This window comes from Synchiropus splendidus, chromosome 7 (genome assembly GCF_027744825.2).
Source record: "Synchiropus splendidus isolate RoL2022-P1 chromosome 7, RoL_Sspl_1.0, whole genome shotgun sequence".
NCBI lineage: Eukaryota > Metazoa > Chordata > Actinopteri > Syngnathiformes > Callionymidae > Synchiropus > Synchiropus splendidus.
Window position 1 is genome coordinate 21,558,986 of NC_071340.1, and position 144,179 is coordinate 21,703,164.

At 41.3% G+C, this 144,179-nt stretch overlaps 2 protein-coding genes across 11 annotated transcripts; both read right to left on the bottom strand.

Moving 5' to 3' along the window:
• Window positions 1-16,720: 16,720 nt before the first annotated feature.
• On the bottom strand, window positions 16,721-67,856 carry lmx1bb (LIM homeobox transcription factor 1, beta b). 4 transcript variants are annotated; one of them, XM_053870010.1, is made up of 11 exons: window positions 67,421-67,509; window positions 66,633-66,732; window positions 64,266-64,648; window positions 63,954-64,076; window positions 63,509-63,695; window positions 23,460-23,692; window positions 21,686-21,861; window positions 19,738-19,815; window positions 19,315-19,381; window positions 18,673-18,834; window positions 16,721-17,738 (listed from the first exon to the last, which is right to left on the bottom strand). In XM_053870010.1, the coding sequence occupies exons 4-11, from the start codon at window positions 64,021-64,023 to the stop codon at window positions 17,581-17,583; spliced, it is 1,131 nt and encodes a 376-aa protein (XP_053725985.1). In that variant the 5' UTR covers window positions 64,024-64,076; window positions 64,266-64,648; window positions 66,633-66,732; window positions 67,421-67,509; the 3' UTR covers window positions 16,721-17,580. The 4 variants fall into 4 exon arrangements, with proteins under 4 accessions (XP_053725985.1, XP_053725988.1, XP_053725986.1 ...); XM_053870013.1 differs by lacking the exon at window positions 64,266-64,648 and having other exon boundaries at window positions 66,633-66,715; window positions 67,453-67,856; XM_053870011.1 differs by lacking the exon at window positions 64,266-64,648.
• A 3,707-nt stretch (window positions 67,857-71,563) lies between these two features.
• Window positions 71,564-119,002, bottom strand: mvb12bb (multivesicular body subunit 12Bb). Of its 7 annotated transcripts, none has more exons than XM_053870019.1 (11): window positions 118,943-119,002; window positions 117,143-117,247; window positions 111,344-111,439; window positions 108,703-108,793; window positions 107,655-107,784; window positions 107,471-107,572; window positions 101,000-101,061; window positions 86,777-86,832; window positions 85,742-85,801; window positions 79,308-79,373; window positions 71,564-72,615 (listed from the first exon to the last, which is right to left on the bottom strand). In XM_053870019.1, the coding sequence occupies exons 2-10, from the start codon at window positions 117,236-117,238 to the stop codon at window positions 79,332-79,334; spliced, it is 735 nt and encodes a 244-aa protein (XP_053725994.1). In that variant the 5' UTR covers window positions 117,239-117,247; window positions 118,943-119,002; the 3' UTR covers window positions 71,564-72,615; window positions 79,308-79,331. The 7 variants fall into 7 exon arrangements, with proteins under 7 accessions (XP_053725994.1, XP_053725995.1, XP_053725989.1 ...); XM_053870020.1 differs by lacking the exon at window positions 71,564-72,615 and adding an exon at window positions 74,710-74,721; XM_053870018.1 differs by lacking the exon at window positions 71,564-72,615 and adding an exon at window positions 78,896-78,994.
• Window positions 119,003-144,179: the final 25,177 nt, after the last annotated feature.

Sequence of the window (144,179 nt, forward strand, 5' to 3'; positions counted from 1 at the left end):
CAGACACGGGTGCTTGTCAGCGCCTTCAACAGTCTGTCTCTCCGCTGCCTTGCCTCCGAGCAACTTTGTTGTTTGGACATGCAGAATCCTCTTCACACCTCTTTTCATATCAAAGCCATGAAGCGCTGAACACACAATCATTATTCATTTTTCGGTGTGACTGAGAACCAAGTCCGGATTTCGCCACCCACCGTGAGTAAAATAATCATTACCGCGCTGCCGTTCCCGAAGTCGGTGATGAGTTTCACTCACTTCCTGCTGAGATTATTTCATCTTTTTCCGGGGGGTTTTAGTGTCGTGCTGCACCTCCAGCTCCCAGACATCACGTTCGAATCCAGTCCGATGGCTGTGATGCCATTTGCTGCAGGAGCTTTGTTGCGAACACTAAAGATGGCTGGCACCTGTCTCCGCCGATGGCGAGGAGCAGCGGTGCCCCGCCGTGTTTTGCATATTTATATTTTAATTGTGTTACAACCCACATGCTCTATTAATGTTGTTCTGTTCCAATTGCAGCGCTGACACAAATCCGCCGTCTTTCCGTCTGCCCCGCTGCTTCGGTTCCTCAGACCCGTGAAATAAAGATCACATTACTGTCACATTAACGCGAGCGGCATTTACATATGCATATTTGGAAGCAGGCAGATGTGAGTTTGGCCCGATATTGAGGAGCAGAATGTTCTCAGGTTCACACAATGTCAAGAATAGACTTGCACCTGCGAGAGGAGGCCACAGGCAAGGGTTAACGTGTGCATATGTGCATGTGTGTGCGACGGCAGCAGCTCTTTGTTAGGGCTTGCTAGTCGAACCGATTGCAAATGTAGGGAGGAAAAGACATGATCATGCTTGGGTAGGGTTACATTTTGGTGGGAAACTTCAAGAGGTTTTTTTTTGGAGGAAAATGAATGTCTACTGTGGCGATCTACGGTCATCTGTGAGCCTGGTATGACTCTTCCCATCTGCAGTGACACAGGTCTATATGGCGTTGCATGAACATGACGTACAGGCAGGGTGCAGACCGTACAGGTATGTTGGTCAGTAGCGCAGGAAAAGAAAAGTACTTGTACCTGACCCCAGTAGTCGCAAAAACAGCCCAAGATTAAGTGCTTTGTTTGTTTCATCTCTGTGGTAGATCAAGGCAAGAACAAGGCCGAGACAAGATCAGGACTGAGACCTAGTCATGACCAAGACGGGGCGAGACCAAGTCCCAGACTGACACCAACTGAATAGAGGGCTACTCACCATAAATCCAAACAAACCCACAGATCACCATGGAAATCAAAGGTGGTAAAGGAGGTGCTTGGGAGGTGTTTACTGTAACTTGCCGTAATTTCCAAACTATACGATGCAATTTTTTTCTTGGTCAGAACGCTGCCGCTGATATTTCTACTGAGCCTTGTCACATCAAACTGGTGTCATCACAGGCGTTTTATTGACCTTAAAGCTCTCAAAATGTGCTGTTTTCGCCTACATGTCCGCAGCTCCGCCAACAGAGCCGATCTCCTGGAGGACCAGAGATGAGAAGCAGCAGCTGAGACCAGCTGTGGTGTCGGAACTTCGGCCACGTGGTGAAAACAGCACCTTTTGTGTATTTTAATGTCAATAAAAGATGGTAGTAGTTCATGATTCAAGTTCAGAACTTTGCCCTGTTTGTTTCATGAGTCAGTCTCCATGCTGGACCCCGTTTTCCAAACTAGTTTCGAAGTGATCCTCGTGCATTTTCTAAGGCGCAGACAGCACCACGGCACTCCCAACTTATAGACCAGTGCAGCTCATGTATGAACAAAATCTAGTTTCCTTCTTAAATTTAGTGGGTGCAGCTGATATTCTGGTGCGGTACTTTTTTTTTTTTATCAAATACAGCAGCTATGGTGTTGACAAAAAAAATCCTGGGTCCGTTCCAGAGTCCGAGACAAGGTGGCGCACATCAACACTACCCTCTTGCAAAGATGTATTAAGTATTAATCTTAATCTTTACCAACATTTCATGAAATTTTGATGAGCCAACACTGAGTTGGTGCAATTTAAAATCTTTATAAGCATCAATGAACACATTTGAATGTCAATATTATGTCTATAAATTCAATATATTTTCAAATTTAAGCCAACTATTAAAACAGGAAACTAGAACTGCTTTAAGTCATGTTGACCCCAAGAACACAGAGCCTTGTGCCACACTTTCAGAATGTCTGCATTGAACCCTTGAGTTTCCTAGAGTAAAAAAAAAAACCCTGGATCAGACCTTCTGCCACCCACCAACTTCCGACACCTGCCTTCCTCTACATAAAAGCCAGAGTCTCGGAAGGGCTCCCTGGATCAGAACCCAAAGCTTGGCCCAACATGGTGACGACTGGTGAAACGGCGGCCACGCAGGAGACCCGACGCCGGACTCGCCGTCCCGGGCCATAACAGACTTCTACTGATCCAACATTAAGAAGCACCTCATTGGTGCGGCGCTGTTCACCTCTTGCTTGTCATCGGAGGAAGTGGGCATCATTCACCGTGGTGGGCACGGCCCCTGCGAGGACACACATGAAGGTGAGGAAAAAAGTGCCCCGGGGCGGCTTTAAAGAGCCGGACGAGAATACGAAACCATTAAGAAGGTCTGACCGCACCACGCCGGAGTTCTGGGAAACATGAGCCCGGTGCCGAGCCACACATGCTGACACGCACGGCTCACAGAAGTAGACCAGCGGGGCCGAGGCCCGGGATTAGACCTGATATTACTGCTCCGAAAAAAAAGAAAAAAACAACAACAGCAGAGCTGTGTTCCGCTCTCTTGTTAGCTGACTGACTGTACTGTGATCAATAACGCTCACCCAGGGAGGTCACGACCCCTGGCGCCTGTGACTGCTTTACAATCTTGAGTTAAAGCTGCTGGATCCATAAACTGTGAACGTGTCTGCGGTGAGAAATCACGCCAACATTGTTATTAACCTCCTTCATTAATATTTAATTCCTGTTGCTTTAAAACCGTGAAAACAAATGATAGATTTCGTCTCCTGCGTTGTCCACCAAAGGTCAGCTTGTCTTTTATTGCCGGCAACATTTCATCTCTTCAGAAAAAAAGGACAGCGGCTTGACACGCTTAACCCCAGCGAGGACCACAATATTGTAAAAGTGCAAATCTCTCCCTCAGTTAATAATTAAGCTCTGACATTTAGAGGGGAGTCCAAAAATCTATATGGTGAAATTTACTAACCTTTTGAAAAGGCGGAGATGGGCGGCCGAGTGGCGCTTCAGCCCCGATAATAAAAGTGTCAGAAACACACTAAACAGGGCAGAAGAAGAGGCGAATCACCATTAGCTCAGAAGCTGAAGAATGAAATTCATATGTGAGATTATGGATTATCATGCGCCGTAATGAACCGATGATGGCGTGACAATGACAAGGGTCATGTCAGGGCAAAGCAGCGCTGACCTCTGTCTTTGGAGGATACAGATTACGGAGTAATAACAGGTCATGCAGGAGGTCAGATGTGACCCAGTGGTCATTAGATGATCTCCGAGCAATAGACGCAGTCTAAGTGGAGCATTGATAATCCTGGTGGCCCCCTGCAGATTTACAGCTTTATTAAAGTCAAGCCTTCACGGGGAGTTTGGTCGAGGCGCTTCTGGCAGTGAAAAAAGAATCTGTTTCTCAGTGAACAGAAGTCACGTTCTCCTCCAATGGGACGTGAATTTTTCTGAAGGTTGGAGAAGTGGGGTTGAGATTACGAACACTGCTGTAACACAGCTGCTACATAGCAAAGTCTGTTGGTGCCTATTGCTGTCCCAGTTATGCACTGTTTCGGCTGTGGTCAGGGTTGGAGTGAGTTTCAGTCGGTCATGACACATTGCCAACAGGGTCACAGTTTTGGTAAGTGGCTGTTGGTGTGATAAGTTGAGCTTGGAGCCTTAAAAAAAACCCGTGTGTCCGACTAAAAGGGCCCGAAATCCAACTCACCAAGTGGCTTTCTGTGCTTGGACCTCTTGAGATCTGAGCTCTTATTGCTATATTGTATTTCCGATTGGAATGAAAATAACATAAATCATGTACTGCATAAATAAGGGATGAAGTTAAATGAAAATCCTTACGTTCAAAATAACTAAACTACGGGTACAATTGTAGTATCCAATTTCACTGCAATCCAATAAAGTAGAATTGAAAATTAAAATAAAAAAAAAAAATCAATAACACGATTATGAAAATATTTATGAACATAAACACGTTTTCTCATAAAAGCACAAAGTGCATTTATGCATTTATTTATTGGATTACTGCAACAAAGTGCATTCGGAACAAGTGCAACTGCTGAAAGACAAAATATTTTCTCCGTTTCTCAGCTTCATTTCTAGATCCAAATAATGATCTTTACAATGGGGAGCAAGTACAGTGGAGAAGACGTGTTGAACAAATAAATAAATAAATAATGGCAATCTCTGTTCATATTACAATTTGTTATTTACAAATACTATTAAGAAAATAATTTAGAAATGCATATATATATATATATATATATATATATATATATATATATATATATATATATATATATATATATGTATGTAAAATTGCATTTCCACATTTATTCATGTATTTACTAATTTCTGTATTTCTACACATATTTATTACCACATTTCTGGTTGGAGGAAAACTTGATTGATACAAAATGTGTCGGAATTCAAAGCAAGACTCAGAAATGTACTTATGTTTGTGCTTCCTGGAGAAAGTCCAACCCTTTGCTGTGCTGTGTCTCTTTTTCATCTGCCGCCTCACATGAAGGTCTGAAAGGAAGTAAGCAGACCACAGTGAGGATGCTCATATAGTCATCGCGGGAATACGACTGCTATGTTGGCGGCGCGCCATGCGACGGCTGAATGCGAACTGCTCGCATTCTTTGTCTCCATACTGTGCATTAAGGTTGGGCTGCAGCCCGCCTTGGCCCTGTTGGACTCAGCAGCAGAAATGATGTCCCAGATTCACCGAGCCTCGCTCAAGACTGCGATGTGTTTATGGGACTTCTCTGCATCCAGTGCAAGGAAAGAGGTCACCTCTGCTGCGACTGTTACCAGAGCAGTAAATAGCAAACATTGAAGCGCTCCTATGTGAGAAGTGTTGACCTGCAGATTAACGCTCCCGTTGCTCTCTGAAGTTCCGCCGTTGAGCAAACAGCTCCACACAAGCGAGTTGTGCTGAAAGCTCCGGATGAGAGTGCACCTTCTCTCCTGCGTCAACAGCCCGTGTTTGGAGGGTTTTGCCTTCAACATCCTCTCCATGCATCTGTTGATGCTGGAGGAGGCACCAAGGGAGAGAAGGATCCTGACTTCTGCCCCGGTCTGCCCTCATTTCACAGCTGAAATCTACACGGAGTATGAAAACACTACTTTCACCACATTCATTGGCTTTTTATTATTCAATTAAAAAGAAAATACAAAACCATATGAAATCATTGATGTGATCACGTGACTGGGAGCATTTTAGGCGCTCTAAATCTTCACTGTCCATAACTTTCTCTTGGCTATACAGTGAGAGGTTGGGGAGATCCTGGAAAGCAAGAGCCCTCTTTCCAGAAAAGGACAAAACAAAATGACCACTTTATAGCAACATCCTCTGCTCCCAAAACTCTTTGTGTAGTTGATCTGTGAGCGTTGAGCGTGAGAATTGACGTGTGACAATAGGGGGCGCCGGTTGGTGCAATTGTGTCTGCGGCAAGTGCCATGATCCGGTTAGTGCTGGTGGACTACATTTCCCCTGGCCCAGATTTTTCCAGACTATAGGCTTCTTCACTGTCGTTTTTTGGAATCTACAATAATCTCAAAAGTGCAATACATAATCTCAGAGTTTATTGGTGATGCAGTGAGCTGTAATCCAAGTCAGCAAGCTTGCACCATATATATATATATATATATATATATATATATATATATATATATATATATATATATATATATATATATATATATATATATATATATATATATTTATTTATTTTATTTTATTTTATTTTTTCTTGATAATCTGAAATATTTTCTCATGTACCTGATCCGGACTTCAGTTTGGATGTTGACGCAGTAAGTCATGCAAACTACTGAAGAAGAGAGTTAAAAATAACAGAAAAAAGAACAAGTGGATCTTGTGTTAGGAGTCACTGAAAGAAGGGTGGATCAAAAGAAAATGGGTCTTTTGCTGAAATAAATGGAACAATATGGGATTGAATATGGGCCATGTGACTGAGAGCCCCCATGTTGTGCACCATGGCCTAAACGGAAGCTCGAGGAGTCAGGACGACCCTCTGTGGCTCTGACCAAGGTTCCCAAAAAAACCATCCGATCTCAGTCAAGCGCCTCACCCCTCTCTCCAGCCTCAACATTACGGGCAGCGCTTCACCAGGGCTGCAGATGAGAGCCGGTCCTGTCGGAGCATGACGGTCGGAGGTGAGCGCGGCGAGCTCTGCTTTCAACCACTCACCCTGGTTAAATGATCCGCCCTGCGCTCGCTGCAACATATTAAAAAGTAATTTACGAGAGGAACACGCGAACAGCAAATAGTCATAAGTGTGCAGCCCGGAGTCAAAACACTTCAAATTAAAATTCAATTTGTGGACAATTAGAATGTTTCATTAATTTGGGAGCTGTAGAAATACTGGAGGAGCTGAAACGGAGGCCTGTGACTTAGAGCACTTTAATAATGAAAGTGCAGCGAAGAGCGCTGCCAATGAACCAACAACTCTCATGATTGATCGTCATAATAGTGTAATCTTTGTTGTCACGTCCACGTGTCACTGGCATATCTACACAATCACATGGCCTGCAGCTAGCACTTTTATTAAAGTTTGAACTTTATTTGTGGGCATCAGCCTGGGAGGAGGGCAGAGGGAGCAAGGGAGGCGTGACTGGATCGACGCAGGGAAAACCACCAGGCTCCCGTCGCCGCTTCATTTGGGGTTTCTGATGGAAATCTGTCTCTACAGAACGCGTTAGAAATAAAAATAAATCATACATGAACCGAGGAGGTTTACAACTTCATCAGTGCAAGATATATTTTGGACAGGAACCTGAGAGCCCAAACAAACCCTATTTGACAAAAACGTTATACAAAATGATAGTATTTTCTAAGATATTTTTCTATATTTTAACACATTTCTGTTCAAGAAAATACAAAAAAATATCTTATCTGAGATAATGTAAAAATAAAATGTACAGAAAATGTATGACAGGAAGATAAAGTATTTCTAAATTCCTTTTTTTAAGTTAAAAGTATATAGTATATATATATATATACTTTTAACTTATATATGTATCTATATATATATATAATGTTTTCTATGTCTTTTGAACTTCTGTCAAAGAAAATACCTGAAAATAAATATATGTTATCTGAGACAATGTAAAAATTGAATGTACAGAAAACGTACGACAGGAAGTATTTTCTACATTTTTTCTTTTTAAGTTAAAAAGGGAATATATATATATATATATATATATATATATATATATATATATATATATATATATATATATATATATATATATATTACTATTACAACTTAAAAAATGACCTCATTATATACTTCATTAAAATATTGTAAAACCAAGACTTTTGTTAGAAAAAACAACAATAATAATAATAATAATGTGGGCTGTAATAAATATATACTTTCATAGAGGATCATCTGTATGTATTCACGTCCATCTTAATGATCCAAACCCACTGTGTGAAGGCATTTGAAAGGACATGGTCGTCCATCAGACAGTCAGACTTAAAGTCAGTCAATGAAGTACTAAATTAATCACAGCATTTGTAATGTTGAGTTGAGTAGTGAACAGCACCAGACTTGCTCACATACCTCGTAAAATATTTATTTGCTTCCCGTTTCAAGTCGGAGTGGCACACTCAGCCAAAAAGCTCCACGTCATGCTCGACCCGCCGTGACCCACAGCCACTGCCACTCAACTGCCAGATGAAACAGCCAGCAACCTCTGAGTCAGAGAAGTGGATTCCAACATCAAGAGAGGCTCCTGAAGGTCATCGGTTCGAGCTCTGGCTAGACCCCGAGGTCATCATTCCTTGGACCGCAGCCTCTGGCATCACCTTCCTCGGCGACTTCAAACGCCTCGGCTACATTCCGAGGCCATGTACCAATAAGCACTAATAATGCCGAAAAATGAAAAGCAAAACAGATGGTCTCCAATAGTGTCGGGGATTACGCCTGGATCCAGGGATCTGTCTGCCCCCTGAGCACTGCGAGGTGAATCCCACGCCATTGCTTTGTCTGAGGCAAGTTCTTTCCTGTGTACACGCTTGTGTGTGTGTGTGTGTTTGTGTCTAGTTTGTTATCATAAGATGCGTTTAGCAAACAAGAAAAATAAGCAATAAAATCTCAGACACACTTCAACTGCAACGTCATCTTATCTTTCCCTAGATCCCAGACAGTGTGACTATCACAAAGTATGTGCTGACAAACTGGAGGCCCGGGGCCTAATGTGGCCAACCACGTCATTGTATGTGGCCTATTGGAGCCAGAGATGAAAAGTTCACATGACGTCAGTTGACTGAAAACTGCTTGACAATTATGGCTTGAAATTTCCCAAAAGAACTTGATATAAAAAGCTGTTCAAGACATTGAAAAAGATTAAAAAAAAAAAAAAAAAGAAGTGCCTTCATATACATGTTTTATACCTAGTGACATTACCAAGATATTCACCATAATAAAAATATCATTATTGATATTGATAGTGTATAAATAAAATGGGCCCAAAAAATGGTTTGGATTATACAGTTTAACAAATAAAGTTAAACCAAACTTCATTCAAGACTCTTTTTTTTTCAGTCCCTGTCCTTTGAGTGGACGGCCCCTCACAACATAAACAGGAAATCCAATTTTCCACTCCTGATTTAATAGTATTTGTCTCCTTCTTATGACATTATCAAGCTGATTCCATAGTTGAGGTAAAGGATGATCAAACCTTGTGAGAATGACAGTGTCTTGGCGACTATGTTGTGCTGAAATGACATGGAGGGATTTGCAAAATGATCGATTGATGGGGTTTATGTGGAATAATAAAAAGGAAGTGCTGGTCCCACAATGCACTGCATCAATCCTTGCAATGAACCTGAAAAGAGCAAAGTTTTCTGATCAAATATAGAAAAAAAAAAGAGTGTTCACACAGCTGTTTTGCCACACCTGTAACCGAGAGCGACACCTCTGTTCCAAAGATATTTATTCCTCGTCCATATTCATATTATGCCTCTCAATTCGTCCTCAGCGTCCTGATGCTTCATTATTTCGCTCCGCTTGGCTTGGGTCATTATCGTAAAACTCTTTTCCTGCTGGAGCATCAATAAACAGCAATGAATTGGCCTTTCATAAATCTATGCAACAACGCCTCATATAGCTCCGGCTGTTTTTATTTATTTTTTTATTCAAGACGTGCCGGGGTGTTTGGCTGCGACCCCCGTCTCTGGTCGAAACCACAGTATAGTCTGCCATGTGATTCTGCACCAGCCCTCCGGGCTCAAAGACTACGTGTCAGACGCTGGTTAAAAGTCTCCCATAACAATTAACCACACGGCATGGAAAATGCCCAGTGAAAACACCCAAAACACACCCCTCCTGCGCCCACTGGGGATTCGCTGTGAACTCCCGTGAACTCTGAAATCACCAGGAGAAATCTAGACTGGATTGAAGCCGCAAAATGTCTCCGGCTGCGGAGAGGAGCAATTAATAGGGCTTGGTTTGCTCAAAAAATGGAAAAGTGGCAAGTTGTAAATGGGATGTTGAGAGACGACTTTTGGGAGAGCGTCTGTCCCGCGAGTTCATGTTGGAAGAAAATGTATTTTAAACACCAAAAGATCCTCTTTAAACATGGAAAAAAGGTTTCACATTTGAGCTTCATAGTTAAGAAACACATGTTCAAATACAGTCGCACAGAAATGTTTCATCACAAACCTGAGGTAAAGACATGGTGATGGATGGATGGATGGATAGAGAGACAGACAGATGAATGGATGGATGGAGGGATGGATGGTAGACAGATAGATAGACAGACAGACAAACAGATGGGTGGATAGATAGATAGATAGATAGATAGATAGATAGATAGACAGACAGACAGAAAGATGACAGACGGACAGACAGATGACAGAGAGACAGACTGACAGATAGATGGATAGATAGATAGATAGATAAATAGATAGATAGATAGATAGATAGACAGACAGACAGACAGATGACAGACGGACAGACGGACAGACTGACAGATAGATAGATAGATAGATAGACGGACAGACAGACAGATGACAGACAGACAGACGGACAGACGGACAGACGGACAGTCAGATGACAGACAGACAGACAGACAGACTGACAGACAGACAGCAGACAGACAGACAGACAGACAGACTGACAGATAGATAGACAGACAGACAGACAGATGACAGACGGACAGTTAGATAGATAGATAGATAGATAGATAGATAGATAGATAGATAGATAGATAGAAAGATAGATAGATAGATAGATAGATAGATAGATAGAGAGGTAGATAGACAGATAGATAGATAGATAGCTAGATAGCTAGATAGATAGATAGATAGACAGATAGAAAGATAGATAGATAGATAGATAGATAGATAGATAGATAGAGAGGTAGATAGACAGATAGATAGATAGATAGATAGATAGATAGATAGATAGACAGATAGATAGATAGATAGATAGATAGATAGATAGATAGATAGATAGATAGATAGATGATCGATAGATGATCGATAGATAGATAGATTGTATTTATTATATATTAATATCTGAATAATATTGTTTTAATTGTAGATATGCAGACGCACACTGATCCTAGCGGAGAACCTTGTTAATTGTTCTTCATGCTCATTTTTAATAGCCAGCTGATGAGAATCGTCCTGAATGGATCCCACACAGCCAACACAGTTGGGCTCGACGGAGCCAAAGCAACCGACTGATTTGAAGGAAAGCGGATCACAAACCTCTAATTGTGTCTCGGGTGGAACATTTCAGGATTTGGGTTATCTAATGAAAATATTGTCACTGGACTCATTTCCTGTGCCTGAACAGCAGAAGCGTCAACGTGTGAAGCGTTGACTCTTAACCGGCCGTGAGTTTGCGTGTGTGCGTCTGTGGCTGCGGCTCGGGTTTCAGCGCCGCTGTTTTCATATCGAGGCCACAGCGAGCTCGACCTCCACCTCCACCCGTCTTCTGTGGCCCATTCACGCCCCGGTGTTGGCAAACAAGCAGCCTTCGCCTCCACGCACTCGTGCCATTTCAGGCTTCTGGAGGAAGCAGGCGAGATAAAGGGCACCGGAGACACCTGGGTATTGAGCGCTGAGGTGCAGAGGATCAATTCTATAGATCTGAGGTAAATTACACCTCTCACAACGGAAGCAGAGAATGATAGCTGGTGGCATATGAGGGTCATTTTGGAATAAACACATGGAGAAGAGAGCTATTTTGGGGCTTATATGTCTGACTGAATATGAAAACCTGCTCGATCACCACCAAAGTTCCGACACTTTTCAGGGCAGACTCCGAGCATTTGCTCCATTTGATGGTCAGCATGTCTGCGAATAGTCAACTGAAGACAATGTGACTCAACTATTGGGAGACAAAAGGAAATCATGACGCCACTGAAGCTGAGTCTGACGCATCACAATGTTGGAGGAAGTAAAGACAGCACTTTGTTCTTGGTGTCATCATCACTTCTGCAAACCACAAACTTTTAGAAGCCACAGAAGACCAGGCGTGAGGAGCGCTCGACCAAACCTGAGCGTCTTGTTGGTCCATGATGACTAAGGCTGCAGGTGTTCTACCAGTTTCCCTCATGACAAGTGCGAACTTCTGCCAAATGAAACCCACATTACAAACAGCACAACGGGGCGTCCTGCCATTGGTGCACTACACAGAGATGAGAAGGACTTGTCAAACACGTTAGTTGTGGAAATAAATAGTGTTGAAGTTTTGATGCGGTACAATTGAAAAAGACAGATCCGCTTAGATAGGAAGATGGTTGATGTCAACTTAACAGTTTGCTTTGATTTTCAATACAAACCATTTGCATATTTTTTTCTTGAATGACATTCATGTATAATGGATCATGGCATCAAGGCTGTCGATGACTATGATAAATGCTGAATATCCACGATATGCCACCTAGACCTTTGTATCCTGCCTTGTAAAACAACTGGAGATAAAGACTTTTCTGTAATTCAAAAACAAAATGAAAAAAAAAAACCCTTAAGAAATAAGAAAATAAAATAAATGAAAAAAACAAGCTTGACACAAATAAAATAAAATGAAATAAAAGTATGGAAAATAAATAAATATAAATAAACATAAATGGAAAAAAACTAGCTTGACAAAAAATAAAAAAAAATGTAACAAAAATACGCAACAAGTAAATAAATATAAATAAACATAAATGGAAAAAAACAAGCTTGACACAAATAAAATAAAATGAAATAAAAGTATGCAAAAATAAATTAATATAAATAAACATAAATGGAAAAAAACAGCTTGACACAAATGAAATATAATGAAATAAAAGTACACAAAAATAAATAAATATAAATAAACATAAATGGAAAAAAACAAGCTTGACACAAATAAAATAAAATAAAATATAAGTACACTAACATTGTGTATGATCTAACTGAACCTAATGCCATGAACAAACCTATTACCATATCTCCAACCTCTACGGCTACAGATATCTTAAAGTTTTCCATGGTAGTACTATATACTATTCAAGTATTTAAACCCAGCAAATTTGTGCATAGGCAGGCAACGGCAGTCTGTGTCCAGGCTGCCACTTTGAATGACGCTACACTTTGTAGTCCCACAGTGGGATTTTCAAACACCTTCAAATAAATGTTTTTAAAAGTTTGCTAGACGTGAAACAAAAAGATGCACCTTGTCAGTGAATCATAGGGAAATGTGTCGCTTGTTGATGACATCACATGAAGCATGGTCCTTGGTAGAATCCAGTTGACCTGATGCAGCACCAGTGCACTGAAAGCATCGATCCTGGACTGAGCTGAAAGGATTATTATGAAAGCAGAATGACTGAAACTATCTGGTCCAGGAAGAACGACGAAGAGGCACACGTTGGCCACGCTGGATTCAGAAGACGGCTGTTTTGTTTTTTTGAAAGGTCTTCACTTCTCAGGTGAAAAACTGACGTGATGATGAAGGTTCGCTGTCTTGAAAGTCTGCTGTTTATTGCAGTGTATTATGTCGACATAAGGCCTGAGCCACTCACTCTCAGATATGGGTTCATTTTTTTTCTTTTTTCAAATGCCACAGTCGCTTGACCAATAAGATGAGACAATTCCAAAAGTAAGCAAGGGAAGATTCTGGAGCTTCACCTGAGTTGTTTCAGACCAAAATGCAGGACGGCAGGTTCCGAATAGATGAAGGGTGGATTTGGCCGTATGAGGAAGTGCAACCCTATGGTGCGTCAGAAATCATGGAAGACCACAACATGAGACATTTCAACAAGAGAACACAATGGATGCCATGCTGACGGTTTGATTGTCTCCTCTTCACAATCCCATCTGCGTTGGCCTCTGTTCACCTCCACACCTCTGTGTAAGCTCACCTGGCCTGCCATGAAAAGGGAGCGGTTCCAGCAATTGTTCTGATCCCGCCGAGCAAACATGAAGTGTGCCGAGCAGCCGCATCCATGTTTACTGTAAATGGGAATCTTTGTCACAAGTGTTGACACAGTCTTCGGCGTTATAATCCCGGACACAAGGGATCCCTGTTCGTCGTGGGCACACAGGCGCACGGGGGAGAAAGAAGGAGGCTGCGCAACACGGCGGTGGGGAATTTCCATTGTCACTCAGGAAACAAGTGAAAAGTAGCAGAGATTGAGTTTTGATGTGAGTGTCACTGGTTACATTTTAAAGGTCAACTTAAGCCCTTAAAAGTTATGTCATTTAGTCAGCAAAACAACAGCAAAATATCTATTTTTTCTTTACATTTTTGAGACGCAAATGTCCAGCCTGGTTCTCTTCGTGCACGGACATTCTGAAGTAAACAAATTGCTGATTCTGGCTGTGTTTGCTTTGAATGCCGACCAGGTAACAATGACGGGATGTCAAGGACGGATTAGATCCAAGCAGCTGCCGACGTCCCCCGAGGGCCCTGGGCGAGGCTCTGGATCGAGTCGTGCAGCTGTAGCGGTATGTCACTTGAACTTCTCACCACCTCACCCTTCACTCCGCCATAATTCTCTCAAAGATGTGTCACTCAGTTGAGAAAAAAACAAAAGAAAAGAAAGCTCTCACTTCTGGATTTAAGACTTTTAAGACCAATAGACGGGGACAATAAACTACCTGAGCTCAAGACAAAAGATCATTTGCTCTTGTTTTGATATGCACATGGAAGTCACTCCCATAATAACCTTGAAAAGCTTGTTCAAAGGCATCTCTCTATTTCAACTGGAATAGAAACATAATTGAAATCAAACTCTGAATCATGGAAGGAGCTGCAGGGCTGAGAGCAGCTCTGCTCGCCTGACACCTCCCTGAACAAACAAACACCACAGCAGCTTGGAAATCCACAATCCACCGAATCTTAAAGATGAGTACAGTTAAAAGTTGTCGTATCGCTAGCTCAGTGTTCATCTGCAGCTTCATTTCATTCACTACTTTTCTGCTTTTTAAATGCAATTCATATTCTGTCGCGCAAGATGTTGATGCCAAGTACATTCTTTTTCTAAAAATCCTTTGAGTTTTCCGAGTCTTTGGCTCATAATGCACCTCATATTTGGTATAGCAGGTTGTGAGCAACCCATTATATGGAGTATAGAGAGTACAGATAGGGTTATGGGATAGCCGTGTTGTAGTCAAAGACGACCAAGACCAATGACTTCATAGTCCAAATCTGATGAGAGCCGGATTTCCTCTGAGAATTCTGTCTCGCTCCAAAACGGAGACGTTTGTCGTGTCAATAAGAGACAAGAACTCCTGAATCAGACAGTTAGACGGACAAACACGCGTTGTGTCGATGGAGGAGATAACAATGTGGAGTATAAACAATGGACATGAGTAGAATATCAATATTTGCACTTCTTAAAGGAAAAACTATTGACACACGCAGGTTTGGAGCTGCTGTATTTCAAGAACAAACATTCCAAGTTTGCATGCGAGGGGATCTGCAGCTATGATTCGAACTACAACGATAACGTTTTATGGGACATGGGGAGTCGTAAAATTGTAGTGGGTCTGTGCCCAGTTTGACATCCGCTTAACATGACGGTGAGTAGAATACAATTCTTAACCTTTTTCTGGATGAACTGCCTTGGACACTTGTGTCAGTGAGCTTCTTCTTTCAGTCAGCTGACCAAAGTTGAGAGGAAATGGAGAGCTGTCCCTTTTGTTTTGACTCAACTCTTTCTTCACCATGACTGGTCAATACAAAGACCTCATAAATGAAGATGCCCGACTTATTTTGCTTCGCTTTTAAAAACTTGTTTTGGACCACGATCCACTCCAAAAGCAGGGCACTCTGCAACTCTCAGACTGGAGGGACTCCTCAATCTGGGACATTGACTCCAACATGAACTCATTTGACCTATACATTGTCGCTAAGTCCGGTGACCCCAGCTGGTCAGTGGACACCGTGGTCTGAGGACAAGTCGGAGACTCCACTCCCTCAAGAGGACCAGCAAGAAGAGGAGGCAGACTGGATCATCCCATGTGGAATGATGGTCTTCTACTGCAGATAAGAGGTGCCACCACATTGATGAGGACTGCTGAGAAGATCATTGGTTGCCACCTCTGTTAGACGTAGCCTCGACTTGCTACCTCAGGTGGACGGCGAAGAGCAGCCAAGCCTCTAACAAAAAGGACAAGTTTCTTTTCCCTCAGAATTATTTTATCTGTGTGTGTGTGTGTGTATATATATATATATATATATATATATATATATATATATATATACTTTATGTACATATGTTACGGGTTTCCTAGACTGAGCTGCTGTTGACAATTTTGTTGTAATCCTCTTCGACAACCAAGGTTTCTAATCCAAATTCATATCGAGCACTTCCCTGAGCTCACACAAGAAGGTGAACCTTCAGGAGCAATCGGCGTGTTAGGATCACACACGTCATTTCCTCACAATAGGCACCTAACAGAGTTTTAGTGTGAAGGTTACTGTACTGAAAACCTCAAAAATCCAAATGCACCTTCAAGTGGAGGACACCATGTTTGTTCAGCTGCAGGAGACGCCCGCAGGTGACACTTTCATGTGACTGACGCGGCGTTTAGAGGAAGACGGAAATGATCGAATCGGTGAGCGTTTAGTGTCGGATGCATGGCGACGGTATCACCCCCGATGAACTTGGACAACTCCTGAAAACGGTGTCTAGAGTGGGAGCTTTCGCCAAAGACAGTAGCGTCTACAAGGATCCACCAGCACTGAGTTTGTGTTTATGACCTCGGCATTCATTCTGTTGCACGTGCGCCGTGTTCATCATGACAACAATGGCCGACAAAGCGATGGGTTTCAAGAATCTGCTTCCTATTCTACAACGATTCTCACCCCGCCAAATGAACAACGTGTGGCACTTTAGTAACTCACCTAAATGCGACTCCGTTTTTTTTGCCAATTTTCATTGGCATCGCTGCCACGTAGGTCGAAGGACTTCACACCATATAAAAGACGGCAGACTTGAGCACGGACACAGCGTCTTCGGACAATCATTGAATGGCATTTATTTAATGTTATCAGGAGAAAGACGTCGTTTATTCATCAAACCAGTCAACTTTGGTCAATTAGCAACTAAGAATGCACATGTGACAATGACAACAAAGGCTTTATGGTTTGTACGAAATAAATAGCAACTTGCTCATTTACAGCTTGGCTGGAAACAACAACAATAGAGAACCGAAAGGGTTAATCTTCATATTAAAAAGGCATACCGATGAGTATGACGACTAAAAAAACCAACAAAAAAAAAAAAATGCTCTCCTTTTTTAAATAAAGCTTTTTCACTTTTAATATGTACCTTCAAGAGCCTGTTATAGTTAAATAAATAGAATGCTTTCCATTTTTAACATGCACATCCAATTTGCCCGGGGAGAGTATTTACACTTTGCTGATCCTGCGTTTCTCCAGACAAGTCGTCCTCAGCGCTCCGACATACACCAATGTACAGTCACTCTTGCAGACATGCTGCGCCTATGAACTATCAACACAACATCTACGCCTATGATCAAAACGCTAACGGAGAACATGGGAGCAGTGTGAAGGAGAAACACCACATCTTAACCAGAGGGGGCGGGGCTTACAAAAAAAAAAGCTTTACAACTGATCATGCACTGGATAAATTCACCGAGTTATTTGGTTTCAGAGTGTAAGTGGCTTCGATTCTGCACGATTCCTCTAAGTGAACACGTCCTACTGAGTCGTTACTAACAATGAACAAGTCTTTTGTCCCCAGGAATCTTCTCGAGTGGTTCTGCTGACTCCCAGCCTCCTTTATGTCCTGCGTTGAAATTCCTGGTGCCTTCGTGCTTTAGCTTGAGATGGGCAGTTTATTCGGTGCGCTCCTTCCTCTCTTTCACGAGGCAAAGTAAGAGTTCTGCATGGAGTAGAGGCGGTCGATGGGGTTCCCCACGCGCGCCTGCATGGAGTTGACTTCTGAGGACGCCATGAAGCAGTCGCTGAGGCTGGTTAGAGAAGTGTCGCTGTCTATGTCGTGGAATGCGGAATCATTACCTGCGGAGAGACGATAAAGCGGATAACAGTCAGCAAAGTGTCATTCAAACACGCGGCGATTCCACCAAGGCAATTAAATCCATCTCGCATTCCAGGTTTATTGGCGCGAAATTCTAATTACTAATCGTCACTTTGAGATATTGTGTCATCATGTTTTTGTTGGATAGCATCAAAGCTCACTTTTAGCTGCCCTCGCCGGGGCCATTGCCGTCTACCAGGGAGCATGTAAACAAGGGGCATCCTCTGAAAAAGATCCGGCTAATAGCGACTGTTTACGCCTTTCATAAAACCTCAACACGTTATTTCTCTGGAGGGAATAGTTAACTTTATTACGCTCTGGATCTTAATGATAGTGTTGCACAAAACGGGGACAGTCTTTCCTGACATATCTTTTAATGCCTTGCCAATATTGTTCTTTTCCCCCAACCAAAGTGCAGTGATGAGACTTGGGATTTGGGTTCTTAGCAGCCCGGAGAACTAAACCCAGGCAAATTATAAGGACGTTATGAACTCCGGGAAATCGTCCCACTGGGCCTTGTTTGAGGACATCGCTCTCTTGTCTTTTGTTGCATCCTGTGGATTAACATTTGATTGACTTGTGCCTCTGCCCCTCCCCCTTCCAGTAACCAAAGCGCTCGAGCCAGTTAGCTCCCTATCAAGCTACCCAACAAAATCTAGTTGTTCGTAATAATAGATTGAAAATAGATCGAGAACAAAATTGGATTGGATCCCAGTTCTCCATGTTGGGAATCAAAGGACAGATTGTAGTTACTGGCTCCAACGTCTTCAGATTACAGGAGAAAAAGCTCAGGACAATACATGGGACCAACAGTTGTGTTTCAAGTCCTGAACATGTGTTTCACACCGGGGAGCGGTGAGGTTGATCAAGGGACAGACGTGTGTGTTTGCAGAACAGGAGCGAGTGGATGCTCACCATATGGATTCATGTGGTCCCCAGGCATCTGTGGGGGGGTGAGCCCCTGTTGGAAGGGGTCTGTGCTGTAACCATTTTGATCCATAGTGACCAGCTGCTGCTGCGGCGGAGCCAGAGGTGTGAAGGAGTTCATCATCCCCTCCATCCGATTCGACATGACCTCTGTGAGGAGATGAAGCCAGATTAAAGCAGAGTATAACAAGAACTTATGTTCACATCCACTTCCATGTTTTTGTTGGTTGGTCATCATAATAGCTGCCTGATAAAATGTTGCTCGACTCTTGAATTAAAACCCGAAGAAAGGGTCACTTTACTTTTTTTTTCATTAATTTATTTATCTATTATAACACTTAACTGTGGGCCAGTGAAGTTCAAACTCAGAGATAAGGGTTCCAAGCAAAAATGAATCCAAAATATGAAATAAAAAACAAGCGAAAAGAAACATAGTTAAGAAAAAAAAGAATGTAATGTGCTATAGGAAGCGTCAGAAGGACAAACCAAAACAAATATTCATTTTAAATACTCTTCCCATGGAACCCTTATCTGCTTTACATCCAAGTCATCCGTCAACTGCAGCATTTTTCTTTTGCAACAAAGCTGACTCTGAGGTCAGAGTGTGCGAGGAAGCGTCTGGAGTCCTACCTTGGCCGAGTCTCTGAGAGTTCTGCTGTTCCTGTTGCTGCTGCTGTCTTCTGGCCAACTTCTTCATCTGAAACCGAGGAGTCAAAGTTGTGAGCAACTCCCAAAACTAACTCTTTCATTTAAAGAGGATGCTCCTCGCTCTTCACCCGCCGGTGAACTGCGCACTCTTTATCTGCGCGCTCTTCATTGTCAAAAATCAAAGGACTGCGTGGAGATAACCATCAGCAGCGAGGCGGGCGTCGACGTTCAATGCTAGAGCAAGTTAGACTTGCAACTCCTTCTCTTGTTTTGAGACATTTGGCGGTGGAATGCAGCTAAAAGTTTAACGCTCGAGCTGATTTATCATCTTGAGACAAAACTCAAGAGGAAAGCAAGCTGTTATCTGCACTGCTCGCTCACACTCATCACTTGAGGCTCTTTTACCTTAGCTCTCTGGTTCTGGAACCACACCTGGACCACCCGAACGCTGAGTCCCGTCTCGGCAGCCAACGTCTCCCTCACCTGAGGACATCAAGAGATACAAGCTGAAGCTTCACCGAGTCAAGCGAGGATCTCGCGCCCGCGGGAGGCCCCCTCTGGTTCCTGCTCAAGGACTGTTGTGGTCTTTCGTTCACATCTTCAAAGCCTTGGACAAGCTTCGAGTTCTTCTATCTCCGTGTGTCGTTTTGGGGCTGTGTTACACCAGCCAGCTTTGGTTAACACAGACCAGAATGCTGCTGCTTGCCACTTCAAAGCCGGGCTTCTAGGTGGGGGGGGGGCTGTTATAATTTGAGAAATTTATTTGTGAAACTACTGCGGGCTCCGGGTGTTTAAGCACCCATGTGTCCATCAGCGCACGTGCACACCAGCCAATATATTGCAAAAAACATTTGGTAGCTGTTACCTTGATAGGGGATTATAAATATGAGTGAAACTCACAAAACATGAGGAAAACAATAAAAACAAAGGGGTACATCTTCTTGCCAGATTTTACGTCGGCCACTAAAAAATGGATTATTAAAAAGATCTGTTGTATTTAAAAAAAAATACAGCCCACTATCTTTGATTTTTTCCCTCTAAAATTATTCACAAAAATATTTTCCTGCTCTTTGAAGTGGCACGTTCCAGTGTTTTACGTTACCAGTCTCCAAGTTCAATATCTGCAGTTTACTTTCGCTACTGTATCTACACTATAGATACATCCCGAGGGCATCAAACAAATGAAGCAACCACAGCACTGCTGGCTCACATGAGAACCGCCCCAGGACACGAAGGCCATGGATGAGTTCGGCTCCAGAAGTTACCTCAGAGCTCAGAAATATGCCACGTAGAGTTTTTAGTAACAGACACGTCTTTGCATCAGCTTCACAGGAGACGGGCCTTTTGGTTCAACTGGCTGCTGAAACATCTCCAGTCTGGAAAACTATCAAGCTACAACCCCATTATTACTTATTTATTTATTTCCATTTTTTGTGACTATATTGAGATACTATAGTAAATATTAAACAAGTTTAGCCTCGTGTTTTCTTCATTAAATAATTCCATTTATCACGGTTCATGATGTCAACTGTGATGAAACTGAACTGGTAGAGACCTTCATATTTTTTTGCAACTATAATTCCACTTCATTCTCTTTTCCGCAATTCTTTTTATGCTTTCAAAAAAAGACATATTATGTTGGCTATCATGCTACTCTCTATATTGTTGTATAGTCATTTTCTGCCGCATAAAATTCTCCTAATATGACTAGTTGTCACTTAATATTACACTTTATATTCATACTTTTATAGGAATCAGTGGTCACTTTCATCCTAAGTGGTAAGCTACAATCTCCTGACCCTCATTTATGAAAATCCCAATGTTATTCTTTTAGTGTTTGTGGAGCCAACTACCATTGTCGGGGACACCCTGGAAAGGACTACTTCAAGTACACACTCAGCGTAACAAACAAGCATGAATATGTGTTTCTTGGACAGTGGTTAAAATGGAGTACCCAGAGAAGACCCATGGAAACAAACACAATCTACACTGAAAGACTGTATATGAAAGAACTTCCTGTGACACTACAGCTTTACGTCTGGTGCTTTCACTGCACTTGAAAGGGCCATTCATTTTTTTTTATTTCATTTTTACCCAATCCAAGTGACATAGGCCACCAGGGGCTTGACAACCTGGACATACACAAGGGTCTTCAAATAACCTGTACGTCTGTGGACTTCAGCAGGGGCACACAGAAGAGCAGGTTTGCCTCAAAACAGAATGCAACAGGGACCTTCTTGCTCAGAGCTTGACACAGCCCATCAGATGTGAGCTCTAATATGGAAAAATCCATGGCGACAACCGTTGGCCGGAAACTCATGGTACAGCTGATCGGACTGAGAGCTTTGCTCACCTTTCTGCAGGGCTTGGAGGACACCTCAAAAGAGGCCTTGAACGCCCGCCTCTGTTGAGTCGTCAGGATGGTTCTCGGCCGCTTGGGCCTCCTGGGATCCTTCCCGTCATCCCCCTTCCCCTGGCCTCCAATCCCTTTCTCCGGCTTGATGTCCAACTCCTCATCGTCACTTTTCTCTGCAGAAATAAGTATAAATTGATATAGCTGCTGGGTGAGTGACACAAGTCCGATAAATGCATTTCCCTTCTGCCTAACTCCACGTCATCCACACACCTCAGAGGCGCAATAAAAGGCAACGCCCACGGTCCATCATGGTTCTTTACCAAGTCGTTCAAAAAGCACATTCAGGTTCACAGAAGTGTTGAAGAGTGGAGAAGGTCCATCTGTCAGTGAGGCGAACGCTGCGTCACCGGTGATCTATTGTTCTCAGCTTTATCTGGTTTGCACTAAATTAATCTCTGATAAGAGCGATGGGAACACGTGAGAGATCAATCTCACCCAAAGTAGCAGGAGCTTTAGCTGGGATTTAGTGCAAAAATCGACAGAACCAGTGGCGTTTCTCTAACTGTGCCACCAAACGGAAGTCATGTTAAAGATTCAGATCAAAACAATGGGCCTCAAATTTGATTCTTTGGGGCTGATGGACAGATAGATGTTTCTACGACATTGATGCCTCAGTCAAACAGAGGGAAGCTAACTGAAGGGGTGCAAAAGTGAGACCTGCTTTATCCTCAACATCTTCATCTGTTTAGCACTGAAGGTTACAGAAAGGTCAAACACCCCGATTGTCACTTAAGTCAGTGTGTTTGGAACTAAAGCTTAAGAACAATGAAGACGAATAGATGAATCAAATCTATGAATCACCCAAACAAAAGGATTGATCATCTGCGTCGGGCAAGTGCTGGAAATCCGAACCAGCAGTTCTGTTAATGAACCCTAATGATCTTTGGGTTCCTAGCGGTTGCCAGCGGCGGCACACAAGATGGTTCTGTGTCTCATCTCATCTGTTTTTCATACATTTCTTCGCTAAAGAAAGCAACAATTCATCTGCCACATACTGAGGTTAACCTCTGTTCACGTCTACATTCTCTCCATCTCGAAGTTTCGGATACACACACACACAAAAGACTGCGATACACAGGGACAGAAAGTGGACAAGGATGACGGCGAGCAAATATTTCCACAAGTTGACAATGGATGACACAGGCACAGATGTATTTGACAAATTCCCTGCTTTTGTGGAGTTTAAATGTGAGCCAGATGGAGGGGAGAACAGTGACGCTTGGCCAAATGCCTCGCTGTGTGTCGGGGCTACAAGCTGATAAGAGAGGAGGCGGAGGATTTTTGCAGAAAGGCCGCAAATCTTTCTGTCACTCAAAGTGATACTTGGATTTAATTCTTTCCAGCGTCGGGGTCTGCCCACACATGCACCGCTCTCCACTTCCTACTGTAGCTTGAACTGAGGAGCAGGATGGTAGAGGGAACATTCTGCTACCACTTGGGAAGGACATGAGAGCGAGCTCAGCAGGTCACCTTCGAGTAAACGTCTTGGTACATCACAGTCATGTTCCATGAGCCAGAAATGCCACCTCACATTTGTACAACACTTTTAGGAATATGAAAGAAAAGGGCTTCGCTTCGACTGAGTTCGAACGTCCATGTTTGCTCCCACCGAGATGACAGGGGGCGCCCAGAATACAACACCCGGCTGTCATCTCACGGTCGCACCAACGTGCCGTTCTCACCACGTCGTGACAGGGTGCGAGACGCTCACCTGAGTCTGAGTCATCGGGGCTGACCGAGCTGAGTAAGTCCTTCTCCCTCTCGTAGTCCACCTTGCACAGCAGCTGACCCTCCTTGAGGACAAACTCGTCCCCTTTCCTGAGCTGGCGGTCGCACACGCAGCAGCAGAAGCAGTTCAGGTGGTAGACGCACTCCAGCGCTCGCATCACAAACTCCGTGGGGGCGATCTTCTCCATGCAGCCGCTGCATTTGGTGGCAAACAACCTGAAGGAAAAACACAAGGTCTCAATGTCACAGAAAATAATAAAAAAAACACACACACACACACACACATATATATATATATATATATATATATATATATATATATATATATATATGTATATATAACTGACTTTCAGTGACATCTCTCTGTGTGAGTCACCCGACTCCACTCCACTCTGCCAGATGACATCACAGAACTCATACCTTTCAGCTAAAGCGCTACTAGAACTGCAGGAATTATACCTCACTTGACTGAATATTACACAATTTATTGAAGACAAATGCGTGAATATAGAGATGACATCATGCTTTGTCACCATTTCCTTGACTTCTTACCATGTTTCATGCTTGCGTTCTTTAATTCTATTGCAGACACAACGTATTTATTTTCTGACGTAAATGGAGCAGATCGTATCCAACAGTATCAGGAACATATCGGTGGCCTCATTGTTTGTCCTGCTCCAGCTGGCAGCCGCCTATCTGTTTGTGGTGAACATCTATTTCATACAGACGAGCAGCAGCAGAGAAGTCGACAGCGTGAGCGGGTGTGAGACAATGATGAGCGGCGGTGATGAATATAATGTGTAAATACGAGTGGAGGGAAATCAAAAGGCCGGTTTTGTGATGGTAATTGTGTTATAGGTGCTGATTGAGTACTGAGATGAAGTGTGCGAGTCTGTGTGTGCAGCTGTGTGTCGACTGGACACGTGCGGTTCCTCAGTCTGGGTGTTAGTTGCCAGAAAAAACTGATATCAAACTCTTATTCTCCAGGAATCCACTATTGCAAATAACGCAGCAGCAAAACATGCCGTGACAAAAAGTATTTTCCTCGACATGTTTCATCCCACATTTTGAAAAAAAAAAATAAAAAGTCCATGTAGTGGATCGCTACATGTTTAATTCATGAAACTGTGACGTGGTTTTTGAACAGAGATGGACCAAATCCTTGTTTCCCGTTCTTCCAGGGATTAACGTGCTACATACTGGGATCGGGGAAAAGAGGTGATGAATCTGTCACCGCCGAGTTCCGAGCGTGAACGTCCGCTCATGATTGACGGCTGAGCCCGGCAAAGAGAGCGAAGAAGTGGAGGAAATGACTTGTTAGCATGGTTTTTGATACGTCCCGGATCCTCTTTTCACCGACGACCGCTCTCTCAAATCTCTCTCATCTCGATGAAAACATTCTCATTCAGCGCCCTTTCCTTTCTTCTTTCTCCTCACCGAGCCTAATCTTGTAAGCCATTATTTTTCTATTTCCCCTCTCTGTCACTTTGCATTATTTTTGCTGCTGTAATTCCTTTTCGTCCCTTCTGGAATCTTCCTGTCCTGCTTTGTCCCCGGGCCTAATCCGGACTTTCTGCCTGTTTTCAGCCCCTAGTCCCCATTCTCAGCGGGGCTCAGATGGAATAGCCACGCATGACGCCCCTTCTATGGCAACCACACCTCCACAGGAAGGCAACGCCGACTTTTCGGATGGGCAGAGAGCGCCTTTGAGGAGCTGGCAGCAGAAGTAAATCCTTCTCTAAGGAACAAGGAGAATTAGCAGGGAGCAGTGGACTAGGGATTTAACCCTACCCCTCTCCTTTGAAAGGCACAGCCAGTCCCACTCCTGCGGCTCGCCACAATCAAACAGAGGAGGAGTGGGGAGGTGGCAGCGGGGAGAGCAGAACACAACCTCCCTGAATGACACAAGCAGTGGATTGTGGAGGAGCCTAATCCCACTTTAATACCTTTCCAAGTTCAGCTGCTAAAGAATGCTCTTTAAAACAACACCAGTGTGTGAGCAGTGAAGTCTGACCAGGGGGAGGCACGCCATTCAGCCCCCTCAACATTACCTGATTAGTGGTTTGAGGTCGGCTGCACCGGGCCAACAGTCCACAGGCATGTAAATGATAGATTCACGTGGTGGAGGAGGACAATCTGAAACAGCATTGCATCACTGAATAAAGGTGTCGCCTAGTCAACCTTGTGTCATAATCTTATACGGCTACATTGTATCACTACATTTCACCTGACACATTTGTTTCTCTCCTCTTTTTCTTGCATAATTCCAGGAAAATCGGCAGCATCTCTTTCATTAATATCGCTTTCATGTGGTTACACTGTTCTTTTGCCTTTTAATTTCTAAAAGTAATGATTCGCAATGTGGATTTTTGAGAATGTTCTTGGTTTGGTGTGACTCTAACTAGAAGTCAAGTAGCGAGCGCCACACCAGAATTGCTCACAGCCTCCCTGACTACTCCTCTTTCACGTTTGTTTGTGTGTCTGGTGGCCACACTGGGACATAATCTTTTATTTCATCACACGAAAATACGTCATATTTTTACAGAGTGGAAATTCATCGTTGAGATTAACCACCAGTTCCGATATCTGTGGGAACAATTTTGGGACGCCAATGTTATGACGGGGGAGGATACTGAATGAAAAACTGATACAAACTATACATCACGATAAAGTAATTATTGTCTTATAACAATCTATCATTTACGCACCTATCTATACGACAAACAACAAGTTGAATTAAATTTAAATTTTAAATTTCTTCTAAACAGTAAATAAAGCATCCAAAACTTCAGGCGATCGCTTGATCCTCGCGACACCTTCGTTCCACTCTCAGCGCCGGGGTAACACGAATCCTGCTGTCGCACGACAACTAACAAACTCCCAGCTCAGGCGTCCCCCACACTCCCACACCTGACTGCTCAGATCCAGTGATGAGACCCTCCTGCCTGGATCAATGGCTGCATCTCAAGCAGAGAGCTGTCAATATTTACCCAGACCTCCCAAAAGGACCTAACTCATAAATGAAAAAAGACCTGCCTCAGCACATACTTCTCTCCTGGTGGAATCATTACATCCTTCTTTTTAATCCTGCGTCCACCAACCTGTAATCCCTTGTCTGTTCTTCACCTTATCTCTGGTCTTGTCATCATCAGGGAGACAGATGTTTTCAGGAAATATAGCGGAGAAGAATGGGAGAGATTTTGAGTCAGGGACCAAGAGTGCAGCTCTTCCCCGTATGCGCTCGCCCTTTGAACAGATTACGGCAACTTAAAGTGTGACAACATCTTAAGCTCTCGCCACATGTTGTCGACGACTTTCCTACCACTGACGGTACGTCGCAGTTTGATAAGCATCAGGATGGAAGAGTGGCAGAGAATTCAAAGCTGCGACGGGGGGATCACGCCACATTTAGCAACACGTGCAAACGTCTCATGCCTGGTGCTGTTCAACGACTCGCCATAACAATTTAGGGAAGAATTATCCCGGACGATTATGTCAGCGCACTGCTGCGCTCATGAAAGCTGAGGTTTATCCAGACAGCAGCTGTGGAACATTAGCATTGAAGATGGGCTCTGGTGAAACGTGCGGTCATGCCAATCAAGCGAGACGTGATTCATCCCCATCATTAAAAGGCTGCCAAAGCACTTGACACCCGTGAGGAAAGTAGCGGTATGTTCCGTTATAGCTGCGCTACGCTGCTCTACAGAGCACGAAAACAACTATCAAAACTCAAATCTCTGAGGTGTTGTGACGTCACTTTCTCTTGCAGTCAAATAAATGTCGTAAAGAACCGATGTGAAGCTCTATGCATTTCATGTGCCCAACCTATCTCTCATGGTCAAGACCCAACTTTCATGGACGGTTGTGAAACATTTTCAAAGAACAAGCCATGCACCAAGCAGTCACAGCAGAATCCAGTCGCTTTGTTTAAACGCCGATTTCAACGTTCACGATACGAAACATCCCCATAAACCAAAACCAAAAGCGATCGTTTGATCGCACTTCACATTTTCAAGTGAAAACCTGTCATCTTTGTTGTCTGGAAACACAACAGCCAAATTTCTGAATCACAGCCTTTGAACCCTTGAGCAGCTCTTTAAAGACTTTATGTGAATTGGGTTCTTAGCAACAGCGGCAGGAGCTGCAGCTAAACACAACAACATTTGACGCCCAGATGTTTCGATCCACAAACCTTTTTCACTCCACATCTTGAACATGGCTTTGTTGTGTGCGGCTGTGTTGTCCGCTACATGCGGGAGATAGTCGACGTTGACCACACAGGTTTAAAAAAAAATGTTCAGCTAATTCCTGTAATTGTTTGCAGAGGGAGAAATTATTATGGCCGAAATTCAAAAATTGTACACACATGCAAAGACTAAAACATAAAGATGTAATGTATGCATAAATGTATAAACTTCCAGGTTGAAAATTATGGATGAGAGCTTTACTTTTGTGACTTTTGATGCCTAATTTTATATGTTATTTGCTTAAATTTGATGCAAACCTATTCATTTAAATGGTAACGCTAATGTAGCTCTACCATTATTATAAAAGCAATGAAATCCAGTGTTTATCAAGTTTTATTGTGTCCAATATTGGCACCTTTTGGAGGAAATTTGCTGATCCAAATTCCTGTTACAAGTTTTTCTGAAAGCCTTGAATCACATCCAAAATAAGTCTAGTGCAGTTCCTGTTGGAGATGTTCCCTTAGTTGTCAACACTGAGCATCAATGCACAATAAGCTCTGCCCTTTCCTTCAAACCATTCATGCAGTCCAGTCGCAAAAAGACAATAAAAGCACAAGTGAAAAGATGACAGTATTCCAGTATGAATCGATTCAGGTAGTTCAGATTTCAAACGCTGGACGACGGGGACAGTCCCACCTCCAGAACAGTCACCTGCTCTTTCCGAACGTCCCAAACACCCAGCTGAATTCAGCCGCTCCCATTGCGAATGATCCCATTGGCCGACCTTGTTCCATGGCATCAGCATTTCTCTTTGGAAAAGAGATTCATGGAGAATAATGAAGCCAAATAAGAAGTGCCATCCTTCTGCTCCCAAGGGCCGACTCCAGTCAGCTCTAAAAGCTGCTTAATCACCATCCCGCGCTTACTACATTAGCATAATAATGGCCTTTAAATTGAGGCTCTTTGTTTTTTAATTAAACTCCCAGCAGGTAAAAGTAAAACACATTAACAGGAGATGTGTACACCACTAATGGCCCAAAGGTGCCTTCTCCATCACCCGGCTCGGGCCACAGGGCTCTGCCGGTCCTGGGCTATGAAGCCGCCTGTGAGCTCACCGGGGAGGAATGAGAACTTCACAAAGATAATTCAGAGACGTGTCCAATGTGCTGGTGTGTGCACCTGCTCTGCGTCTCAGTAATCGCCGCTTCCACGCTGAATCTGTTAAAACCGCCTGGTTACAGTTTGCCGGCGGCGAAGCTTCGTCCGTCCCACCGGTCGGCTGTTGTGAAAAATAAATATGGTTGCTTTATTTCTATGGCAGCGCCAGCTCCTAAGAAGAGGAATGCGCGGCTTTTAGGAAAAGTCCCCGGCCAAACACACATCGCGGATGCATCGACACATAAGGCCGAGCTGCACAGCTGCACAAAGAAATCCTAAACCTCATGTCGCTGCTGAAATGATCTCACTCGAGGACCCTCGCAGATGACTCAACACAGTTCAGCCTTCCATAATCGCTAAAACATGCCGATATAATTGTTCCGAGTCAAAACAGACAGAAGCTATTTACAGTCCGCAGATAAACACCAAAGATTTATTGGCTACAATTAGATAAAATGAACGCCAAGTAAGTGAACAGCCCGACAATAAATCCTCCCTTCATGAGGATTTTAGCGTCCGCTTGTTATTGAATCTGATGGAGAGAAGTGTGATTTATTTTAATGGTCATTTTGGCTGCGTTGCGGTGCTGTTTGTACACCGCTGGAACAAAACAAAAGAGTTTATCGTTTTGAATTTAATATTTGACCGTGTAAAATAGGGCGGTCAATTGACGTGATTTATTTTCAATTACAGGCTGCGATTATTCAAAGCGTTTATTAGACAGAAGGAGGAAAGAGTTGCGTTAAAAAAAAAAAAAAAACATCTTTTTTTTTTACGTCAAAGAAAAATTGATGCATCAGAATTGTTCCTTTATATTAAACATAAAAGTGAGCAAAAAAATTTGAATTATGAAGATAATAAAAAAGACGATTTTCGAGCAGCAAACGTTGATGTGAAGCGACTCATCACTTCTGCTGTAGGGATCAATACGATTGATGAAGTGCAGCGGTTGTACAGGGATTATGCGTGACCGACTGTATGGTCAATACAGCGTATCAATGCGAAGCGCCAAAGCGGCTTAGAATTGTCTCGCGGCGTCTAATGATTGACTGCTCCGCCTTCGCATGTAGCCGCTAATGAATCCATCGGAAAACAAGGCCAGCATGGAAATAATCCTCGGCAGCAGCCACACAGGTAGAACAAAGCTGCTGCAGTGAAAGGACAGTGTGTTGGGCTGTAGCCGAGGCTAAGCTCACTGTCTAAACACCAGCATCACACACAGATACGCAGGAAGCTGTTTGGACAGCTGCTGCTGATGTCGGCCAACACTGCATCTCAACTAAACTTTGAGGGACAAACTGATCGCTGTGAAAATGACCAGCGCATACTGCGATACGTCTGCCACCGCGCGTCACCGTGCGCTGCCCTTCCCGGCTCATCTGCGTGAGCCGAAGCAGAACCCACAATTAAAGGCTCGGCCACCGGGACTGACTGATGCTTCTGAAGGAGAGTGACGGCTACAATAAGCGTAATGGCTATCACATGTTACGGAGGTATGGTGGACCCTGACTGCCCGCAGACGCTCTCTCCTTTCCATTTCATCCCTTCTTGAACCGGCGGCTGCTTTTCAGGTGGACTGCAGAGCTCATAAAAGCGCCGGTGACTTCACAAGAAACGAAAACCGTCCAGTCGGCCTCATAACAATTAGCTCTCACAAGACACTTTCTTTTGTCGGGGGAAAATAAACCCGCTGCTCCGTCAGATCCGGAGCGGGAATGGTTAAAAAACAACATTTGGATTGGAGGGCTCCATAATTACTATTGACCCAGAGGTTCGGCGTCTAAGAAATAAAACAAACAGTAATATGAGGTGTTCTAAAGCACAAGTCTGCAAATATGCAAAGGCCCAGTCTGGTGGAGAGCATCACACTTTGGCTTCTTTTCTTCGCTCCTAATCTGTGGGCCTACACAATATTAAGACGGCTTTGGAGCCACTTGTGACCCAGCTGTGCACTAATGAAAAATTCCACAGCTCCGCGCAGAGGCCAATGGAGCTTGACCTCTTTCCGCCATGAACCAAGCAGTGTCCATCTTGAGGAGTTTACCGCCGCTAAAAGATAGTGGATTAATAACGTAGCAAAGGAGACACAATCTGGGAACGACTGCAAAAGGAGCCCACATGTGTTTCCTTCCTTTCTCCTCGGCGAGCTCGGCTGTATTGATGAAGGGCAACGTGTTTGCTCGGTTTTTAATGGGCTGAGATGATCCCGAGATCATTGTGACGGAGGCTCTCTGCACGAGAGGGACCTGTTTACTTAACAGAGATTGAGTCTAAGCCCAAAATTAGTTTGGATGAGGGGAATGTGAGGCGACTAGGAATTCGCTGTCGCTCACAAGATCTGGCTGTTTGTGAAGTCGCCGCCTGTGATTCTCGCCACGAATCGTAGAAGCAGTTTTCAGTTCGCCCTAAAGAATCACAGAGCAATATATGCCACCCCCAGCTCTTTGAAAGTCAACAAACAAGACCATCTTTTATGAGGATGTATATGTTTGGGTCTTATCTTGACTTTTGTTATTTTTCCCTGTATATTCTTGGCATTTATTTACTGAAGCAAAGTATAAATTAAAAGACACATCAGCCACCCACATTGATGGAAGCAACATATATACATGACCCTCGCATTCAAAAATAAATGCAGAGGAAACTACAAAAGCGGCGCATCATAATGTCAAGTAGAGAAATGACAAGATCAATTTTACTTGTTGAACACGAGTGAAAAATCAATGAAAAATATTCAATATATATTGCTAAAAAATGTTTCAAATAAATCAATTTTAAATAAATGAAAAGTTATAAAAAACTAAAATTGATAGATCATCTTGGGTATGAAAAACATAAAGGGATTATAATACATAATCCAACCAGGCAAGAAAGAAAGTTACTAAATCAGCAGATCAGCTAGCAACAAAGCAACAAACATTTTTTTTTTTGAAAATGAAAATAGGTACCAGTTGAAAACCCTGTTGTTTGAATTAAGAAACTGTTTCAGGAATTCGCTGGTTGAAGGTTATAAAGGCCACTGTACCGAGATCAAGGATGCCTTTAAGTGGCATCTATAGACCGACACATCTAACTGCAGAACAACGTCAGTCACGCCAAACCACATTGCACAACTTGAACCATCCATCAAAATATGTTCTGGCTAATCTTCAACAGGATTCGGCTAAAATGATGAGGAGGAACAGAAAAATGTCAACAAAGCAAATGTGGATTGCAAGCTGCAAAAGCTGCAGCAAAGCTAATGAAAAATAAATATAGCCATTGAAAGACAGGATGCTCTAAGACCCGGAGGCTCCCGGATTAACATCCAGATTTGCATTCAGACAATATATTTGAGTTTGTGATCAACAGTCCCCTTCAAAGCACCAAATCCCAGGATTAGCAGGTGTTATGCTAAAAAGCTGTGTTTCTCTGTCGGAACGTAGCTACACTAGCCAAACAAATATGTCTTAGAGTGTGAGGAGCTGGCATGGATGTATGGCTGTCACCATGGCAACTGGATGGTAGTTAGGGGACTTGGAGACGGGCGCAGTGTTGGAATGTGTCAAACAGACGGATGAGCGCGCGCACACACACACACACACACACACACACACACACACACACACACACACACACACACACACACACACACACACACACACACACACACACACACACACACACACACACACACACACACACACACACACACACACACACACACACACACACACACACACACACACACACACACACACACACACACACACACACACACACACACACACACACACACTGCAGAGCAAACCTGCTGTTTCACTAAAGACCATCGGCTGCTTAAGTGGGACCATTCCAGGAATACTTTCACACTAGGGAAGCATCATCTATCATTGCTTTTATTAAAAATATTGGTACTTCCACCTTTGTATGAATAAAAATCTGGACTGAAGCGATTTACAAAAGCAATAGCAACGTCTCTACCATCAACACTGCAGTATTAGTACTAATTACTTCATGCCTATTATAGTCAACACACCATTTATTGTATTAAGTAATTATTTATACTGAAAATATCACATGAATACCAATACTTACAAGGTAAATCTTATAAATTTGATAATGACGTCATGTAATCTGCAAGGACAGTGCACCACTGCCACTTTGAAACTGAGAAACACATTTGCAAGGTTTTAATGGAGCCAAGAAGTTTTTAAAGCTACTTGTTTTTTCCTTTTTCTTTTGTGGCGCGATCGCTGGCTCAGATGTATCTTTTTCACATCCCACTTTTACAGGGAACTATTACAGTGTAATAGGCTTTATGTCTTTTTTAATAACATATTTAGGGTTTCATGAAGAGACAAATATCATATATATGCGAGTCACCCTCAAGCAATTGTTCATGTTTCTCCACAGCAGGGGTCACCAGATGTGGTGCCCCAGGTAGCTCAGAGAAACCTAGGCAGTCGCCCATGGTCCAGTTTATAAAACATATTATCATACTGCATAATAACCATCTTATTGCGTTTGATTTTGACCCATCATTGGTAATTACTGAAAATAAACTGTAATGTCATGAGTTTATTACATATTATCCTTCATATTATTTCAAAAGAGTTCACCAAAGCGATGGGTCACACAGGGCCCTTGGAGCGTAAGAAAAATATTGATACGCTTAAGTGTCGTGATACAGTAATGTATCTATATTTTTGCTGATATATGGCAATACTTGACGGTGGTGTGATATTGTCTTGATATTTTAAGTCGGCTATACCGATATTTAATATCAAGATACTTGGATACGCTGCTGCATTTGTGTTGAGTTTCATACTGATGTTTTATTTTTGTTGCGTAAGGGAGCGATTCAGTCTGACCGGACTGACCTCATAACAATAAACCCGTTTTCATGCACATAATATTATACTGCATTATCAGATTTCCCCCCTTAAAATGATGACTCTTCTAACAATATATTGCTGAACTTACAGTATCGCACTATATCGTATCACTAAACCTGCATTGGGATACTTATCGTATCGCAAGACACACAGCTGTACTTGCAGTAGCTCGCAGTTCCAAAAGCTGTTGGTGACCTCGGCTCCAGAGTAACATCTTTCAGAACAATGATGTTTTTAAAACTTGCTGAAACTTGTATTCAAACACACTTTTTTTCTGTGCTTCATCCTGAAGGAAAAATTTTCTTTCTCCAGCTTAAGTTACAGCAAAAGTATTTTGCTCTTGTCTTGTCGCCCCCCCTCCCCCGGGACGTCTGGCAGAGAAGCTGTCCAACGCCCTCGCTGCTCCTTCACTCTGCTGTTCTCTCCCTTCATCACACTCACAGACAGATAAATGTGGACCTTGATGTTCTGCATCAGGTGGTTGACAGAGTGTAAAATCGTATCGCTCCAGCTGGAAGGGAACAGGTTTGACAAAATTCCCTTTACCACACGTGGAGCCTTGGAGGCACAGAGTGAAATGGCAGAAGCATGGCGCGGCACGTCTGCTCTTCCCACAAACCAACCGACAGCGTATCTGCGTGGCCCTGCGGCGTTTACCTCAAGTCAACTCAGCCGCCTCGCGTAGTAGTGACTGCATTTTGACCCCTTTGGTTGCTGGCTGGGCTTGTTTTTCCATCTATCAGTACACTCTTTGTATTCCAGCACACACATACAGGTGCTGCGACACACACGATTTATTTATGTTAAACGGGCTCGATGTGAAAGCTCCAGAGAGCGCGCCGCAGCTGTAGTTATGCATATTTGGCTGCGAACAAGAAGAATCTCACTGGTGCCCCTGCTACTCATTGTACACATGATTGGGCCGATATGGATCCTTATTAGTCTTCAGAAGCGATGACAATGTCTCCCACGGCAGTGACACTCGCGGTCGGCCCACTCGGCACGGAAAAAGGTTTGTATTCAGGCGCCAATTTTACACTCTCTTTAGGTCCAGGAGTGTCATTGTGTGCTGGGGAGTGGCCCATTCTCTCAGGCTGTCTGGAGAAAGCAGCTGTTTCTATAACGCTGTGGCAGCACTTTATGCTGCAGAATGATAAATGAAGGGGAAGAGTCAGAGCTGCAGCTGAAACACACACAGGCGGAGACAATAGCAGAGGCCGATTCCCTGTCTCTTTTTCGGCAGGTTAGACACCCGCAGCTCTGCGATAGCCAGAGGTTACAAGACGGTGTGGAAACAAGGGGTGTGTGGGGGGGGGGGCTGATAAACACATCCCACCAGTTCCAATGGGGACCCAGGGGAGAGAAAGGTTGTGGTCTCGGTCCCACCGGGACCTGTCGCTGCTCCGTCCTCAGGGCAGTCATCATCCTTTCCGCCACCAACCTAATGACAGAGCCCTGAGGCCTCTTCACTCCACCCCCGCCACGCTCCGCTCCACTCCCAGCTCCGCTCTCCCCGTTGTGCTACCCAGGTGCCTGTCAGAGGGGAGTCTGCTCCATGGCTGGTAAAGCCCCCCCCCCCGCTTCTTCGCCCCAGGCTCTGCCTTTCATTTAGAAGTGGCGCGGGCCGGCTCGGCCACAGCCTGGGCCCTCAGCCTGCAGCCTGCTCCATTGTTTTGCTGCACAGAAAGACTATTATTTCAACTCAATTTAGTGTGAGTAAACACTGAGCGATAAGGCCCCCCATCCTATCCCTCACACGCGCTTCTCTGAGTGCCCCCCCCCCCCCCCCTCCCCTCCCTGACAGTGAGCTGCAATATACACCGCCAACAAATCACTCCTCTCTGCTCATTGCCATCACCGGCTTTAGAATGGAGCTTACTAATTCACTTTCCAACACAGATCAGGGGACAGGGCTCATGTGTTGCAGAATATGGCTCCACCAGCAAGCCGCCGTTAAACTGCTTGTGTCCCGATGGTGGATGGATATAAATTTTAAGCAACACTTTCACGACTGAACCCCTTTTTTTCCCCAACACAAAAGCTGCAGTCGTAACCCAAGGCAACACTATTTCTCAGCGAGCTTTTGATGACTTCAATCAAAAGACACAAATGCGTTAAATCTTTTGGGTAAAATAAAGACATACGACAAAAGAAGGCACACAAACGCCATTTTGTTTGGTAACTTGCAGAGGAAGCTGTTTTAGATAACGGTGCGGACCATTCTACAGTTGGACAGCTTTATTGAGTGACAACTGTTGTGCTGTGTGTTGAACAATGACTGGCACTGTAGTATCTTTGTTGGGCCTTTGACTATCAAATACAACTTATTTTTAATAAGGGTCAACTGGGTGAAAGGGAACTGATGCAGTAACACCGTAGCTTATTCATGACGACTTGTTTTGGCAACAATAGACGACAACAGATAAACCCACCAACCATGGCTGTGTCGATGGCCAGTATCAGACCATTATATTATATGAGACACAATAGGAATAAACTCCAAATACTGTGCAAGTTGTGGCAGTTGTTAAGCTGAGACAGTCTAGGAGGAAATATCCAAGACGCGCTCGATGCTTTTATTCATATCTTAGCCTTTAATACTTGCATTGTTGTTTCCATAACAGTCCCCCACATTGATCCCACTTTGCGTTCGGATGCTGCACTCCGTCTTAATTGTACCGAATTATCAGCCGGCTTTAAACAGCAAGTCGTTTGCACCGTCTCCACCTCATGTGGCTAATACAATTATTGGGTGCCTCCTTTGTCTTAGGCAAAAAGAGGCTGACACAGTAGCACAAGCTAATGCGATAAAAGCTTAGCATATCGCCCGCTTGATTCCTGCAACTTAAAGGTAAGTGTTTATGACAAGGTAATAATGGCTCATGCATAAGGCTGCTGGGGAAATTGCTTAGTTAGGGCATGATGGATGAGGGGGAGACTAACCTTATTTCCAATAGAGCCTCTTGATTTCTAGAGCTGAGGATAATGAATTTGATTTAATTAGACTGTCCCTCATCTAATTACGAGTGGGAGAAATCTGACCCTGAGTGGAGCCTTAAAATAGGAAGCGCGTTCAACCGTGCGGACAGATTCGGTTCGGGGTTGCATGTCGGAGAGGAGTACGGGGTGAAGGAAGCGGTTCTGCGATCACGATCCACTTACAATAGTGATTCATCATCAGACTATTAATGGCGTTGGAGAGGATCCTCCACAGTATTGGTAATGGGTCGGTTGGCCTATATCCTCCCAAACCCTCTGGGTGGACTTGCTTCTTCCACTGCCAAGGTAATCTCTTTAAAGGCCAAGAAGCTCCACAGCATTGGACCCCAAAGGCACCGCAGTCGCTCCCACCACCTGCTTCTCTCTCCTTCCCCGCGTCGGCTTGACAACTCTCATTATGACTCCAACTTTTCTAGGCTTCACCTTGGAGGAAAAAGAAATAAATCTCTCAACTTGATCATTCTGACAGCCCAGGGTGTAGTATTTGTCATCCTCTGACTAACTGGAGGTGCTTGCGAAAGAACTGGGGATCTAAAGGAGATAACCGTGAAAAAAAAAAAATGAGATAAGCGATGATATGCTTGAGGAAAGACGGAGGCGTCTGTAGGTGCCGGGCTCCTAAAACCATTGCAGCGGTTAACCGTGACAGTTCGTCGTACAAACCTCCACGTAAGCTAAAGAAGTGGCGCACAATCCTGCTGATGCTAAGGTAGCCAACGCACTGCAGATCCAATTACCTGTAATACACACTTCAGTTTATCTCACTCCCAGTCATTATCTAAATTGTCGACATATTATTAGGGCACCTGCTTGAGAAGTGTGTGTGTTTCTCCGAGTCTCCTAATAGGGCCCAAAGGGAGTTTCGTTTCGTATGTAACCCTCTGCAGGCTGCAAAGGAATGGGCCTCGAAAGCAGAGTCACACAGGAGCGCCGCCATTATGCACTGAACACAAATGTATCTGTCATGACACAGTGAGCGGTAGAATCAGGAGATTAATTATGGGATTGTAGGAAAAGGAGCACAGGCCTCAGTCAGAGTGGTCCCTTATTACATTACCTTGGCCTCCAGAGGAACCCAATTGACTTTAGAGGCACACAGTCGCTCACCCGACGCACAACATCACCAGTGACTGACGGCTACTAAAGGCAGATTGTGCACCGCTTCTTCTGCCTTTATTTCAGCGCAAGCACAAACTTTCGGCAGTGAATTGGGATTTCCAGTTTCATCTAAGCGGTTAATGAACTTGTCTGGATTTACACCAGCTGACAACAACATTCTAAATGCTCTTCATTACAACCAGACGCACGTTGTTTCTTCGTACGAGATGCAAAGATTTGAGCAGTTAAATTCCGAGAAACCATAAATAATCAGGGTGGATATCAAGTGAAACTTCGCTGTGCAAGAGTGGGGAGTGTTGCCCCAGACCTCAAGCATTCCACTGAAGATCATAGATATTAAGAAAAAAATAATACTCTCCAAGTAAAAAATAAAAATCAAGTTCCAATTCTATTCTAGTGGGTCAGTTAAAAGAGAGAAACACTGTCCAGCATTGTTTATTCCCACAACTAACTTCATGTTTGATATAACCGGACACACAACTTGGGAACCATCATGAATCTATTAGAATTAGAGTAGATTTAAATGTGGTTTAGCATGTATTTAATATAGTTTTTTTGTACATTTATTAGAATATTGTTGCTGTTACACAAGTAACAAATAAGCTGTGTTGCTGTCGACAAAGAACCGCTTGAACGTCAGTCATTTTAGAATGGCAGTTTCATTTCTCAAAAAGTTTTTCATTCAAAGAGCGAATTTTCTTTTGGCACTTTGTTTCAAACAGTGTCCTGCTGTGGCAGCCGCACTTTGTTTATCTGCCCTTGCACCAACTTAATGAAGAGAGAACACTGCCACCGGTCGCTGAGGGAGACGTGAAGGCCAATAGCACCTCTCATCATTCAAATCATGTCCATGCAAGTGAGATGTACTCATGACACTGGCCGCTCCTAAGAGAGTCATATATGCAATTGAGGAACAGTGGAGGCTGGAAATGCCTCATCCATAGGGACACTCACAAGCAATAACAGACAATATGAGAGACAGACAGCTAGATTGAATAGAGAGACAGCTAGACAGGCAGGGATCAAGTCCAATCCTGCTCCCGTCTTGTGGCTGGATGTTCACCGGTCAGGCTTAGCTAATCTAATTCCTCTGCTTTCCCACCAAAAGCCAAGTGCCACTCAGCTGAAGTGGCAGGGAGAGAGAGAGAGAGAGCGTAGGGGTGGAGAGGGGTGTCTGTGGTGGGCTTGAATAATTATAAATCAGGGAGCTTAACCTTCTGGGGAGTTAATTTAAGGAGCACTGGGGATAGGGGAGTGGGACTCTTTATTTCCCTGGGGCGCCTCTAATGCCATTGTGAGGGAATGGAGAGATCAGGACATGCGGCAATATCGTGTCTGTTAGCCACCATATGACGATCTGACCCCACGATCACACCTGCCGACATCAGGGCTAATTTGTTAAACATATCAATAGCGCTCCGCTGGTCTTTTCTCAGCCACACCGGGCCATTGATCCGACCGCCATGGTGAGTGACAACACCTGACCCCGCGCCTGAATCCCCCTGCCACCGGCGCATCGCTGTCGACAGACCCAGAAATACATATTTTATAGAGCACCAAGGACCAGTGGCGACTACACCATCAAAACATTTATACAGGTATATCACCAGCAGCATAAAATCGTCCTTCCAATAAGAAGCCCATGATGAAAGAGTGGCAATAGATCTGAAAAAATAATGGACTTCCCCTGCTTAATACAGGAGGACTCAATTGTGCTCATTCAATTCACCAAAAAAAAAAAAAAAAACTCTTACTATAATGTTGAGTAGCTCCAAGTTACAACATGGTTTTTATTTTTAAGAATTGGTCCACGACTGCATTTTGAGAAACAGAGTCCTAAATAAATCAAAATAAACCTGGCAACCCATGTGTTTGGCAACCAGACCTTACAAATCTCCGACAATAGCAATTGTTTCATTCGTGTATTGGCAGGTATCTTGCGATACGATATGTATTCCGATACAGGAGTGGCGATACGATACATTGCGATATATCACAATAGGTTCTGCAATATATTGTAATAAAAGCCATCATTTTAAGGGGGAAAAATCTGATAGCGTAGTACAATATCATGTGCATGAAAACAAGTTTATTGTCGTGAAGGAATCGCTCCCAAGTATCCATGTATTAAATATCGATATAGACAACATAAAATATCAGGACACTACCACACCATCAAGTTTGCCGATATTTCAACAAAAATATCCACACATGTATCGCCATATTTGAGCGTACCTGTGTTTTCTTTCACCCCAAGTGTAGACACTTGAACGTCTACATTTCCAAAGGGCATGTTCAAATAGTCCTTTTACTTGGCATGAAACAATGGAAAACAGGGTGGAAGATCAACTCTCTCAGCAACCCAGGCAGCATTTACACAGCAATAGTTGCATCTAAACGTTCATTGAAAAATCACTGCTCAAATGAGACGAGCAGCAGCAGGCTGGAGAAACAAGCCAAGGGTTACATAAATCACAGCATGTAGAGAACTGATCTTCTGGAGCTCCTGACTGGGTCAGGGGTGCAAGACAGATATTGGGAGAGGGGCCTCTGTCCCAGGTTCTCCTCAGGAGCCTCTCCTGTCGTGCTTGCTGCGTGGAGGCAGCGAGACTGTCTGGCTGTTGCTGGCAGAAAGAGCCTGTTGTGTGGCAGCATGGATCTCCACATCTGGATCCAGTTTGCGAGGAGCAGACTCTGCCGAGGGGGAATATCAGCGCTTTGATTCCTCCTCCCATGGCCTGCTCTAATTGTCATCCCTCATTATTTAGTAAGAGGTGGAGGAATGAATCACAAACTATTGCGCAGAAGTGACATTTCCCGCACCATGGCGCTTCCTCCTCTTCCCGCGGTCAGTTGATAAGAATATATTCACAGCCAGAGAAACCAACAGGTCTTGACTCATTAAAACTTGGCAGGCGCTGTATCTTGCTCACTGTTATCATAAGATTATAAGATAGATCATCCACGAATAAAAACAACCTCCAGGAACGTGCTCAAGAACTCTTCCACTCCTTTTACTTTCATGTCGCCTTTTTTACTGCATTGAAAATTTCAAGTGAATTTTCATGCTCAGTTTTGGACTGTTGACGCTTATGTATCAAACCCCTCTGTGACTGGCTCAGCGAAAATATAATTCAATGCTCACGTTAGGAGTAAGTAGGGGTGTAAGAAGATACCGATTGGCTCAAATATCAGGATACTGGATTGATAGTTTTGCTGAAATATAGCAGTACCTGATCTTCATATTTTAAGTTATATCAATATTTAATACATAGATACTTGGATATGCTGCTGCATTTGTCTTTTGTTGAATAAGGGAGCGATTCAGTTCAAAATGTAACTGAAAGTCGAACTGGACTGACAACATAAAGAATAAACTTGTTTTCATGCACATACTATTGCACTTCATTATCTGATTTCCCCCTTAAAATGATGGCTTTTATTATGATACATAGCTGAATTTACAGGAATGTATCGCATCACCACTTTCGGGATACGTATCATATCGCAAGATACCGACCGATACTACTTGTGATAAGAATTTCTTTAAACTAAGTGAACCTCAAGCAAAGTCAAAAATGGAGTGAATGGAAATGAAAAAGTCAAAAAGTGACCTCACTAAAATAAATAAAATTAAATAAATGCATTTAGGTTAAGGAAAGAAGCAAGAATTATGAATGTCAAATACAGATTCCATCAGATGGCTTCCCGACTTGACTGTAATAACTAATGATATTCCAAAAAGTGGCTCATCCTTGGTTTTTGAGTCCCGCCGTCGTGACAGCTGTGTGTCAGCACCCTCTCAGAACAAGTTTTGTTAGTCTGACGCAGATAATGTAGGCATAGACACTTCCTCCCTCTTTGATATTCCGCCTGTTTGTTTTGAAAACTCAATGAGACGTGACCGTGTCCCACGCCGGTGGAGTGTGAGTGTCGTGTGACCTGCTGGTCACCCCTGAAGTGGTATGTGTGTTCTGTATGGTGCTTTCTTTGGATCCCTGTCTCTTGACTGTGATGACAGATGACGTCGGAGGATATTGTTTTATGCTGAAACAGGAGAACGCACTGTCCCTGCCTCATCATCCAAAAAACTGGAGAGATCTAGCGATTTGCAGCGCTCGCTGTATATTTGCATGTATGAGGAATAGCTTGGATTTCAGCAGTCACCGGCCGCGTCTTACGCTCCCTGCTGCTCACTCACCACTTGCTCAATGAGGAATTTCCTACTGTACGCGAACAAAGGTTGAAGCTGGCTCGGACTCCTCTGCTAATTGCGCGTGTCCACTTTTAAAAAAAACTCCACGAACGAGAAGACTGGAGAAGGCCTCGGCGGCACGACACTCATCCATCACAGCCTAACCGATTGCATCCCTCTGAAGGCTCAACACGCTAATACCATTAGCTCGACTGCTGGGCATCTAACTAGCACATCACTCACACGGCTACATGCTAACAGCATTACGGCTAATGCTGCCCCTCTAACTAACGCATCCGTCATCGAGCAAGAAATCCTGCGGCGGTGCAGCGGCACACAACCCCGCTATCTCTTTGAGGCAAGCGTCCTCATTATTTTTGCCTCTGTTACTTCTGTTGCTCCGCCGCTAATACCGTCATTCGTCTCCCCAGATACTGAGTGCCACCAGAAAATAGTTGTTTTGATTCCGTTTCATTCCTCCCACCGCGCACGGCTAACTGCCTCAGTGAAGGGAGCCGTCCAATTACGATTTCATACATCTCAAAGACACCGAACCACTTGGATGATTTTTAATTAGTAGTAAAAAAAAATAAATAAAAAGAGGTACTGAGACAATAAAATGAGGAGCGCGTTCATCCCAGCGATGATCCTCTGGCTTTATTTAAGGCCTGTGCCAATGTGCTAACAGCATTAATGAAGTTATAAAGAATTATGAGAGGAAATCACATTTGCCTCGCCACTTGAACGCCACTAAAATGCCAAACAATAAACTACCAGATTGCAAATTAGATCAGTAAAAATATCAAACACATTGCGGTGCAGGAAAATCCATAATTGCATTTAGAGCTGAGCTGCTCCTGGGGGACGAGACACTAAAGATCATCAGCAGGCTACATGGGAGCCGCTATTGACAGAGCGGTAAAAATCGACAGGCTAACTAAATAAACACTCCAGGCTCCATTAAATATTCAACGGCTGAGATTTGACAGCCTAGCGTGCCTGCCTCTCCCCATCACCTCCATTGGCTTCTCGCTCTCTGCGGCACATCTTCTCCCTCATCCTCCAGCCCCCCCCCACCTTCCTCCCCGCCCACCCCCTCCTCTGTGACAGCAATAAATGATGTGGTGCCTGAGGGTGCTGCTCCAGTGGGAGACCTCGGAGGATAGAGCGGCCGAGCAAAAGAAATAAAGGGGAGACAGCCTATGACCAATGGCCATTAACCGAGGACGGAGACAGAAGCCCGGTGACATCCGCAGAAACCCTTCAACACGCTCTCATTTTCAGTGGCGGTTCAGCTTGCGATATGGCTACGTACTGTTTAGTCACACAGCCAAAGATGGTTTGATGTCAATGAAATAATGAGGATTTGAGTTGGTAGTTGAGATTACACCAAAAGCAGCAGTAAGTAATAAATAGAACGGCGTCAGTTGTAAATATAAAAACAGTAGTTGGAAGGAAGTGGATAGATTTGGTCGTGTTATTCTTTTTAGTTATGACTAAACACAAATGCTAGTTTGCGCCTGAGTAGTGTAAAATTATATATATATACACCTCAAAGACACTGAACCACTGAAACTATATAACTATATATATATATATATATATATATATATATATATATAGTTATACACTATATACACTATATAGTATAGTGTATATAGGTATACACTATACTATACTGTGTAGTATAGTATAGTATATAGTTATATAGTTACACACACAGATATACACACAGTATATACACCTCAAAGACACTGAACCACTGAAGCTATATACTATACTGTGTAGTATAGTATAGTATATAGTTATACACTATTCGGGCACAAATGTTCCTAAATAACAACCACTTTATCCTTGAGCTCGACGCCTCCCTGGCACCTAGAAGGAGGTGAGAGCCCTCCTCTCAAACGTGGGGGGGAAACTCCTGCAGCCCTCTGACAAGATCATACAATTCATCTGCCGCGCTGAGCCAAGCGGGGTTATGCAAATGAGAGATGACAGTGTTATTGTGTGAGGAATATCAATGGAGTAATTACTGTTCCATGTCGGGCTATTGGCCCTCTGCTGCCGCGCCCAGCCAGCTCGCTTCATTTCTCAGCCGTCCTCTCGGGGGAGAGATGAGCTGCGAGCTCTGGAGAGCAGAGCTAATAATGGCAGCTCAGATACGGGCAGGGCTGAGACAGGCCCCGCGGTCCTGTGCTGCAGACTGCTAAACGTTGCGGGAGTCTCAGGAGAGCCCCCTGGCCAAGATGAAATGATTAAAAAAAGAACCACCCAACCTGACTGACAAGCTGACGAGACACCTATAACTCATCCGGCGTTGGGTCAAAACACCAGCGCTTGCTGGGATCATAACAGCAGGTGACCTTTCAGCACATTAGCTGCCTGCCGGACAGCGATTTCTTCCTCGTGATGAAAAAAAAAAAAAAAAAAAAAAGCAATATTGGTAAACAAGACTAACAACAGTTGAGGGTGCGGCAGCTCCCATGTCTGTCGATACTCAAGCAAAATTCAAGTGGCCTAATTTCATGTTTTACATCACCTGAAACACAGCTGACTCTGGGATTTACACATCAAATACCAAGCAACTGGTACGACCATGTTGATGTCACAAGCTACAAGAACAAGTGAGGCCAAAAACTGGCCGCTTGGTTTGTTTGAAAAATGGCATGGATTCATCTTCTTATGACAAATGACTGGAGATGAAGGGAGATCAACACAAGAGTGGATTAGAATTTATATTATTTATATATATATATATATATATATATATATATATATATATATATATATATATATATATATATATATATATATAACTTTTTATTTACTTTAAATGAGTGGAAACTACTGACTGTTCATGGGCAGAACGGTTGAGACTGAAATTGACCCACTTTATTCAGGCATATTTTGGATCAAAACACTTTTCTGTGGGCAGGACAAAAACACTGGCAAGAACTGGAACTTGTTGACTTGTTCAAACTGAATTTATTTTTGATAGGATTTCGATGTTCAAAGTGAAATATTGACACTGAACAGTTTGAAAACGAACACGGTGGATTAAAGGCTTAGGGAAGTATTAATGTAAGCTTTGGCAAACAGATCATTGCCCCGTAAGTTCTTCACTGACACTGTTGTTGAGATCAGACTGATCTGGTTTGGCTTCTTTTTTTAGTGTCTTGGCTGCTGTCCAGAGGGTGAACTCCTTTGCCATGGATGTGTCATCGATTTTAAAGCTCAAATTAGTTTGGGTGTTCAACAAAGCGTTCCTCTTAAAATGCAAACGCAGCGGCTGCCTGTAACATGTCAATTTTATCATCTTTTACATGCGAGGGACGGTCTCGTAAATAAGTAAGAGGCCACGAGTTCATCCGACGAGAAGAAGGCAACTTAAGGCGAAACTTCAAAGAACCGATGGCGGTTCAGGTCCTGGAGCAGAGAATTAACATACCAGGCAGAAGGAATGTTTCTCCCACACACACACACACGCATCATGGCCAAACGCTCCCGGTAAACGTCCAGCCATTTGAAATTCGATGCGAAAAATAAGTTAAGGGATTAATGATAATAAAAGCGTCTTCAAAACCTCAATTGAAATGTCAAACGTTCAACAAAACAAGTGCCAACACCTTCCAAGATGGGCCTCGCGATACGGGGCATTACCCTGACAAGACCGATGACAGATGTTTCGCGAGTTGCGTTTGGAGCTTCACACCGTTCATTTCCAGGTCAGGTGCGCGTCACACAACGTCCACACACCCCATACATCAAGGACCGGCTTATCTTCAACCTTATCTCGCCAGTAATCATTCCCACTTAAACCTGTAGCCTGGAGCAAATGACCGGACAGGAGGGGAAAGGCAGGCCCGGGGTGGTACACCACTCCCAGACGTTTAATGAGGACACAGAATAAAAGGAGAGTGAAAAAGTGGAGAGTTATGGCCGTTGTCCTGGGAGAAATCTGGACTCTGGATACGCAAGCAGGGGGTCTGAGCACTTTGAGGACTAGTTCATCTAAAACAGTCAAGTCAATCTACTGCTTTCAGCGGACAATCACCAGAAGAGTCATATCCCTCCTGAACTCAAGGTTCTCAACATGAAGCAACTGGAAACAAATACTGAAGTCACCCACCAAGCAAATATGAAGAGAAAACCTGAGCTTTATGAAGCAACTAGCTTCATGATGGGAAAGAAAACCAGCCCATTTCTTGTCATTGATCCATATGATCTATGGTATCACTAGTCTAAGTAGCTTTCCATGAACAACCAACAATGATCCTTCTCGACTTGGCTGGTGATATCACAAATCAAGTCAAGCCTAACAAAAGTGATTCAATGACAGGGTAATTAAGTCTGTCAGCAGTGAAAATGTGGGTCAAACAAAATGTGCTGACTCTGCCTTTGGTGACCTCTAAGTGTTCTTCGTTTTCAGGAATCACTGCTCTAACCGCTGCAGTGTAGTAAAGTACAACCCAAGGCAGCGATACCAAAAGAGTTAAAAAACAATTGACATTCTGTTTTTTTTGTTGTTTTGTTTTGTTTTATAGCAACCTTCATAAAACAACACAACTGGTTGAACAACCCTATGTATAGAGCCTACAAGGAACCTAAAATCTGAGAGTTGAAACCTTCACTTTCGAATTCCACAGAACCCAATTTTTGATATGAAACATACCTACAACTTAAGGATTATTATCACACCAACTGCTAGGAACACCTCAAGGTCAAGTGTAATTACTATTGTTCTTGCTGAAGGGGCCTGTTACAGGTCATGACTGTTGTAATAAAGTACAGAGGGGCAGAAATCTGCTTGGCCCTGATATGCTCTCCGCGTGTCATAAATTGGGCCGTATGACTAACTGGATGCTTTGTTTATTATTCCCGTTTCCCTGCCTTTGTGTCCCTTCAACGGAGCTTTGATCCTGCAAAACCTTTTGGATGCTCACCATAAACACTTACCTCCTGAAGACGTTTTTATCACAGCGGAGCTTGATGCCAGGCATCTGCACGGAAGTGGAGCAAAAGATAAACTTGCCAGTTACCAGCGGGAGTAGAGACTCATGAGGGATGTTTTATACCCCAGCCGTTGCCCTCTGGTAATGGTTTCGGGGTTGTTGTCGGCTATGACTTTTTATCTGTTGTGCTTTGGAAAAATATTGCCTCCTTAGGATGCTTTATGGGGATGTGAGAAAAACTGATGTTCTAAGCAGCAACTTCCAAGGAAAGTTGGTACAACATGTGCTATTTTTGATGCGCATAAATAAATGGCGACTGATGCAAGGCTACACATCTCTTTGTTCTGGTTCCATTCAAAAGCTAAGACAACTGAAGTACATTATTCTTTAAAAAAAAACAAAAAAACATCATAATAAAATAATAAAAAAGACTGAGAATTGGGTACAAAGAGACATACCTAATGCATTGCTGTTATTATGAATCCTGCTGTTTTCATTTAATTTGGTTTTTTTTTTCTTTTAATAATCATAATAATAATGGCAAATTGTCCTGGACTTTATGGCAGAAAAAAGAACAGGGAGGAGCTGGTGTGGAGGTATGTTGTGACCAAACCGGGTCACCGGCTGTGATACAGCACAAATGCGGCGTGTTAGAAGGCAAAGAACCCCGAGTCCCTCAGCTCAGTTTCACATCCATCCTTTCTTAATCTTACTCAATATCACATAAGACATATTGTTTCCACTTGCTCTCACAGCACCAAGTCCGTTCTTGTGTACATCAAAGACACAAGCAAACTATTAAAGAAAAGTTAAAAACGCGCAGACGGGAACACGGTGTGATTTCAGTGCAAAAGCTAGAGTTTCCATTGCCATTTGCCAAAATACAGTACCATTAAATGTTATGGGCACATCAAGTCCCAGAGAGCACGTTGGTCAGCACAGTGGGAGTATGACATCCTACACTGAGCAGGGCCCTCCTTCTGGACTCAAAAGAACTTAAGAGTGGCGGCTCACACCACACGACAAAAGCCGATCAGACAACAAGACCAATGCTGAGCACGCTCACCCTCCAGTGGAGTTGTTAGCGACGCAGCTATCCGATGACATCAACAACAACACGCAGAACATAACATCCAGGTGAGGCCAAAAGAGTCGAACGGCGGTGAACCGCGGCGCAGTGATGGAGGAGATGGAGCTGCGTGCCCATCAGGGATGTATCAGAGCCACTCCAAAGCTTGTCACTGCACTTTATTACTTCCTTGAAATATCTGTAAAAGAGGAGCCACTGAGCAAAAGAAAACTGTAAGAGCCAGTGGTGTAAATCTCTTTTAATGCTGCTGAGCCCCGTCTTAGTGCTATTTCCAAAAACCTCTTCTTCCCTACGGTTCCCTCATTACGCCTTGCCTGGGATGAAACTGCTACCTTTTCACTTCGCCTTCTCAAATATTGCAAACTATAAGCACTTTTTTTTCTGACTTATGTCTGCAGCCTCTCCGTCTGCCAAGAGTCTGTCATTTTTACTGTCTTTGAAAAAACACTTTTTGTGGCTGTGAAGGGGGTCAAAGTTGTGACATGCAGATGTTCTGTTGACATATAATCTCAGAACTGGTCATTGAAACACCATCTGCACAGCTTTCTGGAGACAGAACTGGCTACTGGATGACAAAGTCGATTACGTGCGGCGAATCTTGTAAGTTTGGAATAAAGCGTGTGTATTTTCTAGGGGGAAGGATCGGTTTTGACAGTCCTGCAGCTCCTTCATCTCCCGTCCAGGTTAACTTGGTTCCTGGTGGGATGTTTTTGTGTGGAGAGGCCACCTCTCTTTCTTATCTTCCTGTCATCTCAGTGGGACGGCAGGCCGCGACTCCGACTCTGGCTCCAGAACCGCAGGATTCTCCTGCACAGCAGAGTGTCGCTCAGTGCCGACTGTGAGTGCGGTTGTTCAGGGTGTGACACGCTTGATTAGTGCCAGAATGTGTTTTTAAAAAACGAGTGAAGCAGAACTGGTAACATTGGAAACATTTATAGGCTGTTTCACTTGTCTTACATGCCAGCGCTGTGGGACTTTGACCCCATATGGTGGAGGTCTTCGGATAAAGAGCCGGTTTATGTCTTTTATACACTGGTGTTTCAATGCACATCTACTGTCCTTTCAATACAGACCAAGTAAAAGTGAGTCTCAGAACGAGCAGGAAACCTACAAAACTGGGACGTCCTTATTTCCTTGTGTTTCAAACAATAAAGCCATCCAACTTGCTGATGTTTGACAGCAGTAAAGGTTGTAGTAGTTATGTGCACATTGAATTTCAGTTCAACATTTAAGCTCCATAATACAATGTATTTTTAAATCCAATTTTGTCCAGTTACCGCGACTTTCCCTCAAAAATCCCCTAAGTCTCCTTTCGCAATTGGCCCATGTGCGACACCAAAAGCTCATATTCGGCCACAATATTGCCCCCTAGGTCCACGATTCGGACAAATTGATTCCTAAACGTCCAAAAAATTATTTACATGTATAATAGACAAAACTATGACGCAGAACCAGTGCAACACGCTGTCATCCAAACACGGTTCGGGGCGAACGTAAACAAACATGGCTGACTGCGAGATTCATCTCGCAACATCCCGCTACACCCCGCTACATCCCGATGCTTCGTAACATGTCACCAGTTACTGTTTTAATGTGTTGTATTAATTAGCCACTGTAAAACTCTCTCACACACACACAGACAAATGTTACGCACCTATACCTCACAGACTCCGAACATTCAAACGTCTGAGGAGCTACGTAACGTAACGAAAAGATGGACAGCTTTTATATTTATCCATCAATTTCTTGGGCGTGTTCTTTGCACTCGAAAAACATGACACTATTTTTTTAATAAGCTATTTTTGCAAAAGTCCTTTTATCCTGTTGTTTCAGAACCATAAATGATCGCAAATATGCCTCAATATCAGGCAAAAGAAAAACAAAATCCTCGAGAGACATGTATGTAACCAATGCTAATGCTGACTCTGAAAAATAAATGTCTCAACTCAAATCACAGACCAAATATTGCATGAATAATTCCTGCCCCAGACTATTTTGGCAAAACCAAAAAAGAAATAAGACCTTTCAAACGTAATAACTTCAGAAATAAATGAAAATAAAGTGAATTCATTATGACTGTGTTTGAAAGAAGGAGAAGAGACAGAAGGATTTAGTCTTTCCTAAGGATAAGTGGTGGTGAACTCAATCCTATAATAAAATCATAAATGGCAGCTTGTGTGTAGATAGTCCTCACATTGACATACTTGTGGGAAGTAAGAAAAACACTGGCGTAGTTCTGTGGCTCAAAACCTGCCTGTGGCTCTGAGAACGTTAATAAGGATCATGGTTAATGTACTAATGATATTCATGCAAAGGCAAGGTACATTTCGTCTTTGAAGAAACTTGGGTTCGTGCCAAGCATCACGAACATTCGTGTTTACGTTACGGCGCAAAAATCTTCGAGAGAAAAAAAAGACTAAAAAAGACGGCAGCTCAAATACCCCTCGGCTGAAAATAGAAATCGTTCAGAGTTTGGACAAGGTAAGAGCGGCTGTAAAGAGATGCTGTTGAAGAGTGCAGGCTGTGACCCCGCAGACCTTTCGCCTGCAGCTCAGCTTCTGGTTAGTGTTAGCAGCATCCAGCTGAAAGCTACCAGAGGCCTTCATGTGTAGATGTGATGTTTCCAAGGAGAGATGGACCAATTAATCTGATTATGGTCGCAAATCCTCAGACATGTGTTGGCCTGTCCGCGGCCATGTGTGCCACAGATGTGCGACCGCGTGCCGGCCTGCGTGGTACCTGTGTGTGTCAGATTGGAAGAAAGACATGAGCGAGATCTAAGGCTCTTAAAAGGATTTTCAATGGGGTGCAAGATGGCGTCAACCACAGGCGCGATGTAAACATCTTCATCGCGGCTCCTCATTCATTCAGGTAGTGGTTCTGACCAGTAGAAGGTTATTTAAAAATGATATGCTTGCATTCACATTTTCTTTTAGCCGAGCATCCCAGTAAACCGAACTAAGCGTTGATGGATGCACAGACTTAATGTATAATCATAGTATTTAGTCACGTACATAGGTGCTCGGAGTGTTGTTCACCACACTACGCAGTGTGCAGCCCCCTGGAGGGATTGGCACACACGCTTGTAACAATATACATATTGTGGGTGAGTGGTTGTCCCTCGGAAGTACGAAAGTGACAGTTAAAAGTACCTGAAATGTAATACGGGGTGAAATATTAAACTATCCGTCAGAACGTTCGCGGTCTGTTTAAAAACACAACACCAGAGCACTTAAGGGTTTTAAACAACCGCTTTTCATTGGCATGGCCATGAATATGCCTATTCTGATACGGACCTTTCCAAGCCAGTCAGTCAGAGCTCAGTGTTCCGGGACCTGTTTGTGCCACTGACAGCAGCCAGCGCTGAGGGGCGGGAGGAAGTGGAACGAGGAGCTGACAGACAGGGCCTGATACTGCACTTCCACCACAGACCAATCCCCAGCTAACCCCCGTGCTGACAGTCAGGATGTAGCACTCATCCACAGGCCACAGCCCAGGCTCTGGGGCCCAGAAAAAGGAGAGTATGGCGAGCAGGGAGACGACAAGATTGGCTGATGAGAGAGAGAATGAAGGGAGGGGGGTGACGGAGGGGATGGCGGTTTAGGTGGCACGCACCGCTTTCTGCCTGGAGAGCAGCTCGACCAAGAGCAGAATCCACAGACAGTGTCGCCTGCCAAAAGCATGTCCAAAATTTGGCATCGTGACAGGCCCAGATACACGTGGGCAGACATATGGTTCCACGCACGCAAGCAGTTTCCACACAGGAATGCAAAACACACGACTCAATGTCGGGAGATAAAGTCAAAATGTAAGACAAAAGAACAAAAATAATAACCACAGAATCTGAGGAAAGCAATGAAACTGTCCACCACAACACTGAAACAATGGTGGAGACACGACAAACTCAGGACGGCAGTGTAGTCAGACGCCCACAGTCACTCCAAGTTCTGTGTTCGCAGGTGACATTTTAATATAAACTGGACAGAGAAGATGAGGATATGCCAAGGAAGCGACTGCTGTTCTGTTGTGTTTTGGCTCCATCCCTTCTAAACTGTCATGCTATTTTGCAGTGTGTAAAAATTTGGTTTTATCCATGTCTTTTTTTTGTCTTGCTTCTTTTGTGGCACCCGAATAAAGGCAACTACAACTTCCATAATTGAATTGAAAACATTTGTAGAGAAGGACTCATCCATTATACCATGAGGTTAGGGAAAAATATCTTTTTAACATAAGACTGTTTGTGAACGTGCTACCAGCATGTGATGCCCAGAATACGTTCATTAGAAATACATAAATGCGGCCTCCTTGTGTCATCCCTTACTCCAGACCTGAGCAAGGTGCAGCCCTGGGGCCTCATGTGGCCCTTTGCCTGAGTTTTTGTGGCCCACTAGAGGTAAAAAAATTACTTTTTCTTTTTTAAATCCTGTTTCTGTTTTAGCCAGTATTGGTTCAACAGTGAATACAACACATTTATGACTATTTTTTTTTTCTTTTTCGTTTGTCAATTAGTATTTTCCTCTAAATTTGTTGAAAGAAAATTCTCAATATATTTTGAAATAAATTGCCTTTTTTATCTTAGATGTTTGGTCCATGGTTTTATTATCATTTATATTCAAATAAGATGCATGTAAAATATTTTTTATAGGTTTCATGCCATATTTACACTTCTTAATATCCTTGCATCCATAGAATATTTAATGGTTCATACCGAGATTTTTTTCGTCACATTTGGTAGTCATCGCTGCCTTTCTTTTGGCCCCTCACAACACTCACAGTTTATAATGTGGCCCTTCAGGAAATGTAACTGTCCACCTCTGCTTTACTCCCATAATATTCCCCACAGTGGTAGGAATGTGCACGATCACCAAAGCAGGCTGGTTAACCTTAACTCCTGATAATGTATTTTTTCTAAATCAGGTTGAGAGTATCTCAAGGAAAGAGCAGAAGCTAAAATGACATTAAAACCTCTCATGGTTTCGTGGAAAGACGCCGCACTGCTGCACGATAAATAACGTAGCCAAAGCTGCGCAGAAGCACAGCGGAGTGACGGAGGGTGAGAGGCCACTGCTGACCTCGGCAGCACGCTGCGAGAGGACTTTGCTCCGAGCCGGAGCTGTCTCTCCAGCTGGGATCAGAACACAACCTTGCAGCTCTGGTTTCAGACCACAACTCCGGCCTGGGGCTGGGATGACGCTCCCCTGTGTGGATGGGTTCTGAGGCAGACACACACCCAGGGGGTCAGAGAGCCCACTCAATCCTCCAGCTCTCTAGGAGGCAGCCGGGAAGACTGATAGGAGCTGATTCAGACTCCTGCAATGCTTTGAGCCGACATCAAGCCTCAGTTATTTCTGTCCAACAGACCTTCCATTGCACCGATCCCAGAGGGAGCTCCGCTGCATAAATAATGTGCTCTGAGGCCGCGAGGCTGAATCAAACAACATTGAGGGAGAAAATTTAGATGAATCGAGCAAACAACTCAGCCCTCACCTGCAGCAGCACATTTTTCTTATCAGCGCCGTATACAAATTTCCACCCAGAGAGAACCGTAAAAATCACACATGGACACAAAGCATTTTGAAAAATGTCTACACTATTCATCCCTTTCAGAGACACCCAATCATTTTTGAAGCAGTAGCACGTCGAGGAATTTCCCTTAAAAGATCTATTGTTGTGCCTTTTGGAAAAATATTCATATCCGCCAGCGGAAAGGTAAAAACAGCGTGTTCAATAAAGAGGTTTGGAAGCCACGGATGATCTGTGCACAGCTTTTTTCATCTTTCCCAACTCACATGGAATCAGCCATAATACAGTCTTGTCATGCATGTTATGAAAAAAAATAAAAAAATTCAAGCTTTCACCCATGAAGTCTTTGAGCTTGGCAAGACTTCATGACTTTCCTTCATGATTGACAGATAATTGGTGCCAGTCGAACTGTACTCATGTGAGCGCAGCAACATAAATGAAAAAAAAAAACAAAAAACAATTTGGCTTGTACAACTGTTGGGACTTGTACTAATACGATATATTGTGATATGAACTATATGAGACAACCACAAAAGACAGTGACATTTCAAAACACAACACTGACTGATATCAATAACGCAACTTTGATGATTTAAGAATTGTGTTGGTGCAAAAGGAAGCGCTGTTATTGGGAGTCAAACATGGGCCAAACTTTTCCGGAGTTCTGATCGAAACCAGGATCCATATCGAACACCACAAAAAATGAGACCATCTATTTCTTGTCCTCGTAACAATTCCGGCACGGCACAGATGAGGCCCACAGCCCTGGAGTTTGACATGCCTGGTTTTCCAGAATCGTGTATGTTTCTGCTGCTGTGCGAAGCATTTATGGGTCATGGGACCTCATGCACAAATCATGCTGAGAGCTAGGGAAGGGGAGGGTGAGACGGGGGTCTACCGTCTTACAGGTCGGGGCTGGGAGAAACCCAATCTGTACTGTTTTTACTCAGTGCTTCTTTCCTTGCCAAGACAGCCATCACCGATCAGCGGCTGGTCCTAAACAGCGAATTCAAGGAGCTCTTGCGTCAAACACGGCTCCTGGCAGCTGATCGCAACCATATTCCCCCGTTGCACTGCCGCGCGGGAGAGTACATTCAGCACGTCTGACAGCCAGCAGTGGTTTAACACTGGGCTAAGCCCAAAATGCATAGCTACGGGTTCATGTTGATGGATGGATAACAAAATCTGTCTGATTGTTTGCAATAAAACAAGCAGTAGATGTTAGTTTTCACACTGTGACAACATGCCAGATATGGAATTATGATCCACAGAGAACAGCATGACAAATGCTTCCATCAGTCAGGGGTTATGGAGGGGGGGGGGATCGGTGATCAGAAAACTGCGGTCAAGCGTGCGTGGACGCCCGGAATTAGACTGTGAGAATTCCGGACAGGCCCTGAAGTCAGAGCAGAGAAAGATGAGCAGGGGAGCTCCATCCCTCCCACCTGCAGAGCCGACCAGCTCCAAGCGAGGGGAAGATGCTGGGCAGGAATCTGCAGTGCTGCTTAAAGTAATCACATTGGTCTCACTGCATCTGATCTGCAGTCTAACAGACTTCCAAACAGTTGAATGAGTAAATAAAGTGCCCCGGGGGATTCCCGCTGCAGATGGATTACCACGAGGGTGTGCACACAAAGAGGCTGATGCCCCACAACCTGATGTGAGCCGCAGACAAAAGCCGGAGCTGGAGCTGGACCAGGAAGCTGGCAAACTTTATTAATCTCATCACCGACTCAAACTCCTGCTTAACTGCCTGAAATGAGGAGATCATTTGCTGTCCACAGATGGACAACAGGATGAAATACGGGGTGCCTCAGAGTCACTTAAAATTAAAGGCGCGAGGAGAAACTAAGAAGAAGCCATTTCAGATGAGGACATTTATCATTTAAAACATGCATGGGGACAGTCTGAGAAGGGACTGATGATGAAAGAAAATATATATTTTGGTGTATGATCCAAGCCTGAGCTTCCATCCCATGCCATAATCTCAACTGTCACATTCATATTTAGATTGTTCTTTAGGAGGAACATCAGCTATAAACAGGAAACGCAACACAATTGTAAACACATCCCAACACACTGCGGAGGCAGTGGTGTGTAAATGTGTGTGAAATACGTCCGCCTGGGGACCACATAAGATGAGTCTCATGCTCACTTGGCTGTGGAGGCCGGGTTTGGAGGAGACTAAGGGCCGAGGCATTCAGTCCCCTCATCCCACCCCGGCCCCATTCTTCCCTCTTCTGACACAAATAAAAGGATTAGGAGCCCCCGTTTCCGTCAGACCCTCCATTGAAAACAAAGCTTTCGACCAGCTTAGTGTCACACTTAATGATAAAAGTGCAAATCTCTGTCACTCACTTCGGCCAGGAATACCGGTATTTGGGGGCTAATCTCATTTAATGAAGATTAAAAAAAGGGGTACAGGGAAAAAAAAAGACAAAGAAATGTGTTATGGCTGGTGTCTCTTCGGCCAAATTTTACACTGACAAGGTGCTGAAATGAATGCTAAAAGGAGAGGTTGAACCCAGCGCTGGTCAGGATTAGACACAAGCGTCGGTGCACACACATTACACACGCCCCGGACTAAACCTGGCTGCCCATTCCCATGCACAGCTAGAATTTGTCATCCGAGTGTGAGAGTGAGTCTCGGGCACACAACAGTCTGACTGCAGCACTTGTCACCACGATGTCGGTCCTCTCAAGTGTATATGCGAAAAGCCTACGTGTTGGAAAAACATTCCAGCGTGGGATCACGTAGACCGGCCGCGACACAGTAAACCAGCAGAGGCGGCAACATTTAACGTGGATCACTGCTTTTTGTTATTATTACAACACACTACACAGTAGTACGCTTCATATATTCAAGACGGAGTTGATCTGCACCAGGAATCCAGCTCCAAGAACAAGGCCTCACACTCTAAATTCAGCTGATGCAAACATGTGATCTGGCGACAAGAAAACATTCACAGTGCTTTTGTGTATTTCTCAGCTGGCGACCTGATAAAAATCTTTCTCAGATTTGGCCGCGATCGAATTTGTATGTTGCATTTAATGGTTTGTAGTTGCCTTCCTTGTTGCTATGAAGCGCTGTCACGCTGAGAAAATAAACCTGAGAGTCGCAGCCCTTTGAGTCAATAATAAAAATGTCGCAGGGACAGTTTCCCTCCGCCGTCACTGATGAGCCGTGACTCACGCGTCACCCTGGATGTCTAACACATGAGGTTAAATTGTGGCTACCGACAAATTGCACGCTTGAGTTCACCATGCAGCCCTCTCCTATCATCCGGGGTAATGTGAGCACACCAGGCGGATCCCAGTGCAGATCCTCCTCCCACCGACACAAAGCAACACGGACCTCATCCCCTGCCACAGGCCTCTTAAGTCATCATGACCGGTGTCGGCCTCAAAGCATCAGGCTCAGCATCACATCCTGTGCACTTCGCCGCAACCATTTCAAATATTTTGAAATATCACAAACCAACCAATATGCTTCAGCTTGACGGTAGAGCTTATAAACAATATACAAAAGAGGCAATGGATGATTTTTTTAATTAATATTCCTGTAGCAGCGTAAGCAAAACATGAGGAATGAAGTGTTTAAATATATGTATAATCTGTAGCTTTTTAGAGATGTTTTTTTACAATATCGTAAGCATAAAATGTTTCACATTTTTAAGGCTTAATATAATGCAATACACTTTTAAAACTACAGTAATAGTGTCATAATAAGCGGGAAAAGAGGATTTAAAAACAACAAAATATATAACTTAATCTGGTAACCTAGCAAGGCATATCTATATATTTTTATGTGTTTATCACACATATATGGCCACTTAATTTAGGAGGAGAGAATAAGCTTGTACCTAAAAATAAGAGATCAATCTCAATTGACGCCCTTGAGCAAGACACTGAGCCTCCTCACTCAAGCACTGTTGCCCTTGCAATGTTAAGATTATTGTGTTATGTTTGCCTGTGATGTGAAAGCTTGAAAATAACTCTAACGTAACAACATTAAAGGATTATTGAGCTCCAAATGATGATGGGCATTGTCTAGTGTGTCAAAGAGTGACAAAGAATGTTGGTGCGGCAGGAAGCCAAAATGAACTCTCAAACCAACAACACATATCTGTATCTTCTTATACTTAGAGAAAGAGGTGTTAAAATTCATCTAAACCTTGGAGCAAAACCCACTTCGCAACCTTGTCTCAATGACAATCGAACGAAAATTTTAAAACTTTATTTGTATTTGGTGGACAAGACTATTTCAATTCAAGAAGTACATTTCAGTTTTACGTTTAATTCTTAAATTTCATTTTTTGTATTCAATGATTTTTCATATGCCTCTGCAAATAATCTATTAATTGATAAATAAATACCAAACAGAAGCAAACGATTAACACTCAATGTGATTTCTTCTCTAAATTTGAGTCCCATAAATCTCCTTCAGTACTGATGGTCCCAGCATCTTTAAGTCAATATTTCTGTCTGTCACAGTCGTGTGGTTGTGCAACACAACCAACCGCCAAATTCCAAACAGAGGACGCGAGTAACAATTGATGGAATCATTTCACACTGAAAAAGTTCGAGATGACGAGTGTGGCGATGCGTTTGCAGACGCCGTCGAACACGTTTTCCAACTTATCCCAACAAAAGAGTCCGTGGAAAAGACAAGGTTGATGGATAACAAGCCAACAGGTTGCTTCATAGGAAGGTGGCTGAGAGCATAACCATGAGATGACAGATGATGCATCCCAGTGTGCTGCTGGAACAGGCCGGGCCGTGTTGACATAGAACCCAATACTTCCTTACAGAGGAACCGGGTCAGATCCAGCCAGCTCCTCGCCGAGCACTAAAACACCCCAGCAAGCTGAAGCAACAGTATCCTGCTCACTGTTTCAAACATTAGCCCTCTTCTTCTCGCCTGGGTTTATCCTTTTTAGGGTGATATTTTCAAGCAAAGAGAGCGAGAGGTAGGAAGAGTCCATGCTGGAGAGGGAGCAGGAGAGAAGGTGGGGAATACACAGATCAGCAGTTTGTTTGTTTTGCTAAAAAGCCACTAGGAGGACAATCTTTAATTAACTGTGTTTTGACAGTGAAAAATATTTAGTTTTCTGTTTGTTTTTCCAGAGTATGATCGTTCACAAAATGCCAGGCCTCGCAGGAGAACATCCAGCACACACACACACACTGGGTGAGCTGACAGAGAAAACCAGCCGTCAGCATCTCTCCGGCACACACACACACCGCTGCCGCGTCACAAGCTCGGCTAATTAAAAAACAACAATTTCACAGGAGGGCACTCCAAACACTTTGTAAAAAAGCAGCTCTCAGCACACTGGGGGATCGTCCAGCGTACACAGGAGGGGCGACAGGCTCTGGACGCTCGGCTTTTTACGGCTTCATCACTGCTGTGTTTTCAGACCACTCGCACTGCCGTGACCTGAATCTAATTCCGCTTACGCCGCACCAGTTTCCAAAAATTCGGAATATTATTAAGGAACCGGTCATCGAGGCACGGGCCGATCAGGCGGCGCTGAACAGTGGAGCAAGATAAATGGCCCAAACCAGTCAGGTTAATTAATATTCCCAACAGGCCACATAAAAACTGGCAGTGCTGGGGGCCAAAGTGGGAAATAAAAGAAAGGAAAAATAAACACAAAAGAGAGAGAAAAATGTGGGTTATAGAAAAATCCATTGCCTTTTATGTATTTTGAAAACCAAAGACAAAATACATGTAAAGCTATATATACTGTGTATATATATATATATATATATATATTTTAGAATGTAAAAAAGTATTAGATAGACAGTAAAATTATGAAGTAAATTAGTATTGTATTTTAAAAGATAAATGTGTAATAATAATAATAATAATAATAATAATCGTAAATACAGGATAAATATGAATTCAAAAAGAAAGCATTTTTGGAGAGGAAAAAAAAATCAATACAAACTCAAAATAAAGCTCACAACACTCTCATTGAATGCATGGTTGGCGTTGCAACAATAGATGAATGCTAACTATAAAAAGCGTAGGTAAACTAAACATATCTGTCAAAACTGTTGGTGGCCTCAGGATTTCAGCTCCTCCTGGTCTCATATAACAGCAGGCATGAAAAGTCTGATCCTGGCACTCGCAGCCGCTCATGTCGAGTGTGCGACTGCAGCCTATGGCGCTATCTAACAAGGCCGTCCATTACAGGGGTGTTGTCCAGCATTTTCGGCCAAGTGATAGCCTCATTACACGGCTGCTTTCAAAGCCTCAGCCCGCTCAGAAGAAAGGTCCCTCTGGGGGGAAAAGCGCTACCTCTAATGATGTATAATTGACCTCCGAAACGCCAGGACGGGGCACAACAAACTCTGGAGGTGCTGTAATTCCACTCTCCACCGTCTCGTTCAAGCTTGTCCCTGACAGTGCTGGTGATGTATTTTGGTTGCAATGTTAGATTCAGACCACTTGCAGTGATACAGATCTGCCTCCCAGTCATAATTTTAGACGCCACGCGTTAAGCTTTAACCAGATTTTACCCTTTTTAAGACCTTTAAAGGAGCCAATGGAACCGAATGCTGGTTCTCAGAATGAAGACTGATCAAGAGTGGATTTGCACCAGCATCAGTGAAGTCAATGTCTAACACTATTCAACACTACTCGATGATATGACGCTTGAATCTTGTATTGAGGCATGAAATTATGATTCTTGATCTTGCTAGTTTGACTGGCAGACTAAGATTGGAAAAGCTAGAAGCTCCACCTGAAACCACACCCTGACTCTCAACTGTAGTCCAAATCCACCATCTTATTTCTGTAACTGTGAATTGCTTACTGTTATTTTACAAACATAAGCAGATGAACATTAGAAATGTAAAAGATAATTCAAAATAATGTCTACATTATGTATTTTTTTTGGGATTATAGTGATTGTAAACTGTTCATTCCTGAATCAAATTCAAGTCTTTTGATTTTATATTTTTTATGAGCTAATTTGATATAGAAAATTGGATCATAAGTCATACTGAAAATTGTTCATTTCTCACTGAAAGTGTTGCAGGAAGTACATGTTACACTATATATGAGATCCACTTTATTTGCTATAACCTACCAATTATGAATAAATATTTGTTCAAAAAAATTAAATTAAAATTATATTCATGAATAGTAATGGTAACCATACATACAAACATGATTTGATCTATGTCAATATTGAATAAGAAAAAAGCAGAGTTCTATACATTGTTTTAATTCATCTGAATGTTTTGGTCATCATTCATTTAAACTATGGTCTGTATCCTAACTGGCGCCGTGAATATCATGTGGCCGGCATTGTTTTAAACAAAGTATTTGGAGGAGAACCAGCCCAAGTAAACAGCCCTAACTAGTCATCTTAAGTGCAATTATTGTAGCAACTAATGTTTGTAATGTTTTCTTTCGGGTTTAAATTGTGCACGTTTATCCTTGCGCTCACTTCATCCTTTACTAGATTAAAATACTTATTTAATTACTCTCTTATTTAAAGTTCAATTTGCTATCATTTTGACATGTACAGTATTTACTTCATGTATACTCAGATATAGATATATTAAAAATGTAAAGGAAAAAAAATGCAATTAATAGTGTATAGTTAGTATTGAGATTTTACAATTCTTTATTCTCCTCCATTATTCTACGTCTATTGGCGTATGAGAGGGTGTTTCCTTCGTCGTGCACTCAAATACAAGCCATCAAATTGACTTCCCAGGCACATAAATTCCAATTTGAGTGCATTTAAGCCAGGGCTGGACCAATAAACACAGGTCAGCTGCGTGACATAAAAAGAGGAAAACATATGGGATAAAGGATCCAATCTTGTTACAGTATAATTGCACTGTATGGAGCTGGACGGGTTGAACTCTGTTGGTGGGAGTTTAATAACAGCATACACAGTTGTTTTCCCCCGTCTGCACTTAAATCTGTTCCAAAGGTGTGAAAAATGAACGCTTGCCAATGCTGTGATTTATTGTAACTAGCCAGGGCTGATTACGGAGCATGAATCAGTTGCTGTAGGAACGTAATTAGGCGCGTAGACCTCTGGAAGCCGAGCTGCTCTCTTTGCCGCCCAAAGTAGTTTGTGGGCTGACAAATGCATCTTAAACTGGCCTCATAAAAGTCCAAAAGGTGCCAATTACATCTTTAAGTATGCCATCAATGCGAATGATATCGATGCAAAAATGGCGGATGGCTGTTAAAAAGTAGGCAGGATGTCGAGGGGAAGGGGGGGTGGGGGGATTAGAAGATGTTTGGAGTAACGGTGTGTGAAAGCAGGACGGCGCCCAGCAGGTTGTTGTGTTTGGCTGAGGTGTTTAGTTTTGCCACTTTTTGAAATATTCAAGTGAAAATAGGCTTCGAGAATGAACTGACTGAAACAGAAGAGAAGGATCCTTCCCCTTCTGCCGGACTCCCCCGAGCCGTGACGCCATGGCTCTGGTATCCCATAGCTACTGCGATGATTTTTCCATTGTTGTCTGCACTGCAACACTGCAGTCACCGAGCGGCATGAATGGCACACACGGCAATAGATGTAAGTCTTTGTCACAGGCGGGGACTCTAGCAGAGAAACATAATGTGCCAGTAACGGAGGCAGGGTTGTTGGACAGGCCGCACACAAAAAGCCCAACATTTGGTGACAAGCATGAAAAGCGCTCATGTGGATGAGAAACACCGCAGACCCCCGGGTCCTCACGGCCTCAACGCCAGCTTTATTACCACAACATTCACTACGAAAGTATCATATTCGAGTGTATCGTAAACATGCATAGCTTCCCAGATCACATTTTAACACCCATAATCCTTCACACAGAATACAGACAATCTGTTGTTGGGACGTTAAATGGGAATCTAAAATGTGGAATATACATTTTATTATTCATAATAATAATAATAACGTCATTTAAAATTCCCTGCTATCTATCAAAGAAATGCACATGGCAACACAGGGAGCAGTGGAGGAGGAATTTAAAAAAGCATCCCTTGTATACCGAATATCATAATATAATAATAATATTGTAAAAATAATATATAAAATAATTAATTATGTTGACGAATAATACATTGTTATTTATTTTATTAATTTATTTAGATTTTACTAGATATTTATGATTGGAAATCAAGTGTGTCTGTTGTAGGTGAGAATTGTCATCAACTGTGCAGAACTGTAGCAAATATTTTGAAGCATAAATTGCATGTTCATGCATTTAGTGACGTAATAAAATTAATACAAATAAGACAAAAAACTTTTTTTAAATATGTATAGGGCAAATAGGGAAACCGTTATTTTTTTTCTCTGTGAAAATTATCGTTATTTAAATTTTACTTTTTTATATTTTATAGCAGACTTGCGTGTTTGTATTTAAAATCGTCAGCTGCAATTCAAAAACGGAAAAGTTCAAGAAATCGAAAGGGTTAAATCGAGGTATATTTGACATAATCGGAAAAACGTCCGAGGTTAAACTCCAACGCATTTTTAAAAAATATTAGTTTGACACGTTCGATCCATCCCCCCCGATTTAATTGAATTAAAATAGAAACGAAAGATCCGCCTGCACAGCTTCGAGCCGTCTTTTGTTACACACAGACTGGAAGTGACCGGAATAAAGCGACATATCGTGGGCGAGTATTTGACAGTAATATATGGCCACTAATAAGAACGACTTATGTTACATATCCACGTTTCATAAATCACATCTGCACGTCAAGTGGCCTTCAATTAATCTCACTTAATTCTTAAACACACTTTTTAGTATCGTGCCGGAAATGATTTTGGAATGAAAACGTGAGGAGACCAATAGGCGGGTCGCCAACACCGATGCCGCCAGGATGGAAGGCCTGCAGGCCAGCATCCACAGCCGGGGCGCCTTCGGGAAAACATGGCAAAGAAAGCTCGTTGTTTCTTACTGTTGGTAGTCGTGTTTGCAGTACAGTTTCCGTTCTCTGAAGTAGCAGCTGGTAATGAGAGGCTGTTGACACACAGTGCACTGCAAACACTCCTCGTGCCATGAGGAGTCGTTGACCCGCATCAAGAAGCGGTCCGAGATGGGACGGTGGCATCCCTCACACACGGCGGGGTGATGACAATCGCTGCCTGAAATAAGAAAGAGAAATATTAAAATAGGAGGCATAACCATTGCAGGGATGGAAAAGACAAAACGTTTGGTAAAGAACATGATGCCGCATAGAGAAGGTGATGCGTTCAGGTGCACTGACGTGAAACCTTTAAGACCAAAACTGGAATTAAACTTTTTATAATAATCGCGATCGTCTATCCGAAGAATGATGAGTGATAGTACACACGCAGATAGATTTAATTTGCGTATTTCGCAGGTGAAATAAGCGGACCCACCGAGCATGACTCCCAGCGTGGCTTGCCCCGATCGCAGCGGATGATCCTCAATCTTGATGCCGTCCAGCATGATGCACGTGTCGGACTGTTCTCCGGCGGAGAGCCGCTGTCGTCACACCGGACCTGGTGCCAACAAAAACCGTCAGATTCTCTCTTTTAAGGTAAAAAAAAAAAGGCGTCAATCGTGTAATGATGACATGAAATATGAATCAGACGCGAGCGTCGTGAACCTGTTGATTTCTGTCAATGTTTTAAACTTGAATAAAAGTGAATCAAAAAAGTTGCGACGTGTCACAAATCAATCAAATTCACCTTAGTATTGTCAATATTATGATCCGAAGCGAGGTAGCAAAGTGTTGTTCCCCTCCAAGCCGACGGCACCGAACAGTGCAAATGTCTTCGCGGAAAGAAGTTGTTCGCCGCACACGAAAAAACTGCGGGCAGTTGAGCAGCGAAGCAGTGAAAAGCCAGCGGAAGCGGAGCGGTTGACAATATCCCAAACAGATAGCAGAGAGTCGGAGTCCTGCAGGAACTCTCGGGATGGTTGTTTGGTTGTGTTCCTGTGGCAGCACAAGTCTTGGATCCAGATTGAAGGTGGATCCTCCCACTGCTGCATGCTCCACGGCACTTTTTTCACTCCCCACTCTCACTGCTATTGGGATGCTGTTGGAGTCACTCGGTCCAATAAAAACACACTAACCAGAGGAAAAACTACACAAGTTAACAACAACAATGAACGCAATAACAACCCGCTGTAATCAGGTTGTCACATTCACCAACATTCCCAGCGTGTATTTATCAAATTAATACATGACTATATGGAGATGCATTGTGTATTTTCCCCCCTCTTTTTTGCCCGTGTGTGTGTGTTGGGGTCTTCGCCTGATGCACCTGAAGATACGGTGCAGGTCATTTGCAGTGATTGGATCTTAGAACACGCATGACAGAAAAAATAATTTTAACGCCACATAATTTATGTTACAAATGCTCAAACAACGCCAGCTTTATTTTTATTTTAACAGTAGCGCCATCATATGCTCGACTCTCAGAGGACGTCGATAATAATAATAATAATAATAATAATAATAATAATAATAATAATAATAATAATAATAATAATAATAATAAAAGGTCGCGATAGGTCAATAAATTATAAAAATAAAAATCCTGTCGTACCATTATTTCAAATACGGTGTACATTTAACATTTGGGAAATGCTTTCAAGGCCTTTTGATGGATCCCTTTTTTTTTTTTTTTTTTTTTAGAAAGGCCTTATGCAGGGAGGGGAAAAAGGAATAATAAAAACACGAACGGCAGCGGGCAGAAAAACGTAATGGCAGCGCGTTAATACCTGCTGTGTTATAAGGAAGACATCCAGCCAACACCTTCATAATAACAGTACATCGCCACTACTACTTATAACACTAGTAATAATAGTCATCATTATCACCAGGGCCCGAGGATGGAAGGAGGTCGACAACTGACAAATTTATAGAGGTTGCAAAAGCATATTAATTATAGCGCCACCTATGGGAGCATCACGTTGCTCTGGGAAACTATTTATCAACGCTTGACAACGAAGGAGGCAGAGGCGCATATTTAAATGTTGCGGTTTGAACAGAGTTGTTGATATGACTCATTGTAATACAGTTTCTACGAAATTGATTCTAAACACTAAAATGACTATTGCGTATTCAATTGTTGAGTGGATTTAGAAGCGTATAACCGTCACAGGTTTGGGCTGCCTCTTTGATGTCTTTAAGTTATATATATATCTGTTGCTACATAATATTAACAAATATCAAGGTTAAGAGTCTGTGGAAAAAATATGAAAGTGGAAATTAAACGCATTATGCGCCACCTTAATTATGCACGCTACGCCACCTCGGTATATAGGTAGAATTAAGTCATAAAGTTAACATCTCAAATTTTGGAAGGAATTAGAAAATCAGTTCTCAGATTCAAGTAACTTCTTTTCAGCAATAAAAGTAACGAAACTAAACATCTCAAATAGGTCAACGTGAATTAAAATAGAGTAAACTCCATATTACTAATGAACGTTCTTTCTATTACGTCATAATATACTTTTTTTTACAGGATATTAAAAAAAACACACACACACACAAAAAAAAGAAATTAGAGTAGAATAAACAAATTCCTTGTGGATCATTTTCTCAAGTAAGCAAGAACACGTAAATAGTAGCAAACCTATTTCTGAAAAAAATAAAAAAATAAAATAATAATAATAATAATTATTATTATTATTTATCAAATACAGTTTTAAAATTACGGATTTTTTTTCACTCCAGAACGCATGACATATTTTAATGTGACAAATTGTTGACAGATAAATTAACGAGACATCCAAAAGACGCGCATGAATGAGATGTAGAATTGATATTTAAGGTATTGATTGGTGATCTCAATCGGTCAGTCGTGACGTCATCACTCCTACATTCCTGCCCTTATATCCCCCACGTATCACGTTCCCTTCACTCCTATCAACATGGGGTCAACTAGTTTCCAGAGCAGCGTCATGAGTTGAGCATCATCAATATTACATTATCGATGGAAAACAACATCAGCATATAGATCCCGTGTATTAGGCGTCCCTCCATCCACCCGTCCGCGCAGGAGCGCGCAAAAGAAAACACAGCTCTTTCCGTAGATCAATCTTACCTTCAGCCGGTGGTGCTTTAATGGAGGAAGCCTCCCTCGCTTTCTTGGGCGCACAGCAGCAGGTGTGTGTGTGTGTGTTTTCACTGCAAAACCAGCGGAACTGTAACTTGCAAAGACAAACGGAATGACTGCTCATCATGTTGGGTTTTTTTTTGTTTTTTTTTTAAGATTTAGGAAAAAAAACGCAAACCATTCTCGGTCAAACCAGGTCTGATGCCAGATTTAAGGACTATAAAAATAAATTAACATAAATAACAACAATCAAAGTTGCGTATATAGTGCAAACTAAAGTTGGGTTTAGAAGTTATTAATATTAAATAATGAATAAAACGTCAGTGGGATTGTTGAGTTCATGACGTTTACTTATGATAAAGTACTTCTGAATAGACTAAATAAATAAAACCTAAACTACTTGAACGAAGTGGACTTAAATGAATATGCTGCACGTCGTAACGTGCGTCATATTTAAATTGTAGCATTCCATTGATTTATCACACAAATATGACTAAAAATGACTTGAATCATAAAAGGAGAGATAAAAACGTAGATGTCCTCGGGCCAAAGAGATCAATTTCCGTCTCCTACCGAGAAGCTAATTGAGTTAGCAATCACAGATCGATGCATAAAAACAAAAGTGAACGAGGCTAATATCGAAATCAATATGACGTCTGCTCCAATAAGCTCCATGTCCATCAATCTTTCACAGCAGCAGCAGCTGCGCAGACGCTTTAAAGAGAAGTTGAAGGCTTCAACGCTGCTAAATTGCAGACTTTGATTCTTTCACTCACTTTGATCTTTTTAACGAGTGTTTCCAACGCACCATGATGCTTTTTTTACGGAGCTCGAGACACACACGGGCAACCACTGTCGAACCGAGCTGCACCTTCAGAACTGTTTCAACACAAAGCGCGTTTAGTTTGAACGTAAAATGTCGCTAGCAGCGTCTCGCTCGAGCGGCAACAGCGGCCGGAAGCGGTGACCTTTGACGGGGTCAACGCGGAAGTGAATCAGGTTTGTTTGGCTTCATTTTTCCTCTCCTCTATTTTTACTGTATTTATTTTAACCAAAAAAAAGGTTGCAACGTTTCAGGTGTATTTCATCTCACACTATGCAAATACAAATATTTGACTTTACCCTCATATGTTCATACCAAAACAATTTCACGCTCATGCATGGCATCTCTCCGCTTTATTCGCTTCATGCAGCCACATGTTTCCTCTTATATCCGTAAAACGGCAGCAGAGTGATACAGCCGGATAATCCCAACTCCCCGAGGAGGAGAAGGCGAATTTAATTTAGCACTGTCCAGTCACGTTTGTTGATGTTATGACTTATTGCATTGAGCTTTTCTATTCTTCTCTGACAAGGCGGCCCAGTTCTTGACAGGCCGGTGTGACGGTGAGATCAAATTAAAGTCTAAATCGAGTTTTGGCGTTCTCTATAAACAGCGAGGATTCAAATGAAATATTAAAAATCCCAGCCTCACACTGTCAGACTGGATGGGAATATACCGCTTGACGTGGGAATCAATATGTTTCTCGAAGTTACATGCGAATTTTAAAAACGGAGAATTTGTTTTATAGTATATTATACATTTATTAAGCGTTTTATATATATATATATATATATATATATATATATATATATATATATATATATATATATATATATATATATATATAACATTTCAATGGGAAAAAATGCGTTGAAGGTGCATTATACATACATCCCTTTTTGTCGTCGTCTGCGTGCGTGTGCAACGTTCAGAACGCAAATCGGAGTTCACCACATGTGAAAATGCCGTGTATTTCCGTAGCAACACTGCTACCTGCTGGAATTACGATAGAAGTACAATGTCGTGTTGTTATTCTTCTCCTTTTTATTATTATTATGTGGGGGAAAAAAAGTATATATATAATGGAAACACCTTAAAGCTTTTCTAGCTTTAAGGTGTTTAAGGGCTTTCCATTACATATATAATATCTATATTCCATTATATATATATAATTTTATATATTTATTTTTTACTGAATTTACTGCATGGAAATACACTAGCATGTGTTGCACCAACATGTACTTTTTTTCCCCAAACGTCAATTAACAGTAAAAATATATTAGCATGTTGTACCCTAAACAATTGAAGTTTGAAAATATGACATAGTTTTATTTAATAAATCGATTTTTTGCATGGTTTTAATTACTCTTTTAATAAGTAGATTATTTTTATTGTTTCTTTTTTAACGAATGTATGAGTGAATCAAAGGCATATTTGACCTTTGACGTGTGTGTCAGCAATTCTTGACAGATGACTATCCGTGTGAGGACTGTATGACTTTGTGGGGACATTTGGCTGGACGCCATGAGGGTAAGCCTTAATTTGAGGATGAAGAATATAGCCATTTATTTTTGGATGGTCAGTTTGAGCGTGAGAGGCTGTGGAAAGCATTATATCAATGAGAAACCTCACCATGTCCTCACAAGGACAGAAATACAAGTGTGTGTGTGTGTGTGTGCATGAGTGTGTGTGTGTCAACCCAAACACCTCAGGAAATCCAGCGCCTTGCCAAACATGACCTAGTTTAAAACAGTGTTTTGTTTTTCTCTACTCATGACGGAATAGTTTGCTATTACTAGATAACGATAACTCAAATACACAGTACATGTATTGGTAATGGAACTTCCCACTGCTGTTGCCTCCAAGTGACCTGCTGCCATCCCAAAATGAGAATAAGAATCACAATTTTTGTCAAACCACAGTCCATGTGTGACGTTCTTGAACATACTGTTTTCATTCGTTTCTCTTAGAACAATTCATTCCGAGTGGTAATTCATTAAAGTATAAATGGCAAACAAACGAATAAAAACCATCATTACTTTTCGACGTTCCCCACAAGAGGATTATCTCACAAACATTTCTCAGAGTTGGATCCCAGATAGCAGCAGATGGGCGACTTATGAAACCCAGCAGCAGTAACAGAATCTTTTTTATTCTGTGATGTGGGAATCTCCGCTCCACTTCTGTTTTCCTTCAAGGGATCGCCAAAAAAACAAGTCTCCACCGGAGTCTGAGCAGCCCCGGCACATGAGGAACGACTTTGCTCCAGCCCCGTTTCAAACCCAATTGACCCATTGGCTCCGAACAACCCTCACACATGTATTCGTGTGTAAGATTAAAAAATGTTTTTCTTGAAAAATGTATTTGAAGTCGCACAATTTGCTTTTCTGTCCCTCACAGGCAACAAAAAAGACTTGAAGATTTGCAGCCGCTTTCATCACACGATCATGTTAGTCAGTGGATTTGTCCGCACAAAAATAATGTTTCCTCGGACAGAAAAAAGCAGGAGGCTGCAGGAGGCCAGGCGCATGATTTTAGGCTCCGTGCCATTAAAAACAAACCCTCGCTGCCCACTTCTCATGTGGAATACATAAATTCTGCTGAAGAAATAGGACGCATGAAAAAGTACATTTCAACAGCAGGCTGACTTTAATGCAAAACCAAAGCTCAATAATTCTATACCTAGTATTTGATTTTAATTTCAAACTGTACCGTGTTTCGACTTCATCCTCTGAAACATGCTGCATGTGGTTGTGTCATTAATAGGCTGCACTTCAGAGAAAAAGGTAGAAAATCCTGCAGATGTTTTGCAGCTGGATGGATCTGGTGGTGAAGATCTAGACAGCATCTGTCACAGGCCAACATTTCTAATCTGTCCTGAACATTAGACAGAGAGCACTAAAAAGTGCAGCACGTGCTGCTGGCCTCACAATGTGCTCGCCACAGGAACAGTGGGAGCTCAAACGAAACAAAGAATATTACAGTTCTGCCGAGGAGAAATGGAAGGATGTGGAGCACCGAGCGGCAAAGTTTGAGAGTGGGATGAGCGGGATTATCAGAGCTGAACGCCTCGGGCCACGAGACCCGAGCTTTGAACTTTGGAGCTGCAGCAGATTCCAGAGGTCAAGATCCCAAAAGTAGAACCAACATTGTTGACCTGGAAAGAGCAGAAAGTTTCTGCGTGACCGTGCAGTCGAATGAACTGAGAACATTTTGACTAAGGGGTCACATCAAAATAAAGGCTCAACTTCAAATAATATAAGGAAAATAAATATAGAATTAGATTGAATAGAAAAGAATAAAAAAAACAAAGGTATGGTTAAGCATGTTTAGATCCATCAATGCATGTATATGTATTATGTATATTATTATTAGTTTTTTTTTAAGAATTCGAATTCTAACATAAAGTAAAAGTAATCGATGAGGAATAATATATTCATAACAATAACAACAACAACAACAACAATAATAATAACAACAATAATGTACATTTATGTATTTATTTGTTATTGTTTTGCAGTCTTGAATATACAAGGGGAAAAAATCCAAGAAGCAATAACAAGTCATAAAATAGCAAGTCACAAATCCGATGATGAATCATTAAGACAGAGAAATTTTATAAATGTAACGTTGCCTGAATATTGAAATCTTAAATAGATTAAACTTCCAAATTATTTTACATGATTAACAATGTAACATTGCAGTTAATACAATGAAGAAACATAATTACATGTCACATCTTGAAATATGAAAGGAATGGTGCTCTCAAATGGAAATGGAATGAAGTGCAATATTAAAGTATACATTTAAATGGATCACATTTAAAATAACAAACTGTTTTACCCATGAAATAAATTGTTCTAAAAATAACTTGAATTAAAAATATTTTTTATTAAAAAAATAAATATATATATATAATATACATATAAGTTCCTGTACATGTCAGAGTAATAAAAGTAAATCCAAATAGTAAATTAAAACTAAAATTAAATAATAAACTAAATAATTAAACAATGTTGTCAACAATCATTGTTGAAATGAAACAAAATCAAATAAAATAAATAGCAATTACACAACTCTTAAATAATAATAGTAATGGTTGTTATTAATTATAATTAAATTAAATATAATTAAATAAAAATAATATAATAAAATAATTTGTGATAATTCCAACAGTTTTAGCAGAAGAACACAACCTGAGAAAAACACGAGAGACGAAGAGAAAATCGCAATGTGAGAAACAACAAGACAGAGAGAGTTTCAGTTTCAGTGGCCTCCCAGGGGCCAGGCCAGGCGACCGAGAGCGGCCCTCAGCTGCGGTGAAGTCACTACTCCCACCAAGAACCGCCACTGATTCACCATATTCCTGTGGTGTCTGTACAATTATTAATCGTGACAACACAGCGGCTCCTCGACGCTAATAAGCCTTGCGTTCCACTTGAATGCCAAGTTCAGGAATGTCTCCAGATATTTTTCTTACTGGGTTCACGCGCCTAGTTACCGGCCGGTCAACCTCGCGGCCCCGTGAACTGACCCCGTCCTCCCTGCGCGGTTTGAAAAGCAAAGAAGGGCAGAATTCTCAGGGGAGCGCTCCGACTAACAAGAAAACTGCTGGCCCGAATCTCTCAGAAGTGCCGTGTTTTCCCACTGGACCACTTTCAGCTTAATAAACATCTTAACTAGCCGGAGGTCCCGTGGGAGCCGCTGGGAAATCCTCTGGGCAGCCAGAGCTCAGGAGCTGCCCCTTTATTGCATCCAGGTGGCTGTTAAAAAAACGCTGGACGGCCATTAATGTCAAATAAAATGCTAGTGGCACCTCCAGGGGTGGAGCGGGTCAGTGCACCTGTCTGTGGACGAAAGCCCCACTCGGACAAACACGTTGACGTTCCAGTGAGGAACACCACCCCGTCTACAACGCCAACGTCGCCAACATCTAAGGTGAGGATGGGTGATGCTGCCTGGACTCCACACACCGTGGCTGTGGTTTGTTTACGACACGCACGTGATGGTGGCAGCAGCCTCCTTCATGTGTCCAGTCCTGCCTTCTGTCCACGGACTTAATTGTCCCTCAGGTTGTGGCAAGAGCCGGACGGTGATTGGGGCCTTTGATCTGACTTGAAAGGAGTTAATTGATTTCTGTGTTACAGGCTGTGTTGGCGGAAGGAGAAGGGGAAAAAAAAAAGAGAGATGGTCATTTCAACATGTGCAGAAATATCTCAAAGAAAGAGAGAGAGAGAGAGAGAGGGTGAAGGAAGGAGGGATGAAGAGAGAGATCACCTCACACTCCACTACATCCCTGCTCAATTACAATAATGCGAGTCACATGGGCCGGAGAGTGAGGGGAGGATGCCGCGTGGGCTCTGGGAGATCACTCATCTTACCTGGAGCTGAGGGAGAGACAGATTTGATGTGTGGCTGTGCCTGGAGTTCAGCCCAGAGAGGAGACCACACGGCTGCACGTCTCACCCCAGAACATGGACGCTTAATGAGAAGAGGCTGGAATTCAAGTCCTACAAATGATTTCAAGGACATGCTGGAGTGATGTCTTTCCTTCTTACCTAGCTTAGAAAACTTCAGTTTCAGTCTGGATGTTCGCCGGCCAATTTTATTTAGCCTTAGTCAGCATTAAAGTCGCACATTTTATATTTTTATCTGCTGAAAATATAGATATTTTGTGGCCTCAATATTTACCTGATAAGTCAAACCGTGCCAAATATATGAGATGAGGTCACAGACGACAACCAAAACACAGTCAGAATGTTTATAAATATGTAAATAAAAAGGACTGAACTGTGAGGAATACAATACAATACAATACAGACAACGCAGAAAACTTATTATACTGTATATAAAAAGTGCATGAGCGCATGCTACCTGGCTCAATGCTCCCTGTGTTGCAGGCCGACAAACAGAAAACCCCTCCTCAGAGCGATAATAAGAACCTGGCACTATGTTTTTAAAGCAGCACTGCACCATGAACACAGGGGAAGTGCATGTTTAAGCCCAACAGCTTTTCATGGACGCACATTTGCACCTCCAACCTCTGACAGGAAGCGGTTTTTAACATGAACAAACGCAGCACATCATGGGTGTTTTTTATGAGTCACAATGTTACTTAAGTTTCACCTGGCTGGCAGCCATGATGTTTTCTGCTCATGTTCTGGATGACTGCAGAAGGAGGCAGATTTTTGGAAAACACAACCCCATTTTCATATAATATTTAAATTAGTTGAGCACAATATTGCAATGCGATATTATTGACATTAAAAATAAAATAAAATAAAATAAAAATTGAATGACTTAGTCAGTGAACAATGTTAAATCATTACAATGAGAAATCTGTAGCAAAATACAGTATAATAACACTAATGAAAAAAGCTAAAAGACACATGGGTCACATATACAGAAAGAAAAAGTAAAAGCAAAATATCATCATTGGATAATCCACTAATTACAGTTTCAGTAATGAATTGTGTGCAGCACAAAATAATACAAATGAATAGATGAATAATAATAATAATAATAATAACAACAACAACAATAATAATAATAATAATAAAACCATTGAAATGTTAACCGACTTCCTGACATGTTATTAAAATGGAGATGACAGTGTAATGAACAGCCACAGTGAAATAAAGTACTTATACATTCAGTAATTTATATAGTTTACACAGAGATATCAGAGATTTTCAAAAGAGGGATAGCTGTCAGGCCTGGCAACGCAGCACTTTTTAGTTCCATGCAAAACTGATCTAATTCTAATAAAATAAAAAAATAACAACAATAATGACGAGAACGATTCGGAGGAAGCAACCAACTGTAAACACAGCGAGGTGGGTGAGGTGGGATATCAACATTAAAGTGGCCCCTGGACTTTGCTCAAATAAATAAATAAATGAATAGTGAGGCTTGTTGACATCTATTGCATTTTTCCACCAGGGACACTCATTACATTCTGACTCTTACAACATTCACTATCGAAAGAGACTGTAGCAGTGCATGATGGGGCTTGTTGAGCTCTGAGAGCACATCACGGACACCGTTTGAGAATGTTCACTATCAAAAGTTGGTTTTTAGACAACAAATGGATCGCACCTCGAGGTGATCAAGTAAGTGTGTATCAGCTCTGGTCCGCGTGTGATTCATGCATCACCTGCCAGGCCGTGTCGACTCGAGGGTCGGGCTGCTCTGGTCCCGCTCTGACAGGCCTCCTGCCTTCACTCCCTCACCTCTCTCGGTGTCTGGTCACCCCTGCTCGGGGGAAACAGGGCTGTCAGGGGGAGAGTGGCAGGCTAAGCCCGTCTTAACACAGCACCTCAAACCACCTCATAAATACAGGCTTCCTCTTCCAATTTCCAAGCAGCCCATCCACCTCTGTCTACATGCTTCCACACCGCTGCGTGTCATGCGCCGGGGTGTGAGTTTAAAAATGACCACGGGACATCTGGCAGGCTCTCAGAGGGTGGAGCTTTGATCTGCTGCTCGGCAGTTCAACTCCGGCATGCCAAAATCCTGACTGCAACAAGTGAAGTCAGCCCAGTGGTTCAAGACAGATAACCAGTGGAAGCCAGTCGGCCAGATGTAAAGCACACAACTGCATCAAGTTCTACAGTTGCCGGCGTCTTACATGCATATAAATCAGTTTTCAGAAAGGCAGCCCCGAAGTGACGCGCTACCTACAATAAATCCTGCAAGCACATGCATTTTCTTGTAGCTCTCAGGTAGAAATAGCTCTCTTAAGTGTATTTTAAGCACCACATGGTCTCACCAGTCAGAATCTCACAGCATTCGTGAGCACATTTTAGTACACATTGATACAGTGATGTGTTTGCACGCTCCATCCCATCCCCAGAGACCAACAGACAGTCACGTATGAATACTGATGGCCCCACATGAGCACTATAGTCAGCAGCACATTGTAAACATTAGTACTTTGGGAGTACTACATAACAACTAGTGAGCACCTTATGCTACATACACTTTATAGTAGCTTTTTAGGTAGTTTACTAGAGTTTTATATAGCACTCTATAAGCTCAAATTATCTAGGAACTTTTTTTTTAAAAAAGAAAAAAAGACAGGAACGGCAATTATTGAGGACTGCAAACTTGCTTTAACTGATGATGATGATGACTATAATAATAATAATAATTATTATTATTATTATTGTTAATAATAATAATACTAAAAATAATAATATGTATGTTATACAGAGCTTGTTGATAGCATGTTGTACCTCTAAACCATGTTGTTGTTGCCATCTAGCCTTGAGACTAGATTTTAATGGAGACTTTCGAATCTGGCTTAATAAATGTTATTTAAAAAAAAGAACAATAAAAAAATAAAAACATATCCGGTCCTATTGTCAGGAAGTTGAGGAGCAAGATTGAGGAAAGAAGAGTCCTCAATTTTGAGGTATTTTAGGATTGAACATACCCAGACTACAGAGTTAAATAATTTCTACAGATTGTATTTTCAGCCAATAAAAAAAAGGCGTCCAAAGTGGCAAAAAAAAAAAGCATGCTACAAATGTAAGTATTTTCTTTATTTTTTCTTATGATCTTAACCCATTTTAATGATTATTTATGTATTATTGTTGCATGATCCATTAACTTTTATCTTTTAAACTTTTATCATTCTTCTTCTTCTGAATTGACAGACCGAACCCTGGTTTTGCCTAATGCTGTCGCCCACAGTCTGAGGGTCTATCGGCATATAAGGGAAGTCCGATCTGTCATTGGTTTTGAGTTTTAAGAAGTTTGACGTTTCATGGAACTGTGCTGTCATTTTCAGTGGCCACTACATGATGCTCTCTTCTTTACAAATTCTGGATTTATACAACTGTATCAACAATAATCTTAATAGAGAGCGCCACCTACTGGCCCCTGACAACAAGTACACTGTTTCATGAAAACTCCTCCGCCCACCACAAGAATTTAACATTCACTTGCGATGGGTTGGTGAGGCTTCATGAAACAGTGTCTCAGACGATGGCACGCTGTAGAAACTATGTGGGCTTTAATTGAAATAGTTGTTGGAAACCTCAAATGGAGAGCGCCACCTACAGAGCTCTGAAAATACTAATATTGTTCCATAATGACTCACAAGTCCATCATGAGTGTTTCGCCAATAGCCTTTTGGGATCAACTGATAGTGCTTAGTAAATGCCAGAAAGAAATTTATAAGCACTTTGTACTACATTGTGAGAACTAATTCACGTTCTAGATAACGTCAATATCACTAATTTATTAAACCCCTTTAATGTCATACTGCTGGTGCAGGACCAAATAGATTTTTGCCAGAACCAAATAGTAGTTTGTCAACAATATATTGCTATAGCACATTCAGAGCGCCTGACATTTTTGGAGGAGCAGCAAGTGAGACATGATGTTACAGTACATCTATAAATTCATTCTATCTCAGCTGGTCACATGGACGTTTATGCTTGCGAATAACACCGCCACGTACACATACATTACATTGCCCTGTTCTGCTTTTCTTAAAATCATACAGTCAGAAAAACAATAGACAATATGAGGAGAGTGAAACCATGTGAAGCGGCTCTGTGATGCTGCACGACGGGCAGGTCTCCCAGGAGAGCTGTGTTTCTGAGATCACTGGGCTGCAGAGTTTCACTTCAAATGGAGATCAGCAACACTACGTTATTACTCCGACAGACTGCAGAGCAACATCTGCTGCCTCTCCGAGCGTCGTAACACCTTGTAGTTGTGGGTTCATTGAACATTTTGCTTGCACAACACAACTCCACATATCAAAGACGCGCCTATAAAAGTGTCCGTGTCTTAACATCCCCAGACCTCTGTCACTGTCGACCGACCAATAAAATGCCCCATAGGCGCGACAGTAGCATACGTTAAAAAAAACAAAATAATTGGTTGAAACAACTGGTTAGACGGTAAAAGTCTAGTAAAAGCAACCCATAAAGGAGTCAAGATTTGCAGGGGAGCGGTGAGCTCAGCGAAGCGTTTCAGGCGTGACGCTGTCAGTGCCGACTTTAAACCAACCGCAAGTCGAAAAGTCAATTATGAGACCAGACACTCGACTTGAAGAAAATCTGCGGTGCAGCCTTTTAATATTTCTTGTGCGACAACAAAGATTAAATAGATTAGATTTTGGCTTGGAGGTTGATGTTTACTCTTGGTTTGGGTGTTTTCATGTTTTTTTTCTCTCATATTAACTAGAACTTTTTAATATAGATCCGCTTATCCTGAATGTCTTTAATGTGATTGACTTCCTGGTGTGGTATCATGACGGCAACTTTAGAGGAAGAAAAATATTATTGGGGATAAACTTTGATAAATCTGTGTCCCCATTGATTTTAATAGTCGCAGCTGTCACCTTCATGAGTTCATCTGTTCCACATCGGTGAATAAAATATTCGCCATGTCAGTCTCTGACGAAACGACAGACATATACATAATTGTCTACATTATCTATATGTAGACATTTTTTGTGCGACCTACAATTTCACAACAAGCATTACAGTTATATAATATATAATATAGAACCCTGTGTGTTATTTTGTTGTGTGATTTTTGTTAATGCACTTTTTTTGCTATGTTTATAAAATATTTTTTATCTATTCATTAATATTAATAATTAATGAGTAATTATCTACAATTTCAATACACATGCATATTCTCTCATCAATCCTCATGCATGAGCATATCACAGTTCATTATGCACAGTTGTAATGAAGTATAAAAATAAAAAAATATGTTTTTGAAAAGCCTCTGTAGCTGATTAATCTGCTCTTCTGAATTTGAAATGACCCTTATATTAGTTTAACAGTTGGAGAGACAAAACAAAAATGTAAAAATAAATAAAATAACAGTGTTTGTGCGTCATTCAACAGACAGCAGTTTGAGCTTTGTTTACATCCATAAAAATGTGAAATAGCTAGATTTAAAACATCAAATTCAACAGAACATGATCCACTGTACCTTTACTCTACTTTAAAAGTACTAATACTGGAAGCTACTTAAATACAAACAAGCCAGTGTAAAACAAACTCATGTTAAGTTTATTTTTAATTGCAGAAGTGTTTATTGCATAAAGTCTGAAAGAAAATTGGAATACAGAAAAAATATTTATTAATAAATACTGCTTCTATTTAATTGGCAGGACTATTTTTGTTTCTTTTTAAATAAGAAAACTGGGAGAGAAGCATGACAAAATATACATACATTTCATTTGCCTATTTCTGTTCTGTTTTTTTTCTTTCCATCTTTACAATTTGTTTTTTTTAATTATTATTAATATTTTAGTTTTTGTTTTATTTCTAACACATTTTGACTTTAAGCATTTGATCCTCGTGCCTTTCTGTGCACCAAGTCCTTAGAAATAAATGTATTCCAGGGATGAAGCAAAAACATATTTCATTTAAAGAAGAAATGCATTTAAAGAAAATAAAAGAACATAAAAACCTGACTCTGGAAGAGCCGTCGTTGGGATTCACGTGGGATGATGCTGCTCTTATAGCGCCTGACAAATGTGATCGAAGCACTTCCACCACAAGCAGGAACACAACAGAGGTGAGTTTGGGACGTTCCATGTTCACTCGGTTTAATTTGTCATAAATAAATATAGTTACAGATATTGACTGTTAGAACAATGTAAAACCACAAATAATTGAGTCACAAATTACCACAAGACGTTAATTTTCAGACTAGACTAGACTATTAAAGTATAGCGTAATTGGGATATATTCACAGTAATATTACAAATATTTCAATTTAAAAAAACGATTGTACATTTAATATGTAAATTAGTTTACACAAATTCATTGTATGCTGAAAAATGTCTTTGTTCTCATCACCTTTTGAGTTCTTTAAGTGGGACGTTAATAGGCGATGCTTTTCTCCGTGGAGAAGTTGTAGTGATACTGCAAAAGAAAAAAATAATATGTATTAGTTAAAAAAAAAAAACATTCATGCAATCAGACTTCACAAAGAAATTCAAATGAGTATTCTATTCAACATTAAACGGCTCAACAAAATTGACCTTTTTGCAACTTTCACCTACACTGCCCTCTGCTGGCCAAAAGTGGACATGGCTATTACAGTGGAACTGTCAGCAAGTTTTCTGATTCCAGTGTCACTGTTGCTGTATTTTGCTTCATTATTCCGTAATAACATTGCTCTACAGTACATGCAAAAATGAAACTCTCCGCACACATCTATATTCAGGCGGCATACAAAATGACAAGGAGAAAATTGTTTTTCATGAATGAACAAATTTCTCCTGCAACGTATCGGTCAGGTAACAGTATTATTTAAATAAACACGACTGCCACAAACTGAGGAGGGTCACTTTCATTGCTGTTTTTTCAATGACAATCCACTTTACGTTAAACAGGTTCCTTACTTTACAGCTTTTAATCTACAGCATTGTGGGGGTCGAGGGAAGTTGTATAGCTCAATATGGATTATATTATTTTGAAGCAGGGGAGCAGGGGCGTAAATACACAAGACATAAAAATAAACGTGTTAGAAATTATTTAAGCAATCACATTTTGTCAGCATTGTACAGTAGAAATGGTTAGACAACATTCAATTAAAAAAAAAATGCGATGAATAGAAGATTACTTTAAGTGATGGCCCTTTCAGCAACTTAGGTAAAAGTGAATTAGATTCCACAGTTGTACTTCTGCGTCTTATCACTAGGGGACGCTGCACGACCACTAAAGCGAGTTTCCAAATCACCAGCAGCAGCTGTAGAACAATGTCTGAACCAGGTTCTCACTGCACAATACCTCCTCTTCCCTCTGACTTTAGGGAAGCTCCAAGTTAGCCAAAACCTGTCACATATCACAAGCCTGTTAGTTGTGAAGTGAACTCACCCCCCCCACTCCCCTCCTAAAATACAAAAATTCACTCTCAACATCTGGCATGGTAAATAAATAATCCCGCATATGTGTGCACGGGTGTGTGCGGGGATGATGGATGGGGAAATGGGGTGTTATCAGGGAGAGCATGTATCAATGTCTGCCACTTTTACACACGGGCTGACAGGACACTGACACACAAGAACATGGGCGGCAGTCACCCAGACGAGCCGAGCTTCATTTCCTGTCCCTGCGCCGCTGCCAAAAATATGTGACATGTTGTCTTCATTAATTCCACCTCTATTTGGAGCGCTCCCTCTCACACACTACTGTCCTTCCATACGTTTACACTGCGACACACACCTACTCCACTATAAAAAAAAAAAAAAAAGACACACCAGAAAACACACCTGGAAGAGTGGAAGAGCCATCACACACAGTGGCTAATGAAAAACTTGTCATGTATGTACACACCCGAGCACCGACTCCTGGCGAATCATTAGCTTGCCGCCAACATTTCTCAGCGGCGCAAACTACATAAAGATGTCATTTTAAATCAGGCGCTAATTAACACTTAAAAAGACACAAATTAGATATGCGTGGCTAAAAGCAATTATAATATCCGCAAGTTTTGCGAGTCATTTGGGAAATGAAAAGAATGCCTAATTGCTGGAACCAACATCATCTGAGACAACGTGGCTTTCAGAGATGCCTGTTAAGAAACGCTCTTATCTTCAGCTGTGATTACAACAACAGTTGTCCTCTGCTAAATGGGAGTCGTGAAAAGGCCTCCCCTTTATCTATCTGCCTTTAATGCGACAATAAGACGTGAGTGTGGCTGAAGGAAGACACTCCCAGTTCAGACAGTCTCTCCTTTATGTGACTGTAACCCCAAGACAAGACATCATTTGAATTTAAAAACACACTCCGAATGCTTGTTCAACTGGTGACCCGTAAAGTTAACGCCTCCCTACACTAGGTGGCAGTGTGTACCATTTAACAGGTTGTTTCCCCCAAAAAGCACAAATCAAAAATGTCATTGAATATTCCCATAAAGAAAAAACTGGTGCTGACAGAAGATCAAAGCTAGGGGCTGGTGAAGCTTCGTGATACAATATCCTTTATTTGAGAGCTCAGAAGGTGGCGCTCTCAATTTAAAAGCAATGTGAGGTTTCTTTGAGATTGTTTGAAGACATAGATTTAAAGGAGCGAGCCATCTAGTGGCCTCCAAATATGAGGACATGAAACCTAGAGAGGTGCTGATGAAGCTTCATGAAACAGTGGCCATGTTTTCAAAGCTCAGTGGGTGATGCTCCCTTGGCTTAAAAACAATGTGATGTTTCATTGAAATTCCTGTTGGAAGCCCAAGATTTAGCATGTGGACCGCCAACATGTGTGCCTCTGAAAATGAGGACAGTGTTTCATGAAGCTTCACCGGCAGGGTTTTACAGTGCCATTGCCTTCTGGCTCATGCAAATGTTTGATCTGTGCTATGAAAACTGAAATCAACCGGCCTAACAGAGAAAAGTCTCTTAAATACAGAAAAAAATAAGATAGGTATAGTAAAATAAGATGTATAGACTGTCTTGTTCTCATGAAGACCAACAAATCTGAAGCCTTCAAAATGTAGTCTTGAGACCGGTCTGTAATGCAACACCTTGGACAGTTCACCGAGTGCAAAATGTAGTGCAAAAGGGTTGAGATTTGAGCTATTTTTACCCCATGACAAATAGTAGAGATGAATAAAGCATTTCAATAACAAGCCAAATCAAACTGAAACACAAAAAAGCTTCAGAGAATAGTGACAGAAATCCTTCAGCCAGCACCCTCTCCAGCTGTTTGCATCATCATTTTAGTGTTTAACTCCAGACTTCTGGAGTGATATTCCATAGCCCTGAGTTACCCCAGTCACCATGAGACCTCCAGCAGCATTGGGATCAGCTTCGGCAAGCGTGGTAACCTCAACTGCCATTGCAGCTCTCGCAAAGTGTCCATTCACTATTAGCATTAAAACCGAGGCAGACCAAACCAAAAACTCCATTCTGTCCCATGAACACACCATCTGGTGCGTACAGGTGCATCGTAATTTCAATATGGAGCATGAAAAAAGTCCAATTCACAGTTCAGATCTAAAAAAAAAAAATAAAAATAGCAGGGATGATTCAAATTTCAAAATGCCACTTATCTTAGGTGTAGCGAAAAGCTAAGTCATGTGACTACATCTTCTTCCCCATAGTGCCATAGTGAGAACAAGCACAGTCAAGTCCATAACACTACGAGGTAAAACACAGCAGCTTTGCATGGGCCTCAGTATCACACCCTTTGAAAGGTAGTGGGGGTCATCACCTACATCAGTTTGTGACGCGGTCAAACCCTTCTAGCTTCAGTGACACCCGCAGTGAAGATGTAAAGACAGAGTTCATCTCAGGAGAAGCATTCTGGACTGAACAAGCAGGCGAAACAAAGAGAAAACAAGAGTGTGCTTTTTCTATTTAGGGAACAGTCAGCATCTTTGTAAAAATACATTTCCTCCGCTCCTTGTTTCCCTCCAGATATCATCACGGGATAATAATAATAATAAGAGCGGGAGAGAAGTAAAAATAACACAATGGCGAGAGATGTTTCCACTTGGAAACTAATTATCAAGCTAAGCCGTGACTTCATCCTCATCAGCCGGGCCCCCGCCATTAATCTTGTGCTGTCGTCCACTTCACTAAATCCTGTGTGTTACACTATCTCACATTTACTTCATCAGCTCCAGTGCGGCTGTAATTAATGATTTCTCATGCCCTTCCCTTCCCCGGCTCAGCTCGCCATGTGTCCTCCTGCTAATCACACTCTCGGTGAGGAAAAGACGAAGAAGACAGGAGCGTATAGGGAAACACAGTCTGCTTGTCTCCACCCTGGACACACTCACACACACGCGCGCCATTAGTACCTGTGCTGACAATGAGCCTCATTCAGATGACCATATGACAAGATGGCGACTGTGTGATTCGGATAGTATATGACAGAAGACAGAGGCAGAGTGCAGAACAGACACGCAGTTTGATGAGGGAGTGTTTGCTCTGTAACACATCTCAAACCCAACAGCACCTGTTCTTTTACAGTGGTCTGTCACTTCCTGGCAGTTCTGATACCAAGATACCGTGCTAATGAGAGAGAAGGGGGGTTGTCACTCTCTTTAAAGCGCACACACAAGCACACAGGCTTAAAAAAAAAAAAAAAAAAAAGAGCTGCACACAGATGATTTCAGTGTTTCATCTATAAACCATCAAACTTTTTTTTTCTGCTGATAAGAAACTTTAAGAGTCAATAGAAAGCCTTTGTTTTTGTACTTGCAATTGTTCTGTGATGTCATCTGTCAAGGGGAAGAAACTTTGAATTGATGTGTCCGTTTTTCGGAGGCTTGGTAATGAGCTCTGTGCTGAGTGACTGCAGCGCAGAGAAACATTCCACTGTACCGCAAATGTAAAGCGAGAATGAGTTTTTCTTTGAGAAGCATCTCAAATCTCATGAGTCCTTTCAGGCGATTTTGGGGTCAAATGCCCTCAGTGTTCACACGCAGTACACTTTCTGTGACTCATAACTTTGGACTTTAGATATGGATTTTTGAAGTAGACCAACAGAACACAGTGAAATGAATTTACAACCCTCTTGACTCACAAAAACATACTCCACCACAACTCCTGCTCTGAACTCTAGAGCCCAGCAAGTTATTTTGAGGATTTACCTTTGTGTAGCATCCACTTAAGTTTTCCTCCTCTCCTTAAAAACGATCATCAAAATATTTCATTATTTAGGGTTAAGTCTTTCAATCAACTAAAGTAGCTTCAATGATGATTGAAGCTCAAACTGCTTTTAAACTACACTAAAACTACAGCCAAAAAAGGAGCTTTTTAAACTCCTTATATTCATGATACATTTTTCTCAGCCTTAAATAAAATAAGCAAAATATCATAGCATGCAAGGAGACTTTATCTGGAGATCTATATGCCACATCATCTGTATGTAGTACTTGTTCCTGAGCACTAGGGCACATTTATATACGACATACGTGTTGTGAGATTTTCCTTATGTTCTGCTTAGGCCACTACTGAAGGTGTGTTCAGGAGCACAGTTCAAAGTGTGTGTTCGGAGTGTACTATTAGGAACTTCAATAAATGTGAATTAAGGAACATATTTTGTGACGCGAGTTGTCCTCAGTTTGTGAGTAGAGCTTTATTTTTATTCATTAAAAATGTACTTGATGATGCTGTTACAAGCTCAAGAAAGATCAAAGTTGCACAGTGTGAACCGTGGCATTTAAACAAGCCCAGCAGCAAATATGAAGCTTGATGTAGTTTCTACATTACACAAGCAGGTGGCAGAGAGCTGTGACTACATTCTCAGCTAAATCTGCCGCAGTTTTGGAGTATATAACAGTGATGATGCTGAGCCATCATCATCATCGTTTCAGAAATGTGGAAGAATGTCACCAGTGGATCAGATAAACATCAGTAAGTTATGTCAGTAGCTATGACCGCCACCGGATGACTTCATACACATCAATTATATGAGTGAATTTACTTCCATCCCTAACTTGGGGTCACACTGAAGATTCTGCTAGTTTAGTGATTTAGTGAAACTTCATGAGGGTAAGACATACATGGAGTCACCCCAATTCTAGGAGCGTTTCTGGTCTGCAAGACGAACCACTGTTCCTCCGAAAAATTCTGAACTGACCTGAAAAGCTTCAGCTATCTACCAGTTTATCCTGAAGTTATCAATACATCTCTCCAATACCTCCCAGTTTTTTTCAGCTGAGGAGTGGTTCCCATCCCATGTACAAGAAGAGAAAGACGGGAAGACACTTGTCAGTCCATCACAGGACTCTGACAACCACACACAGACACTCTTCTACCATTGGACATTTTGGGGGTCACAGATTATCCTCTGTGAAGTACGGAGCACATACTACTAAAAATATAAACAGCAAGCAACCTGAGCAGCTTAAGAAAACCAAAGACAAATTCCTTTGTGGACATTGAAAAATGGATTGAGAATTCCAGTGAGAACCATATAAAATTGCGAGCCCATTAAAGGTGGACAGAGAATGAAATAGATTCTTGAATCAGACTGCCCTTAAAAGAGATTTAATATCTTCATAAGGACAAAGTCACGATTCTGCTCTGCTGAGTTGTTGGATTGAGCTGTTTGACAGAAGAATTGGGGAATAAAAAAGTCAAGTGTTTTGGACCACGAGACAAAGCTTTTAAGGGAGAATGGCTGACTAGCCAGGCTAGCCATGCTTTTATTCAATTGGGGCTTAGTGGAGCCAACAGGGCCTTGCTGTCTCAGACACTTAATTACAACCCCAAGACTGTTTGCTTTGCATTCTGGGCCAGCGGCGTCAGTGGCAGCCGAGCGTTGCAGCCCCTACTCACTTCCTCCTCGATCTCTGCCAGGGATTTGATCGTAATGCCCATTAAATTGACTTGCTGCGTCTGAAATCAAAAGCACAGGGAGGAGGGTGAGGAGAAGAAAGAAAAAAAAAAAGCATACACACAAGCAACATGGCAGTGAGGTTCATGGCTAAGTAAGCATGCGTAAAATCTTTAATCCTCTTGCTGTGTGTCGATACAAGCGGGGCCATAGTGACAAGTGCCGCCAGCCAAATGGACTGAACTGATCTGGCTCTGCCTGACTGCCTGCATTCATCACTCACCCTGTACTAAACACTGGACCAGAGGAAACAAGGTGAGAGGAAGAAGGGAATGGGGGAAAAAAAGGCTCAGAGAAAAGGTTGTGGTGGAGGTATGCAAAGGAAAGTACAAAGCAAGAGCATATGGAGCATTGGAGAAATCAAATTGACTTGGATTAGAAGAGCAAAGAGAGAGAGAAAAGAAAGGAAATATGAGGAGCGCAGCTCAGAGTCAAGAAAGTGAAGGGGAAATAAGGTGAAGGGAGGATCATGGAAAGAAAAAAAGGACATGCAGTTCAAGCAAAGCACAGAAAAGAGAATGAAAAGGAGTGAGAAGAAAGGATTGTTGCGGGAGAACAGAAAAGATGAGGCAAGACTGTTAAAGGTGTGAAAGGTAGAAACCTAAAAGAAGAAACTAAGGATTGGAATTTAGAGTGGTGGTGGTGAAGGCAAGGATGTGATGAAGAAAATGACAGTCAAAAAGGAAAGGAATAGAAAGAATATACATGGTATGATACTGTGTGGAGGAGAGGCATAATGAAGACTGGTAAGAAGGAATGTCTGAGAAGGACAAAAAGTAGGTTGAAGGTAGAGACTGTTGGAGAGTGGTGGAAGGTAAAGTAGAAAAAATGGGTGAAAGGAAAGTTCAGATCAAAGGTGTCATGACAAGAGGGGAAACAGGGAGCAGAGGAAAGAAAGGCAGAGAGCATGAGAGGAGACAAACGGAAGAATGAAGCACTTTATTGAAGATCTTGAAGAAATATTTGGGAGTTTTTACCGGTATGGCGTCTTGGTGGAACTTCTGAGAGACAACGAAGGGCACGTCATCAAAGGCTGAGAAACAGATACAATGTTTGCATCAGACTTTTATGCCGAAAACACCCCTCCTCTTTCTTGATTCCTCACAACTTACAAGACTAAATGCAGCCTTATAAAACAGCATAAGCTATCAGCATCCCCCGGCTCAGCAGCACCTCCCCTCTTCCTCTCTTCAGAGAGAAGATGAAAGCTCTTTCTTTTAAACTCGGCACCTCCACTCTTTCCTCCAACCCTGCCCTTCCCAGCCCTCTTCCAGTTTAATTAGGCCTGATTATTCCCGATCCCGTCTTGTCTGAGGGACGTTCACCTCAGAAACAAAGACACACTCAGGCGGGAAAATGGAGGGAAGAAAGACAAAACGCTCACCAGATATCACATTTGCATGAAAATAAGCCGCACTGTTCAGCCGGCAAAAAAAAAAAAAAAAAAGAAAAAGTGGATTGAAATGAGGACTTGCCAAGAGCGCGGTGGTATAATTAGCATTTGACCAAACAAACGAGCTTCAACAGAGCTATAATTAAGCAGGCCTGTAATTAAGTGTATGCCCTTTATCATAATGATCGTGGTTAAAATGGTGTGATGGCTGCCAGTTGATTATTAATGGTGTAACCCCGGACTGCACGCATCCTGCACTGGAATCAAGGTGTCACGACTGTCAGGCGAGAGAGCAGCCCTTTGTTTATAAAATATATTAGGAGCCACATTAACACGGTGACAGGGGACACAAAGCCCGCTCTTCCCTCGGCTGAAAGGGAAGCTGCAGCTGCTTTGTTAGACAACTCCAAAAACACCACACAACTTGCTGCAACTATCGGGAAATATCAATAGCGGTCGAAAACGGTGCTCCGAGGCCTCTGGTCACGCAGAAACGGCCAAGAGAAACAGCGCTTCATGAGTCATCATTTTTGGGGAGGACTCTCTTTTGGTCTTTTCAGTCCACAGCAAAAATCCAGGGATGAAATGACTCCTCGCGCTGACACTTCTGTGACTCACTTTCCCAAATCCAGTGTTGGGCTTTCTTCCAGAGTCGTGCAGGACAATGTAATCTTTGTAACAATGCATGACCTTCGGCCTCCTGACAGGAGGAGAGCTGACTTGGCTTCTCATCACTTTGCACAACAGTGAAAAAAGGAGCAAACATTTCTTGAACTAAACTAAGAACCGTAGAGCTGGAGAAGTCAAAGCCTGTGTTGTCAGCTTCAGTTTAACATGCGATGTAAACACTGCTCTTTAAACACGCACACTCATATATCGGACGTCTAGATTTGAGACACGTAACCAAACAATGACCACGTGATTTCCCACTGTTTGCTGGCAACCCATCATCTTGTTTACACACCCCGCAGATGCATTATGCTAAACACCAACACCAGAGTACACTCAGATCATTACCGGTAGGTAAAGGCACTACACGCTGAACATATTTTTGTATTAAGATCTGCAGCGTATACTTGTCTGTTTGTGTATGTCAATGGAAAAATATATGGAAGGAGCAGACCGTACAATGGTTCAGTGAAGACTCCAGTGTGAAGATGAATGTTCCAGTGTGAAGATGAATGTTCAGGTCCAGAAATTGTCGCCATCAATAGGACTCTTGATATTTTCTTTGATATATTTTCTTTTAGTAAGAACTTGGTGAAACACAGGGTAAAAGTGAAACCCAAAGCAGACTGGTTTGAAGGTAATCTGCTCTCGCAGTTCCTACGATTCAGACACAGCTAACCTGGCAACACAGCAACAGAAACAGCTAGTACATAACATCGAGGACCAAGTTAGTTGCAGCCCGAGATGCTGTTACAGTAGGGCAAATGGATCACAATGACATATTAAACTCACCAAACTTGGGCATTTAAATTGTGATCCGGTGCATGAAGTTAAGACTTTGAGGCTCAGGCCAGCTAAGTCTAGTTCAACAAGCAAGTACAGTCGAGCCATCGATTGCGTCGTGTATATTCTGTTTCCAGGGTGATTCAAAAATAATGAATGACTGAGTGGAATTCAATTCAACAAATGCAAATGGATTCATATTATTGAACCATATGCTGAATGTGTACAGTTTTGTAAAGGCATTGAATTTGCAAAAATAAAGTAAAATGTGTCATATTCATTTGTATTTTATAGCTAAATATGAAGCAATGATGTTAAGATAACAGGCTGCATAATATGTACCAAATGTTCTTGTTTCACCTGACAGTACATTGTAGTAGAGTACTTACAATGTCTGTCATTTGTTATTTGGTGATGTGCAATTGAGCTATGATATAAATAATTCCACAATAGTTGTCAATAACTGTTTTGTTGATACATCTTTATGATACAATATAGCTACGCCTGCATGCTTGAGTACAACCCCACCATAGTAAAGGTTCATGTAAAATGATAATGAATGGAACAGAAACAGTTTATGCTGTATTTCACACATATTTTTTCTTGTATCACGTCATGCTCCTCACGTCAAGGTATGTGTCAGTTGCAAAATTTTATTGCTAGCTTAGGTGCATTAGCTAGCCCGCTGCAGTAGCATCTGAAATATAGCTAAACCGTGGCCATGGTAAAACGCACATGTGATGATTAGTCACAGTAAAAAGGTCTCTACGATACTCATAAAACAAAAGTATATATAAATATATTTTTTCACTTATCGATACTTTTAACCTGGTGTTGTGTTGTGTAGTGTTGTTGCATCCTGACCGGACAATAGAAGACATATTTAAATGTCAAAATAGAACTAGGTTCGACTTCCAGCTTCAGCAAGACATGATGACTTGTTCAAGCTCATAAAAACGGATGCGTGGCCACAAGCCTGGCAGCGCCAACATTGGGCGGAGCCAGGTGCAGAGGGTGCATTTAAAAGCCAGACAAGATGGCCGTCACTGATGGATCTGTGTGGCGTGGACAGATGAATGGGCCCTGCTGAAGGCCACGCTTTCTTCAAAGCTCAAGGATTACATTTAAAACCAGATCGCACTTTGTATTCCTCCGCCATCTATACCAGAAGGGCTATCTCACACACGCAGACAGATGGAGCCGGGCTGATGATGACTTGGTGAAAAGAAATGGATCCTCGCCCGCAAAGCAACACGGGGGCGCAAAGGGCAACGATAATGTAAATACAATCTTCTGACCGGGAAATGCTCGAGCGGCTCAAATGGCTCGGCCACGCTCCATTAACCCATGTGGTAGACGAAACTGAGTCATTTCAGGAGTCAATATAAAATATCAGAGCATTTTTGGTACAGTGACTATGATGATGATGATGGTGGTGGTGGTGGTGGTGAAGACAGAGGTGGTGTTAAGTAAAGAGGACCCTGGCGCTTGAGTGATTGTAGTGTAAAGAACGGAGTCAGCAAAGGCCCCGTGTGGATCATTGCCTTATTAATGGCTCCGTCAGGTGTGATGAGCAATGGCTGCATTGTCATCTCCAGCCTCTGGGCACAGATGAATAGCTGTTTCAGGGCGGGAAGGGCTTCTTCGTACGCTGCGCTGAGCACTAATCCCTCACTCCTCCATTGTTGGATGCACTGTCACCCTGGACTTTAGCAGCGGCGTACTTCTTCCACAGCTCACACAGTCACCACCACGTACGCGGAGGGAGCCCCACGCACAAACCCAGCGCTGAGTGATGGAAAAATATGCGTGGCTGATCGAGCATACCCATATTACCTGAACCACCACTCAATAGGAACACTGCAGGAATGTTGATGAACTTTTATTTTACACTTCACTAGTTCAGCGGAACCGCATTGATCTCTGTCGAGTGCGATTACTGGCCTGGGTCAGACTCGCACCTGAATTAGGAGGAAAAGTCACAGATGAGCCACGTGCATGCAAGTGAGGGCCTTTCACACAAATTCTTTTAGGACATAGTTGATGACGAATTCTGAGACTTTAATCTCAATTTAAGAAAGAATTCTCAATTCTGAGACTTGAGTCAGACTTCTGTCATGTTTTTTTTTTCTGCACTGGCCTTAATCCTCTAAGGCATTGAAAAAAACAGTTATTTCATTACAAGGTAAATATAATAACTCACAATAAAGTAAATTGTGCGACACACTTATAAGATTTAGACAAACAAGATAACAGTTTTGTGTATCTTCACACGCGTTCATGGTACAAAAACCATAAATAATCTAAATAAATTATATATTTTGTATACACTATTGAAGGATTGCATTCAGGTTAATTAATTTTTATTTTTCATATTAAAAGAACGGATGTTAAACATGATGATAGCAATGACACTCACCAAGTTTTGTAGCAATCTTTGATTACTTTGTGTCAATGGTGTTAATTTGAGTTAAAAAAATGAAACAAAATAAACATAAAAACAAAGAAACACTCAGAAATGAAAAGAATTACGACGTGGAATATCAAAACAAGTTAATTATGCTAATGCTAAGTGAGGTGTGGATCTGTGGCTTTTAACACGATTACCAGACGCAATACTGTAAATTGTCAGACAAACAGGAAGTGTACAAAGTCATGTTAGTTTCCTTGTGAGTTGAAAGAGACAAAAGTCTTAAACTGAAAACAGGCTTAAGAAGAAGTTGACGTTAGACCTTCAACAATCCCTCACCAGATCAAGGAAGACAGACTGTGCAATAAAACTAAAGATGAAACTAATAACTAAACACACAATATGGTCTTCAATCCTACAAAACGTGATGAAATGCTTTTAAAAACTTGCTTCCCCTCCTCTACAAATATTTCATTTGTTTTTGTTTCTTGTCTTTTTGCTTCTTAAATAATGATACTCAGACACACCGCAGAATACGGTCAGAATTGTTCAGTTTCCACTTCACAGCAGAGTCACAAACTGTGGCTCCCGTGACCAGTTAGACAACCTTAAATCCTGATGTTGTCGATCAATACCTGATACTTTCTTGAACACGATGTGTTGTGATGTTAAGGAAACTGAAGAGAAATGTGAAAAATGACCACCCCAAATATTAGTAAATATTTACTTTATATCACAATGCTTATCAATATCAGATAGAAAATATTGAGCAATATTGAAAAAATACTCTTCTTTAATTTGTGTTCAGTTTTGTGAAATGATTCGACGACATCAGCGCACTTTAGACTCCGAGATGGTTGCACGTGACAGCTGATTCTCCTGCTGCTATTTATTCCCCCCTTTATTATATCGGATGCATGACATTGATTCAACATATAACAAGCCACTTGAGTGTCCAATGACGCTGAAATATTCTAACAAAATGATGTTGCTTTCTGTCGGTGACAAAAACACCTTCCCTGTCACTGCGCCTCTTAATTTGAGGTGTTTTTTAAGCAGGCGATAGAAAAGTTATTCTGGTTGCAGACCCCGCTCTCTTGTCACCTCTGTGGATAATGGTGAGTGGATGAACAGAGAGCTGAAGGAGGACCCCCTTTGCCCACTCACAGCCCTCAGCCTCACTGTGACATGAGAAATAGTGCCCAGGCCTGACAGCATCTCGGAGACATATTGTAGTTTATTTTGTCGCCCGGGCATGCCATCTGTGCCATTCCAATAGAGAGAGTGTGTTCAGGCTGCTGCGAGAGAAAGGGCACCAGGCTTTGGGTCCCTTAGTGGCTGCGCAGCCGCGGCAGGTCATTAGTCAAATTGCCTAATGAGAGAGAATACAAATGGCCCCCTACCCCTGACAGGAGGAATTTTGGAGGTGTCAAAGCTCCTGACCCGTGCTATGAGAACAGATGATAGCGGGCTGCTATTTTCAGATTCTTTTAATGACTATGGCTCTGAGAAACCCATTCTTTTTGTTTCATCTCTGCCTGCTTCTTCCAGCCTTATCAGCACCATGGAAAAAAAAAAAATCAGCATTATTGTGAAACTCAAGTTGCAAAAATGGGAACTTTTTTCATTAATATTTGAGTGTTAAGTCACTCTAAATAATATGCCACAATTATGTGTCATAATAATAATAATATTGTTTAACAGAAGACAAAAGAAAGAAAATAAAATATTTTAAAAAGTACTCCACCATTGGAAAACAATTCAAGTAAAATAACATTTTTAGGGACGATTTGTGCAATAGCTCCTTAAATAAGAAAAAAAAACAAAAACACCATGTGCCTCTGAACAACTCCAATGTCGTAAAACTCTAGGTTTCAAACGGCAACAGTTTCAGTTACCAGAGGGATGTGAGATGGAAAACTTATGTGGAGTGACCCACTTACTTTTCCATCTGTGACAAGCAGTCCTTAAAATCTGGTAGTAGGACAGGAGCCAAGAGGCAGTCCCAGTTGGGTGCTGCTCCATCAATCTTCCAGAAAGTAGGCAGAGCCAGAAACACCTACGGAGAGCTGGCCACGGCGACACACTCTGCGGAGGTGTGTTGACTGAGATAACTTTTCAGCAAAGAAAAAAATAAAGGTGGTCATTCGACTTAAGACGTAACAAAAAGGTCAGTTCATGTTAAGCTAGACGCGTTTCTCTTCCAAGCATCAGCGCAGTAGCTGGCTGCTTCTCCGGCTGTTTATTGAGGAATGTCCCAAAATGAAGTGGCCAATCAGACCTTAATCATGGGCACGGTTTTTAAGACAGTGCCATGGCTCTGGCATGAAAACCCAGCTGCGGCTGCTGGTAAATGTGTGTAGAAATGGTGCGCGCCGTTCTGGACAAGTGTAAAAGCTGGCAGAGGGCTGACAGTAAATTGCATGTGCCGGATGGGACGCAGCAGAAGGCACAATTACACAAATCCCCTCTTAATTAGCGGTTCTGTGGGCAAACTAACCCGTAATGATGCGAGGGATGTGGTGAGCCCCACAAATCCTAACAAGAAACAATCTCCCGCGCTGGAGAATGGGTCACATGGCCCAGATCCCCCCTGAAGCAGCATCAGGCGTGTGATCTATTTTGATCGGCGCAGCTGCAGGTGATGATTTCAATGTCGCCTAAAGTGTGGTACCCAGCGCCGAGCTGCTTGCCCTCCGGACTGCGGTAGAAGCAGACGGACTCGCCCGGGTACGGAAGGCCTTTATTAAGTTTTCAATGCTCACGGTAGCGAGCAATGTAAAGTGGCACCTCACACGGTGAGTAATGAACTGTGCCAGGGCAGAAGCAGGAGGGATGACAGCCAGAGAGTCCTTTTTGGCAGCCTCTAACCTGGACATCCCATAATCTATCACACCCAAGATGCAATTCACCAGCGCTGCGGTGTCATTTGTCTTTAATTATGCTAATAAGCACATTATCGCTCTCTTAATGAAACTGCACCGTCCGTAGATGGAAGTATTTAAACTATTTATAGTATTTGCCGTCATCAAAATTGTTGGTTCTACGCCAGGGTTCCTGCCTTTCTTTGTTTCACAGCCACACTGTCTGCTTGGGATTTAAATATTCTATTCAGCAACATGATATTTCAAGACAGCAACAAAGCAAAAGATGAATTTGAAATTTCTGAAAAGTGTAAAGCAAACCACCTATCTTTACAGGAACAAAGATATGATATAGTAATGGACATCCTGTCTGCTCATACAACCATGTATAGTCACAGATATATCACTCACAATGAAGGGGTCAAACAGCACTGCAACAGTTAAAACTCTAATAACAAAAGAATGTTAATTAAACTTATGATTCCAGTCAACATTTGGCTAAATATTAGTGATGGACTGGTGAGGCTTCATGAAACAGTGTCCTTGTTTTCAGAGCTCAGTAGGTGGCGCTCTTCTTTTAAAAATGATGCAGGCTTCCATTGAAGTAGTTGGAAGTGCCATCTGGTGAAACCGTTTCTTGTAGCCTCACCAACCTCATGCATTAGCATCCAGGCGAATCAGAGTTAGCATCACCAACAAAGCCTCATGATATTTTGGTGTCACTCTTTCATTCATTACTTCATTTTTGTTCTGTGAAATCTCTGTTACAGTTTGAAATGAGACTGAATGGCTGTTTATATTTACAAGAGACAGCAGCGACCTGAGCAGGGTATGAACCAAAGCTACTGAAGGATGCATTTGTGACTCCGAAAAACATAAATATTTTCCGAACCGCACCAGAATTTTTGAGTCGGAACACAGCCTGGGCTCGTCACTGCAAAGGAGCTGGCTTTATTTCGAGCTCCTTCACAGCAGACTTCGTGTCTCTCTGCAAATCTCTTCGAGCAGAACTATTTAATATAACTTCTGGGAGCCACAGATGCCCTTTTACAAAGCGACTTCATTCCCAGAATCTCATTGTGCTTGCTAAATCACAGCACACCATGTATTATAAGACCATTAATTACAAACTTAACAAGTCAGCAGAGCCATTAAAAGATCTTTAAGGCATATTTGACCATAAATCTCCTTAAACTATATTTAATGACTGGATTTTTGTGAAATATTTTTTATCAAGTTCTAATTAGATGTGTGATAACAAACCCTGCTGTACGTGGGGCAAATGAGAGAGCAGTGACAGGCCCATCCATTGAGGCCATCCATGTCTGGACACAGAAACTAATGGGGCCCTGCTTCCATCTCAGGGATGGGTAGAATGCAATGAGGGATGAGACTCTAGAGTCCAGTGTGCTTGATACATTTAAAGACTCTTTCTGTCTCTAATGAAGGTCTAAAATGCCTGCAGGCCTTTAGGTTTAATTCCACTCGCTCCCAAAGGCTGCTCCAGGATTTATCTCCTAATATTTAATGCTTCAGAAACCTGCAGTGCCAAGAAGCATTTGGTTCATTAGTTTGTATTTATTTAATGCGATAATGAGACTAAAAGTAAAGTAAAAAGTATGACAGTAAAAGGACAAACTCAAAAATAGTTGAAATAGTGATTGATTAAATAACTACATATTCTATACAGTAGCTATAGCTACATATTCACATTTGAAGCCTTATTAAAATATAGTTGCCATAAAGCTGAAAACAAGGAGCAAAAAAATTACTCAATACTCAATTTAAACAAATACTGTAGGAATTAAATTCTACCGCACAGAAATACGTCTCTTATCATTAACATTTGTGAAAAATTATATGAATAAAATAGTCTGAACCTAAAAAATGTGGTCAATAAACACATTCATCAGAAGTTTTGATTTTTCTTGCAGAGCTGCTAAAGAGTCGTCCTTTGTGATGGAATCTTTTTTAAAGTATCCTATTAATTTTTCATATTTTTTAAATAATAAAAATCTGAAATTAATTCAACGCCCCCCCCAAAAAACACACTGGATCACTCATATCACATGTGCCATAATGCAACAGTTGAAGTGATTATAACAAACATTTACAAGTCAAACTTGTGATGAAAGTTTACATTTGAACTGAATATGTCAAAATAATACCCAGGTTAATAATAATTAGCATCACAAACAACGAAATAACTCTTTGAAAAATATTATTTGAGAGTAAAATAGTACAAATAAATAAATATAATAAGTATAATGCTGAATATTTTTATTTGGATCCAAATAAAAATAAGTTTGGAATAAATATGGTCACGGCTATGCATATATATATATATATAGTTTTTAAATATGTGCATTTTACCTAACATAACCTGAGATATAGATAGATTTGTCTGATCTGCATCTCTGAGTTTGGCAACTTTTTTTACGTTGGATGACCTCCATGACACAACCCTCTGCATTTACCTGGGTTGAGGACCGGCTTAAGAAGAAAACTGGCTTGCCCCCCTCCCACGGCTGCATAACCTAAGATACAATTACTCAGTAATAATTAATGTTACTAACATGAGTGCAGTCTTTGTTTCTTTTGAATATTAAAACCTATATTTATAACAATATGGCATCTAAAAGCTCATTGGATAACATCAATAGAGGAACATGTCCTCCATTTTGTAGAGTCTACATACAAAATGTGCCATAATAATAGGCATTCAAAAGTCACTGAATCAAAAACTGATGAAAATATTTTTTGCAATGATTAAATGGTAAAAACCAATGAAGCCACTGCTTAATTTTGGGTTGCACTGAATTTGTACCGTACTAAGTGCAAACGCTCTGTCTCCATCTGCTTCTTGCCTTTTGCTGACCAGAGGAATTAGGAGGTAAAATGTGGATTTTAAGAGTGTTCCTTTCATGTCTTGATGTAAGCTTTGGCATTACTTCAGACATCAAGATTGCTTTCATAGAAATCCCGTTCCATCTAAACTAAAAGCTCGGCAGTAAATCTGCCGTACCTCCCCCATAACACTTCCATAAATGATTCATTCAGCTCGGTTTAGCTGATGCAAAACAGAATGTTGGTGAGTTGTGGACCGAGCCGGAGCTGCACACGGAGGACCAACCCTGCTACTTAGTGATTTCATCAATCTCTGCGAGGGGAAAAAAAGCGGCATACACTAATAATAACTCCAGCGTCACTAACCAGGGGCCATGTTTTTTAATCCCTCGGACTAAAGAATGGTGTTATTCTTCAGATCCATCACAGCGTGAGATAAGAGCCGGCCGATCTTCTCTCTCTCAGCAGAGCCTCGCCCGGAACTACACTGGGCGATAAGATGGAACTTTTGTTTGAAACCTGATGAGAACCCTCTTAATGAAAGTGCGGTGCCAAAAATAATCTTTTTTCACCATGTTAGTCAATCACGAAATGGTGTAGTTGGGGGGGTAAAGAGGAGAAAGAAAGTCATTTTGCATAATCAGTGAGCACCATCTGGAACAATTAACCAAATTCCACAGAACTCAGAGGATCAGTCATATTGGCTTATTAAAGATCCAGAATTACACAAGTAATAAATCCTTGAAAAAAGGCAGTCTACCCCTGCCTGTCACGACTATTTTAACTTCAAATACAGTGGAATACTTGATAAGGCTGAAAAGGGAGATTAATATATGCAAATTATGGCGAGCATTTAAAAGCCCCCCAACAACTGTCTCGCTTTTTCCCCCCTTCCCTGTCTCTTATTACAGGGCTTTATGTTTTATTCATACACCAACTCACCTGTCATTTCATAAGCTATAATATTATGAGGGTATTATTAAGCAGCATAAAGGAAGGCTTTCATTGGAAGGCTCCGTTGCATCTCCCAATTATTTGTGGCGAATTAAAAGCAGATGCACATAGTTGAATAAAAATTCCAATATTGTTTCCGGAGAATCAAAAATCACTGTCATGCTGCCAAGATATTTTGCAAACCCAAGTTCATTTTCCACTTTCCTCCCCTCCCTCCACTGTGAAGGATGAACTGTCTAGTGTCCGTTAATTGAAGTTCCTCTAATGGATATGGAAATAATTGCTCTCCAAATGACGCTACATCAGAGCCAGTGTCGAGAATTATTTTTGATTCACATATGTAAATGGATCACGTGACTTTGTGTTGAGGAAAACAATTGGTCTTAAGACACTTTAAGCGAAACAGGGTTTCTGTGTGTTTGCAAAATACCTTCTCGGATGATTCGATGTGTAGGGGTTCCGAAGTCAAAATGTGTTTTGGATAGCTGAACCTCTGACATCGCCGATGTTCCGACATCACAGGCGATCTCATTGGAGAACCGTAGAACCACATGAGCTTTAAACGTTGGACAAATCAAATTATAGCTGGAAATAAGCCTTGTGGAAGAGGTCTGCGCTCTCTGAGTGCTTATCTAGTTATTTTTAAAGTGCCACGCATTTGCATTGAAGTATGAAAAACAGCCCTAATTGGCACAAAAGAAACCTGGCGTGGATCAAAGAGACGCAAAAGCCTGGCGCCGCCGCTGAGAAAACTTGATAACTTTTCAAATGAGCCTGAACTGTCAAGTCAAAGAGGGCTGAAAAAATACACGTGAATTAGTTTTTAATATTCTGGTAATAAATGTCAAAGTGCCTGCACATCACAACTGTACATGATGTGACTGCTGATGACAGATTTCCCAGACATGTTACCTCTCCTCCCCTTCCACTTCTTCCTTTTTTTTTTTTTTTTTTTTGGTGTCTGTGTGTGTGTGTGTGTTGGGTTTTTGTTTTGTTGGGAAGTGACGGAGGGTTTAATCAAGAAAGCAGGCAATTCATCAATCCTAAAGAAGGCGCCTGTACAACCCTGACAGAGCGCACATGGTTTTAGACCAACTCGAACCTGGCCAGCTGTCAGCCCACACACACACGTACAAGAACACACAAGTACCCTCCCTCCCACACACACACACACACACACACACACCAACACACAAGGCTAACAATTAACACAAATAGGCTGCTGGCTGCGACCTCACACTTGGTCCGGAGGCGATCACCTTGTTAATGAAGGAGAGTTGCATTATGAGGCTGACAAGTAAAGGAAAATGCAAGTAGCAATAAGCCGTCACTGTCCAAAATGAACCCTATCAAATAGGAGCAAGAGTTAATTCCATTCATAAATGATAGTAGTCCTTCGCTCTCACACAGTGGAGTATTTGCAAATGAAAATATATAGCATCACTAACTTGATATTTGTGTATATATATATATATATAAAGCAACATTAAAACGACATGTTTTCAAACACAATATTCTCTCATGACTTTAAGGCTAAAGCCTGATCAAAGCTTGGGTGTGCCTCAGCTGCTGCAGCAGGAGGAATCCTCACCACATGGTGTCTCTCTCCAGCTGGATAAAAAGCCTCCCATAAGCTCGCTTCGGCAGCACGGCGACCCTCCGACTCTGCGCCTCCGAGACTGTCAAAGCTCAGCTCGGCTCCTAACGAATTAGCCTTTCATCTGTTTTAGTCGCGCAATATAGTTTTATTTCGCCGTGACAACAGAGTGGTGAATTGGTCTGGTGCGTGCTCAGTACATATGTAAGCGCGGCACGTGATGGATCATCTTTGACAGCTGTTAAACGTTCTCCAGAGTCTAACGCGCAGATCCTTTGGGAAGTCGCATTTAGACTGATAAGGGAAGCTCGGCGCGGGGTGAAGATCTTGACGTTTGTGATTGGAGATTGATCACTGCTCTTATTTGGAGAAGGCAAGGGTTGGTCAGTTTGCAGTCAATGGTTATTTCTGGCATTGTTCTTATCGTGGACTGATGATCATTCAGTCTCCGCAGTGAAGCAGTTTATGCAAAAATAAATCAATAAAAATCGGATCGTATTTGAAGAAGTTTTTAAAGTGGTGAAAATCAACGTGTACACTGAAGCTAATTTTGCAATTTGATGTTTTTTTCTTCTTTTACATAAGGATGATGCATATAATAACAAATAAATAAATAAAAATATAAAAATGATCCAAACAACGAAGGCAGCAAAGACGATCAAGACCACACTTCACAGCTATATTCTCCTTTGGTGAGTGACCTTTTGAAAAGAAAATTCTACTGTGTTTTAAACCCTGTGTGTCTATGATTGAATCTGTGAATTTGGTATATTAAGACAGTTACTTAGGAAACTGTAGATCACATGCAGATCATTCCAGAATGAGGGTGGTCTGGGGGGCAGGGTTCTAATGAGTGACATCCTTTGTGTTCACATTCTATGTGACTTTTGAACTAAGCATTGACATTAAAAAATGCTCCTTGGAATTTGTGTGATTTATTTTGGTTTTGTTTTCAAAACCAAAGACAGCCACAAAGTAGCCAAACAAAGATGAGTACCAGAGCAGTAGTATGATAAAAACAAGTAAATAAGAAGAGTTAAAACCAAATTGAACTGACTTAAACCAGGTACCCACATCAGTTCAAATTAGTCACTGCACTTATGGAGACGGGCTATTGCACATTATCTCTACAAATCACGTATTGTACCTACATTTCAGTGAAGTAAGGAAGCTTTGAAGGGCAAGTATAAGGTAAACCCTGAGGTGAGGGCGTCCTGGAAATACATTGAGTTAGCATAAGCAGTTAATGGCCATCAAAGTACTGTATGAGGTAATTCCGAGAGTAAGTATTGGTGGTGTATGTATATCCAGTAACTAATGCGTTTGTATTAAAGACCCAGCTGTGTGAAAGTGCTTATTGAAATTGCTTTAACTCATAAAAAAAACATTTTTTGGCTCAATGTTTAGCAAGGGACGGCTTCCTTATAAGGTCAGGTGGAGGCAGTAATACTTCCTGTGCTAAAACAAATAAAATCAAGTGTAAAGCTGCTCTTAAACAAGTGACCAATGTAACGTTAGTTATATAGTGGGGTTGAATGTTCGAAAACGGCTTTTACAAAGTTAATTCTCATTGTGTTTTCAGAGACTTAAGATAGCAGTGTATCCATTAAAATGGATATTTAGAAACCTATAGATTCACTATATTTATGACCAATTCTAGTGAAAAATGCCTCAGAAAAATACCTGATAAAGTTAGGCTTCCACTGTTCTGTTGCTTGTAGTCAGGCCTGCTGGGGGTCCACCTGCTGGAGAGAGGAAGTAAGATCCCATCAATGATTAAACAGCAAAAGGTAAGACTTTTTTTTCTTTTTTTTTGCAAGAGCATTTCGATTCCTGACGCGCCCATCTGCAACTGTTTTCCATTACGCACTAAATCTTGGCGATAAGGCCTTCATATCTCAATGGTAAAAAAAAAAAAAGATGAACTCAGAAGTAAATATGGTAGAAGTTAGAGCCGTTCATCTGCTGCCCCGGGGCTTCAACAGACCTTTAAACGGGGTTTAGAACAGGATCTTGCTAATTCTTGGGGAAGTGTGGGATTCCATTATTCAAGAGAAGACTGTTTTCACCGGTTTTATAGTCTTGTATTACAGAAAACAGCACCGAATGCACTTTGTGAGCAGTAGAAGTTAACAAACCATATAAGAATGAAATCCTCATCAATCAAACTATCATGAATTACACCCTGTGACTCACCCCCGTGGATCAATAAATCCACAGCGAGAGACGCAGGGAGATGAATAGAAAAAAAAAAAAAAAAGAATAGGAAGCTGCTGCTTCAAAGACTAACATATATGTCACGCTGTGACGGTGGTGCCCAACGTTGTGAAGCAAAAGATGTTATAATGGAAGTGAAAAATAGTTCTCATTAAAAACAGAATGCCAATGATTAGAGGACATGGGATGTCGGGTGTCTTTTTTTTTTCTTTTTTTAAACACCAGGTATCAGCGAAATCAGTGCCGTCTGTTCCAGACTGACTTTAGGAGTGAGCAGCTGTGAAGTTGCAAATAATGAGGTGTGCTTTGCTTGTTTATCAATGTTCTGCAGTTCTTGTCTTTATGGATAACATCAATTAGACTGGCTCTTAAATTATTAAAAGGATTTAAGGCGTGTTTTAAGGATGCGGGCGCTCATGAGTTGCAGCTTCCCGAGCCTCATCTTGTAGGATGAGACAAATAAACGCAATAACTTCCATCAAAAGCAATAAAACAAGACCCCTGACAGGCTGTGGTATTTATGAGCTGAAGCCTGCTTCTCAGATTTATTCGCAATGAAAGGGTCGACTTTTCTCATCCTCATTTACATTAGCATTTGGCCATGTTAAATCTGAGCCAATGGTGAATTTTTAAAAGGTTGGCATCAATCTTGCCGCAACAATTGCCATATTCAGCCCAGACTTGCTATACCTTGTAAAGGTTGGCTGAAAGAAAGGTGCTCATCTTTCTGATAAAGTGGCTGTCGATCAGTCTGTTTGTGTTGCTCCATTAACAGACAAACAAAAAGCCTTGTAATACACTGAAACCAAAGCTTTTAATGCATTATGTTGTTTGGAACATGATCGCTGAAGGGTAGCCTTTCCCATCTGCTTGAAACACAAAACTGTCTCAGTCCACATTGGTGACTTCTAAATACGATTTCAGGAACGGTGGAGATTCTAACATATGGCAAGTCAATTACACAACTAATTTGGGGAAACAAAAACATGGCAAGTGCATTTCCTCATCAACAGCAGTGTTGGGGCCTCTGCTACATCGGCCACTAGAGTTTTGACAACAATTAATCCTCATTTGAGGTCAGGCAAGCCATATTGACACCTTTTCCTAATTTGAATATTCAATTACAGTGTAGTTCCTCATCAAATTAGGGAGAAACTGGGAACCCAGCCTGAGAGATTTATATAATTAAACCCGAGATCAAGTGTTATATGTTCCCATTAAATCTGCGCAACCTGGAATCGTATTAGCGAGAGTGTTTTTTTTTTTCTCCTTGTTTCATTTTATTGATCCACGTTGACTGAAAAAGAGAGTTTTCTGAGTTGAAATAAAAGCAGGCGCTGACAGTAAAGCGAAGGGAGAAAGTGGGGACAGATGAGCGTCGAGGTAAGGACGAGGATGAGAGCAATATCAGTGAAATACAGAGAGCTGGAAGCTCTTGTTTTGACACACATCCAGCCTTTCCTGTGACAACATCTCCACACCTTCCTCTATGTGCTGACAGTGTTGCTTTGTGGGAGCCGCTTTCTCACCCATCATTATCCTTCTTTAAGCTCCATGTCAGGTGCTGGAAAGAGGATCTCGGAATATTGCGGCAAATCACCGAGAAGTCTGAGCCCATCAGATCTCGGATGATCATTCGATCATTTTTGGCACCGATCCAAATCTTCTCCTTGATCTTCGACACTTTTTTTTTTGGAACTTTTCGGAGCACAACAAAGTAATGAGGAAGATTGAGCGGGAAACAATTGTTCTTCGGCACTTCAGATGTGAGATCTGTCAAGGCGGCACGCAGACAGTCGGGGTGTCTCTCACCAGTCGTGTGCAGTGGGAAGTCTCGGTTAACCAGTCGGCAATGAAAGCTAATACAATTCTCCTGCAGTGCTGCGGCAGTGTCGCAGACAGACAACGCTGCTGCTCAAACTCCATAGATATGCACATCATGTATGATGATTTTCTCAGTTTCACGGCGGACAAAAGAAAAAGAAAACTGGCCTTGACATTTTCATCCCAGTTACAAGTTGATAAAACGGCTGCGTGTGTACAAAGGGGCTATTATTCCAAGAGAAATGTCAGAAACCTTGATTCTGAGTGAAGTGGAAGAAATTGCAATATTAGGACAAGGCTAATTTATGCCGAGACTCACTGTAGGGGTCAGATATCGGCTTTGGCGATGACAGTTTTATCAGGAGAACAAATGGCAGTGTTGGCCAGCAGAAAGAAGGAGAGCGATACTTTACTGGACACATTTAAAAGCTGACCGGACGGCGCAGGAATTTCCCATTATAAAGTCCTGAAGTCGCTGATACGGTCTTTCTTGACAGGAGAACAAGCTGAAGGGGCTGACAACAAACAGCAGCAATGAATCAATGGAGACCTGTGCTGTGCCTTTGATGAGCCAGATATGCACATGACATTAAAAATGCAGGACGCAAATTTATTTTCTTAACACACTACTGAATATAATGTGACAGACCCCTAGAATCTGTTTGCAAGTTACATTTCTGTATTTGAAGTTCAGATAACTGCATTCAAAACTGAGAGGGAATGGAACAATCAAATGGGTCTGTAATTTCTGCAATTTCTCTGGCGCCAGTGGGTTAAAGGATAGGATGTTACCACGTCTAGGGTCCCCATAATTGTGAAGTAGGTGAAGCTAGTAGTAAACCGCTCAAACAGAAAACAAAAAGAAATTGTAATGAGTTTTGTAGTTTATTTGAAGAAGTAATTTTTTCATTAAAGTTGAAGCATTTTCACTGCAAGAATATTATTTTATAAATCGAATTGCTTCTTTTCAGTAAGAATATTTCCATATCTTATTTTAAGGTATTAAAGACCAAATGTATGATGATTGTAATGAATTTTAAGATATAACTTAAACACATTTAAATTATTATTAAGCATTATTGTGTCGGATAAAAGTGTTTCTTTTCTGTCTTAAATTTGTTTGTCATTATATTTATTTTTTTAAAACATTTATTTATTTGCAGTGTAAAATCTTATTTCTATTTTTTTATCTTCAATAATCAACCTATCTGAATATTTGCAATGAGAAGAAGCAGGACACTATGACAGCGGAGACCAGAGATCAAGGTAATGCTACTTAACTGAGACCAGAGTGTACAGCAAAACACCATCAGTGGTCTGAGCTGGCGAGCCTCGCAGCAGGACCCCCTGTCGTCAGTGTGGGAGGTCCGAACACCAGATGAATTTTAAAACCATTCGAAACATAATGTCTACAATTTCTCCTGTTCCTCCAGCCTGGATTACACTGAAAAAATGAATTCAGGTTACTTATCGGTGGTGACTAGGAAAGCATATAAATCACACCTTTGTGCTTTAAAGTGTGTGACTTTCCAGTGTCATAAACAATGGCCAGCTGCCCGGGGCAACTCGGCATTTGTGCAGGTTCAGTGCCGCCTCGAAAATTATACGCGTCATTAAAAATTTACATATTATTGACTGTATTTAAAACATCTTTTCCACTGACTGTAAAGAGCACTTAAATTTAAGAGGTGCTATTCTCCAAGGCCCATAAAGTTGTTATAGATAGCCTGGAGGGGGGTTGGAAGGCGCAGGATTCTGTTGCACTGCACTGCTGAACTTCTGCAATCAAGCCGGGTGAAAGAGGTTTTTATAAATCACAGTGTCAAAGCATCTGATCTGTGACTGCAAAACCATTACAGAAATATTTGTAGCAGTGTGTCTCTCCGTCTAAAGAACTTGTAGCTACACAGACCGCAGATAAACAGTCTGCCACAGTGCGAATCGCCCACAGTCTTGTCCTTATGTGTCAGTGCATTATAGATGGAAATACTCTCAAAAGACGACTCTCCCGACTGCGGAATGAATTTTAATGCTAATACAAAAACAGCAGCCTGTGATCTCAGCAGGCATCGGAATGGGGTGTGAGTTGCTTCGAGGTGCAATTTATTCCAACCTCTGAGCCTCACTAACTTGAAAGTGGGCTTCAAAAGAACTGAGGATTACCGGTAAGAGTCGGGCTCAGATGGGTCTAAGCCCTCACCATCACTTCTGCACATCAAACATTATTGACCATCCACTCTCAAAATATGAGCCTTTCACAAAGCCTATCGAACTTTGCTATTGATTCACAGTTGCCTATTATACTCCTCTGCTCCCAGTTAACCCCGTGTTAGCCGATTCTCTAGTTTTGATTTTGAGTCAGCAGCTTTCAGCACACAATGTAGCATACATTGACAAAACAAGAAAGCAGCGTGTGCCAAGAACCTATTGGTACAGCTCAACAGCAAGTCTCAGTTGTTTATTTACAATTTGCTGTGGAAATCTCAAGTTCTTCAACACGGTAAATAATTAAGCTGTTTGATCTGGACACAGTACAAAGAGTTCCACCAAAGTGCGCTGGGCCTGAGGCAGAGGATGTCTGAGCACAGAGGGGACACACAGACACCAGCATGGCTGAGTTTTGAACTCTTCTCCCTTCCTCTACAGCTGTTGCTCGCTCTCCAGGCTACATACCATCCCCTTTCTCTCCACAGCACAACACTGCTGTCATCCACAGACTCTCCCTCCTGAGACGACCCACGAATAGCAGGAGTTTAGCCTGTGTTGAACTGATCTAGTTCTTCTGGGGGTCCTGACTTGGTACACGTCTCTTTTCCTCACTTCCTTGTCTAACACAAGCCGTAAGCCAGATCAGCCTCTTCCGCAAATGCAGTTAGGGCCTCCTGTCTTCACTTCTTAATCTACATCACTGCTTTACAGCTACTAAACAACAGATTTGTATAACATTAACCTGAGGAAAAAATGAATGGCCACATTTTCTCCTGCTCTTTCTGTGGACACTCCTGATGTAGAAAATAACATTGTTACAATAAATGAGCTAACATTGTACCACCAAACAGCTTGAAACTATTTGTGGAATAATACCTGTACTTTAAGAAAACCGCCATATTAAAATAATATTATGTATAGGGCCATGTTCGACCTTGCTACTGCAGTGACTAGTTGTGTGAAAAATGATAAGACAATGTACTGTATTACCATTCTTTTATCACGATATAATACAAATCAAAACAAGCCACATTCTTCATCACAGTTTAATGGCACACTCTTTTAAGTGACAAGCACTTTATGTTTTCAACTTGTGCCTGGACACGGCATTTGACGTTCTAAATATCAAATAAATAATGAAATAAAATGGAAACATTTTCAATCCAACAGTTTTGACTTAGTTTGTCCTTTCAATATGACTAATATTGTGTTTTCAATGTGTGCTTTTCTTCCTACTTCCAACTTGTAGACTGCAGAATATCACAATATACAGTATCGCACTATTGCGATATTGAGATACAATCGTACTGTGACGCAAGAATGGTGATGCGCATTGTGTCAATCTAAGGAGACCTTGCTAATGCTCACTACTAGCTGCAACAGTAATGTTAATGTGACCTGGCCAGGTTTTATGGCACATGTTGAATAAAAAAACAACAAGTAAACCTTTTTGCTCAAGCTACAAACTTTACAATGTGAGTAATAAAGGCAGCAATTATCTTTCAAAGAGACGAAATAGTGCCACTTACTTTTAATACTTGTTACTTTAGCAGCAACAAATGTGCAATGTGGAGTAGAGAAAAAAGGCAAATTAATAACAAACCATAACACGGCATGTCATCTAGAAATGGGATCCTCATTTGGCATGTTCTGACGGTACATTTTGTGACTGTGTATGTGCAATTTTGTGGAGCGCTGGACAGTGCAGGTAGCTTGACTCCATTTAGGATTTAATTCCGATACAATCATGACTCATTCATGGCGTTGAGACCTTATGGAGTGTCGATAGGGTCGGCAAACCATGACAAATGCCATCTCTGATATAAATAGAGTTAAAACTGAACACAAAAACTTGTTATTTTAAACAACATATACAAGAAAAAGATCTCTTTCAAAATACAGTACCTTGAAGAAGCCCCACTTGTAGTTTCAGTGCTCTTCGCCTGAGTTGCCACACACTTGGAGAACTCTCCTGTTCGATACCAAATCCACATGTTGTTCATCTCCCTATGTTGAATTTGCAAATGGAGGAATACAAGAGGATAAACAAACCTATTTAGTAATGGACAAGTTCCGTAAAAGAACTCACCCCACACAGGTGTAATCTTTAATTTGGTACTTGGATTTTGAGATGATCTGAATATCATTGACAGCAGTGTCAGCAGCTCCACGAGGAAGGGTTTTCACACAGAGCCTCTTCTTCCTTGTTGCAGACTCCTCTGAGGATGCAGGACATTAAACAAGTGCAGGTAAATAATCATTTGTCTTTGTATGAGTGTTCCCTACCTCAAAGAGAACAGATATCTTGAGATTTAAGTCCTTGCAATGTATAGAAACACAATATGATGAGCTCTTACTATCCTTGGAGGCAAAGCAGCCCAGTGGAATAAAGCCACAAAACCTGGTGTTATTATAATGTTTATCATTTAAGTCTGGAAAGCGTCAGAGCAAGTGAGTTCTCAATCAAGTTTAGCACACAACAGGGATTCAAACTAGATATTCCTGGAAGAAATCCATACATAATCTTATATATGTGCATTAAACATGTTCTCACATACAGTCATAAAACATTAAATTACACTGAAGCCAGACAAAACATAATCTCTTTTCTTCTGGCAAAAAAAAAAAACATTGCCATGCGTTCCTATATTGCATTTTCACCCTTACTCATTTATATCCCCGGCAACAGTGGGAAGTGCAGTGTAAATGCAATGATAATAAAAATAATAAACAAGCTGTCCTCACTCCCTGCACCAAAATATTATTACATTTCCAAGGCATGGATAGTAGGGGGGAAAATACATAGCACTCAAAATGCACTAAAGCATTGGGGAATGCATTTCATTAATATTAGATAACCCTCATCCACTCGTCCTCTCCCCAAATAAATACATAAATAAATAAGACCCTCATAAAGAAAAGCACAGCTCCAGCTGAGATAAACAATGACTCATGATTCTCTTCTTTTGTACCTCCAGGGCAAAATGTTTATTTTATTCCCACTGTCTACCATAAATTAAGCTAACCTGCACCCATAAAACATTCACTATCTCAAGCAAAGCTGCCCCTGAGGACCTCGGCATAAGATGGTCAGACTGAAAACAAGAAGAGCGAGTCACACCTGACTGTTTGCTTACTTGTATCTATTGTCTCCAGCACAGGTGCGAAGCCCTCCGGCAAGACCTCCTTAATGTCAGTCAGCTTCAAGTCCACCACGACGTCAGGGCCCTGAAACATCACGCATGCTGAAGATAGTAGATTCACAATGGTAAAGGGCACATGCGCTCAATGAATTCAGTGAAAGAATAATCGAATATACTGTAGGATTTATTAAAAGCTCAGGAAGACTCAAAAGACAAAGGATGACAGAACGGCTGAAGTAATTACCCCCAGACAGTTTTGCAGCGAGAGAATGCATCTGTGAATTTGTAATCATTCTCAACCTTTTGCTGGGAACCTCTAGGAGGTTGGCAGACAGAGGAGGTTTGATCAACAGAATGGGGCTGTTTAAAAACAATCAGGGACTGTGTAGTTGACATTTTCAAGCATGACTCTTCCCTGCATTCCCATTACATTTTCATTTTTTGCCATAATAAATTGCAATAATACACCGCGGCAGGAGAGAGTGGGACAATCCAGGCGTGACTTGATGCGTCCAAAAGACTGGATTTCACTGCTACAGTTGCCCGACAGTCATGATCATTAGAGGCATTTTTTATTCATAGTTTTTATACCAACTTAAAGAGGAATATGGATGAATGTTATTACTATGCATGAACCAGATTTTTAGCAGTTTTCCTCGAAGGATATTTTCTATCAGGGCCTGACAAAAAGGGCTATCTAACTCAAAGTCGGAGTATGATAAATCACAAACTATTTACTCCCACCCTCACGTTATTCAGGGGCTAATTTTACAGAATCTGTTTTTGTCATAGACAATTACAGCGGAAGCTCCGATGACTGGCAGACAAAATAGCCTTTGTTGATGGCTCTGTCATGTTTTATTTATGTCAAACCCTTTAAAACAATGTGGGCAGGCACTTTAGATAATATAGAGGAACAAGGGAAAGGCTATTGTGACACTGCAGACTAACCTATGGTTCCGAAACAGCTCTGGCATAAGGTAGCTACCTCTGCTACTCAGGGATTTTCTAAAATTAAACGGTTGTCAAGGACCTGATTATTGGAATTAACTATGTCATCATGTTTGAAATTTTTAGATCAGTGATAACACCAGTAATATCAGAGGTCACCTATAGGACCAGGAGAAAAGAATGATACAGCTTGGTTTTCAGGTTGTCCATCACTTTTTTTTTTTTTTAGTAACTCACGCACTAACATAGTAGCTTTGCATCAAAATACATGTTCAAACATTTGTTTTTTAAAAGTTATACAACAGTAAAGTTCTCCAAATAACACGCTCCTCTTCACAAACACGACAAGGACTACAAAAATGGCCTACAAAAGTGTGTCCGTGACACTGTTCCAGCTTCAACTGTTGAAAAAATAACCACTTAATTATTTAAAGCAGCTTATATGAACCCGTGTTACTGAAAACAAATTGGTGCCTTATTGATCCGGTTCGCAGGTTACATGAACCAGCTTTCTTGTCATGATGTCGGAAGTAACGGCTCTGTCATTAAAAGGAATCGGGAATGGTCTATACCGGACTGTACGTTTTCAGGGGATATGTATATTTTATAAAATATGTCTCATGAAGAGAAGAGGAGAAGAACCTTCTCCTTCGGAGGTGGGGTAGAATCATCAACACTGTCGGGCTACACTGGACATAAAGTTATGTTTGCTCCTTGGTCGTGTCAGTGAGTGAGAAATAATATTTAAGATCATGTCGAATTATACAATGTAATGTATAATTGGCCATGCCCCCGTACAAGTGAAACTATAATAAAAAAATAGTGACTAGTCCGGATATTATGTTATGCAAAAACCCTCACATACAGATACCATGTGTATGCTAATCCAAACTTTTGTTGTTAAACAACCAAATTCGATGGGTGTTTTGGTTACCCACAGCTCGTCACTCTTAAAGTACTTATTTTCAATAGAGGAAGGTGCTACATCAAAACATTTAACAATGAAATAAACTCTCACTTGACCAGGACAGTGATGCTAATATGCTAAGAAGCTGCTGCTGTGCAAACGTTTGAGAATAAAATCTGGTGAAACATTCACACACCTCAATAAAATATGATGTAGCAGCTCAGTTAAATGATGCAAATATTGCATGTTTTTGAAATTGCATGTCTCCTAACACAGAAGTATTTACCGATATGACACACAAGTACAAACTAACATGCTAACATTAGCACAGATGTCAATCTGTGAAGCACCTGATTCCAAATAAATAGCTTTTAGTGTTACTATTTGAAGAGGATTATTGACAACAAGGATATTGCACTTGCCCTCGAACAGTGTGGGGCAATGATTTTGCATTTTCATACAATATATCTTTCACACATTTCAAAGCAGATCACTTCGGATGGACTCAAACACCACATTGGCTTAAGAATTGCAGTGACTAAAAAGCATCACATTTTTAAATCAACATAAATTTCAGTCCAAGAAGTATCTATAATCAAAACACCCCCATGTGATAAAAGGTTGAAAAAGCTCAGCTTGGCCTCATGAATAAAACTGGTCCAGGTGTAAATACAATGCTGAATAAAAATAAAACTTTTGGTCCACAGATGAGTGCAGCTGACATTGTATAATTCCTATAAATATATTAGAGAGAAGAAAGTTTATATCAACACTTACAGTGTTCCTTGTGTAGCAGAGATAGCGAGTGACCTTGGATTTGAATAAGCCGTCCTTCCACAGGTCGGCGTCAGAGCCATCTGTTGTTTGTGCAACCTATGAGGCAAAAAAAAGGAAAACAAGGAGAGGGGAAAAAATGCAGGAGGTGGAATAAAGTTAATGTATGTATGCCATCAGCGTGTTGCTTTTGCCTTTTCTCTTGCATACTAGCCTTAATTAACGCTTCCCTACACCAGCGCTCCATCTCATTAGTGCTCTGCGTGGGTAAAAAAAAAAAGTCTTAGCCTCCAAAAAGGTGGCTAAAAATATCATCCCTCGGGACCGAGCTGATTAAAGATACCCTGACAACGATCTGCTCTAATAAGAAGAGCAAACTTCACCGCGCCTCAGTGGAAAGAAAGCAGGAAATATTGTATTTCTTCCTCTCTAAAATAAAAACCTACAGTGGAATCCCTCGAGTAAACATTCAAGCTGAGAAACACTTTTTGCAAAAGTTTATCTACATATACGGGGGTATTATGAGGCTTTAAAAAAGACTGCTAAATGTGTGACCTCCAGAGTTTTTATTTTCAGTAAATAATAAAGGAAAAATAGACAGCATTACATTGACAGAATTTGGGCACCACACGTCAACCTCAAGGCCCGACACGACATCCCTATGTAAATGCAGGTGTGAGTGATATCCTCCAGTCTGCTCTGCCGCTGAGGCAAACACGCTTGGCTGGCACGTCATGTTCCATTGGTTCTCATGTGAGAATCACCTAAATAACTGCCAGAGTTATTTTCTAAAAGGATCCTTTACAAAGAAGAGTCAATCTAATGAGGTTCATTCAAATGAAGAAGTCATAGATCCCTGCACCCACCCACACGCATTACCCCTTTGACAATAATGATGAATGACCCCAGTGACTGGGAGGGGGGGGAAACATGGCATGGGGAGATTCATGCAAAACCAGCACCAACTAGATGGGGTGAGAGTGGAGACGGAGGGAGCGGGGCAGAGATAGATAGTGGGATAAGAGAGATAGAAGGAGCAGAAGATGAGCAGGGAGAGGGATCGCAGGGCGTCTCCAACAGCATTTTCATGAAAGGTCCCAGAAGGAGCCTATACATCACCAGACTCCCTCTTTCGTTACAAGACAAGCCGTCCTGGCCACTTTTTCCAGGTCAGTAGCCAGCGCATCCTGTCAACATAAACAAAGGGCTTGCATTGTGAAACCCAAAGTCAAGTTGAGGAGTAACGAGGGCATGGTCCTCCTAGGAGGCACCTCAGGCATCATCCTGCCAGCAGGGATGAGACGCAGCCTGAATTTGAAAAGCCAAAAAAAAAATAATAATCTGGTCGGTTGAGATGGCTTTTCTGTTATAATCCATCCTCCTGAACCTACTATTTTCACAAAGAAGTCAATCAACCAACACGAAATGTGTCACATGCCGGAGATCATTTGATTTAAAATTCAACTGCCACTTCCTGAAATCGTAGACTGATGTTGATCTGAAAGCCCACCTAGGAGAAAGTTAAGAGGTGCAGAATACGCCTGTGAAGCATCTCTGGAGACAGACTGCGCCTGCCAGCGAGTATGAAGCACCAAGAGGCACAGCTGTAAATAAAAGGATATAAAGGCACACAATCAAGAATCTCGCTATAAAACCACCTGGGGAATACAACAGTACGGTAACAGGGGAAATAGATTGTTCAAATAGAAATGCTTGAAAGAGAAAAATAGTGTTGATATTATCGCTCCATCTCTATAGAATATGAATAAATGGAGCCTTGAGTGACTATGAAAACTTTCTTTGGTTTAAACAATAGTCAAGGATTAATATATAGCTGGATTTTAGTTATGAATGACCAAAACAAGAGTAGCTCTTCTGCAATAGTATTATTCCAATATTATTCAATTGCTTTTACAATTGGTTCCTGTGCTCGTGGGGGTTACCCTCATCCATGTTTCAACATCTGGGTTTCAAACTACACGTTATGTGCACATCAACAACCGAGTTATGTTCAGTGTGAGGGCAAGGTCAGATTATGGCTACTAAGAAACATAATCTCAGATTACATGACACTGTACCCAGTGTGCATCGCAAAACTTTCCATAACTGGTGAATTAAACACTTCACCATATTCCCTATGGGTCTTTTATACAAAAAAAAAATCCCATCATAAAGACCCCGTGTGCTCATATGCGCCGGCAAAAACAACAACAATGCACGGTCCATGACATTAACCCTGCACAATTGATCATATTTTAATCGTGATCACAATTTATGACTGCCACGATTAAGATACAATGATGGTCCGCCATATATGGATTGATACGGCTCCAATTTGCCAACAAAATCTTGTATTTTTGCCATCAAATTTGGGGACAGCGCAAGTAACTTTCAATACCATACAGATCACCAGTGTTTCACATTAGACAAAATAACAGCACTCTGTGTCAGACTGAGACCTGTCAATCACTGCTACATGGCCCGCCCTCTTCCTGAACACTGTGTGAGTCGGTAGGCTGCTGTTTCAATAAACATAACAGCGTTGAAACACATTATTAGCCACAGCAATAAAAAAATGCATATTTAAAATATTACTTGAGAAATGGGAAGTATTTGGGTGTGTAAATGCAAAATATTCTGGCTTTTCGGAAGATTTTAAAATGCATCATGAATTGATGAAAGTAACATGTCAAATTTGAATTTCCAACCACACACTTATCCAAATAGTGTAAGTAGAATGAGTGTGTGCTTGGTGTTTGATGTGGGGTGGCTGCCGGAGCTTCGGCATCGCTCCTTGCGGAGCAGTGTTTGATCTGGGCCTGTGCTCTCTTGTGTCGGAACAACCTGCTCAGAGTTCAGAGATGTGAACGTGCCATATCACACAGCAAAAGAGTTAATCAGCACTTTGATCTCCACTGTAAATTGCATGGTAAGATGGTAAGTAGTCTAAATACGTGTGGAATTTAAAAGGGGTCTGCCAAAAAGGGCAAAAAAAAATGTATATAGTGTAGCGTCTTCCCCTTTTTTGCACTGCCGCACTACGGCAGGATCACTGATATTTTTGTTTGTATTTCAAGTTTGCAGATGAAAGACCACATAGTGATGTTCAAAAGATGTTCTCGAAGACGGGACAAACGTGTTTGAAATATGCCTCCAGAGCTTGAAATGCCTTGAATTTCATCTTAAAAGCTGACTTGCACTTGACTTTCAGTATTCATGGATATGATTTTGATATTCATTACCCCGGAGGAAGGACATCTTAAGTATGCAGTTTCAACAAACAAACACCAGAGATTGAAGTGTATCACACGGAAATGACATTGCATTCAATGAACTCTGTTTGTAGCAAGCGTGTTAGAAAGCAAAGTGATGCCACAATTATTTTCAAATATAAAAGATGTGTGACACGTGTGTCTACAGCTCAAGAAAATCTAGCAATAGCAAAGCCAAACAAGGCATTAGGTGACGCATAAAGAGTCTCTTTGCAGGATGGCACTGTCTATGTTGATGGTAGCTGTTGGTTCTGCAGACATACTTTTTCCTTCCAACTGAGTATCAGTGTTTTTAAACCACAATTAACACAACATAGAGAGTAATAAAACAAAATGTTGACACACTTGAAAACAAGCTAAAACTACCAAATAAAAGAAATATAGGAAGTAATACACTTATGCATTTGATTATTTGCTCTTTCATTTCCGCCTTCATTCATGAACTCATGTATTTCTTACAAATACAATGGATTTTACATGAATTTATGTAGTGTCAAATTGCCAAATTTATTCTCAAAAGTTTATGAACATGGAAGAGCACCAGTACAATTTCTTTTAGGAAAACAAGGACAATGAAAACCATTGAATTATGGTGTGGTCTGCCAGATTACCATCTGGATGTACCGATGATTTCAGGATGTAAGAAGTTTTCTTTCTCGCTTGACCATCTGCCACCTGCAGTTCCATTGAGCTCTTCGCTATCAACGATATTTCAAATACTAAAGAGCAGTATTACAAAGAGGGCAAAGAGTGGTTGGGTGATGATACCATCTTTAAAGTACGCCAAACTTCCCCACAAAAGAAAAAATGATTTCAGCTCTTGCAAACATACCCACTGCTCATTCAGTATATATATGACCAGCGGAATGTAGGGCTAAACACTGTCAGCCATGGCATGAAACACAATGTTGGGCAGAAATGCATCAGGTCACAACGGTGTGACTTAAATAAGCCATTTTATATTACACTTAAAATGTTAATTTTTTTTGGAACTTAGTGATTTATTATTTTTTGTTTGTTTCTGACCCTAGTGGCTGAAAGGCCAAAAGCTGATTCTCTTGAACGCTTCGATGATCAATAGACTGAGAGAGCGAGAAAGGAGAGTGGATCTGGGAAACACGCCAAATGACACTTGCCGGATAACGTACTGATGTTGCATCAGAGTCATCAATATGATCACATCATGCAGCAGACAGTGGTCAAACCCACCGGTGGAAACTGCGGCGTCGAATTTCCGACAAAATAAATGACTTCACTTTCAGAGCAGATTTAGAACATCCTTGTTGTTGTAGTTCCTCTCTCAGCTCTTACAGCTTCAATAATTACACTACTTTGTATTATCAGCTACCTTCTTACTTCCATCCAGCTGCAATGCACTTAATATTGCAACAGCGGAGGAGGAAGTAGAATGGCGTTTCTCTTGTTTAGGCTCCACCGTGTGTGATTCTGTGCCAGTGGCGCCGCTCAGAAGCCAACCCACGATCATCTGCCAGAGAGTACACTAAGCTGGGTATGAAGGGTGGAACAGGAACTGAGGGAAGATGGAAGGTTTGAGGCCTTATGAGTTCATCGGAAGACAGGAATATAAAATTTCCCCTTAAGCTTCTTTGGAGCTTTGTTGAACTCAAGCACTCCACTTTATTACATTCTCAAACTACAGAATACAAAACATGAAATGTACTTCAGTGAGTCACTATGGATGAAAGCATCTGCTTGAACATGTGGCTGTTACTGCTTTACTTGCCATACTTGTAATGTACAGGTGCATGTCAGTAAATAACTTCAAATAATACCATGTATCTCAGGTATTTCAAAACCATATTTTTTAAATGAGCAACTGTCGATCAAAAACGTCCTGAACAGATGCTGTGATGTGTTTGAAAGAAGATTTGTGACAATATTTACTGTAACTTTTGATACCAGCAGAGGATTTCCGCCAAGCTATTTATACATAACTTATTTAAGACCATCCTCAACACAAGCCTGGGCCATGAATGGATCACAATTAATGATCATAAAAAAATTCTGAACATCACGATTATTGGTTGTCAATACTCCTGTCCTACCTGACCACCAGAGGCCGCTATGTTGTGAGTCAGAGAATATCTGTTACTAAAATTGAGTTATTTTATTAAACTAATTGACTAGATTAGCCAACGTTCACTGAGGATTGTGGAGTCTGTTTGTAGCATAAGCCACCAAGATGGCAGGTTCCAACAGAGCATGACGTCAGTTCCTGCGACTCGATCGGAGTGTTCTCATGTTATTATATGTACTGTATTTAACTTGCTTTATTGTCAAAAAGATTTTTTTTTTACATTTGTTGAGCAAATATTGTTAAAATATTCCTTATTATTTATTGTCTCCATAATTTTAAATCTTTATTGAATTTGTTGTTTGTTTGTTTCTATAGTTTTCAAGAGTGGCATTTATTTATCTCATTTTATTCATTATAGTTTTTTTTTAATTGTCAAGCCCCTGCGACATAATTAAAAAGCATTCATTTTAATCTATAAATGTAAAAACTTACAACGTAGTAGCCGTCTGGAGCTTTGTTTATGCAAGACAGCACCGCAACTGCAGAGAGCGGTTCTCTTGACAGCCCTTGACTGTTCCCTTCAGACATGCTGTGGCTCTGTGAAAAAATCAAATGTGTCTTACCAACTCGGTGATGAGCTTCACATACAATTCTTCGGAGTAAAAATAAAATAGAAAAAGGTCATTGTAAAACTGGGAAAAGTGAAATTAGGTGGCACTCTTATCTATAATTGTATAAGAAGACAGGCTTTTCCTTGGCAGCAGTGACTAGAAACCACAATATCGACTTCTTGATGAGGTTTATTAGGATCGGGAAGAAAAAGTGGCTTCTTATCCGGGATCAAATGACAAGTGAGACCACCGACAAAACAGCAGTCTGAGAGCAGCCAATGACTTCGCCAAATCACAAATTACAGGGAGTGATCGCATATTTTCAAGGAAGTCCCAATCAATTTCCATCCATTTCTGTCCAAGGGAATTTTGGCTTAATGGGTATGCAAAGGCTTTTTACAGGATAAATGGCTTCACAGAGGTTCCAGATGCAATGTTATTAGATTAGCTTTAAAGCAGTCTTGTACTAACTGACAAAGTTGCTGCATTCAATCTTGATGTTTCCAAAATCTATTGCAATTAAGCTGATCAAATTAAGGGATTTGCTCTAGAAACAGACGTTGCACTAACAAATGTTCGAGAGCAGTACTTATTCAAATGAAACAGGATAGCAAATTAGCTAACGGAGTGAATGATATCTTTCTAACGGACACTTAGTCAAGGATTGGGCTCCTTTTCCAAGTCGATCGCAGCTGAGAATCATTCAGGTCAGGAACAAATGTTTGACCTTGTCCAGAGGAGGGGATGAAAAACACAGCCTCTGCTCATCCATCTACTCGCTCAAATCTTTCTTTGAAATGAAAGCGCATGTTAGGGACCCGACTGAAACTGAAAAAAATATCTCTCATGAAAGGAGACTAAAGTGGAAAGATTATCTTCATATCGTGTTTATCTATGTAAGTACTGCAGAAGTTAACATTTTACAGATAGTTGCCTGTATGAATGCCTCGAGCAGTTCCGTACTCACCTGAAACCGCACCGCAACGCATCTTTTACATGCATACTAAGACTCAAAATAACAACACATATCCAAGTTGTACCCACTATAGACTCCATAAGGTATGAAAAGGAAATGACATTTCATCAACTATTGTCTTTAAAAGGCAAATAATATCATTATGCATTAAGATCAATGTCGGTTGGTTGTTGGAAATGTTTAGTAACGTTAACACTGAATGAGCACCCTCTTTTCAAAGATAATAAATCCAGAACAATACCTCCATAATTGTATTACATAACACAAATATGACGCAAGTTTCAAGTTACTGACTTGGTAGTAACTACTGGCAATTCAATTCCCTTACTTATATTAACGTATCATCAAAACAATCAAGTTGAATAATAAAAAAACTGAATCTTATTTTATGTATAGTTTAGTCCAGATTAAGGGGCCAAAAATCGTGTTGACTTGCATAACATACAATGCAGTTAATTTAAAATATGCTTGTGTTTCAAAAAACGTCTTAAATATATGATTAAAATGCGTTTCATAGTTTAGTTAAACAGATATAGCGGCCATGATGACTTTATCACACACACTTATACATGATTCACGGTTAATAAAACGCGCAATTTATAGACATAATGAACTGATAAGCACGGGAAACAAATACTTTAAACGATAACGACAGTCACAAAGTGAGGAGAAAATAGCTTGCTGTCAGAAGGTTGTTATTTTTACCTGTTTTTAAACGCTCTCTGAACGGTCAACTTTGCGATTCGGACTCTGCCCCGATCTGCCCTGATCGAACTACTTCCGGGGGCAAACGGGTTAATCATTACCCGAAAGTCAACATCGTTAAATCTTTTGCATTGCTTTTAATAATTCATGTTTCTTTTTGTTATGCTATTACTTTTATCATGAATAGCAGTTCTTACAGTATTGTAATATATATTGGGGAAAAAAACGAATTTGATAAAGAAAAAAACTAAAATAAAAATACATTTTAATAAACTAATAATAATAATAACGTATAAAAATGTTTTGAAGTATGAATACTAAATTCAATGCTTTCATTTCCTGTACAGTGTGACTGAATGAATGCAACGGGGGTCTATCCGCCCTGCTGGTCATCGTGTCACGGCTGCAGCCAACAAGACCAAAATGACTTGTGGCTGTATTTCTTTGCAATAACTTTGGAGATCCAATTTAGCTGTGGCTAACTGAATCAGGCTCTGTGCTTCACTAAATGTATCATTACACAGATCTATCCACAGGTCATGCCCGGGGAAGATTTTCCCTCATAATCACGTGTCATTACACAAATCAAATAAAAGTAGGATAAAAAGCAATGTAGCTGTAACGTTCAATTCTGCATCATAGGTTGTAGTCTTGCATGCAAGATGGTCTCTGTACAATATAAAAACAATAAAATTATAACCTGCTCCGGCAAACGCAAACAGAATCATCATTGCGGTTAAATAAAAGTTGATAATGGCATTATAATAATCATGTTTTATTTAAAACGGTGGCTCTAGAATGGTCACATATGTTGCTACAGTCCGGGATATGTGTATTTTTGTTGGAATCATTTCAACAGAGCAGGGAAATCTTCGAAATGATCAGTGACTGTGAATTTCAGATGTCTAAACATAACCTTTGTAAAGTTGTAGAAGACATTTAAGTCCCCGATTAAATTCCCTTTTCTTCACAGACTGCAAAATACTGTGAAAACTGTCTGCCAGTGTAACACCCCCCTTCCACGCGCCATGCCAAACACTCTCACCAAGAGGTGTTGACAAGGCTCTGAATCAAAAATGCTCATTTTAGGAAGGAACGGTGACAGGGTAAAGCCTCCGTGATGAAATCTCATGGTGTCAGAGGCAGGATAAAGATGCGCACACCCCGACTGAGGGGAGACGCACCTGTGAAAGTAATGGTCTAATTATGGAAAAGGTGATGAAACACACATAGAGAGTGAAGCGATATCAGCAACACATGCTAACTGTGAAAGCCATCAGCTACTACAGTGTTTTAATGTGCCACACATCACACGCTGAGAAATTGCGGGGTGAGATGAATGATGCCAGTGGCAGTTTGTGTGGGGGTGAAGCCCTGCAGACTGCAGTGTTGTAGAGATTTTCTTCTCTCACACCTCACTTCATGACATACCTCAATTAATTTCAGCGTCTTTTGTTAAACTTATAAAACACTGATGTGTTCCACGACATTTAATAACCAGACAATAAAAGGACGCGTTGTCGTGATGGGACAAAGCAGAATAAAACCATGGACAAAAATAAATAAATAAAAAATGAATAGAAGCACATTCAGTAGGTTAATTCATTGCTCTAGGAAATAGGTAAAAAAATTATATATATATATATATACATATATATATTATTACTAATTTATTAATAAATGTTACTGAAATATAAATATAGCAATTAGAATAATAACAATCATGATAATAATCATAAAACAGGAAATAATATGGCAATATAGTAAATTCCAACATCCCAGAGCATTATACCAGTTATGTATGAATTTTTTATTTTGTTATGATTATTATTTCCCCCTTCTTTATCCTGGCAGGAATGGGCTTCCATTAGAATGTCTGAAATAAACAAATGTGATGACTTGTTGTATAGAGAAAAAAATATTATGAGCAAAGAGTTGATTAAATATATTTTGAGATAATTTATATGTCCACCAAAAAGATGAATACAATTTCAGCTCGAGTCATTTAAATATATTTAAAGAAAATAAGAGTCCATTTTGATCCCCATATATTACAGCTTAACCTGAAAAATAGTTGGTATGATGAAGAGTGGTTTCATATGGAAATACATACTATAATGCAGTAAATCTTTTGAAACTTGGGATGTTTACTATGCCGGTTTAGTTTTATTCCACTTAAGTACTGATTCAATATCCATTGCCAGGAGGGGGATGCAGAAATCCCCAATATTAGTAGTTTCCACTTGCATTCACTGTTTTCTCAAGCAAGCAACTCACTGTTTGGGTGGTGTTCAGATATCTATTGTGACCCTCACATGTTCTTTGAAAATCTGTCTAGCACCTTGAAGCTCATTGAGACACTTTTAAGCGGTAAACCGGACGAACCCTGGATGATCCCATAGCGCAGACCCATAAAGCTGTGCTGCGAGGGGTAATCAGCGAATGAGTGAGGAGCACCGAAGCTTAAATTATACCTCAGTGAGTAACTTCACCCTGGAATGATAAAAGCAGCCGAGGTTTCCTCTGTATGTGTAAAGGTCATTCACTGTGTTGTGTGATTTGCTGACATTAGTCTGGGGACTGAAGATGGAGATTTCTGTTTTGCCACCCTGAGAGTAATAATATCCCTATCTCAACTAGGGAAATCTACTGTGCCCCAATGTCCCTGTCACCTGTGTGAACCCATTATAGTCCTGTGCAGAAATCTGCAGGTCTCATTTCATGTGTGACCCCCTCCAACCCCCTTACCTTTCTCTGCTATTCTGTCCACGCATATAAACCATGTGTCTCCTGAATAGCTTATAATAACATGCTTTAAAAAGCCATAGCCTTAGTGGCCCCATAGGATACACCCCAGCAAGGCTGTATAATGTGGCACTTTTTTCTAATTAAAGGTCAGTTTAGTTGGCTTTCATTGTTTCCCAGGCTGAAAAATCTCCAGTAACGCCGGCACTTCGCCAAATGTGCTTTCAATCTTGTTTTAATGCTCTTTCTACGCTTTTTAGTTGGAGAATCCCTTTGTTTCAGAGGGTCAGAATAGAACACATAAAGCGACATCGTATGGTCACGTTGGAATTTTTCCTATGTCTGGAAATCCATCCCGAATGGCTCATTTTACTTAAACTCTATACATGTATGGGTTCTTCGCCATGAATCTTGGTTTTTGTTTGTGGCCAACAGAACAAGACACAGAGCCAAGTCATCAGAGAAAAACTTGAAGTTGAACATCTGCTGCTCTGGGCCAAGAGAAGGCTGTTGAGGTGGCACCGGCCTTCATGGGATCCCATGCTTATGAGGTACTTCAGGATTGTCAGACTAGGTGAAGGCCCGAGACACCTTGGACAGGTCCTGTCCCTTAGTTAACTTGGGAACATTGCGGTATTCCCCAGAAGTTCAGGCCATCTTTGCCCCTCCATGTTGAAACAACCTCAGAAAAGGTGGTCTTCTTCCTAGTGATGGGCTGGTGAGGCTTCATGAAGCAGTGTTCTCATTTTCAGAGACCACTAGATGGCACTCTCTGCGTTAAAATCTTCCACTTCGAAGAAGTATTATAGATAATTATTCAACTGGAGCGCCATCAGCTAAGCTCTGAAAATTAGGGTAGTGTTTCATGAAGCCTCACCAGCCCATCACTATTTCTTCCTCTTATATCCTCACGGAGAGGCAAGACTTCCTGGACACCCTGGGTATGGTCACTCTGAAACAAAGAACTCCCAGTATGTCTTCGAAATGCGTGAGAAAACCACCATCCCCGTTTAGTATTCAGAATACCAACACAGAAACAGTGCAGATTTGTACCTACACTTGGCACCGCCTCTTCTACTCCATTACTCTTCATTTTTCTTTTGTTGTGTTTTCCTCCATCATAGCCACTCAGACTTTATAGCTCAAGTTATCACACACACTTGTGTGCTTGCACATTACACATGCACACACGCGCCTCCATATACTCGCCTCCGTCTGGTGGGGAGTCTGGACTGCTCCAACTGACTGCGCCTCACTGCCCTTGTGCAGTGGTGTGCCAGTTGTGCCTTCCCCCATTGCTGTGAATGCCACCATCTGGTGTGCCACGTGGACATCATAATCTCCCCTTAATTACATTAGCAGTGCAATCAGTTACTGCATTACAAGGCCGGGCGAAGAGCTTTTAAATCTTGGAGGAAATCATAAATAATTGCACTAAGTACCCGACGCCAGATGTGCATGCCAACTTGGCTGGCATGAGATAAATAGTAACCTCAGCAACGGTGTTTGGTGTTGACTCCGCAAACATTTTTAGGCAGCGAGCTCCTTCAGTCCATGCTCTGCTTCTGCTTGGGCGATTCCGTCGGACCTGTTGCTGCGTGGTTCCCACGTGAGGAGTGACTCATGCCATCCAGTCATCACTTTTTAACAGGACGTCACCCTTCAGTCCCATTCTTCAGCCTTCAATCATCCCTCTCTTGTCTAATTACATGTTTCCAAGGTACATGGAATTCTGAATCTATGGTTAGATTATTTCAGCGCGTGTCAGCGGGAGGGTGACGTGTTTTATTAAGTGTGTGCAGCGTAAGTTATTACACATCATGAGCAGCTATCAGGCTCCTTCTCCTTGGAGGGAATGTTACGTTGTGTTGCATGCTCCTCCTCACTCATCTCCCTGTCATGTACTCAGTTCCCACGGCTGCTCTGACTGACACACTTCTCTGTCACTTCATTGGGGGCCGACAGCAGCGGCTCTCGCCGGCTACAGGGACCACCAGCGAATGTCATTACAACAATGATTACAGACTAGAGAGAGACATATTGAGGAACACACCGTTTTGTTATTAGGTTGCTTTGAGAGAGCTGCTTTGTGTTGCTGTTCTCCAAATTGTACAGCATCAGTTTAGATTCTTATTACACTGTAAGAATGGAGGAGAGATAAGTGCAGTCAGTCCTGTGGACTCTGTATGCATCGGTTGGGATGGAGAAAGAGCTGAGCCAAAAGACAAAGGTCTCCATGTCAGGCTATTTGCAACGATCTTTTCAGAGGGTGTCTTCTCTACCCGGATTTCCCCATCCCAGAATTTTGTCCAATGAAAGGCGTCTCTCGCAACTTACAAGATTTGATTGGCAGAAGATCATGGCAGCAACAGAGGAATCGGTACGAAGGCTTGAGTGTTAAAGTTAAGGAGAAAAACAGTCGAGGGAAATAAGGTACCTTAAAGGCGTAAAAGTAGGGAGTCCCATTTCCAAGCTGACTCAAGCAAAAGACAAGTCAAAGACCTGCTCCAATTGAAGGTTGTTCTACGTTCCTATGAACAATAGTAACTATAGCCAATCTTGACATGAACAGCAAGTTTGTCTAGCTTCACCAGTCGATCATTGGCAAACGGGAAATGTGGTTGGTAGTTGGTTGGTCTTCCATGTACATTGAAGGGCAAGTGCAATGATATCGGTTCCAATACTAGCATCTTTAATGCTCATATCTCAATATAGACAGCCCTAGTTCCTCCTTGTGAACGTCAGCAAGGCACTGAAAGAATAAAACACATCAAGATCAACCAGTTGTTGAGGTGCTCTTGACATGTCCAACTGAAAACTTACAGCGGATCCAAGGCATTTTGGAAAGACTATGTCTTATGGTTGACCTCGGAAAGTTTTGTTATTCCACCAGAAGAGCAGGAAGACGCTTCAGGAGACACGCAGACAGGCCAGTTGCCATCGTGATGGTATTGGGCAGGACACTTTCCCACCTTAAATGGCCTGGCTGCGTATGAAGGACGGTGGTAGTCAGAGGGAAGGTTCTATGGGCAATAGCAGCCATTTTTCCGTCAGTCTGCATAGGAAAGGATACAAGTGATGTAAATAACCCTATGCATCTCATCACCAATGATGAGACTGTGCCATGAGTGTCATGCATGGATGATCTGGAGGTGTCTTGAATGGCACTACATTATGGGCTCAAGTTTGGGTATTTTTTCGTCTCCCAAATTTGGCACAGCCTTCTACACCGCTGAGATATGTTTTAGATTATCTCCAATTAGATGAGTTTTATTGTTAAAGGCTGCACACCCTCAACAAAATGAATGAATGCCATGAGCGCTGAAGACCTTTACAGCGGCGACAACTACTATTTGAGTTCAGAAGACATCTCGTCTTCTATTACAGGCTAATGAAGAATAACAAGTGTATTATAGTTGTATTTCTGAGTGGCTTTGAACGTCAGGGGAATTGTCTGCTTCCTGCAGAACTCAGAAATTGGTTTTCCGCAGAGTAAATAAGACATAAATCCATAAGAAGGCACTTTGACATCCCTGAGATGGAGATATTAATATTTACACGTAGAATGCCCATTTCAATTTGATGACAATCTGGCCTTCAAAGTGCCATTTAAATGATCGCGTGTCTTTTTGACTAAACACCGGGAGGTATAAAAACACCGTAGAGTGAAGCAGGAGAATTACAGATATTGACTAAATACGACTTATCATTTATCATAATTTCTCCATCCACTTTGTCACGGCTTCAGCGTTTAACCAAGATAGATGACACAAGATGTTGTCCTCTCTTTCATACTTTCCGTGCTCTGGGAAGTGTGTCCAATATGGACTTACTTTACCTCTTTGCAATTCTGTTGGCACGCACTTGTCACTGCCTAGACATACCTTGTTTTTCTCGCCTTTTTTCCCCCCTGTATTACCACCAGACATCTGGCATCTGGACCTGCGTGCCGCATGATAGAGGATGTTATTCATGAACGGCGATATATCTTACTGATAGCAAATATTTAGAGGGCAGGGTGTCAAATTACAACACGGTTGTTTTAGTCGAATAAGCAGTTGATAAATGTTTTAGAAGTTATTTCTGAAGGCGCCACAATGTCAGCGCGGCGTCATTAAGAGGAGAGGTGTTCAAAAGGAGTCACACTTGCTCTTCTTTGTCCCAGTGGGCTTTGTGCTGAGGTGGTCTGCTCTGCCAAGGCCATTAATATCAGAGGGGGAATATTCCCAGGGTGAGGTGGCGAGATGGAGAAGGTCCTGCTCCCGTGCAGACACTTACAAGTTGAAAGTTCAACAAAAGTGCTGACTTCCTTGTGATCCAACAGCAGCAGCCATCTGCTCCCTTGCTAACTAATGCAAAATAGCTGAACTCCTCTCCCTGTGAAATAAGATCTACAGCAGCTTCCTTAAGAACAAGCAGCATCATTCAACGCCGATCAATCAACCAGCGCATGTCAGACGCATGTCAAAGAACAGGGAATGCAATGACTTACTAGTTTAATAATAAGCTGCAATGATCTCCTTAACAATTCATAGCATTTCCTCCTCCTGATTTTTACATCTATTACACACACAGGACTTTGTCACTCAACCCTCTTATGGATTTGAATGCATTGTTTGTGCTGGTGTGGTGATTTAGGGGGAACATTTTATCAGAGCTAGCCAAGCAAGCCACTCCACCAGGGAGCCGGGCGTTTTATAAGGGTATAAATAATCAATGACACTGCATCTGTAATGGCCTGTAATGCAGTTTGTTAACTCCGCCCCGCCCCCCCACCACAGCCAGGGTGTTGCTGAAACAATGGAAATGGATCGCTGAGGCTAATTGACACGGCGGGGGAATCTCTATTTCACCGTCTTGCTGTATTTCTGTTTGTCTCACGGCTTCATCGGAGGATGGGTTTTGAGGCGGAAACGCATCCTGTGATATGCTACTGGCTAAGGATTAGGATTCATAATGTTTAAAATAGATTTAGACTTTCTTTATTGTCATTGCACAAAAACATATCACTATATCATGGCAACGAATTCCAAAAACAAAACTATATCTCCAAAAATAAATAAATATTAGATAAATACTAGTCAAGAAGATGTACAAATAAACAAATAAACAGTAACATTCAGCAGCTTGACAGCACCAGGAACGAAACTATTCCTGAATCTGGTGCTTCTGCATCGGAAACGGTCTTGTGGTGAAGCGAGCGTTCTGTTTACTAGCAAACATCCGGATAATCACAGCAGCAATAACCCGCTAACATGCACCAGATGATGAACATATTCGGAATATTATCTGTTTTGACATTTTCGTTGTGAATGTCGTCGGCTGCAATAAAGGCAAATGGTTTTTTAATTAAACATCTCAGCGATGAGCTTTTCAGCGTGTCGTTTATGAGGACTGGTGAAGTAGCTTTTGACTTTACTTTGTACGACCACCTTGTTTTGTTGTGAGCCGTCATCAGTGTTTATTTCTTATCTAATCTGTCCTCCACTCCTTTTATGTGACGTGTTCTTTCTCTGCTATATGCTGTTTATTTCCTACGAAATGGCAGGAAAACAGCAAAAAATAAACCTGTAAATGTGCAACAGAGGTGTCAAGTTGGAGAGGAAGTCAGGAGTAGAGGTGTTAATTATCACGTCAAACTTTTTTTTTTTAATACATGCTGTTGAAAAAAAAGACATGAATACATTCCCACCACATTAGAGAAACAACATGAAAATATCTTGCTGGACTGGCAAGAAGCAGGATCTAGTACAGTAAACAATGATCGTAATGTACCTTCAGAAACATCCAGAAGATTTTATACCAGTGCTGGGGAGGCAGGGATGCGTACTGGGCACGTTCTTCCTTGTTTACTGTGCCTATGCTTTGGAAATGAAATGCCCATTTTGTTTTCTGAAATGTACAGTATTGCCTTTTCTGAAACAAAAAAAGTGTTGCAGTCCATTATGAGGCTTGCATGAGTCAAGGAATTGCTTTCATTGTAGACGTCATGAAATTAGAGCACAGAAAAATTCACTTTGAGGAGTCTTGAATTTGATGTCTGTAGTGTCAGATTGTCCATGCTTCTACGCTGGTAAAATTCAAATTGATAGAAGATCTTCTGGATGTATCAGAATCAGAATCAGAACTGTATCAATCCCAAAGGAAATTATGTTCTTAACATGCTCTGTGCCTAACATATGACAAAAAAATAGAAAGAAACAATATTATAAAGTGCAAAAAGCTATACAAAACAGCTTAGAAACAATGTGCAATATGTGCAACATGCAGTATCCATACCACAGTAATGTTAGTCAATGTTTTAACATTAACCAAAATGGGACTAGGACTTTCTTTCTGGTTTATATTTGTGTATCTTATGTATATATGATTTATATTCGTATATTTACTTTTATCACCAATCAATAACCAACCAATTTAACTAAATTTGAGTGGTGTTGAGAGTGGTGTTGATAACATAATGATAACATAAACTGATATCAAAGCTACCTTTAAGTTGCAAACATGTGTTTTTGTCTTGCAGGCTATTGTCTGTAAGTAGCTTCAGTGCAAGATGGTAGTGAATTTCAATCCAAACTCATGGCAAGTCTGGAATGGGACGATCCCGAGACCTTCTCTTTGAAGTTCCACCAGTACTTGTAAGGGTTTCCTTGGGGTTAATTGGTGACTGTTGGGTGTCTAAGTGTGAGGGGTTTTCTACCTACCTGTGCCTGCAGAAGGACTGTGCACCGCTATGTCGATGAGCTCTGCATTCCTGTGCAGAGATGGCGCAGAAAAATAATCAATATTCAAGACACAGCAAGATTCTCCATATTATTATTTGTACTTGACACTGCGCTCCAACATGTGTCTCACTGTCCACAAGTACACCACCAGCACAAGATGTTTTCGTCTTCACCCCTCCCCCATGCGCATCCACAGGCCTGGGATTTCCATTATTATTAATATCTGCCTGTTTAATTTTCAGCTCTGTCATAATGTGTCGGCCTAAACTACAAGAGACAATCCCTTATTGATTACTTTCCCAGCAGCCCCGGCGCATGCCCCAGCTGATCACGCCTCTCACGTTCAGACATCTCATGCATTTCAGATAATAAGCTGCTGCTCTGGAGTTGAAACAAATTGGATGTGCAGTCAGTCACTGTCCAAGTGAATCATGTTGCAGTCTGTCAGTGGACTGGGCTCGGATTATCATCTTACCCAAGTGAGGCACAAAAAAGTGAGAGGAAAATGCCATGAGCACCTGTCATGATGGCAGCGTCTTATATTTGAGCATGACTCCCACGTTGCTGTATATTGGGACTATTTTTCACCTGCTTTTATGGCCCGTATAAACAAAAATCCTCAGTACGATGCAGCAGCATAAGGGAACGATATAACACTTTCTTGGAGGAAATTTGGAGAAATGTGATAAAAGAAAAGCAACAATAGTTTGGAGTCATAAATCTGGAAATGGTGCTATTCGTATTAAGTGCATTCTCTCAGGGTGAACATGTTCACCAAGCCTGGGAACTGTGCGGCCATGTAGGTCCCTTCTTTTTAGCCATCATTGGCATGAGGACAAGAAAATAAAAGTTAAAAAAAATAGTATCACAAAACAATTACTCATTTCCTAAATATCGTAGTTTTTATTTTTATTTTTAATATATATAGGCTGTTTTTTGCCTTCTTTTTGCCTTCACTTCATTAAAATTTTATTTATTTATTTATCTGTTTTGATAGTCAGACGGATAGTAATTTTCCCTTCTCATAATTTTTACATTTCTTTTTTCATAGCCCTACTACTGACACAGGTTATTTGGGATGAATACAGTAAGTGAAGGTATCAGTGGATGGCAATGAGTGGATTCTTGGTACTTGGTTGGACAACAATGTAATGTATGTATATATATATATATATATATATATATATATATATATATATATATATATATATATATATATATAGCAAGAGAGAGAGAAAATGTAGTGTAGAGAATCAAAGATTTTATTGTAGTTTCTGGTAAAGAAAAGATGAATATTTGATCGGGATTATAAAACACAGACTGCCGCACGCTGATTTTAATAAGTCTGTGGAGGCAAGACAAACAGAGAGCGAAAACAAGCCCATTCACAGCCTGGAAACATCTGTATTTAAACAATAATGAATCTGCTTCCCCCGGCTTTATATTATCCGTCAGAACTTCTGATTTATAAGCATGTACGTGCATGATGGCTCTCATCGTCGCAAGATAGATAAAATGATATATTAAAGTGCACCTGAGTGACTGTGGTTTGCTGTGAGCCCCGGAGAAGTTGGATAATTGGCACCCCAGCGTACGCACCCCCGGTTTGGTGCCAGCTGTTTAAAATATGGATGATATTGTTCACAGTATTTTTTTTTTTCTTGAGTTCCACTGTGCGGTAAAGGCCTTTGACCTCTGTGGAAAAGTAAATAAACAATGCTCTGATGTCTTCTGGTTCACCAGCAGAGCGGAGTAGCACTTGATCATACTCAGATGTCTGGTTTACAACACTGCTTTGGTGAGAAGCTGTTTTTTTTTTTTTTGTCTGGAGAGCAGGCGCTGAGAGATGGATGACAGGGAAGAACAGAAACCTTTATTGACAAGTGCGGGCGTTGCATCTGCTGTCTATTGGCATGTTTCCCCTGGAAGCGAAACTGGAGGCTGCTGAGCATGAAATGTTTGAGTCGCAGCGTTCTTTAAAATTGTTGCTGCTCCGGGATGATCCTGCACAAACACAGCTGCTAGACATACGTTATGTCTTGACACACTCGCGTGAGTTCTGCACAAAGATTACTTGACATAAAAAAAGGAGTTGCCAGACAACTGCAAAAAGTGTCTTCGTACTGGAAGTCATGGCTGTCTGTAGTTTGAAGTGCTATGAAGTAGAAGTTTAGGTGACCGCTATATGATACTGACTATCGCACAACAGACTGATGGAAGTGAAACAGTAAACATGGAGAGAATGAAAGCATCATTCTCATGGCATTTTTCTTAAAGACAAAATTTGAAAAAACGTATTTTCCTGTTTCAACATGTAGATGGAAATTTTCCCATTGAAGCCACACTAGTGTTTCTATTGATTCCTTCTTAGTTAAACATGAATCATGTTTCAAAGCACTGTTGCAATAGGCAATGAAATCTCAAGTATATATCCATGACAAACATGAAGATAGAGACAATCCTGTTCACACTCCAGTGTGGAATGGAAACTTTGGGACATATTATACTCCGTACTGAACCCGCTCCCATGACCTGTAGGTAGCCTGGACTGCCTCCATCGGACCATCGTCTCTGACTCTTCTTCTCCAGTTTCTCCCTCTCCATTGCTAACTCTCGCATAAATACATAGATAAAAAAAAAGATTGAATTAAAGTCAAGGCTTTGTTACACTGCCTCCTCTTAAATCATGCATCAATGTGATAATTACCAGCGCCGGGGCCAAAAGGGGCCGTCACTGCCACTTTAAATCCAATAGACGCCTGGACCTGATCACTATAATTGACCATCTATCAGGGTCATTGTGGAGTCCAGTGTTGTTAACTGCTGCTTATAATTCCTCTTGACCGTCGCTAATTACTGACTGTGGGAGAAAACCAATATTCCATGCACAGAGAGCAGCTGACGGTCCAACTCACCTGATATGGTAATTACAGATCACCAACACTTGACTTCATTCCTCACCCTGCTAGTGCACAGCTCATATCCATACATGACCTTCTGAAGTTACCAGACTTATTGATTCTTGTCTTGATTTTGCTTTAGACGTTGTCCATTGTTCTCTGCTAGTATTGTATGTAATACTGCATGTTACAAGGCAGCAAAGCGTTGCAAGGTTGTGAGGGGCCGACAAACCAAAGGACACAAGGAAAAGTGTCAAAAATGTAACTGACATTTTGTTGCTAAAATTATCAAAAACACGGAGAAATATTGGAAAATATGGACTTACACAAAGTGCAATATATTTCATGTAATATCTAAAGGTTCTCAATAAAAAATAATCAGTTTTGGAATATTTTGTGGTGAATATCCTTGTAGCGGAACAAAGAATAGATGACAGGGTGAATAAAAGCCAGGGATATTTTGTTTCAGTGTATCTCATTTACTTACTTATGGGGGACAGTAGTAATAAGTAAGCAATAAGTATATATATTATATTATAATAAAAAAAAATGAGCAAGGGTGATGGACGATGGTGGAGGAAAACTGAATCATAAAATGGGGGGGGGGAAGAATTTAGTATTTAATAATTAAAAAAACACAATGTCCTTTTGTGGTTTTTCTCTGACTGTGTAAATGCAGACAAAAGGCTGTATGTCGCCCACTGGTTGCACTTTGTCCGTGCTTGCCATAAAGACTCTCCACAGTGTCCTGGGTCAGTGCTAAGACAAAGTCCCAGAGGACATTCTGACAAGACGCCTTTGTCACCGCAAATGGTTTCTCTTTGGTGGAGCAGTAGATATCATAATTTCCGGACTACAGCGAGGCCACTTTTTTCTCGGGGTCTGGCTCGGAGGTTAGGAGCCTCGTCCCATCAAACCGATGAGATCAAAGGTGTTTTATTGACCTTAAAGCGCTCAAAAAGCAGTGTTTTCTCCTGCGTGTCCGCAGCTCCGCCAGCACAGCCATTCTCCTGGAGGACCGGAGACAAGAAGCAGCAGCTGAGACCGACTGTGGTGTCAGAACGTCAGACACGCGGGTGAAAATGACACATTTTGAGTTTGTTTCATGAGTCACTGTCGATGTTGGACCCCGTTTTCAAAACTAGCTTAGAAGTGAGCCTCAAGCATTTTTAGATGACCAGCTTATAGGATGAAGGTCGTTTTTCATTCTTAAAATTGCACTCTATAGTACGGAATTTAAGGTAATTCTACTGGCTCAACTCCATCTTCCCCTTCGTCGAGAACAAATCGCTGAGGTACTTCACCAATTTCCACCCTGAGCAGGACATCCCATCCTTCCGTAACCCAGACATGGTGTCCAACTTAGGCTACTAACCCATCCTGACTTGGACTCCTGTAACCGATGAAGCTTGATGGAAGCATCACGACCGCATGGTCTGGACAACATGATATCCTGATCCTGTCCTGAAAATGTTTGAACACAGCTGATTTCTGACAGTATCTGTGGCCTCACAGAAATCACATCCTCCATAAAACCCCAATGAGCCCTAAAATCTCATGCTGTGGTTAAAGAGCCAGTCCACGATCTGAACGTCATTTCAACAGACTGCACCGCTTGATTCCTGTCGTTGAGACCCTCTAATGCTTTGAATTTTCAAATTGAATATCATGCTCAAGCAGCCATATTTAAGCCAGCGCTGTTTGCGAATATGAGCTGCACTTATAGTAAAAACATGTGACCACTTATTGTTAAAAAGTTCCCATTTTCACAGGGGCCGCCGCTCAGGAAAGTATTTCCACCTCATTTCTTCTGATTGTACTTTCACTGGGGCAACAAGCCATTGAGAAAATGTGGAATTTATTGAAATTTTATGGAAAGCCCCTACCCCTCCTCACCACAGCACAATTACATAAAAGCCAAGTAGCCCTTGTGTAACCCTTTTTATAGTAATTCATTTATGACTGTGGTCACTGAGGCCACAAACACCCTCAAACATGTTCGGATGGCATGTGGACGGGATCCACAATGCGCTGAAGGACACGCATTCCCTCACATTTAAAAAAAAAAAACAAAAACCCATAAAATATTTCATTTCACTTTTACTGTCAGCTGGTTTCATTACAAAGAATTATAATAAATTACAGTGCTACGCTACATAAACTATGACACATTCAAGTGTTAAAAAGTTAAAAAGAAGTTCGAACTAGTCAGAAAACACCCACTGTTGAAGGGGAGAAAAGAACTTGAAGGGTTTATTGAAGTGGCACGACAGAGTTCATTCGGTCGGTCGTTGTCAGGACCATTTCGCGGCAAGCCGGTTCATCGCGTGGCAGGAAAACAGACACGTTGTACGCATTTTCATTAACTCGTAGACATGCTTTTGTCAAACTTCGCAAGAAGTTTTGAGCTCATTTTGTGCGTTTCTGTGACAAGCAGTTCCTGCTCACTGACAAGAAATATTGTCATAATTGAAAGACTATCAGTAAAAGACTTAAAAAATGTGTTTTACTTTGAATGTTTGAATGTTTGCTATTTATCTCCCACCTGATCACATAAAATCTATTTGTCGCTTGTAATCGGATCAAAGTGAACAATGATTTTTTTCATTTAAATGTAGTGTTTGAGACCAAGCTCAAGACTTTGAGGGTCCGAGACTGAGTCCAAGCAGTGTACTGAATACAATAGCATCTATTAGTCATATATATTTCTGACTGCAAAAGAAACGGTAATCATTTTTTTCAAAAAAAAAAAAAAAAAAAAAATGAAATGCTATCATTGAAAGTATTAGTTTCTTATGTGTTCTGCTTGGTCTTGTCCTCGACGCGGTCTCAGATCGGGAGGTGTCGACTACACTATTTGTTGCATTTACTATACAACGTCTTGGCGGTGTTGTTCAGGGATTAAATTGATCTGATGATTTTAGCGTGTAAATCTGTACAACAATAAACATGCAACATTGGCGGCTGGTCAATGGGGGGCGCAGTCAAACCTCCATGAAGCCTTATGGTGCATTCATTTTTTTTATTTTTTATTATTTGATTTTTATTTAGTTTTTCCAAATCTTTTTCAGATTTGTTTTTTGTTTAAGAGTGCCCTACAAAAGTCCAAATACAAGTCATGATATCTTGAAGAAAAGTTCCTCGTTCATTACGGTACATACTGAAGATGAGATGAATAAGCTAAGTTCAGAATTGTCGACGTCAACATTTATACTATGACCTCAAAAAAAAAAAAAAAAAAGACGGGAAGAAAAGAGCAAAAGAGCTGTCTTTCAAAAATAATAAGCCAGATCAGATCTAGTTCTGCAAAAAAAATAAAAAATAAATAAATGTTGCCCCATGTGTGAGAAAGATTGTCTTATATACTGTACACGATTTAGTAATATAGTTTACAATAACTGCTTATTACTATTTTCCAATTCACAGGTTATGATGAAAAACACGTTTGATTGAACACATGAAAAGTATTTCTTGTGTTAACACACATGATTGTGAGTCATGCTCAACTCAGTGGTCAGGACAGTCAACATTGTGTTAGAAAGTGTTAGAAAGACAGTGCTCTTGTGTCTGCCAGTCTCTCCTGAGATGAGTGTGCTAAAGGCAGCCGCATCTCTCTGCAAGATTCCACTAAAACCCTAGCAGGCTCTTAGAATTAAAAAAAAAAAAAAAACTTCTGCTAGCTTTATAGTGCAACACTTAGGCGGTGGGCCGCTCCCCTCCCCTCCCTGAACATTGCTCACGCGGCTGCTCCCCGAAGCTTGAAAGCACAACATTTCTCAGCCGGCGTCTCCCAGTGGGACCACGGCCCAGAGATGGAAATGCAAAGGAAATGTTTTATTGGACAGTTGCAGACAAATAAATCTAAATATGTATTTTGGTCATGTTTGTGTTCCGCCCGCACCCCGGAGGGAGTTGGAATGATTATATGACATATATAACGCTGCTATTAGGTCACATGTTTACATACAAGGACCTGAGGTCAGTGGAAGAATAATTCAAGCAGTATTTCACCGGAGAGGTGACGCCGGTTCTTACATGCTGGGCTCCAGCGGCTCCGCTCATGCACGGACTCTTAATGTGGAATAAGATGGAATAGGGGACATGAATGGAGGCTGTGAGGACAAACACCATATCTACCAGTCCGGGGCGGCCAGGGTGACGGGTCAGGGGTTTAGGCTCAGTGAAGGGAAGTCAATAGGTGGTGTCAATGAGAGGACACGCAGACGTCTGTCATCACGTCGTCAGTGATTGACAGGGTCCAAGCGGGGTCCAGCCCCCGCCAACGTGGTGCCTTACCTTCCAGCTTGGAGGTGCACCACATGCTGTTCACGTGTGCCACTTAAGAATCTGAAGTCCATGTTGGATTACCTCATTCATGATGAAGAGATTGCTATTGAAGTTAAACATTAAAATATAGGTTTAAAAAAAATCATGATGACACCGCTTGAAAATATTCACATGAAGCTGCACTGTCACTTAAAAATAATAAAAATAAGAATGCATACAGCACTTACTACTATACACTACTTATTAAATCTGTAATATGATCTTTGATAAGGAGTCTACAAGCGTTAGAAATTAAATAAATAAACACTAAATAAAAAGAATGATCAATTTAACTCACAGTCAAAATTCGAAATAAAAATTAAATTAAATTAAATGTATCATTACACTTTGAAAAAGGTTAAACCAGGTTTATATTCATGTCATAAACACTACTTTACTTCAAGAGCTCAGCTTATGTCTCACACCTACATACACACAATTGTCTATTTTTAATTCTCACAATGGAGCGTGTGCATTTATAGAGCTTTTATTTGTTTACTATCTCAATCAAAACAAGAAATGAAAGTAGTAGCTCATCATATTATTGAATTGTGATATCAGTGGAGCAGCCATCATTACTCGATTGAATATACTCTATTTTATCCATACAAATTCTGGCTAATTCTCATTCATATTTCACATCGCACAACACCTGTAATTTTGCACCGCAGTATAAACCAACGAAGACAAGAGGAAGCTTCAATGGCTTTGTGTTTGAAGGTAGGACAAACTTGTGAAAATAAAAGTGTCAGCCAATGGCAAACTACACTTCAGAGAACCGCAGCTCTTTTTTCTCTCTGTCACGTGTGACAGGTGAGACATGCGGCTTTGCCGAATTACAGAGCGGTGCGTCTAATTATTTCTTTTCAAGTCCATACAATAACAGCAGTCCTCCTTTTCTGGCGCGGGTGGCAGAATATTTCCTTACAGCCATGTGAGATGCGTCTTCAAGTCACTGCATCCTATTTGATTTTGAAATGAAACAAAACAAGTCACTTCTGTTCATTGTTATTTTTTAAATATCAGAGAGGTTTGCATATATGCAAATAATATTGAGATATTTTCTCTCCCACATTTCAGTCCTATCCTTTATTTCTTGCAGTAAAAAGAGAGCAAATGATTTTCCTCTGCACCCGACTGGTCACAAGGGGGTAGCATTGACACAGTAGATCCTGCTCTGCTGCGGGACAAACTGCTTCTGATGTAATTGAGGTCTCGGACCTTTTAGAAAAGCATATATTGGTTTGTATGTGGAAATGTTCAAGGAACAATGGATTTCCATAAGTGGATGTAAAATGCTATTTGGTGCATCTCCAGCAGGCTAACGGCTCTTTAAACAATAGGCAGGAAAAAAAATCCTTCAGGGCGGGACAGGTAATTCTGGGGCACTTACTGGCGGGACATGTCATGGAAGGGAGCGTCTGGAATTTATCTGTGACTAAGAGACACAGACGCAACTATTTTCAGAGTAATCCATTCGAATGTTCGCATCCTGCAGCAGCTCTGAAGAACAAATATACTGCAATAATAATCATAATAATAGTATTTTCTTTTAAATAAACCATCATATTAGAGCTAAAAAAAGAATAAAATGAACAGTTTGCTTGAATAAAAAAAGAGGTGCAATTGCAATGATCTTTTTTTTTTTTTTTTTACAAAAAAACTAACCAAAATAGGGTGTGTTCAAACACTATGGCATGTTGTAGCTTGCAATATTTATTACTTTTCAGAAGCTACTGTAACAAAACACAAAAGTTTGCCTCTCACACCCTAAGTCAAAACAGACCAGTACCGATACTGACCCTGTCACCTACTGACTTGACTGGTCGAAGTAAACTATTGGGACACCTGCCTGAGACACTGGCTCCTTCCATCCGATGCAGTATTTGAGACTGTATTGGAGGAGAAAATGTTTGAAAAAGAGCAGCTATGCATCACAAACTGGCAATGGCAGAGCTGAACTTTTGCACAGCGTGTATCATTTCTGTGCTCTTCTAAAACACGTCTTAAGGCAGGGCAGAGGGATTTAACATTTAACATGACTGCACTTCCTACGGAGCAAGGGGGAAGGAAGGGGACGAAAAGCTCCTGATGCAGTGTGAAAGGGACTGAAGGTGACAATGAAAATGTCTTATGGGATCAAACATTAAAGGGTTGGCTTGAAGTCAAATTTTAGGTGTAAATCAAAGAAATACATGACCAGGTGAATGTTATTATCAGGGCAGGGATTTAAGTCTTAATTTTTTTAAATACATTTTTGATTCAATATTTACAGAAAAAAAAGTTTCTATTGTGGGGAACATTTTTCCAGGTGTACCGCATTATTCAATGTGAAAACATCCAAAATGAAGGAGAGTAAATGAGATTGTTCTGAAGGATCGAGAATTTAAGGCAAAAAAAAAAAAAAAAAAAAAACTCAGTATAGAAGCAAGACTCAGACTTACTTTATACTACCCTAAAGGGTCACAAACTAAAGCATGACTTCAATGCATTTGAATGGAAGAGGTGGACTTTCAGAAAGGATTCAGACAATAAAGATTCAAATGAGGTAAAACAACTGGGTCAAATGTAAGACAGCAAAATCAGAATAATGAAGTGGACATGAGGAATGAATATCGCCACATGTCAACTAACTTTAGAGAGTACAAAGAGTAACATCTTTGGTGAGAATTTAATGTTGGCCAGCCCTAAAAAAAAAAAGAAAAAAAACTCCAGCGGCAGATGTACTAATACATAGTAAATTATTCCATCCACATTTGTGTGTATTTAATGGTATTTTTGCATATCCATCTTATCAAGCAAAGTAATTCTTAACAGTATGAATCTGGCAGGATCTCATAAATAAAAGTTGCCTATTTACATATTCAGTTTATCATGAATTTTGCATACTCTGTACATAAAAATTCAAATGCGGTGTTTATGAAATATGATCATGCAGCAAATGTGAGAAGACAGAGCACGGCCCATTTGTACACGGAGGGGATTTCGAGCGTCCCTCTGTGATTAATAAAGAATGAAATAGACATTAGAAGTGCAGGAATTAACCTGGGCTCGCACTCCTCACCCAAGATTATTTATTAAGTAAGATGCAGAGGAAGCTGTATTTGAAGTCCACAGCAAATTCATGATGGTGTCAGCGTTATGAATGCGCTGAGCATGATTTTTTATTTATTTATTTTTTTTATGTGCTTTTAAATTACACATTTAAAAATCACAAGAGATCACAACCAAAATGTAACAGTCAAATATGTGTGTATATATCTTCTGATCACATTTACGATGCTTCAGCAGTGAGAAGTTGGAGATGGTGGATAAGAAACGCAATACTAACTTTAATTTCAAAAAATATACAGATATAAAATCACAGAGAAAAAAGAAAAAAAAAATCCATGGTACATGGTATTTTATTCCCTATCCTACTATAATAGGGAATAAAATACCATGTACCAGAAATGATTTGATTCAGCCATGACACACTACTGAATAAGACAGAAAAATAAATACACTCGGGAAAGTAAAATCAGAAAAGACAAAAAAGAAAGCTGTTCAATAGTTCATCACTGATTTCTTTGGTTGCACTTATAAACAATGTCAACCCTGTTTCCATCCACCAAATACCACACACCAGTTAAAAGTTTGTGTGTACAAAATAGCACAGAATATTTTAACATGTACACGTATTAAGGAGCACACTCGATTGAGAAGGTTCTGTGTACTAAATAGCACGTACTATTTAAAAGTCTGCGTGTACTAAATGGCAGGTACTATTTAAAAGTCTGCGTGTACTAAATGGCACATACTATTTAAAAGTCTGCGTGTACTAAATGGCACATACTATTTAAAAGTCTGCGTGTACTAAATGGCACGTACTATTTAAAAGTCTGCGTGTACTAAATGGCACATACTATTTAAAAGTCTGCGTGTACTAAATGGCACGTACTATTTACAAGTCTGCGTGTACTAAATGGCACGTACTATTTAAAAGTCTGCGTGTACTAAATAGCACGTACTATTTAAAAGTCTGCGTGTACTAAATGGCACATACTATTTAAAAGTCTGCGTGTACTAAATGGCACGTACTATTTAAAAGTCTGCGTGTACTAAATAGCACGTACTATTTAAAAGTCTGCGTGTACTAAATGGCACGTACTATTTAAAAGTCTGCGTGTACTAAATAGCACGTACTATTTAAAAGTCTGCGTGTACTAAATGGCACGTACTATTTAAAAGTCTGCGTGTACTAAATGGCACATACTACTTCAAAGTTTGCATGTACAAAGCGGTGCACACTATTGAGAAGGTTCTGAATACTAAATAGCACATATTGTTTAAAAGTTAAGTAAGCATACCAAATTTAGAAGTTACAGCTACTGAATAACATATAGTATTTAGACGTTTGCATCCAGCAAATACGTTTTTAGAAGTGGCTGTCTACCAAAAATGATACTGTTTACAAGTTATTATACAACGCTACATTGTAATTGGTGCATTCTCAAAAGCACACACTATTTATAGTTTATAGTTTGCACACAGGCATGGATCACAGTTTGCATTTGAATGATGAAGGCCAAGTGAATAACTTTTGAAAAGTACTTCCTCACTGCCTGCTCTCAACTCATAAACGTTTGCACCTACCTTAGGACAAAGGAAAGTGGCTATTTCTTCACCCACAGTGCTTATTCATTGCAACAACTATTCATCCCTTTCATATTTTTCAGTGCAACCTGGTTCCCACTTGTCTAAGGACACACAAACCACTAGTAAATCAGTCCTTGTGTGAAAGACAAGGTGGCAAGGTGAGACTTGGGAGGACAGTCAAGACTGTGACGGCAACCCTTGATGGGAAAAGCCGAAAGAAAAAGAAAATTTTAAATATAAAATGGGATAAATTTACAATTGCCGCCTGTTGATACCTGAGGAATCATGTGGGATTCATGTGGGGTCTAGTGTGAGCACAGCTCCATCATCCAGCGAAACCATGGGTGAAAAAAAAAAAGGATTTTCTAGGAGCAATAACTCACCCAAAAAGGCAACTATGAGCAGCAAGTGTCCCATCGCCTCTCACCAACTAGTTAACCTGAAGGAATACGATCCACAAATGTGTTTGAGCAAAAAGAAAATTACCTGGGTTTTGTGGAGGGGAACTAATCTCTCCAAGCATGACAGTGGACAGGAAAGGCCTCTTACTGTTATTATGATGTGTCGGCTCGCGTTAGATGGAGGGCCGTGATGGAAGGAACATGGAAGCCCCCTCCGCCATGACAGCGCTCTGATGGATGTACAGGTGGTGGAGGGGCAGCGGAGGTTGGTAAACAGGAGACGAGTAGGAGAAGGTGGCTGATATCAGGTGTGGAGGCAACGGTGAACACTGATCTAACACGTTTGTCAAGGTCAACGTGATGAAATCTCAGCTTCTCCTTTTCCGCCTCCATGTTTAATTTAACACGGATGTGTAGACTAAACAGCGTCAACAGAGCTTTATATGTCACCAGCTGAATTGATTCTGAATATATTTCAGCACCAATTATCCTTTTTCCAAATGAATTTACCTGGTGACACAACCATTGGGAACATCAGATCATCGGTTCATGAAACAGAACTGTATCAACGTCGATATTTTAAGTGTGGCTCAAGCCAAAGCAACACTTGTTGGTGCACTGAGATTTCACTCTCACTTTCTTTCACAGTATGAATGGCCATATCTTCCTGCTGATTCAGCAGTTTGCAATTTTATTTCTGGTTTTGGACGTGCTGCTTTGGCCAGTGGCTCTCGCTGGTGAACGCTGGTTCCTACCCAGCAGCGACGGGTCCCAGGAGACGGAAAGTGTTATGGAGAGAGATGGTGCTCCTCCTTGGCCCGGTAAAGACGGGGGGTGGCGACGCACAGCGGGACAGGTGCACGTGGCTGTACACAGGGGAGTCGCACCAGAACCTGGCCGACATCCATCTCTGTGCCCGACGAGATAAATGGAAAACTGTAACCCAAACAGTGCATTACATGAACGTCCTAAAACAATTCATACTGACCACGACACACACTATTGTATATACAACAAATACACTTCTATGTTTTGCTGTGCTTTTTTAAACCACCATTGTTTTCTAAACGTTTTTATTTTTGTGTTATTGGAGCCAGTTGTTCACTGTACAGTCTGACCTAAGTCTGAAAATATGCCGATGTTTTGATGTCAATGCCGAGATTGGTCTTTATCACCATTTTGTTCTCAAACATCATCAGTCAAGTGCCAATATAGTGAATAATTTCATGTGACATATCAGACAAATATGGCTGCCATACTTTTTTGCCATACTAGAATAAAGTGTGACTCATGATTTTTGTTTTTATTTTTTTTATTTCAGGCAAATTTAAGTCTTTTCTGTTACAGACAAAAACAATGTCAATAAAGTTATTCTTCATTGTAAGTTGACCGACATTACTTTCTTTTTTCTTTAATATTAACAGCGATACAATGTTATGCAGAGGTGTACTTATAATAATTTTATAGACAAATGATACTATTTACACAGGCGGCGGAAAGTTGGGGGGGCAAAGTGTTTACTTCTTCCTTGGAGGGGGCGCAACAGAAAATAATTGAGAAGCGCTGCCCTAAAAGGAGCCTTTAAGGAACTTGGCATGACCATCCCTTTGTTTTTGTTTTTTCCAGCTGGTGCTGAATGTACTGAGAAGCATAATGGAGATAAACAAATATAGAATATAGATCATAAAGGACACAAGCTTTGATGCTTGAATATAGTTGGAGGCAAACATTTTGGGTGTAAAAGTCTGATCAATAAGGTTCAAAAGACTTCTGTTTCATCCTCCAACTGGTGAATGATGAAATAACCATAAATGTGTAGCACATAGTACACTATATTGTTAGGCAAAAAAAAAAACAAGCTTTTGTAGTGAGTTGACATGACTGACATTTCTTCTATTTTTAAGCTGAAACAACACTTTGAACAGCAGTTTCTTGTGGAAAACAAGTTTTGATTGATTGACTTATTCATTATTAATGCAAATTAGACTTCACACTGCACTTAAAAAAAAAAAAAAAAAACCCCGAGCATTCCTCCGCCGTGACTATTTCCAGCCTTTATTTTTGAAATTGCTGTGATCTTTCAACTGGCCTTTGTCTTGGAAGAGAAATTAATTCTCATTTGCATTACCACGTCTAAATGTCAGCCACCGATATTTTGTTAGACATTAGTAAAGCTGGCAGCGAGAGGCAGTGGATAATTGCACTCAGCCTGGCTGCGGGATTTACATAATTTCAGATCGCAATTAAAGAAACCTTGGGAATGTTTCCGCGCCGACCCTCTCCTTCTCTGCCCGCGTCTCCTCCCCTTATAAAAGCAGCCTTCCTTTACATTAGGCTTCATGCTACTTTCGGTACATTTGCATAAAATTAAAGGTATTCGTGATCCTGAACAGTGGGGTAACATTTAAAATTCCGTTTCAAAGGCCTCACCTCGGCGTAATTAAACTTCGCTCCAGATAGCGGTGGGAGTTCGACAGAAAACTTTCTGGTATTTAAATCACTGAAACAATATCAGCCTTTCTTTTCCCGAGCTCCTCTTTGTCTCGCTCCCTCTTTGCTCCCCACAAACCCACGTGATGGACGTAGTATGAAAAACGCCTGGAAGTAATTCCGAGATCTATTCATGAAATAGCAACCGAAGTTCCAGTGGAATCCACACAGGGTGCATTAACCATTATGTGGGCTTTTGCCAGTGCAGAGGAGATAAACCTCTCATGTACAGTATCTTTAATTAGGTCCCTGTGGGTCTTGGTGTTATCTGCCGGGCTGATTAGAATGAACATTAGCCGGCTTCAGTCCTGATAATATGCGTCTGTGTGTCGTGAGGTACGGGCGAAATCCTTTGCCAGACAACACAGGCTACGGTTTGGGAGATTTGAGGAATGACGGCGCAAGGCTTAAAAATCCTGCCTGGTGTGGTCTGCCTGACGCATTGGATACGGCTGTGGATCATCGGGATTAGCCGTACCGAACCCTTCTCTTGGGAGGTCGTCCGCATCATGTCATCTTCTGAGCAATGTTGCCAGGCATTGTTGTGATTAAAAAAATGTTCATGCAGAAGGAAGTGTGATCTTTGAATGGCCGTCAACATGTGTTGTTATAAATAAAGGCGGCCATTTTTAGCCCTTCAGGAAATACTTCTTTTGCCTCTGTATCCTGAGAGTAAAACAATCCAATAGGATTAAGTTGTTGATGCGCTATTCGACCCAAATTGCTTTTATAGTGTTTCAGAAGTTTCCAAAAATGTATGCATCACAACTGACTGAACAAGATTTGGTGAGCCTCCATTTTTCTGACGTGTTACCTGCGAGCTCAACCAGATACTAGAGACAAATTTCAAACTTTTGATGTCATGAGGACGTGAGAACCCTATCCAAACTCTGTAAGCCATCTCTGCCGTTTAGTTCATGGGAATACTTTTAAGAAATAACATTGATATGTAAAAATATAATAAAATAAAATAATTTAAAAATGATTTAAGAATAATTTAAGAAACTCTGCT

Bases quoted from the DNA above. Each gene is read 5' to 3' on its own strand.
- lmx1bb (XM_053870013.1), bottom strand. From the start codon at position 64,023: ATGCTGGACGGCATCAAGATTGAGGATCATCCGCTGCGATCGGGGCAA. The intron at 23,693-63,508 runs GTAAGAAACAAC...TTTTTCCTTCAG, and splicing joins TGCAAACACGACTACCAACA to GTTGTTTGCCACCAAATGCA. The intron at 17,739-18,672 runs GTGAGCATCCAC...GTCTCTCCGCAG, and splicing joins GGACCACATGAATCCATATG to GTAATGATTCCGCATTCCAC.
- mvb12bb (XM_053870014.1), bottom strand. From the start codon at position 117,238: ATGTCTGAAGGGAACAGTCAAGGGCTGTCAAGAGAACCGCTCTCTGCA. The intron at 79,374-100,999 runs GTATTTTTCTGA...TTTCTTTTGCAG, and splicing joins TGGAAGCCTAACTTTATCAG to TATCACTACAACTTCTCCAC. The intron at 78,995-79,307 runs GTGATGAGAACA...TTGTGGTGGAAG, and splicing joins CCACTTAAAGAACTCAAAAG to TGCTTCGATCACATTTGTCA.